General features: G+C 51.0%; 1 protein-coding gene across 1 annotated transcript; it reads right to left on the bottom strand.

Annotated features, from left to right (window-relative positions):
- Positions 1-19,443: 19,443 nt before the first annotated feature.
- LOC131214976 (protein amalgam-like) lies at positions 19,444-66,720 on the bottom strand. The gene is made up of 9 exons (XM_058209331.1): positions 66,642-66,720; positions 31,724-31,879; positions 26,425-26,747; positions 26,192-26,339; positions 24,996-25,093; positions 22,448-22,569; positions 22,081-22,261; positions 21,165-21,335; positions 19,444-19,684 (listed from the first exon to the last, which is right to left on the bottom strand). Exons 1-9 carry the CDS (start codon positions 66,703-66,705, stop codon positions 19,463-19,465), a joined length of 1,485 nt encoding a protein of 494 aa, XP_058065314.1. The 5' UTR covers positions 66,706-66,720; the 3' UTR covers positions 19,444-19,462.
- Positions 66,721-108,054: the final 41,334 nt, after the last annotated feature.

Genomic DNA, 108,054 nt, shown 5'->3' with positions numbered 1-108,054 from the left:
GCGGGGCGTGCGAAGAAGTTTCAGCTACTCATTGATACCGCTTATGCTCGTTATGATGATGAATGAATCCGGCGCAAAAGAGGTCTCCCGGCGGCCACAGGTACGCTGCCGGGATCGAACGGAACGGGTGTGCACCGATCGGTACGGGGAGATCACATAATAAGATGCCGGAGTTCGGAGAAGCGTCGAAGCCAGAGTCGAACAGTTGGCCGATTGCAATTGGCACCGGAAGCGCGCGCGTTGGGGATTTGCTACGACCGACATCGATTTACTCCGGGACCTTGGTGACGGGAAGAAAGCAAAGTCGGCAGAGCTGGTAGTCTAGTCGATGTAACGGAGAAAACCCCGATTGGTCCCTATAATTAAACGAGCTCTAATTAACGCCGTAGCAACACTACATCCATTGGTGCATCGCCAGGGCCCATCCTGTGCATTGTGGGCCCTTGTACGCAAATTAAAACCAGCCCAACCAGTCCATCCAGGCCGTCCCGGTTGGATGGAGAAAGTTTCCATTCAACATCAAATGTCCGGTGGCCGCGGGCAGCTCAAACAGCAGCCGTCTTAATTTGAGCAATTTCGTCGAAAAGCAATATCTTGCAGGTACACTACCCGGAACCGGAGGGCCATAACGGAGAGCTGGGCGGGGGACATTCCGCTCCGATCCTGGCCTGCTCCGGGACGCCGAAGTTTTGTTCGCAAAGCGCTTGCAGCCAAACGAGGACGATGGTGCAAACTTTGCTCATCATTCTAATCGAAAGTTGGTCCTCTGGCCGACCGGCCGTCCTGTCGGGTGGCCACGAGCACCGGATCACCCCGGAAGGGTGGCGGCACCTTCGCCCCTTTTTTTGCTGGCCGTTGTTTGCGAAACCGGAAATTATGGCCAACGATTCGTTCCCAGCGATGCAACACGTTCCCTAATCCGCCGGGTCCGATCCGAACAGGGCACGGCCGAATGTGATGACAGTTTTTCACCCGGTTAAAGGTGAGGAGTCCCAACGGAAAAGATCCTTTCCGAGAGAGCGAGAGAGAGAGAGAGCACGGTAAATAATCGTGGAAACCGGTCCCACCGGACAAGGCGTGCGAGTGTATTCTAAATCTTAACGCACCGACGGGGCTCGGGTCGTGTAAAGAAAAATTAATAGTGGGGCCGAAAAAAGGATGAGGCTTATTTACATCTCGGCCCAGCTGCTAATGGAGTTCCCGGAGACCATCGCGGGCGTGTCGCGGGCTGGCTACTGGGCCCCCCCTCCTGGGGGTATCACATCAATCATCTGCCCCGAAACTGCCGGATCCGGAGCGGATTTGCGAAACTCCGGTCTCGGCCTCCGGACGGAAGCGGCGCTCCCGTGCTGGTTCCGGCCAGCGGCCAGTGGGTAAAAACGTCCTCACTGCCACTCGGGGGAATCGTTATCCTGTCCGTTTGACCGGTGAGTCCTGGCCGCGTCCAGAGCGCGTCCCGTGCGCTCGTTACATCTCGGCACAAATCGGCATTGGAATTGCAAATGGTTGTGCTACACCATTTTTTTTTCAGTGCTTCTGTGTCTGCTGGTGTTCCCCATCCGTTTGTGACCGGGTCGTCGTCGTCGTCAGAGTTGGCAACATTTATTTACCGCGGGGAGATTCGAGGAGTTGAAAATGCGCATTTTTTATGACCCCCGCCCGGTGCACTGTGGTGCATCGGGCGGGGTCCAGTGGCCGCCCACCGCCGGAAGCACGACTCCACGTCCCGCGTCGACGGTCACTTCCGGTGCGGATGGTGGTGGGCGGAATTTATTACCCGACGCGGCGACGCCCGCGCTGCTGTCCCCGGTGGCCATTCTAACCCGGGCCCGGCGCTCGGAGATGGTTGCAGCATAAATCTTGCAGTAACTGAAATCGACGGTCAATGCTGCCCGGGTGGCACCGGCGGCCACTACTTGTGCAAGTGATCCGATCCGATAGCGATCGTAAACCTGGCCATTCGGAAGTGCATTCGGCTGTAGTGGCAGTTTTCGCGCCCCTCGGTTCTCGGCTCAGTGCTTCTTATCCTTGGTCGATAAGATACGGGTGCGATAGCGACCGATGGGTCTTGGGCGCTTCTTTATTGATTTTATTAAAGAGCGTGAAATGGGAAGCGTTTCGTTGAACTCTTGCGGCAGGCGAGGTTCCGATTCCGTTAATCCGCAATACATACGATCTGCAACTTACGGAAAGACCCCACAGTACTTTTTATTCCCTTTGGCATGTCTGTAGATTTTTTCTGTTGGAAAATGTATTCGGGTTTTTCCTTTAAAGGATCAAGAAATGCCACGATAATCTGCAACAATTGGGATGTGAGCTATCGTTCACTGATAATAAAACCATAAAAGTTGGTGGTAACGTGTTATAAGAAATGGCCAAAAACTCTGCCTTCCAAAAGGTTTTTACAATTGTTTATAAGCCAAGAGTTTGTGTAAAAAGCAGTAACTGCTGCGCCGTATCCCGTTAACGACTTGGCTAATAAAGGCCCACAGCGCCATTATCGCATCCCTTTGATTTATGACGAGCCAATACCAAGAAAAACACGACTATATTATAAGGCTCATAAGAAAGCTGAACCATATTCTTGCCCGACCCGAAAGCATCGTACGTGGAATTTCTTAATCTCCCACGAAACAATCGGCATCCATCACCCGGAGCATCAATCAAGCATCAATCACAGGCGACGACGGCGCCGGAAGCACTCCCATCAGTCATCGGAGGTCATCGCGCGTGCGTCAACCTGTTGTTGAAATTTTCAATTTGAAGAAAAACCATTGTTTCAACTGCGCCAGAGCCGACTGACAGATTGTAAAATGGAACCGCCGCAAAGGAACACCATAAAAGCCCCAGCCCATCGCATATGCTGCGGTTGGACGGATGCTACGGAGGGCGTATATTTTATTTCACTTTCCGCGGTACGCCCGTTCAAGACGGCACAATGGCCAGAGCCCAACACAACAAGAGCCCTTAAGTCACCCGATCGACCGGCCTGGAGTTGGCCCGGACGCGATCGAACCTCGGAAGCGCAACGGACAATTGCGCGATGCAACATAGCGAGTTTATGTGCCGTACGTGATCGAAATAAATTTATCCATGTCCAGGCAGCGGCACCGGTGGTGGCGGTAGCATCGGCAGCATAATGTGGCCGTTACCCGGTACGGGGTTTTTAAAATATTTCCACTTTTATGCATTCAGCCACACAACAGACCAAAAAACCACGCGCACACGGGAGAGCGGGATTTGCGGGGCGCAGCATCACCACCAGCACTACCGAAATGCAAATGATATGCCGCGAAGAATGTGCATGTGGGGCCCGGGGGGGTGGTTGGTGAAAAAACCCGGCTAGTACCTCGTAAACCGGGAACCCCCCCCCGCAAAGGGGTGGCTCAATTCGCGAGGAACGCGTTCGCCCCCGGGCAGGTCACGGAAACGATTTTCACCATTTCTTGTTGCCGTCTCCGTGACCCCTTTGGTTTTTTTCCCGGGCCGAACGATGGAGATCGGTGGCAAATAAAATTTCAAACGAAACCACCCCAAACTCATCTCCGAGCGGGAGATAAATCCGGAAAATGGAAAACTCATTTCGTGGTTGCGTGGAAACAAAGCGCCAAGGTATTTACGCACATTGTTGGTGCGTGTCTTTGTGACGGCAGAAGACGCCGGCTGAAGACCACGGACACTTCTCATCAATAATTGATCCTCTTGTCGGCCTGTCTTCGGTGCCGGTCCACGATGTGCGAAATTATCTAGCAACGCATAAAAATTACGAGAAAGCGATAAAAGTTTACCTTTCACGTGCCGTGCCGTCCGAAGGACGCATGCGAATGGAGGGGGAAAGCGGGTCATAAAGCCGGGACCTAAGCGGGGGGTCCTTTGGCTTTGGCTTCGGATGCACCCGCGTGGTTCCGCGCAGAATACAAGAAAGGACCCGCGCCAGTAACGAGAGTCGTTTTTATAGAGGATGATAAATTTTATTGACAAACTCGACCGCATCCGACCACGAGCGACACGATGAAAGATGTGTGTTTGGGGCCACGGAAAAGGGTCCTTCTTTGCGTGGACCACTTTCACCTTCACTTCTTTCTTATGCGGATAACGAAGGCAGGCATCGCTTACTTGACCGCAGAACCGCTTCCAGTGGCACGCGTTTCGAGATAGCGGACCTCGTTCCGAGTCACCCACAGTCTGATCCATAAGATCAGGCTATTTCCGTCGGATCTACCGGGATACGATTCAATTTCTTACCCAGCCCAGCTCAGCGACCTTATGCAGCACCCGGCGAGGAGCCTTTGTTCGTCCGACAGAATCGCCGTATCTGAGTTCTTCATAAGTGCCACTGCGCACAACTATAGGAGCACAGCACTATTCCATTCTATTCTGTTTTTGTCTAAATGACACAGAAGTGCCCCCGTCTGCTATTCTTTGTTCTAAATCATTTTCTTTGAGCGGTGCCGAAGAACAATCGAAGCACGCGTTGAAGGGCGGGCTTCGTGAAAGATTTCACCGTAGCCCAGGATGTGCCGGTTTTTTGACGGCTTTTCCCCCCAAGTAGCCCAGTGTGCTTCTCCGTGCTGGTGCGCCGGTGGTCACGCTATTTACACGATAGTACAGACCGTTCCGAATGTAGTGCCATCATTATTTTTGTGTTCACTGTTTGCTTACAATCCCACCAACAAGACATCGCCGGCAAGAGGAGTCGTCGTCGTGCGGAATAGACAACGGAATCCTTTAAGACACTGCAGAATCTCGTTCTAAAACCCCGAAGAATATCGGCATGTCTCTTAATCCGTCCTCGCCCGCACCAAGTCGGGGACACCGTCCGTCCTCTATCCGGGCATCTCGAGGACCGGTTCTTGCGATCTGAAGATATTTACATGTGCACTTTGTCTTTGTCGGACGTGAAGCAGTATTTTGCAGGCCACCGGCGTTCGCTCGCTCTCGGGCTGCACCCGAAAAACCTGGCCATCCTCGGGGACTCCTCGGGGTGGGTGCAGCATAAACCCGAAACTTACTGGCAACAAATGACCACCGGCTGGTCCCGGTCCCCGGGAGCGACAAGGACAATGCGGCGGGCAGTGCTTTTTCAGTTCCATATCGAATCCATTTATTATGTTAGTGAGCAGGGTCCCGGAACAGAGAGAGAATGGCCGGGCCTTGGCGTTGATGTTTTGTTGTACCTTTTCACCATCCGGCCCGGCGCTACTTGCCGAAGGCGCTTGCCTTCCGGCGGAGCATATTACACCACAACCGATATCGGTGTGGCAGTACGATATGCAAATTGATTGTTTTTATTTTATTGCGCACCCACCACACCTTATCTGCTTTCGATTTTCCGGGTTCCAGCTCGGCTTCGCTGTGGCTTCCGGGTGCCAAATCCAGTGGCAAGCGCACCGGAAAAATGGCGCGTTTCACCCTTTTTACCGCGCCGAAGATTGATTTCCATAAAGTCGGTTGCATATGTTGGTCGTCGTTGCCGGGTTTTCCACGAATCCCTCCCCGCGGTGGTGCTGGGGTGTGAAAGAACATTTACATAACACTGTCAGCAAAAACGCCAGAAAGATTGATGCTCATAGTAATACGAAGGCCACAGGTATACCCATTGCTAGCGAAGCTGCAGGGAAGTTGAGGTTTTTTTTCAGCCCGAGGTAATCTTAATTATGGGAGCTGTAATCTTCATGTTAATCTGTATTGCCCATTTAAATTCAATTCACAATTTAAACTGCTGTGATGAGGTTAGGACCAGCATGTGGATCTCCATTTCAATGACCCGGTTTGAATTGGTAGCGTTGTTTTTTGGCCAAATGTTGCCATGACGACACGTTGCAGGGACACAGAGAAGAACGATTCACTACTTCAACTGTTATTAGTTTTTAATTGAAATACTGCAGTACATTAGTTTACGATGAACTATTCCTTTAAACAATTCTGGCGTTTATTTACTATCAAAATAAACCGTTGGAAACCACTTCAACAGCAAATCAGGAAACTCCCCGACAAAATGTTTAATTTCTCTGCGATCGCAGTTCACTTGAATTTACGTTCGTATCTTCGTCTAGTTGGCATGGAAAAAGATTTACAATACGCTCTAGCTGGCAGTTCGGGATTTTTTACTTGTCAAGTTTAACTGAGTGTTGTGCTTTCAGCGTTGAATTTCCATCAAAGAAAGGCTCACGTTCTGTGGAATAAGCTCGGGTTGTGAAAGGTTCACCGCGCAGTAACTAACAAAAGCGCCCGTCTGAAATGGCGCCGCGTTTTACGTTGTCGAAGGTCATAAAAATACCTTGCCCGTGGTTCCCGAAAAGAGTGTTGTAAAACGAGCTTCCCCGGTGACTGCCGACCTTGCTCGTGGTGGTGATAGTGGCAAAGGTGATAGTGGTGCACCGGAAGTGTGTCTCATTCGCAGTGCGCGCAGCGAGCCACAATCGTCGTCGTCCTGCAGGACCCGTACTGTCCGGTGTAGCAGCAGTACCAGATAGGGACGAGCATAATAAAAACAAACACCATCGAAGAAGGTCATAGCGACACCGGTGCCGGCGGTGAGTGAGATTGATTCTGAATTTTGACACAGTTTATGATTCGTGTGCACTTTCCTCCATTTTACAGCGACGAACGGTGTTCCTGAGCTGGTTGGTCCCGGACAGGGGCAACACATAAAGCGCCGGGGAACAGGTGCCGACCCGGGAGTGAGGGTAGTGAAGAAGTTGGAAAGAATAGTAAATGTGCATCATTCCTTTGCATACTTTCAGGCGCAGCCGGAACCGGAGCAGTAAATCTTACTATTGACACTGGCGGAATGTATAGTACTCCGGGCGAGCAGCAGCTGGGTCAGGAGGTAGGTAGGAAGACCGCAACGGGCCACGTCGCCATTCCCGGGGGCGACAGGTTGCCGCGGGGCTTCCTTTTCGAAGCCCTACGGCTGCTTCCCAGCAAAAAACGTGGGGAACGCGCAACCTTTTGGAGCCAGCGCGATAAGAGTGGGAAATTTGTTAAGTTTATGAGTGTCACTCCCGTCCACCCGGCCAACGCCGCCGTCAACATGGCGGCTTTGTCGCCCGCGCTTCAGCGTTTTTAATGCTCTCAATTTACTGCGCACCCGCACCCGTTTTACGGCGTTTTTCCTGGATTTTTCATTCATGGCCACCCGCCGTTCGGCCACACATTTTCCGTTGCTCTCCTCCGATGGCCAACGTTATGAGGTTAGTGTTTGCCTTTTTTTACCTCCCTCGGACTCTCGCTCTTCGGTGCTGCCGGAGACAGTGCCAATGAAACATCCATCTTTAATACCGAGCGGCGGTTTTTTGCCACTCGCGTGCGTTACTCTGTCAACTAGCGGTCCACGGGAATCGTTACGCTCGTTGCGGCGTCGATTCACCGGGCAACCGGACCGGGTTTTTGTGCTCTCCTCCCAGCGTAGAGCATAATATGATTATTACCACCCTGCCGCCACCCCGTATGCAAAAAAGGTTGCCAATTCAGCACAAACCGAGAGAGAGATAGAGAGAGAAGGAGAGAGAGAGAGAGAGAGAGAGAGGGCGCCGAAAAAAACTCGAAAACGTTGTGGAAAGTTGCGGAAAAAGCCCGTGTGCCTCGCCAACTGCAGACCCAGCGAGCAGTCAGTGGCAAATAATGATTCGGTTGCCTCGGTTGTCTGTTGCGCTGTAAATAAAAGCAATAAACGTTCATAATTTCGCAGGCACTTCTAGTTGAAAGGGGACCGTCGGGTCCGACGGACACCAACCCGGCCGGGAGTTATTAGTCCGGGCGACGTCCTTTTGGTACTTTTTTGCTGTCACAACGCGGGAGCTGCCAAATTTTCGGTGAACGCGACTCTCGGGGCCTGCCCCGGAGTGGGTTGCTGGGACCACAAGGACACACGCGACTTTGCATATGGCATATGGTTCCATTCTCATTGTGGAAAGCTCCCGGCAGCTCCCGGGAAACGTGCCGTCGGGGGCGTCCCGTAATCCTGACCGCTAGCTGCTGTGGGAACCTGTCTGTTGGTCGTGTATTGTAAATGCTTCTAAATTTTCGATCAAACGGCTGGTTTACTGAGCTTGTAACGGTGCGCGTAAATGGGCAATAAATTATGTATCGTTTCAAACACTAGCCCCTGCGGCCGGGTCGGTTGACGACTCGTGTAGAGAATGATTTTGTTGATTTTCCTAGAACAGAGCCGCACCACGTTAGGCTTTCCGAGAAAGGGGTTTACGGAGGTTCTCTAATAACGTGTAGGGAAACAATGAGCTAACTATTCGATAATTTGGGAGCGTGATTAGTTTCGTACACTTCACAGGCCAACAAGGACATAATTGAGTATTTTAGTACAAGTGAATTAATCAATAAGTTGAACAGCAATTAATGTGAAATTCAAAGCTATAGCCAAACAGGTTCAACGAAACAACTCTCCCCGTGGAGGTGTCAGTAATTTATTATCCGGAAAATGTCCGGTCGACACTCAGTAAGTACTAAATCATCAGGATCATGGTCGAACGAACTGACCGGCTGAACGCACCAAGTGGACCCTATCGTTATCGTCGTGTAACGCCCGGAGGCTGTAGCTTAAAAACTTTGACATGTGGTACCTTGTTTTAATGAAGGTTATTGACTAGCTCCGGGGAATGGAATGTCGGGATCGGGAAAACTTTATCGTTTCCCAATAGGCCGGGGCCGGGCCTCACTTTGATGTGCGCACTGCGAAAAGAGTCACTAATTGTGTCCTGTCACAGTTATTCATTGGGCCACAGGAGAGAGAGAAGGGGTGGAGTCTGGCGTAGCGCTGGCGTTATAAAACTTAGCGCCCCGTTAAGTTGTGCTGGCCACAAGTCGGCTGGAACACAAGCGTTCGTTAGCCGGCAGTTCCGCCGATGGAAACAAAAACTTTTCCCAGGTTCCCGGCCACGACGCCTGGAGTAGTAGGATAAAGCACTCAACGGAGAGACAGAGAGAGCAAGAGTTGGCAGAAAAAAAGAAAGTTTGTCTTGCGAGGACCAACGCATCGTTGTTCACACTCATCCTGCCACACGGGGCCTATTCGAAGGCCAAAGTTTTGGCTTTGAGTCGGGCAACACAGCAATGGCAACTTGCATGAAGTCGAGTGAGTCGTTTAGACACTATCGTGAGCTAGTTGAGTGTGGCAGAAATGAACTCCCCCGGTTCTCCAATTCGCAGGTTGATGGTTTCCGGGAGCAGACACATTGTCCCGCAGTGGAGCCCGGGTAATGTTGGGTTCACTTACGAGTAGGGACCAACCAGTGAGAACTATTGCCATCTGATTGTGGAGATCATTTTCGGGCTCGTCATCCGCCGTCTACGGCTCAAAGCACAACCGGAAGTCGACTGTTGATGATGTCTGCTGGCGTGAAACAGGAAGTGAACGTGGGTGCGAACCGCTCGGTGTCCGATTTCTTTAAAGACCGAGATGGGTATGCCTCGTAGCCGGGCAGACCTACTACTCCACATTCCTAGGCTCAATTCGGTTTGGTTAAGGGCTCTCGGGTCGGGTCGCGTGTGTCGTGAAAAACCTCGACACAAAATGCAAATAGCCACCCTTCGATGTAAACACAACAACCGAACCGGCCGGTATCGTCGGGGAAAGGGTTACCGGTCGGCAAACATCGGTCGAGAAACTCACCCACTTCACCCGAGCGAGGCTCCTCCGAGGATTGCGGGTTCGGTTGATGGTATGGTTGATTTTCCGATCCATTGGATTCAATTCGTTTTCGTCGGCTTACGTCGGCCGGCAGCAGCAGCTACGGCAAGCGACAGTTTACATTTTGTTCGGGTAGGTCACTCTCGAAGCAGGTCGAGAGCGAAAATAGGGTCTCCGACCGTACTCGGGACCCTTTCTGCCGGAAGTGTACTCCATGCCAATAGGAGGAGCCGGACAAAAAACGGGGAAAACAAACTCCGGACCGGGCGTGGGAAAGATTCTTCGGTCAAGTGTCCACACAAGCACACAAACTCGCACACGGCACGTCCTTTGGCAAATATTTGACATTCACACAGCCACACACCGGGAAGAATGCGCTCGAGGGAAATTCTTTCTCGGTCCTTTCGGACCACCGGAGCCGGAGGACCACCGGCGACAGTGAGGACACGGTAAATGTAGCGCGCCGGGAAACTGTACGGCAGAGTGAGCGTAATTAGCGCAAGTTTGCTTTCTATTTAACATATTTGAATACCACACCAGAAAGATTGCCCGGTACATTCCCCGTGGTGAGTAGTCTGGCACGAGAGAGACGGCACGGAACATTCCCCATGAGCGTTTTTTTTTTTCGAGCGGATAATTAGTTACGAATTGGACGTATCTTCTGGCAGCGGTTGCAATTCGGATACGGTACCTTATCGTAAGGCCATTAACTCGTTTCAATTAGTGACAGTTTGGTTCGTCAAATATCCGGGGAAAGAAACCACAAGCTGGCGGCACGGACAGGGTTGAACTACACCGATCAATAAGTCCTCAACTGGCGGTTCGATTCCTTTCGGCAGCTAACATTTGATTGAGACAGTAGAAGGTTTGCTGCTGAGTTTGTCGAGGTGCTGTGTCGTGAAAAGCGATTTGTCATCAAACCAAAGCCATGGCCACGGCCATGTTTCGGGTGTTTCGCTTCACCTCCTGTAATGTGGCGGGGCACGCTTGAAACACGAAACGATCGAGTCGCCTGCTATCTGGTCGTGTTTCGATAGCCGTCAGCGACCGAAGTCCCAAATTAAGCGACTGACAGGCGAGCTTCATCAAAAGTGTCAAAATTAATTGGTACCGTTTGGCGACTACTACTTTCGCCTTTGCGCCGAGGACGGAGCGCAGGAGTTCGCTGTCCACACCCCGATGGCCACCTCCGCTGACATCCGCCCGGTTGTTTTTAAAATTGAAAATCAATTCAGTTGAGCGGAAATGACTGTTTCAAGCCGGCTGCTGCAGGACACCGGCTTGACGTGTTAATTCTCCGATTTGGGCGAACGAGTTTTTATTTGACTTCCGTTCGGGACCGTGGGATGTGGGAGGGCCGTGCAAATTCATTGCATCGACCCATTGCGACCACGTTATCTGGCCGTGCCTCGATGGCGGCCCCGACGTCAGCGCTGCGAATGCGGATTTGATAATTAAATGAGCACGCACAAAGAACGCAAGGGTGAAAATGGGTACGAGAGACTCGGAACGTTAAGCCCACCAGGGGGGAGGGGTGATGGCCAATGTTGTGGGTGTGTGTTTGGGGTGGACGCGAAGGAGGCGGATTCGTTACAGCAGATGAAAAAGAAAATTGCGTCTCATTATCTAAAGTAATCAATCTCTGCTTTCATTCAATTTATGCTCGGATTTCGCTCGAGGCCACGCCGGGCCGTGCTGGGCTGGCAACATTATGCGCCGATATCGTACGGGGTGTAAGCCACTCGCTCGCTGTCCCCTCGCGTATTTTTATTTATATTATTTTCCTTCCAACCCCAAGGATGTGGCCCCTTTTCGGGTGCATTCGCCACGCGCTGGGCTCCGATCGGAGTGCCGGAGATGCGACCCGAAAATTGGCCAACCTTGCCGGCTGTCTGTGGATGGCTTGGGCCGCGGGTTGAATAAATAACAGCCGACACATTCCGACGTGTGGCGATTTGCCCGTTGCCATATTTTTGCAATTTCCAAATGATAACGCAAGACTTTCCGTCCGTAACTTTTTTTTCTTTCGCTTTGAACGTACGTTTTGAAGGGAAAATTATCGTCCTTTCCGCGGTGGGGGAAGTTTTCTTTTGATTTTCTGCCCACGGGTGCTCCTGTAATTTTGGTTTCGGCGCGTAGTGCACGGCAGCACGTAGCACGCGTCGGGCAATAAACTAGCGCAGAGTTTGAGGCACATGTGCGAATTGTGTTTCGGGTAATCGGTCTCGTTACACGCGTTTTTTTTGCGATGGAACATTTTCTTATCAAACGTTTCATGCAACTCGAAGCTCGAATGTGTATCTCATAAATTGTGCAACATTTATTTTCTTACTTTACATTTTTCTGGCTTCAACTTGTTACTGTTTTTGGCACAATTCATGTATTGCTATTCAGCTTCGCTGTAAACCTGTGAAGGACCCTTTGGTGCTACACTTATCTCACTTCAAACACCGTTCGAGTGTCGGAACCGCACACGGCAGACAATATTTTGATATTGGAAAGTAATACAAAACACAAAAAGGGAACTCAAGCGGCCACTGGGGTTGGCACGAGAGAGAACTCGAGCAAAACACTCGAGCGATACCGGAGAATGGTGGAGAAATTAAAAATTTATCACAACCAACCTTCGACCGAAGTGCCAAAGACCGGGCGGCTGCGAGGTGAATGGTGAAGTCAATTTGAAGCACGAGATGCTAGGAACCGGACCGGAGGCAGCACATAAAAAGGATGTGACACGTGCCAGGTGCCAGCGCACCCGCCGGTCGGTCGAGTTTTTGTTTTTATGCTCTCTCTCTCTCGGCATCTTTTTTTTTCACCGCCGTGCCCGGAAGGATGTAATAAAAAACCACGCCCGTCGATTGAACGTACATGTGTAATTTCCCCCGTTTGGCCGGTGGCCGGTGGTCCATTACCAACGGGTACTTTAGTGTCGGGCCCCGCGCGTCCCGCAATTACTTTGCCGGTTTGCCAATTGATGCCGGCGTTCGACGGTCAGCATAGAAATGCGACATAGTGTTGCTTGTTTTGCTGCTGGACGCGTCACCGGGCGCGAGTTGCAACGAATTGATGTGCGATCGACGGGTGGTCCGGGGCGCAAAAAAAGGAAAAACTGGAAAGAAAAGCGACGCGCCTTGCTACAAAGAGCAATTAAGGGTTAATTGAATAATTTGCATCTCCTGCGCACCATCGGAATAGTGCACCGAGTGCAGGGCCCGGCCGTTGGGCAAGCGTTAAAAGGGTCCATTTCCGTTCTCGGTGTGCTTTTGACCGAGTTCACCCTTTCCTTCCGGAAGAGGGTGGGGACCGGTGGTCGGTCGGCCACACGGTCGCCCCTAACGAACGGGTTGCAGAATGTGTTTGCTATTACTAGAATTTAAAAGTACCAATTAATTGTAATTGTTTCAGCTCTCGGTGCCGAGTTCTGCTGCTGATGGATGAAAGTTTTGCAAAGTTTCACCCACCGCAACCAACTCTACTGGGCAGCTAGCAATGTGTGTGTGTACTTGGGGGGATCCTTGCTCTGGGGGTCAGAACCGACCGAGCGATGGTGAAAATTGGCACTTTAGCAATGGAAAACATGGGAAAAAGACAGATTTCGTAAGTACACCACCGACCGACCGACCGACCGAAGCCCGGGAAGAAGCCAACCGGCGGCTGCGTGGGGCAAATGGGTTTCCCATTTTGTCTCCCGACCACAGACCCGCAGACGGCTGAAGTGGGTGAAAATTATCTACCATTTTCACGCCCTTTCTTTTGATTGTGTTGGCCATCATTACGAAAGTCTTTATACAGTCTTCTACTTTTGGCGCTGTTTGTGGTTGTCTAAGTTCAACCATAACACGATCGTAATCGGGCGAAGCTTGGTGAAAATGCCCCCACAACAGGTTGATTGGTTACCCATCAGACCTAATTGGAGCGCTAGGTGCATCTTGACGATATGACGAATGGGACTTTTGGAATGTTGTTGAGAAGAAGCAGAGGTTTCAGAATATTCTCCTCCGAATGCCGAGCTCAAAACGAATCCAACATCACGCCACAAGACGTCATTGTGCCTTTTCGGCTCCTTTGGAACCTCTACTAGATCCCCAAACATGAATAATGCCGGGCCGGGCTGGGGCCGACATTTTGTCATCGCACTTTTACTGCATTTCAGATTTCGGGCCGGGCTCACTGCACTTGTCATCGATCAACTCGAATCGGAAGGGGGTCCCGAAAATGTCGCGCTGTCGCTGTTTGACGGTGGCACCATAAAAAAAAACGGCCACGTCTTCTCGTTGTGGTCTGGAAATGGAAAACTCAGCGTTTCCCCCTAGGGGCCTGGAACGGAAAACCGGCGCTTCCGAATGCGCCCGGCGATGAGTGATGTTGTTACACGTAAGTCAATCTACTGACAACCGAGCCCGATCGGATCGCCGGCTGCTTCCCAGGCCCCGGGGGGAGGTATGCGTATCCTTACATTTTCACATCCTCAAGCCGCCTGGGCCGGCGGACTTTTCCCGCTCCGCTTTCTTTTCGTATTTTTATTTCTCCATATCGATAAACTCGTCGGAATCCTTTCACGATGCCGACGTCGTTTGCCCGGTCTTGGCGGTTGTCGTTGGTGGTTTACCATTTTTTTTATGCCCCGCTCGGAGGAAGGTGCCCCTGCCAGTGGCTTACATCGTCGTTCGGTGTAAAGTCGGCACAATAATGTAAAAAAAACGAAAGAGTGAAGAAGGAAAATGTCGCCCCGAAACCGATAGACGTACGCAAATATCGGCAAATGTCATTTTCCAACGTCACCGAGCGGATGATTGGGTTGTTTGCGTATTCCCCCGCTCGACCCCTTCCGGGACCCTCTTCCGGGGGGTGGGCGGAGGGCGCTGGGAGTTTATTGTGCGCGCCTCGTGCAAACATAATCTATTGGCGTGTATTTCCTTCCAGATGACTCCGACCGTCGACAGATGACAGGTTTGCAGCAGCAGCAGCAGCAGTGGGGAAAATATTGTGCTAAATGTTTATCGATCGACGTCCGCCGTAAACCCGTGCACGTGGACTGGCTCCCGGGGGGGGGGGCCACGGCCCCCGAGATGCACGGGCACGTCGGAACGTCTCATGCGCTTGGGGCCCTGTCATGAATATACTCTCGACGAAATGTCGCCCCGAAAGTGTCGTTATTAATGATGGTGCGAAGGGTGCTCGGTGCGAAAGCTTGCCGGGGCTTTCGGTCGTCCACGGAGCCCACGGAGCCCCACGGAGCCTTCTTAGAAACCGGAGGGATTACTTCGTCAACGGCGAAAAACGGGCTTCGCTCGGTTTGACGTTTTGTAGCAGGCACGCAACATTTAAATGACGCGCCCGGCCCGGGCCTCGGTGAACGAAGAGAGCCTTCGTGGAGCCCTCCAGAGGTTGGTCGGATCAATGGGCCAACGGCCTAGGTGCGCTTTTTGATGGGTTTTTGAGGGGTTAAAGTGAGCAGGCCCAACCGCAGGTCGCGCCACTGATCTGCAATTGCTGGAACGCATTAAACAGAGATTCATCAATCAAGAGCCGGCGTAACGGAAGCCGCTGACTTTTTGAATCTGGTTGCGGTTTTGGCGATTTATTCGATTCGGAAAGTGGTACGACTTAGTCGGCCACGGCCGGCTCGGTTGATGATGGGTAGCACCATACGAAACGTTTCTCAGCAGGAGTCATTTAAAACAGAGTGATTTCAGTTCATTTTAGTGCATGATAACAGAACCAAAGCGGTGTTTGTAGTTAATCGAACCACACTCGAACCGATTACATCGCTTGTCGACGATAAACTCCTGCCTATCCCAAATGAATCTATTGCACGAGGTTTATTGTAGGTTGTTGTAGAAATCTACAAAACGAGTTTAATTTAAATAACTCAAACCACAGTATAATAATAGTAATCAACCAATTAAAAAGCGCACCTAGGCCGCTCCAATAATAGTAAATAGATGACATCAGCATCAACCATTCGGAATGAAATGGCTGCCTTTGCAATGGCGCCGCGCAGTTCTTGACGGAAATGGCGTTTTATTGTCACTTAATTCAAACGGAACGTCTTGTTGTTCTAGGCAGACTGCCGAATGTCGAGATAAAGAGACCTTTACAGTTCGACCTGATTGATTTGATCAAAACACATAAAACCAATCCAGTTGTAGTATTACATATCTGATCTTTCAAGGAATGGGGATTGATCCCCGTTTTGAGATGCACTTGAGTAAATAACCCAATTCTTAGTTTTATTGGGATGCATATTTGGAGGACCGTTTTTCCTATCATGTGATTTCCTCCATGTGATACTTTGGACCCGATGTTTCAGTACGGACAGTGAGTGAGATGCCCTGTCCAACAGAAAATGATACATTTTTGGACCGTATGGAACCATAAATTGTTCCAACACCTGCCTAAAAGCCCGGGCCACCAAAGCAATGCAGTGACGACTATTTATATTCCGTCGTCCAAGACAGTATTTGCGGCACCTTCCGGCTCAACAGCCCAGTTAACGTATTTTAAAATGGGTTTGTGAATTCATCATTGCAGGCTTACATTAAATTGAAGTCTGAGCATAAATTATCCGTCGTGAAGGTGAGTCCGATCGGTTGAATGAATTGCGCTCAATAGATTGCCTTTTTTCCGGACAAACAGGCATAACAGCACACAATTGTGTTTATTAACTCCTTTTCAACATTTTGATAATATTTGCAGTGCCTGGGAAATTTGGTTAAAATTCTACGAACCACGGAATCGGCCACGGCCGGCCCGCACCAGAAATGTGAAGGAGCCTCACATCACCGGCGACGCATTTGATGCCGGCCGGCGAACAATACCAATGTTAGCGGCAAACATTAATATAAAATGCAACCATTTCCGCTGTCGCAATGGCAAGCAGAAAGCCCCGGAACCTCAGTAGGCACGGCAAACGGCACGTTTCACCTGCAAGCCTAGTACGGATTCGGATTCGCGAAGACGTGCAGCCCGGCGGTTGTTTTGCGCCGAAATTATGCATGACCGTGATCAAATTTGTATAAAGCGTCCCGCAGTGGCACCGTCGAAACATTAGACGAAACTCGATTCCGAGTGCCTTCCGGCCACCCAGTGTTCGTTCCCTGGAAAATGAATCATAAGAAAAATAATTATTAAACCCTGGCCCGGCCCCGCGGGCATTCATGTGTAAATTGTGAGCTTTTTCGGGGCACAAAATCACGCCGGTCGCCGCGCGGCTGCCCGTGACACCGAGTGACGGGTTTTGTGACCGTATGTGTGGGTGCATTTCCGCATTTCGTTCGGGGCGGGCGCTTTGCTGCAGCAGGACCTGGTGGTGCAGGTGAGCTGCCACTGGCAGCCGGTCCAGCCATTGACGTTTAATTTAAAATCCGCACGTTCTTCGCGTTCGACAGCGCGCGTTGCGCGAAGAAACGCGCCTTTGTGCGGCCACAGGACGAACAGAGAGAGAGTGAGTGAGAGAGAGAGAGAGAGAGTCGTGCGAAAGCGTTGCAATTCATTTGTAGTTCCTGGCCACGGCGCGCTTTCCCTGCTGCTGCTGGTGGTAATTTTTCTTCGACCTGTTCCCGGTCGCACATTTTTTGCACAACTCGCCCCAACTTTTGCCAACCCGGGGCACTTGTGTAGCAAAATGTGTATGTTTTGGTCCCCTCTCGCACCCCGCTGGTGGCCCACGGGAACCGTGGCCCCAGAGTGACATGGGGAAAATTGGGTTCCCACACAGCGTCAGGGAAAGGAACGAAAAAAAAAACCGGGAAAACTCACCGAACCGGAACAACACCGGTGGCGGACGTATCGGGGCGGGCCGATACGAAACACATGGCGAATGGCTAAATTTCATTTCGGTGCTCCATTTTTACTTAACTCATTTTGCACCGCCACCTCCACCGCCGCCGCCGCCACCGACGTTGGGCAAACGGGGGAAAAAACCCATCCATTAGGAGTTCGGCAACGCGTTGAGCGAGCGTTCTTACTCTATTTTCCCGTGCCAGCCCGGGATCTTGGTGCGGGGAGCTTTTTCCGGTTCCGGAAACAAACACACGGGCGGGCACGGGTGGGGGAGGGAAAGTGAAGTGGAAAAGTTGAGTTCAGTGGGAAAAAGCTACACCGTCACCGTGGGTGAGTGACGATCGGCGTTTCGGGCGGTTCTTTTTTTCCCCCGCATGGCCGTTGTTGCGTTTTTGTCCCTTTTTTTGTAAACACTCCTATTTGTTGCCCGGCCATTACTTGGGGCCGCTGCGTGTATGTCAATTTAAACGATTTTGCGCCGGCCGGCCGGGACGCGACACGGCACGGCACCGATAAGTGATGCTTTGAAATTTCATTTCGCCATTTTTCGCAACCGCGCGGACAAATGGGCAATATATTCGGGGATTCGGGCGCCTGTAGCCTTTATTTGGCCACCGTTCGGTGGCCACTTTTGCAATTACCTGGCGCGCTTTGGTGAAGCTTGGCGTTTGTTTTAATCCACAGCGGACACAGCATTTATTTTTATGCTGGCCTTTCCCTGGTGGGGTCAATCAATGCATCGAAATGTAATGGGGATGCATTCTGGTTCACGAGAATTCCAATTATTATACTTTTCCGCACCGTCCTTGTTTTCCAGCCTCACCTACCTTATTGACGGTAGCTTTTCATGCTATCCTTTCCAAACATTAAAACCAATTCCAGTCGACGTTCCGTTGTGTTTGATCAGCGAGATTTATTGGTTTTAAAAAAAGGTGGCCGCCAAACATTAGAACATTCCAATCTCGTCGCATTCCGAAGGGTTCCCTGTGTCTATGTGTATGTGTTCTGTGCGCTCTGTGTGGTGTGGTTGGGTTCGAATAATGAGAAAAAAAGGGCATCCTTTCCGTTTCACTAATATACGATTTTTGTTACCACTTTGAACTCGAAACAAACTGTTCCGCCCGTTCCGTTCGGACACGTACATTACACGTTGCACTAAGGACGAACTCCAAAATGAAACGGAACGGGGAATTCTATCGTGTTAAGCCTTACAAAGTAACACCAATATACCGGCGCTTCCTGGTTTATTACACACTTCTCAACGGTTGCGTTGCGCGTTTGAAGGCGCCCCATTGGGTTGGCTGCTTCCATTGTTGCTGCGAGTGGGAGTAAATAATGTCTTATCTGAGTAGTTCGTTTGCAACTTCTTTGGCGTCAACTATGGTATCTTTTCCCATGCTCTCTCGCTCTCTCTCTCTCTCTGACTCTGTGTCTCTCGCACCTGTTTCCGTTTGTTGTGTTTTATTCTTATGTTTGTTTTACTTGTTACCCTTAGCTTACTTACACTCGTACGTACTAAGCTTACTCGCCTATGCTTCTACTACACGCGGATCTGTGGTGATGGTTTTTGCTACAAAAAAATCATTCCTCATCCACCTATATCTCATTCCGGGTCCGGGGTCCGGGAGAGAATTACTGTTTCACTGCGGCTGCGGCGCTGCTCCCTTTCTCCATTCTTCTTTTCCGCACTGCAAAATGGTAGTTAGTTATTTCAACTGGTTCAGTTTTACATTTAAGTTCGTTCGGGTGGTGATGCATAGCGGCTGCTGCGTTCCCAGCTCCTGGTTCCTGGTGGCAGGTATTGTGTGTCTGTGTATGTTGGATGGTTCATAAAACGTTCATTTTCCCTCTCTCTCTCTCTCTCTCTCTCTCGCACACGTGCATACTCTTCCCAGTGGGTTTCCGTGTTTTTTAATCTGTCTCCTAACAATACTTGGTGGTTTTATCTGGTAATAATGGGTCAAATGAAAGCACGAACCGAGTGGATGAAGTTACCGCTAGCAAAACCTACGCTCCGCAGGAGGGCAGTTACATCGCCAGCGGCGGCGCCAGTTGCCGCAAGGATCCCGCCACTAAGCACAGTAGTAGGGTCAGCGCTGGCAGGACGAAGGCCAGCGTGCGGTCGCCGGTGGGCGCCGCGGCACTGAGCGCCCGGAAGTTGTTCCCGTAGGCGGTCGATCCGAGCGTCTGCTCCACGTCCTCGTTCGGCATGTCCGTGCTGAGGGTGTAGAACTGAAAAATATCGCTAACCTGCGGAAGGGAAGAGAAATGGTATGAGAGAACTCACTTCAGCTGCCTAGCTGCCCTAAAGGACCCCCTTCAGAGGATAAGGACTTAACGGGAATGCCCAGAGCATAACTTGAGGCTTGTCAACAACGGAAACATAACGAAGGAGATCATCGTGATAGGGAGTTCGCTTACGGTACTCAAATCAAAACGAATCGATGCATTTGGGAGACTTTGAAAGATGGCAAACATCGGTCCAACAGTCATCAAGGGATTGAGTTAGAGGATTGCCATTCTTGTTAAGCAGTAACGGACCGTTTTTCCTAAACTTAAACCCAAAAAAAAGGCTGCGCTGAAAGATGTTTTCGTACATTATTTTTCCGTACCGAAACCCAACCCCTCGGCGTGGGTAATGAAATTTAATGCCACACCCCTGGCCCAATTAAACTGGCCCCAAAACGGGCGCGTTGGGGCGCACTTTTTGCTGTCCCGCTCCCGATAAGCGAGTTCGATAATGGGCAACTCTTGCGAACGGTGGAAATTCGTTTTCTGACCGAGTTTCGCCCGAGAGCCCGGACCGTGCGTTCTACTATTTTTCCTTAATTATGTTTTTAAAATTTATCTGCTTTTGCCCCATCGTTGCCTGCGTTGTTGTTGTCGCTGCACCCGCATTGTTTCACTGTGCATACGTGTCCCGCAGCAACACAGAACCTCGTTAGTCCCGGACCGGACTCGAGTGCAATCAATTTTAATCAGCCTATCAGTTGGAAATTGTTGCAAAATCGAGCGAAACTGTCACCGGCACAGCGGGAACTGGATCGGAAAACTGGCCGGCGTTCCGCGTTTTTGCGGAGCACATTGAATCGCTAGGCCAACCAGTAGGAGGATGGGCCAGGGTTGGATTGTGTCGATAATTTACATTTTCGCTGAATGAGGTAATTAAAAAAGTTGTGTAAATTATTTCGAACCCACTTACAGTGGCCGCGGTGCGCGTGCGCCTGCGAGTGGTGCACGTGTTGCAACTGACGGCCCCGATGCCGTGTGGTTGGCATAATGTGCATTGCGATGCATTGCCAAAGTGATCTTCATTAACCGGGGGCTTCGCAGCATATTTTTCCCCCTGTCTGTTTGCTCTCTATTGCTTTCCGTGCCGCAAATAATGCAACACAAATGGGACGTTCTAAACAGAGGCGCGCTCGCAAAACATAATGAATCGCTTTTCGCGCGCGGCATATTTGCGATGTAATTAACTGATAGTTCCGGCACGGGGGCCGGCGTGTAAGCGCTTGTTCTAAATTAAGTGCTCTTCAGTGTGTCCTGTCCGGACCAGCGCGGGATTCAAAATCGGTTTGATGCCAAGCGCTGGAGCCGCCCGAGCGTAATAAGTCAATTTAGCGGATGCCCGAGCCCGCGCGATATTTTTCTGTGCCCAGCCTCACAGTGAAAATATTTACAATGCTTTCCAGCCCAGGCCGAAGGTCAACATTTGCGTGATGTAACGTACCTCGTTCCAGCCGTAGCGGTTCTTCGCCTGCACGATCGTCTCGTAGACCGAGTTCGGGTCCAGCCCCTTGATGGTGTACGTCATGATGTGCCGATAGGACTCCGATCGCGTCGACGGTGGGTTCAGGATGATGTCGTGCCATCTGCCCGGATGCTGATAAGACTCGTTCATCTGCGCATCAATCACGGTGCGGTGCGCATTCGCCGGTTCCGGCGGATGAAACGGAAAACACACAAAAAGAGCCAGTCAGTCAGTCGGCCGGAAGTCGGAACTCGGAGCGTCGGTGATTTGCATTCGGGAAGAGGGACGTAATCCGCGTCTGAGACGTGCCCCTATTGTGTCCTAAGTCGACTATTGTCCAAATTGGATTCGCCTGCTCGGCTGTGCTAAAAAGGACATTTTAATTATTTAAGCCCAACCCGGCGGTGGCAGCGATGGCGGCGGAAGTATAAATTTCAGCCAAAGCCCGTGCTTGGTGTGCGGGCAAAATATTACTTGTCAAATTGAATGCCGCGATGTTTATTCCAGCCCACGCCACTAGTTCTTCCTGCGGCACCGACGCGGCAAAGGCGGCGTAGCGAAAGTATCAATTATTACTCGAGCATAAACAACATCCTCCGTCGGGCTGCCCGGGTGGCAGCGTAAAATCTGCGCCGTTCGCGAGTAATAAATTTCTTTTGCACCACGCAAAGGGGCCCCGAGGTGGGCCCCATAAAAGTGCACCAGCCGCCATTGTGGGCGTGTAACGAGGATACTCGCGGCGGCGGTAGCGTATAAATTTGTAACAGAAGATAAGTTTTTGCGGCCACCGAGCGAGCGCGTTGAAGGTGAAGCTGAAGAAGCTCCGAGTCTCCGAGGCAGAGCTCCGGAAAGGGGAGCCACAAGACGCCGTGTCTTGCGCGTCTCGCTGACTTACCATTAGTTTTCTGTAGAGTAATCTTATTTCCTCTATCAGCGGGAATGATTCAATGCTCCACGTGAGGTTGTACATCTCCCGGTAGCGGCTGTACATCGGCGAGTGGAACTGGGCTGGCCCGGGGCGACCCGAGACCTCGATGTACTTCTTCGCACGTCCCAGCGAGTTCTCCGCCACGCAGCTGCCCGGAGAGATAGAGAGAGAGAGAGAGAGAGAAGAAATCATAAGAAGACGAACGGGAGAGTGTCATCGAGTCCCGCTGGCCCGCCAAACTCGGCATCAATCATGCTCGCCGCCATGCTGGACCTATGCTGGGCCCTTCCCACCCCATTATTACTCCGCAGTGACGTGCTGTGGGGCGCATTACCTGTAATTGCCGAAATCGGACGATCGAACGTTGCGGATCGAGAGGTAGTGCTTCTCGCCACGCGTGTCCATCGTCCGCCGATCGTTCGGGTGCAGCAGAAACGAGTCCTGGTACCACATCACCTGGAAAGACGAGAGGGTTCAAGTTGGTCAGTCAAGTTTCCGGGTGAACAGTGTGCGAGTGTGTGTGTGTGGCTCGAATTCGTTTAATTTCGAAATGGACCGAGCCGTGGAGCCAAGGAGCGAGGCGATGCTGTTCGCTTCTTTATTGCGGAGCGAGCGCGCGCCTTGATTGCGAAACTACCGGTTCCGGTGGCCGGTGTTCTGATAAACGTTTGACATCGTTGAATAAACCGTCGCCCCAGCCCCCGAAAAAAGAAGCGGAAAATGGAATGGAACCGATGGGCTAAAGAATGGATTCGTACTCGGATTGATTGCTTGGACGGCCGGATTTCGAGCCCCGGCATCCTGATAATCGAATTCGACGATAAACATTGCGCAGTTTGACTCTTGGTGGCGTATCGGTATCGGTAGGGCTTACTGGAGACCCCGGGAATAGCGGCGTAAAGTGCATGAGTAATGCAAGCTTTCAATGAACCATGATGGTGGCCACCGGGGGTTGAACAAATGAAACGGGCCGAAACGGGGCGTAGTCTCGCACCGGAATGTAACCCCGATGAGAAGAAAACTCCTGCCTCCCGGGCGGCCATCTTTTATTTGGTCGAGGTCGTACCAGGAGCAGGGAGAACTTTCGGTACGTTTAATCAACTGTGAAAACAAGTTGAAAGGCGGCCGATTTGGCGAGTATATTTTTATTTGCATTTGTGCGACAATAAGCGTCCGGGTAAGCGTGATGTAAAATGCCATCGTAAAAACACTTTACAAGGGGACAGTTCTTATGAATAATAGTTTGTCGAATGGCGCTTTGGGGGGCATGTCGATTGCGCCCCAAGAAGTGACCTTTTTTGGAGTCACCTGTTGGAGCGTTACTCAACTTCTTAAGGAGTTTTATTTATGTCAATTCCGATCTTTTTGGGGTCTTAGAAGCAGTCTTTAGCTACCATTGCTATGTAATAATTTTAATTTTAATAATCTGGGGAACTCGGGGTGGTAGTACGTCTTCCCCTTTATATTTTTCATTTGAATGGGGGCTTCGATGATGTTGTTAATTTTATGGTAAGCCGAGTACCATTACCAAGTTTTGGTGGATTAATAATTCTGATAACAATAGCCATCGCTCCAAATTTCAACTTGAAAACATGTGTAGGCAGTCCTGGTAAATCATGCGAGTGAAGAAATTTTGTTGAATAATTGAATGCTTCATGCTGATTTACAACAGTATCGATTGACATGAAAGTCATGCCCTCTGCGGATAATCCTTTTAGAATTCTGCAGTTGATAGCATTTCTCTCATTATTTTTTGCTGCTAATGTAGCGTCACTGACGATGATTCAATTCGCTTCCATTATATAGTTATTTAATACAACTTGATCATAACGTGCATGTTGATATTAACATATTTATACAAAAAATACTTATGGTAAACTAATGTTATTACTCTGCATATGATTACTTGTTACCGCATCTTTTACTGCTCCGGAAAATCACTGGCCCTGGCTAAGTTTAAATCAGATCTGTGCAACGCAAAGCTGTGCTCCGACAAAATGGGGCGTGTTAATAAATTTATGGACATCCCTCATTGACACACTCCGACTTTGAAAGAAAACGCTCTACGCCATTTCTCCCGACGAAGCAAGTTTCTGCATTTCGCACGATTTACTTAGCATTCCACCATTCGCAGTCTCCGTCGATATTCATCGAAGCACTACTACCGATTCCGTCGTTGCTCCACGGCTCCATCCTTCCCGAAAAGGTCGACCGTTTTCTCGCGGCACTTTGCCATCATCATCATCATTATGCAGCTTTCGCTGGCTGGCAAGGGATTGATTTATTGGTTGCATTTTTCAGCGAGTGCATAATGCAGTGCGCTGCTAAGTTTTCCGTGCTTTCCTGCTGCTGGGCGAGATTTCCTTTGCGCAAGGATGTTTTCCTTATTCTTTGCTGTGTTCTTCCTGCTCTCAGGAGTTTTCCGACTTTTCGTTCGCACTTTCCCTTGCTTCTCACGCAATGTGATTTGCACGAACTGAAAACCTGATAGTCGGGCTAATAAAGTGTGCCGCTGCCTGGCCTGGGCGCGTGACTATCAAGTGGAGCTCGTTCATTAAGCTGTAATGCACAACACGAGTCTAGTAAATATGTAAATAATGCCATTGCTTATGCGAAAGCTCCACGGCGCTGCCGAGTCCTTCAAGACCCGACAGCATAAAAACCCAATTTGTCTCCGGGGCCCGGAGCACAGTTCAAGGTCGAACATTTATTAAAAAGCACTCCCAAGCGAGAGCGAAAGAGAGAGAGAGAGAGAGATAGCAAAACCCTTCACATTTGCCGGAAGGTGTATCGTTTACCATCCGATCCGGACCGGGCGTGGGCCCCTTTGGCCCTGCGGCCTACGGGTGTTTGTGAGAGTTCCGGTGTTGCATTGGGCTTACCTCTGGATTAGCGTCGCCGTGCACGGTGCAGACGAGCTGGGCCTCGTATCCTTCGCCGGCGTGGACCCACGATTTTTCCACTGTGATTTCCGGCGGGGCTGTCGGTCGGAGAAGAAGAAACGAAACGAAACCAAATTTATCAAACGAGAGCAGTTTAATCCATCAAAATCAGCCCCCGCGCCAGGGCCGGGCCCGGGTCTGGCAGCTGGTTCCGGGAAGTACCGGAACACCAGCTGGCAGCGGCCTACGGTGCATTGTGTTCGTTGGTCGATTATTTTCGAAACGCCCCGCTGGATGGGCGGTCTCTAGAAAGGACTTCATTGCGACCCTTGTTGATACGATTAGCACGAGTGAGGCCATGATACGATTATTATGATCATTTCGAGTTCGCTCGAAGCAATCGCCCGGCAACGCATCGGGCACCCGCCGGGCGCTTCGGGGAACACGCCGGCCCGAGCCGTAAGCTGCCGGAGATTGTTTGCATAAAACAGCCTGCTTCTTGGTGCTTTTTCTTATTGCGTCGGTGGAAAACGGAGCCCGAATTTTCTTTGACCCGAAACCACCATCATCGCCGGGAAAGTGTCTTATGAAGCATCCCAAACCGACCAAAAAAAAGGGAGGCTTCAAATCCCCGGCGAGCGGTCCGTGGATTGTGGATATGAATTCGGAGTTTTTTGGTCGCTGCAGGGCCTTTTTATGTGGGATCGTTTGATGAAGAAATCGGGCGGCCGCTGGGAAAGGATGTAAGGATCGTTTGACGATGGCAACAACATAATTGATCCTTTTGGTGGCTGAAGGGCCCTGAATTTGAATGCTCGTCAGCGCGACTAATTAAAGGACATCGAAAGGGAATCGAAGGACGGGGCACTCATTCTTCATCATCATTAAAAAGGCCAACATTGTTACACGGACCGGAGCGTGGGACAAAAAGCGCGCGAATCGGAATCCATGCCACGGACGGACACGGAGTCGATTTGAAAGCCGTTTTTCGGACCGAGAGGATGGTCGAGAAATCTATTTTTAATCGAATTCCGTCCACTTCCGGCGGTCCGGTTGGTGTGCCCCATTCGTGCCCCATCGTTCAAGACCTCCGGCCGGGGCCGGGGCCGGGACCGGGACGTTCGGCGTGTGTTTTGTCGAATCATTTCACAATTAGTGACTGATTGCTTCCGGTCGCTGGTGAATCAATTACTCACAGAGCACAATCAGCTGCAGGTCGACGAAGACCGGCTCCCGGATGCCGTTGTCGGCGTAGCATCGGTACGTGCCACTGTCCTGCCGGTTGACGTTCTCGAGCGTGAGGGTGGGCCCCTCGGAGAGGTGTGGCGATCCGTGTATCGAGTCCTGCAGAGAGAGCGAGAAAAAAGAGAGAGAAAAATGACAAATCGATCAATTTTCCGTGGCGCTGGGATCGAGGCGGGAGCCTTACCTTGCGCGTCCAGCTGATGCTCGGGACGGGGTTGCCCGAAGCCTTACACTCGAGCGTGGCGGTGCCACCCTTCCGCACCGTCACGTGGCCAGTTTCGGGGTTCGAGCGGACGGACGGTGGCACCAGGATCTCGACCGTGTGCACCAGGTCCCGGTTGTCGTGGTCACCGATCTGGCAATTGTAATCCCCGGCGTCCTGCGGGCGCACGTTTTTAATCTGCAGACTGTAGCCCTCGAGCAGCTTGAAGCGGGTGTCGCGGGTGATGATCAGATTGGCGGCCGTCACGACGGCGCTCCCTCGGCGCCACAGCAGGATATTCCGGCCTTTTTTTTGGGGACGGGGAGAGAAACAAGTGAATGAGAAACGTCCGGGCACACGCTCACTAAATTGCAAGGACCTATGCAAGGAAGGGGAAGTGCATCGCTCGAGAGAGAGAAAAAAAAGAACCGGAAGCTCTCCGGACAGGACAATGGCCGGTGTGCGATGGGAAAGTTTTTCAAAGACTCCGGCGATCGGGTTTCGGGAAGTTTCCATCACACCGGAAGCGCTGCCAAAGTCCTGCGGCGGTGCACAGGAAACTTCTCGAAAAAGCCAATTTGGATACGGCCAAAAGTTCACGGAACACACGACTTTCACAGTGTCCGCTCCAACCCCCAAGGCGATGCCGCGCGACAGGGATGTTCGATCGCAGTTAAGTTGGAGTTCGGAAACTTTGGTCACGGGGATTTCGATTGTTTTGAGTGACGCTGAGACTGGGATTTAGCTCCGAATGCATCCACGACGCCGACGTGTGGGCAAACTGCTTGCGAAACGGTTTCATGCCATTTGCCGCAGCTGCGGTGGCTCACAGCCGGGGTCCTTTTCTGGTCCTAAATCTTGTGCTGCTCATTTAACTACTCGCGTCACTTTCTTCGATAATTCTCGCGACTCCACGAACACCCATTAGCGGCTTAATGCCCCGCCGAACAGCTGGCGTGTCTCGCCCGGGACATCAACGCCCGGGAAGACGTCGAAGACGACGGCTAACTTAATACACACTTTCGCAAATTTGATTCAACTTTCCCCATTAGCATACATCATCGTTTCAGATGTATAATTGAATAGTTTAATGTTAATGAGCAAATTAAAATGCACTTCGGGCTCGGCTTTGTCGCTCCGTTCGTGCCGTGCCGTGCCGGTGTAAGCCATCTGCTCATTAGACGAAGCCGTAGCAGCAGCAGCAGCAGCAGCCACTATGTGCCCAATAAACTTGCCATCCCGCCGACCGACGAGTTCTTCAAGAGCGGATGGCGAAAAAAGACGAAACCCAGGATATTATCCTCGGGAAAGTTCTCGCGAGCACTTGTTCTCGGCGGCGCACGGCGCACGGTGGAATAGAAAACAAACTCTGCTGGAGCCGAATTAAAAAAAAAAGAAAAATGGAAATGAAAAGCGAGAAGAAAATGGCAATCTTCGGTTCCGTCGGCTCGCCGGTGGCCGGTGAAGAATCATTTTGCCGTTTGGCAAATGAATTTAAAATTTAATTTAAAATCATCTCTTTCATGTTCTCGCACTGCAGCTACAGGCCGTGTGCGCCGGAAAGGAACAACCGACGAAAAACCGACGACGACGATGGCCACCACAAAACACCCCATTTCCACCGACGGGACGGTGTCTCCGACGGTCCTGGTCGGGCCGGTCGCCGCCACAAAAACAGCCCCGGGGATGAATGTGGGATTGCTAATTTCACGAAAATTGCCCGTGGCCACCCACAGGGTTTGGGGGGGTGCAAAATAAACGAAAAGTAATGATAGAGAACCCGGGAACTCCGGGGGGCTCTGGGCGACGACGACGAACATTGTTTGGTGCATCGCATCGGGTGGCATAATTCGCAATCGGAATGCTCCTCGGAGGACCACCGGTGGATGAGGTTGGTTTCTTTTCTTCCGTTCGCTTCGCTTTCTCAATGCCGCCAGCTGTTGGTTCGGCGTCCGGTTTGTGTAACTAAACGACGAGAAGGTGGGGAGCTTTAAAATGAAAAATTAATATCTTCTAGGGGACATTTTTCTTGCTAAACGGCCAAAAATACAGTACGCAACATGGCAAAATGGTACCGTTTGTAGTCAATGTCTTACTGTCACATTATCTCCGAAGGTTTTTAAGGTGGATTTCGGGATATTTACCGCTCAAAGCCACTACGTTATTACCGCTTTAGGCAACTGCTTAGTTTAATGTTCTGGTCAACCATAAGATGACGGAGCATTTTACGAACATTAGTCATCATTAATCAATCGTTTTATAGATTATTGTTCTTATTTGTTTTTAATGTGTTCGCTTTCATGCCTTCATAGTCACTGTTGCGATCGCTTATCAGTCCTTACACCGGTTACCTGGCTTTGGTTTCGTCCAGCCAAGTTTACTTCTACTTCTATATATTGTTTTTCTGGCAGAAGATAACACAGTCTATACCTTCAATAATGATTGTTTGTGTAATGTTAATTTTTTGAAATATAAAAGTATATTTTTACGTTCGAGTAGTTGAACTGACGAACGAATGCAAATCATAAAATGGATAGGAAACATATTTTTCTAAATTCAATTCAAATGGAACAGTTTTCTAGAGCAGTATGCATCAAACGCTGCCAGTAAACTTATAAAATATCCCAAAACCAGCTCCAATCGCCGATTAGCGAGTGGCTTTCGAATAAGCATCCGATGGGGAATCCGGAATCTAGATCGGGTGGTTGTAATTAATGCACTTCCTTGACAAGCACCACATGACGGCAACACAGGCTCTAAGCCACGCCGCGGCACAGATTCTTCATTTCCGCCACGCCACGCAATAATCATCGGGGAACCCGCCGGGGGATGATCAACAAAACCCCGGGGCCGTTGATTGTTGTCTAAATTAATTTCACCCACCGTTCCGTGTAAATGGGCCACACTCGAAACAATAGTCCGAAATCAAAGTGCAAGCAGATGGAACAGAACAAAAAAAAACCCGGTGCCCCGCTGAAGCGAATAAAATTATTTGGACTGTAATTATCATGACGCGCGCCCACACGCCGAACCGGCACCGGAAGTTGGTTGGGCGTACGAAATGGTCCCGTCGGTGGGGGTAGGGGGAAGCGTAATCACCGGAGCGGATGGTCCATCCCGGGCTCCCACGCTGGGTGGTGGAAGTTCAAACAAAATCCGCTTTTTTGACCCAGCCCTGGCAGCGGGCCCGGGTATTTGTTCCCACAGCCCAGCCCCGGCAATCGGCCCGGGGTATGCAAATGCGCCCCGGCTGGCAGGATGAGCACGCGTGTGCGCCCGGAATATGTGCTCATTTGCAAAACAGGCCCAGCCATAAGCTGTTCAAACAGAACCCCGGATTCCGTTCCCGAAGAGCGGGATCCCAACGCAACACAAGGCTGGGTTGGGTCAGAGTGAGGATTAAATTTCGAACAGCGGGCCCTCCGAATTGCAGGATGCGGAACTGCAGAAGACTGCCCGCCAAGCTGGCCAAGGCCTTTGTGGGCAAGACACTTTCCGATCGTACCTCACTCGCTCCTTGAGCCCTCCCGGGTTCCACGGGAGGTTCATTTATTTGCAGTTCGATTGCACCATTAGCAGTCCGGGGCCGGGGAGCTAAGCCGGGGCCTCGCTGAAGGCCAACTGGGACGGGTGGGCGAAGGGACCTCTATGGGCCCTATGGCAGCCCTCGTGTTGCCGATCGAAATAATTTATACACGCGCACACAGACACGCAGGGAGCGCGAAAGTGTAGCGTGTTATGTTGGCCAGGCATAGAATGGCGAGTGATTTTCCGTACAATCCTGACCTGCGTTCGCTGCTACACTGGGTGTGCCACGGGACGTCACGAGCCCTTGCCGAGGTGTCGCGCCCCGGCAGCGCGGTGGGCGAAATGGGATATGAAAAATTAATTATCATCCTATTTGATTTAGTAAATGCATGTATATTTTTACGCATCGCTTCCCGACATGGAACACCCGGCCCGGCGGCGGCGGTGGCGGTGGCCATTTGAGCGCAAATGAACTGCGTCCGGCAGCATGATTCAATTAAAATAACAGCTTAAATGCACATTTCAATTCCACACCGGTCCGGCCGGGTCCGACCCAAAGAGAGAGAGAGGGGGCGCGAAAGAGGTATGGAAAGAGAGTATATTTAAATTAGTTAAAGTTCCGTGTGGTCCATGTTTTACGCCGTTTTCGCTCCTGCATGGCCATGACATGGTAGCCATCTTTTTTTTCGTTCGTTCGCTCACCCGATTGTGGGAAAAAGCATTAATTTGGTTTTCCTCGAAATGGCAGGTCCACTGAATTCACTCGCTCACCGAAAAAGTGGGTTCATTACGAATTCCAAATTACATTACAATCTTTTGCCCTTTTTTACCGTACAATTCACCACACGATGGAACTAAATATGCAACTGCTCTGATTGCTGCTTCTTGTCAGCGTGTGCTGCGATCGCTTCGCACGCGACACCTGTCAACTCGTTAAAAATAACGAGTGGCGCCCTCTGGTGGTGAAACAGGATCACTCGACGAGCCGACGGCTCATACGACACGCACGGCGCACGTGAAGCCGGATTTAATTTTCTAAATAACCTGCCAACGATCCTGAGCTGAGGCTGAGTGTATAGCTGCCTTGTAATCGCCTTCCCAGGCGTGTAATGCTTCAATCCGTCGGCCGCTGCACCAGCACAATCGTGCAGATTGATGGCATCTTCTGTAATCTGGCAGATTAGGCGACATGCTCCACTGACACTCTCTCTCTCTCTCTCTCTCACTGTCTTGGGGGCCTATGATATCGCAGCCCTCGGTATCACTTTGCCGCCATTTTTTATGGCCCGCCCCAGAGCCACGGAAACACGTCGCCACATTCCGAAGCGAACATTTTTGCATAATCCCTACGCCCCAGAATCGTCGTGTCAGGATCCCCGTACTGCGGGCCTCCTCCTTCTTCTGGCCAGTTTCTTTTGGTCTCCGATAAAAAATCCCCGGCCCCCGGATGAAAACGCGGCACGGATCCCGAAACGAGACGAAAACGAGGTAACCGAATTCAGCATGATATCCGGTGTCATTCTCCGATGGGGGTTTCCGAGGCACGCGGGTCCCCTGGGCCACATTTCACTCCACCCCTCCCCCCCCGCTGGCAGTGTTTCTCGATTTCTTTCGCGACGCAACACCGATGCCGTGCCGTCGTCCTTGCGGCCGACAAAAGAGCCCGACGAATGACTTGAGGTTCTTCTTTGTGTCCCTGGAGTGGCAGCTAGTGCGCCTTGTCCCCGGTGCGGGACGAGCTAGTCACACTTACCTAGGTTCTCTACCTCGCAGGGCAGCGTGATGGTGTCGCCGATCACGGCCCGTATCGATTGCGAGCGGGACGTGAACTTGGGCTGCACCATCGGCGGGCTGTCGATGAAGTCCGGATCGAGCATCGGGTCCGAGAGGCTGTTGCCGAAGGAGGTACCTGCAACGAGAGGGGGAGGGAAAGCGATGAGAAGCAAAACGAGGCTCGTTAGTCAGGTAGGGTTCGTAGGGTTCGACCGGCAACCGTGCGTATGATCGATCACCTGGCAGCCAGACGTGGCCGAGTGATGTTCTAATTAAAATTGAATGTGTCACGTTCAGCGTGCGGCACGATTTCGGGGCCGAACGGCGATAACGAGCATCGAGAACGGTGTGCGATAAGTCAACCGCTGGGACCACTTTAAGGACGTTTTTCTGTCGTTTCTTGGAGGGCGAAAAGCTCAGTTTCTCAATCCAATCGGAAGGCTCTGGGGGAGAGCTCAACCACCGGAAGTACCGAGGACACGCGTCGAGCGCTTAAGGAGTTAATTTAAATACTGGACTTACTATCAATACTTTGTAGCCGACTGTCACGGACGACCCGCGAACGGGTACTTTGCTACAATTTGAAACATTTCATCGCCCAAACGTTACTTCGGCAGCGGGACTAATCAACCATTGGAACACAATCGAAATGCAAATTTGACGATCGCCCATCCTGAGGGATGTGGGGATCCCGAGCACCCCATTCCGTGCACTTCATTGGGACGCGCGAGCCAATCGATTTTCGGGGCCACGGGCAAATTGGAAACACTCGGGAGCTCGTTAAAATTCGCCGACCATAGAGGGCCGACGGGGAGAACTTCGCCCACCTGAACCGTGCGGGGCCAAAGTCACGATGAAAACCACGCACGGGAGTAAGTTAATTGGCACCGGGGTTCTCGGTTTGGTTCCGCAAATAGGAGTGCCGAAGTTGCGTTTGCTGACCAGCAGTCCCGGCCCGGACCGGAGGCCAGGACACTAGGCCTCGGCACCGGACCCAGTGCCACACCGGTGAGTTTGTCAATATTTGAACGTTGATGATGTTTAACTTAGTTTCCGTTCGATGGCCGCTCGCGTGGACGTGCCAAACGGAAAATAGTTCGAATTTTTCGGCCCCCCCCGCGGTTTTTGGTCCCGTCCTGAGCTTCTGATTTCCCCGTAGAAGGACCCGCCGTACAAAAGGGTGGTCAACGGGCCGCTCCGGTTTGTTTTGTTTGCTGTAATACACGTTGGCTCGAAACTCGAAAGAGAGCCGGCGATCCACTTCCGCCGACTGGCTGTGAGTGGTCCCCGGGAAGGACGTCACTTTTGACAGGCTCCGTCGAACCCGTCCGTCATTAATTCGTCGCCGAGCCCGGAGACCTCGCTCCGTGTGTGTCGGGGGTCCAAATTTTTCAATCAAATAATTCACGAGAAGTGCCTTCGTCGTCGACCCGACGAGACCTTCGCACCATTTCCCTCCACTTCAGGGCTTTTCCCGCGCGTGTTGGGAAAGGAACGGCACGCAAAAAGAGGGGGATAAATAAAAAGTAAAACGCCGCCGACGACGTCGATGGCAGTGTGCAACTATTTGAAATAAAATTCAATTTTCTACTTCACTGGCCGCCACCGCCGCCATTTGGCTCACCAAACACCGGCCGGCCGTTTGCGTGTTTGGCGAAAAGTGGCGTTGGCTTCTCAATGGCAGCTGCATTATTGTCGGCGGGCGGGCGGCCGTCCGGTCCCTTGCCCACCTTGCCCTTCTTGCGCAGGGTTTGCGCGTTTTAAAATGTTTCACTTTGCCGTGCACTTTGGACAATCGACAGCGCCCCGACACTCGTGTATTTCCGGTTCCCCGCCCCGGTTTCGTGGCCGCGGCTTTTATCGGACGTTGATACAGCGGCAGCAGCAGAGGAGCAGCAGAGGAGCCGCGCCGGAAAATGTCAGAAATTTGATTCAATTTCGTATCGGAAAATGCTCGACCGTCGGGGGGGTCCGGGACCGCGGTCGTAATGCTATTAGCGAAGTCTCGATGTTCGCATTCGCGCCGAATTGCCAAAAGATGCGCATTTCTGAGATGGTCGAAGTCGGTGGTGGCCATTGTAATTAGGCACTGGCGTTTGCAGTGACCGCGTTCGGTGCTTGAAATGGATACCGAAGTAGAAGAAACAAGTCAAAGGTTCGTGCTAGGTGATTCTGAAATAGTTTCCCGGTTTTCTGTTTACAGTTCGAGGCTTAACAATAACGTGTGCCATTACGTGTCGTTGTTCTATGAAATATTATGCAATCTTTGGTTACTGTGAAGAGGCCCAACTTGGGGACTCTATTTACCAATTGAAAAAATAAAACACGTTGACACGCCTTAAACTTGTTAACTCTACTCCGTGTCATCGGTTTTATTGCGCGCCAATACTCGAAGATTCGACTTCGATAATTTGCTGTCACCAGTCAGAAATGGCTTTGACTGTGTCACCAAACTCAACCGAGTGTTTAAAATCCCGCCTTGAGCTGATGTCGCTCCAGGCGGACTGCGGATCCTCCAACTAAACGGTCTTAATACTTCGGCGTTCGTTTCCACAATGATCCTCGAATCAACTTCGGACCTCCTGCTACCTCGCTCTTTATTTCTCCTTTCTTATTTATAGTCCGATGCCGATTGCGCGGCTCTCGCATTCGGATTGCAACCTGCTGCATCAAATTGAGTGCGTTGCATTTTATCGCCTGTACCCTTTGGCTCTATGCGCGCTGAGGTAAACTCGCTAGCTGATAACAAGTTCCGAGAGCAAGACGTTCTTATGGCCGGATGTTATGTAATTCTTGCGTTCTTCTGGGGCGTTGGGCGATTTTTAAGCACTTCATTATCATCTTAGCCGATATTTCATGCTAACCATAAGGTTTTCAATGTAACCCGATGTGTTGGTTAATTATAAGGTTTCGAATCTGGTTAGGGTCGCATGGTGATAGGTAGCTGGTTGGTAGGGTTGCATTGCTGGATAAAATTCATGGCTTGCGCTGGCCTTGGTCTCTTCAACTGAATGAGCGAGCCGAATGATCAGCTTCGTTTCCAATCTCCATTGGCAGAGATGTTTCAACTCTTCAAGAATGTTCTGGATTGATGTTTGATGTTTGGGCGCTGTCAGTTAATCAGGGTTTGTTAATTCCTTATTATTCCTGATTTTATTAAGGGTCTCTTGGTTATAGAAACAAGGTAAAAACGACTCCGAATCGATGTGTACCAGTGAGTCAAGCATTTTAATCCCTGGTTCGGATACAACCGATAACCTTCGAAAAATGGGGACATAACAGCCGCCGGCCGATCCAAATATCATTTTTAATCTCCACCCGGTATCGCGGAGTGTTGTTGGATCATATCGCGACCGTGTCCGATAGCCGGGAGATTTGTAGAGTAATCCCACCGGTTGGCCACTCTCCGTTAATCAACCTACCAGCTTTAGTCCAATCAATAGCCCCCAAAAACCAGGTCAGCACAGATAACGAGAAGCCGTGGGGCGACGCGGAACGAAAAGTGCAACCGCTGGCAATGCACTGCACAACTGCAACGGGCAAAAACGGCGGACAGAACGCAGAACCCACTCCGACGCCATAATCGGAACAAAGGAGCTATTCTGTTTGGAGTTTGAACAGCGGGCCCCGGCAGCGGACGAGAGTGAGAGAGAGAGGGCATGCTGGCATGCCGGCATGGGAAAATAAATAAAAAATCAACACGATCCACAAACAAGCGAACTTTTGCGAACCGGATATTTGTTCCCGGGGTGGCGCCCCGCGCTGAAGACGAGCAATGCTTGCCGAGGTCCGAAAACGCCTGAAGTTAGGCAAAGTGATATTTGCCCGCTGCTTCGGGTGGCTTCCGGTGCGATTTCGTGCGGGCCGAACCCTCTCGAAATTTCGCAGCTCACTGGTTCCGGAGGTTCCGCCCGTTGGTTGCCAGGTGGACGCGCCGCTGCTTCTTCAACGCGGCGGCACCGGGACGCCACAAACAACACGGAAGCGTGCGGCGGGGGCGCTTCGATGGAGGCGCCCCGTCGCTGGTGTGAAATAAATTGAAAAACCTTTCCGCATGCATTAAGCGTGGTGCTATCAATTTGAACAACATAATATTTTACTCGCCGTCGGTGTCGGAGCCAAAGTGACTGCTTCGGTCGAGGCAAACCGACGAGGGCGAGGTGCTATAAATATTCCCATTATCACACCCGACCCCACTACACCACGGCTCCGGTTGGTGCACTCCACACATCACGGTTGGTCCACTATGGGCAGGACCCCGACAGAGCGCAGATCGTGGTGCGACCTTTACGACCATCAATCGAAGACGAACAAATTGTAACACGATGTTGTAACGCTTCCGTCGTATCTTTGTGAGCCCCTAGCAATTAAAAGTAAGGGTCCAAATAATAGATTATGCGCTAGGTACGGTTACATTAATACATTGCAAAGCCTTCAACGCTCGAACGAGGATCAGTTTTGTCCAGCCCGTTCCACGAACGCGGCCCACTGTCACACTCTCTGTTTTCTTTCTGCCCGGAGGACACCCCCGATTGGACCTCGGCTTTCTTTCGAATCCGTGAGCCAAAGCCGAGCCGAGCGCTCGGGGTTGCCGATATTGCCGATTCGCGTCGTGTCGATCAAACACACGAAGCATGATGCAACCGGCCCTGTTGTTGTTGCTGCTACCGGTCTGCCCTTTTATGCTGTTTAAATTATTTAAATGTTAATTTGAATGGTTATAACTTTTCGCTTTCGCAGTACCCGCCGCCGCCGCCGGAGGAGCACTCCGGTTCGCAATCAACCGAGGACGCCTTCCGTCCGGAAGAACTCGACTGAGTGTGAGTGAGGCACACACGGCAATCCGGCGGCCTGTTTTATTTTTCGCATTTGGAGCTAACCAACCAAGTACGCTTGCCGTTTTGATTGTTGTGTGTTGGCGATTTTTGGGAACCGCTATTTGTGGGTCCCCGGGAGTGTATGTGTATTTTAATACCCTCTCGTGCAGCCAGCGTGACAACTGCCGTGCCGTGCGGCCTTCTGCGGCGCGCCCGGCCGTGCGTGAGATGTGGGTTAATTAAATATTGAAATTAATATTTATATTCAATAATGAATAAATCTTTATTACGCGGCGTGGCCCGTTGGCGGGCGATTGGGTCGCTCGTAATTGGCCGAGCAGTTGTGCGTCCATTGCGCGGGTGCCGGTTTTTCCCCCCCTTCCTCCTATTTGAAATTTATTGTCCCGTCCCGTGGGAAAACGGGGTCACAAAACATATTCTCCCCAACACCGTAGTCCGGAGGTGGAGCCCATTACCACCGGATGTGAAGGCGCAACGCGCACAGTTTACATTCGTGTGGGTGTCGATGTGGAACGTGAAAAATGGTAAAAACATCGGTGGAAAATGGTGGAAAATAGATGGTGTGGGCGTTGCGCGATTCGGGCACGAGATTTAACGTGTTACTGTCCCGGCACGGGCTCGGGGATAATGAGATTTATTTGCCGTATAATGGCGTTTCGATTAACCGGCATGATTTTGCAGCGGGCCGATAAGATGCTGGATGGCAGCGGCGAAGCTCCTGTCACAAATGCCAGGTGCGGTGGGCATTAAGGTATAAACACACAATGTAGCACGTGGGTCAATCAGTGCGCAGGATGTCACAGTGCCATCAGTGTTTTTGCGAAACGAAATATGATTTTTTACAGGGTGCTCTACGAAAGATTTTTTTCCCCCACTTGCTTATAAAATAAAAATTATTTTTCGATGCTTTAATATTTATTTGAAAGCTTGATTCTTCAATTTTACAAAAAACAAATTTGAACATTTTGTTATAATTAAACGTATCTCGGCAATGGCAATTTTAATTTTTTACTTGAGGTCGTAAATAGTTGCTGGTTTGTTCGCACAATATTTAAGTTTCACTGCAGTAAAAAAGTAATAGTCCAATGGTCTTAAATCCGCACCAAACAGTCACTCGTTGTGGGTGCGTTGGCTTCACTTGCACGATATGTGGGTTTTCCGAATCACAATACTGCTGGTGGAAATGAACTTCAATCAAATAGCCTTTCCAAATACCGTTTCGTTTAAGTTGACCACCATCTTAGAAATAAATTTTTCATATTTCTCAATTTTTTGCAACCAAAACTGTATTTTACACAAAATGTCAATGAACCTTTCAAATAAAAGTTCAAGCATCGAAAAATATTAAGCCACTTTTTAAATAATCAAATGGATAAAAAAATGCTAGATGGCGCACCCTGTGTTATTTTATATCGCCATTTAAGTTTTTAAATTAACATTATCATTTGGGAAGCCTATGAAGAACTTATAACGATCAACGGAAGTTGGATTGCCAACTACTTTTGAGAGTCTAGAAGATGCCAAAAAAAGACGTCTGCACGGTGGAGAGGGCTTTGTTGGGCTTAGTACCTGCCCGGGTTATTGGCCTTTGTGTCCAACGCTCTCCGGGAATCGATATGAAACATTTCAATATTATACGAACCGATGGTCGCTAACTGCCGTCATTTTGTCGCAAGGATGGATTCGACCGGTTTTCGACCCCTTGTGTTTGTCGTTTACCGCTTAAAAGTAAATCAAAACCAAATGTAAAAACCAGCCCAACTAACTATTCTGTGGACCGGTGGCCCAAAACCCAACCTGTTTGCTGCCACCCGAAACGATCGCGATTCGCTAATGAAGGTGTATTAACAGCGTTACCATTAGAATAATTGGCCTCCAGTGGCTGTGTTCCGGTGTGTGCCTCCTTAATTAAAGCAAGCCCGGGCGCCCTTGAAAATGCTGCCGGAGGACTTTGTATGCCCCCAACGGTGCTTCCTTCGCTCTCGAAGAACCCGACTCCGTCCTACGGCAGCAGCAGCCAGTGTCTAGTGGCTCGCAGTGCATTGGGAAGGATTCGAAGTTCTCATACACTCACCCTGATTTTCTTGGGCTTCCGGGAGCCGGTAACAGTCGGAGGGAGCGAGAGGATGTTCATAATCGACAATGTTGGCGGCACCCGCGAAAACTTTGCGTGTAGCTGGCGCTGGCGGGGCGATAACGATTGGAGCCGCGGGTTGCGAATTTTCCCACACACTGGAGGGCTTCCCGGGCGGGCAGGCTTCAATCAGCGAGTGTTTCAGCTTTTTCCCTCGGTCTGCGGACTGCGAGACCATGATTGAATTCGCCACCAGACCGCGAACGGCCTCCCGACCGACGCAACCTTCCCGGATGGCGGATCCTGCAGTGGGGGCCACTACGATGATGCTGCTGCTGGTGCCGCAGTAAAGTTTGCACCCAGCGCCCGGTCGAATTCCGTGGCGCTGTTGCCATGGTACGGCCGAAGGGGAAGTGTGTCTTAAGTAATTCGATGTTCGCGCTGTGCGCGTATTTGTTACGACTTCCGGCCTCCGAACTGCGGAATGGACCCCCGGACTGGAGGGCGAAACATGAACCCCCGAAACGGTTGTGGGAAAGGTTTCACTGAAGCCCAGCCCGGTGACTGCTGCGGACTCGTCGGGAATCGCCGGGGCCCACTGCAGCAGTAGCAGCCGGGGCCGGGCGCCCTGAAATGTAATCCTTTTATTTTGTAAATATTTGCCCAACACGTGATTCTCATTTCTTGCGTCGAAATTCTTCAAATTTGCCCAGAAGCTTCACCGTGCGTCGGAAGATTGAGGTTATGCGCTACCTTTGCCGCTCGGAAGGAATGAAGTATTATTACACCGGCCGCTTCTGTTTTTTTCTGCGCTTGTTAGTTTTGTTGTAAGGCACATCACAGGATCCGGAGATTACGTAACACGTGGGCTCAAGTGTGCCCGGGTTTTGTATGTAATTTTTCTGGGCCATGTTTTGTTTTGCGTAAGAACCGCCGTGGCCATGTAAGCCGGGAGGCCGGAACATACTGCGACACGGGCCACCGAACCCAGGGCGGCCAAGGATTGTAGACCAACGTAGTCGTAGGCATCCTTTTATTGGCAATATTCACGTGGATGACAGCCCTGTGAGCCCGTAGCGCAACGTAACACCAGCTGGGTCGGTGGTTTCCGTCGTGAGCCCACGGAGATTAGCCATAAAAAGTGTGGTACCTCCACGTACAAACACATGACCCTGCTCATTCCGGTGCCGGGGGCCCCCGGATACAAAGTGGATCCGGCTTGGGTGAGATTTTTCACCCTCGCCAGGGCCTCAAGATGGCGCGCGCTCTGATTGAAAGCCCCCTTTTTATAGGACCGAATTCGTTGTAAATAGCTTGGGCGTTGGGCAAACATTTATCTTCAATTAAAACAACCCTCCCAGGGAGGGCACACCACCCATCGATCACCGAGCGCCCTTAACAAAACGAGGCAAATACTAGGCTGTTCAGTAAGTTCGTAGCTTCGATAAAAGGGAGCGCTGCTACGAGCCCGATTTTTCTTTTGTTACATTGGTACACTCTTCAAATGAACGTATGTGAAGTTTCATTTCAATCGGTCACTTATTTCTTTATTACAAGCCATTTAGTATCGGCATGACACAGTATTTTCTTACAATGAAAAACATCAAGTATCGTGCAGTGAATTCAGTTTTATTTATGAATGGTTTAAAAGCAAAGGAAAATTATGGACGAATGTTGAAAGTGTATAAGGACTTTCTACCTTCAATTTACGGGTAAAAAGGGGATTTCTGAGATTAAATGTTGTCATAGTGGCCTTCAACACGATCCACGTTAAAAACGCGAAAAAAAGACACAGCACCGGAAATCGTAGAAAAAATACAGGATATCGTATTGGAAAATCGTCGAATCAGTAAGATCACAAAGAGATTTAGACACATGTTTTGACTGAAGTATTGGATTCCTGAAAGCTGTTTGCAAAATGTTTGCCACATTCGCAGGTCACAATGCATCAGGTCACAAGAGCATTTTGAAAATGGCAAAACTCCATAAATTAAAGTTCAAATTGTTAGAGTATCCACCGTACTCATCAGATTTGGCCCCTGACGACTGCTGTCTGTTTTCAGACTAAAACAAAAACTCAGGGAAGGAATGTATAAATTGGAGTCTCCTTGAAACAAGTGTATTGATGTTCAGGGAGACCATACTGAATAATAAAGTGTATTTCAAACCATAAAAATGTGTTTTTCTTATCGAGGCAAAGAACTTATTGAACAGCCTAGTACAGAGAAAGAGAGAGAGAGTGATGGTCACAAAGACGGCCCAATCGTAAAGCAGGGTCCGGGCTCGGCCCCGGTGGGTTTTTGTTGTTGTGGTCGGTCTCAGTCTCTCCCGGAAGCCCAGGCATGGGATCAAAATTGACAGGTCTGATGGTTTCGGTGCACGCGAGCTTTCAATTAGAGCGGAGAACGTTTCCGAAGGGGTTGTGAGTCCTGCGCGCCCCTGTAGATCCCAGCTGGCTGTGGACGATCGGTGGCTAGCAATCGGAAGATGTGGTTACCGAAACACTTGGGGCCGCCATAACCTCACTTTCGACAGCTCGTAAACCTAACGCTCTTAGTAGGCTGCTCTAAAGTCGAAATCATTTTACAAAATCATTTTCACTTAGAGGCCCTGCACGCGATTGGGCCAATTACTGAGCTGCGATAAAAGCCCGGCGGATCCTGTGGGACCATCGTAACGGGACCTTTGATAATTGACAACAATTAAGGCGCTCAAATCAGTGCGCCGTCCGGGAAGAAACAGAAGACGGAGCGAGTCCAGCAATCCGCAGCATGTCGGCCGTGAATAGCGATGCCGTGCCGAAGACGATCGATGGGGTTTATTAAGGATTCTCTGTCTTACACCGTTCGACACACCACCAGGACAGGGCAGCAGCCGCCGCCGCCAGGTGACGTTAATGATGTCGAAAGCCTCGAGGGCCCACGGCACCGAAGACGCCGAGTGGCACGCGCGCGCCGTATGCTTTATGACACGAGTGAAATTAATGGCCTGAAGAGGGTTGTCGTGGCCCGACCGGCTGTGGAATCCGATACGAGTCGGCAGTGTTTCGCCTTTTTGCCGGGTCCAACACAGTGGTTGTTGTTATTTGGTCGTTTTGCCAATTTGCTGAGGAATGCCCGTGACCAATCCGGGAGGGGGCGACGTTGTTAGCCGCCAAGCATAATGAATTATTTTTCGTAAAATTCGTAAACATTTTCGCCTTCGCCCTTTCGTTGGCCGGAACTGTCGTGCATTAGTTGATTGGCCTATTTGTTGCCGACCGTCGGTCATAATTAGAAATCCATTCAAAGTGCGTGGTAACCAATTGAATGGGAAAGAAAATATAAAATGAAAGGAGCAAAAGGAACCGAGGACACAGTGTGCCAATAAGAAGAATCAATTGAAAGATGAACCGACCAAGAACAGGAACACAAAATAACAAATTAGTTAATCAAAGTTGCAATTGAAAGTTACACAAAGATTAACATTCTCGTGGAGACATTAGCGAGACAAACGAAGGCAGCCCTGGCCCATAGTCCCTCCAGGACGTTCCGATGATGAGCGCAAAGTTGAGGCGTTTCTCGAATTCGCGTTACGTTCCATGAACGGTGCGCGGCGCAAGTCGGCGTACTGAAGACGCTCTGAAGGCTGCAAAGAAAACTCGTCGACGTTCCGACGACGTTCACGGGCCCGAGCAGGGCCACGAAAATAGCAGGCAAATAATGATAGATTGTTTTGGCTTCCGTCTTGAGGGATGTTCTCTTCGGTGGCCCTCAGCCTTCGTCCGCCTTCGTCCGGGTGGGCTCATCAAGTGCACGCGCTCCCACCGAGGCCTCCGGACGGCCGGGAGGCCATTATCATGATTTAACCGGCGCTGATTCATCGAAGCTGCGCGTCGAGCCGGCCGAGCCGGGGGCCATTATAATGGCCCTGCGTACCTTTTCATAAATCATGTTCGAAATAAATGAGATGCCGGGATGTACGAGGCCGACGACAGTGCGACAATTCCCGCAGGAACCCGTCACCAAGCAGGACGACGTTTCAGGATTCTGGTTGGGCCGTTCCATGTCCGTGGCGTTTTTTGTGTCGCGTTCATCTTCGTCTGTCGCGTAGACGCTTTGTTCTGTGGGGGGAAGCCGGTTCCTTGGCTGGACCGACTCGCTGGGCCGTTGAAGTTGTCCTTTCAACGTGTCGGCCTCCGATCGTGGCGACCACTTTGAAGTGTGCGTCCCACCCCATCAGGACATCTTCCGGCCGAGGACACTTCCGAGTCCGGGCGAGGATTGATGGTGTTTGATTTGTTTGCCCGTTGGCGCGAGTGAGCGCTCCTCGCGCCGGAGATGTTTGTCTGGCGGGTGACTTTGGACAAACAGCATTAACTGTCTGAGGACGACCCTCGCGACGGAGTCAGAGCGCACCGAACGCGGCAAGCAATTATTGGTATCACTGGGAACTTCCTGCGAGCGCGCGGGTCTCTTTCGGGGCCACGTGCCCGACACCTTCCGCCGGGGTTTTCCGTCAATATTGGCCTACCCGGTGGGAAGTTAAACAGTGGGGAAAAAGCACCGGGCCACACTGTCGAGCGAGCGAGAATTAGATTTCTTTGCCGTGTTGTTGGAGGGGCAACGCTTTTAAATGATGTTTAAAAGATGAAAACAAAACAATCAGGCCACGGGCGCGCGCGCGCCCCGTCAGGATGATTGATTTCTTATGGAAAATTGTTGGCAAACATCGTACGCATCGGGCTTAGCCGAAAAGAAGAAGACGCTTGGCGTCGTCCTGGAAAACCCTTATTTGTTGAAATCCTGTTTGATCACACCGAAAAAGGGAAACAGAGTTTTTACTGCAGGGAAAATCCTTTAACCGAAGATAAGGGAAATAAAAATAAATATTTTTTTCGGGAAAAAATACACGCCCCACATCAAACACGGCCTAAAACGGGACGGAAAAACAAGAGCTTCCACACATTATGCTGCCCGAATTTGGTTGTTCCTGTGTGCCGCTGTTAAAAAAATCCATCAGATCAGCAGAAAAAAAAACGCGATCATAACGCGTTATGGAGTTACATTAAATATATGAGAAATATATATGCTGATGCCGATGGCGGTGATGATGTCGAGGATGATGATGATGATATTTTTCTCAACATTAACGACATTGCTTGTCAAAATGGCCTCTGCTTCGGCTCTCGGTGCAGGTGAACGGCTACGGAGCGTTGCGACACGGGCGAAAAAATGAGTCCTTCTTTGTTACGCCACCGGCATGCCATCCATTTTCGGCTTATCACAAACGCGTACGTTGGCAAAGTTAATAAATTTATTTACTCACTTCCGTGTCATTAATTCCGGCGGGCAATGGCAACTGGTTTGGCCGCGACGCGGGAAAACAGAGCCTAATACGCGGCGCGTACTCTGGCGACTTCCTGCGGTGATGCCGGTAGGTGGAAGCCAACAACATCCAGCCGGCAGCCGGTCCGTGACACGGCACCGGGCGGGTGGATTAAAAATTTACAACCCAACCAACCAGCCCACCCCAGACCAGGCGACGTTGGGATGTGGTTCTGTGTATCAAATGGTTTTGCAAAATGTCTCTGTTTGCCAGGTGAAATGAGAAATGGCCCCGAATGGCCTGCGGGGGGATGATGACGAGCACCGCGCACCGGGCGCTGGTCCCCGGGAAACTTTCCGCAACAACTTTTCCGTTTGCCGCGTATTCCGCTGCCAAAGTGGCCTGCGGCGTCGAACGGATCCGACGGGAAATCCGGGCTGGAGTTGTGGGAAAAGTTCTCGATCCGTCACGGGTTCCCAGGGTAGAACTTGATCTTCGGAAGCGTTGCCCAGATCCACAGTGTACCATCCGAAAGTGATTATGATGTCGACTGGATGCACTGCCGGGCATCGGGCGCCAGGATAACAACAATGGACACCTGGCGACACCCGTGCGGCATGCGGGCAGAGATTGGAATCCTTGGAACGACCAACTCCACAGCATGCCAAATACACCCAATAGGATGTAGGGGCATCCGGGGCCAGGCTCCCCGGTACGATTCCTGTAATCCCTAATCCCCGAAGGCCGAAGTTCAAATGGCCGGCGGCAAAATTGGAAATCCTGCGTGGGTTGCTCACTTTTTTATGCGGAATTATCGCCCGACCCCGGGGGCTCTCGAAAGTGGGCACAGGGAATCCGGTGGCGGGTCGGCGTAAATGTGAAACAGCGGCATTTGGCAGATAATCGATCAACGTTCGGTCTGGGCTCTGCCCTCTGCATTGTTGCCGAAACGGTGCCCATGGCCGAACGTTTGTATGCAACGAGTCGGGGGCACGGATCGGCAGACACGAAGGATGTTGTTCCCACATTCAGTACTTCGATTCGCCGCTGGGTGGCGCTGCCCGGCGGAACGGATTGGGAACGTTGGGTGGGTTAATTAATTTAGCTCCAGATACCGGAATCCGTACGTCGGGGATCGGGCGGGTCGGGCTTATCCGGCAGCGTAGCAATGCGACATGACGGCTTGGTCGGCCGGCTTCGTCGGTGGCCGTTGGTCTCCGGCATACTCCCGGGTTCCGGGATTTCTGCCGCCGCTAGCTCTCTAATCGAAGATGTAAAGACCGGCTGTTCCGTCTCGTTTTTTGGTCGGCGGTTGGCTTTGGCACCGGAACTGGCAGGAACGGGCACAGTAAGGCCACCACCACCGCTGGTATTGATTGATTAATGAGGCGCACGGTGAGGCTAGTTGACTAACGGAGAGGAAAAATGAACCTCGGGACCTCGTTATCGGAGCCTCGTTTTGGACCGAGGCCGAGACGGGCGAGCGAGGCACACTGAAGACGCCTCCAGGTCCACGGTGGCACGATAGCCAAATGGGATCCGGAATCCGGGCAGGAAACGTTGGTTAGGCGTCTCAAGCTGCGTGTCGCAATGGATTCAATTATCAAATGAATTTCGGATTAACTCGGCGGAATATTGAACCACGGCTGCCACTGTGTTGAGTTTTGTTAGATCAAAGCTTAAAGCTGTGTCAGATAATCATGATGAAAGCCTTCAACAGTAAACCAATAGTAGTAAATTAAAGATTGTCTCCAACGGATTGACGAGCTTCGATCGAAACATTTTTTTTCATAGAAGAACGGACCGGGCCGTATTTATATTCGTAACATTGTTGATGGAACTGTTATTTACAAGAAGTACTAGTGTTAAGAATTGAACTATGGAGAGTAGATAGGCAGGCGTCGGCTAAGTAGAACTAAGAATGTATTGGTAAGGGATTACGGGGAACGGGAGTCAGTCGCAAATATATCAAGAAGGAGGTAACAGCTACATCTCGAGACGACCAACGTTTTCTTCGCTACAACTAGATTTTTCAATAAGTTCGTATGGTCGATAACAAAAACACATTTCAATGGTTTGAAAAACACTTTATTGGCCTTCCTGCATTCAGCATGGCCTTTCTGAACATCAATACACTTGTTCCAACGAGACTCCAATTTATAAATTCCATCCCTTCCTGTAAAAGTGAGAAGTGCTCTAAAAAACGCTTCCGCAGCCGTTATGACGTCGTCATTTGATGAAAAACGCTTTCCAAGCATTATTTTTTTGGGTCTGTGAACAGATGGAAGTCGCTAGGGGCGAAATCTGGTGAACACAGTGGATACTGCAACAATTTGAACTTTAATTTATATATTTTTGAAATTCGTTGCATTGGGTGCATTGTTCCATTTTTAGCAAAAGCGGCATCCATTTTGTAAACAGTTTTCTGGAACCTAAAACTTCAGTTAAAATATTAGTTATACTGCTCAATGAGATGACTAGGCCTTGTACTAAATCTCTTTCAGTGATTCGACGACTTTTCAATACTGATTGTTATTCTGATCCTGATATCCTGATTTGTTTTACGGTTTCTGTTGTTGTGTCTGTTTTTTTTACGTTTTTGACATGGATCGTGTTAAAGGATCTATGACAACATTTAAACTCAAAAATCCCCTTTTTAGCTCCCTAATTAATGAGTCCTTATACACTTTCAACATTCGTTCATAATTTTTCTTTGCTTTTAGCCCTCTAGGATACTTAATTTTTTCCATTGTAAAAATACTGTTCCATTGTACAAATACATGTCGATACTAAATGGCTTATAAAAAATAAATTAAAAGACCGATTGAAATGAAACTTCACAAACGTTCGTATGAAGAGTGTACCAATATAACACAAAAAAATCAGGCTCGTAGCAGCCTCCTTTGTTACCGACCATACGAACTTATTGAATGCACTAGTAGATATGGGAACAACTGGTAAGAAACTAATAAAAACATGGATAAGAACACTCATCTTCTTACACATTTTTAGGTTAAACGTCAAAACAAAACACGAATAATGTTTTGCTTCGGTAAGTCTTAATGTTTGTTATAACGTAGGATGAACACAAAGGGGCTTGTCCTTCAAGTTGTAACTGGAAACTTTCCCTCCAAACGCACACCGAACGATACCGAGTCTCTCATTGTGAATTAACATTCCCCCGGTGCTGGGGATGGCCCGCCTCTTACAGCGTATTGTTTCGCGCCACGGACGTGCGCCTAATTGGGAGCGATTTACTTTATTACTTTTCTGCATGTTGCTAGGCCGCTGCCAGCCAGAACTCGCCCATTGTTTTTGCTCGTCGCCGCACCAAAACAGTCACTACCGGAGTTACCGAGCTTCCTTGGCGTGCGTCTTTTCCTTGCTCGGCCGCGGTTTGTTGCGTGGCAATCGTCCTGGCAATTCATTTCGGAAGTGGCACACTCGGCACACCGACCGGAAGGAGCTACAGCTACTAATGCGCCACGTTTGTTCATTTGTTGCACGGCTCCCGGAGCGTCCCCGGCAGCCATCCAGATGCATCCAGACAATGTGGCATCACCGGGGCTCGCGCTCTCGGTCTCTCGGAAAACTGTCAACACAGTACACAGGGAACATGTTGAGGCAACAAAATCTCGCCCCACCCAACGGGCGGTTGTGGTGTTGTCTACGTCTCTATCCGATTCCGAACCACGGACCGTGTGGCTGGGTGTCTTTTCCAGTTCACAACGCATCACGTTGGGCTCCTGTTTCGCGGAATCGATAGCGAAGAAGTTGATAAAGGGTTTAAATTTTAGTTTGCCATAAATTCGAAGCACAGTTTTCGAAGTGGACCAAACGGGTTTCTTTCTCCCCTGAACCTAGGGGTCCCAGGTCTTAGGTACCTCTGCAGTGTGTACTCCACTTTTCATGCTGCTACCAATTTCAATAAAACGAAATTACGGCGGTTTTAATGGAGAAAAGGGTACTGCAGACCCGGCACGGCAACGCGATCGCATATTTTCGCGCTGCCAGTTTTTATGCTAATACTCACCTCCTTAGCGGGGCCGGCTGGCTGGCTGCACTTTGCATTCTTTCACAGTGCGCAGTTCCCGGAGTCCCGAGGACCTCGGAGCACCCCAGGAGGGTTCGTAGAAGTAGAATCTACTGGCTCCTGGTTGGCAGAGTAGCCGAGCCGCCTGCCCGGGTAGCGTCTTTATCGCCCGCCAGTGTGCGCCCGATGGCAAGTGTTTTATCCATTATGCTGCACACTGCACACGCTATCAGTGCACGTGTAGGTGTGTGGCTAAGAATTATGTTGCGATGAAGGGAAAAGGAAGAACATTCTTTCGCCATCCCAGGCCTTTTTTGTCCTTCCTGCGCTTCGCTCGCTATCAGTGTGGCGTGCGCCTTATCACGCCGGTAGCATCTTCCGGTCTCTCGCTCACGGCACTGCACTCGGCGAGGATTCTTCTTAAATGTTTTCGCCTCCCCCTCCCTGGCCGGCTGCTGCCGTTTATGTCATTCAACTTTTGCAGCTACTTTCGACTCTTCGAGGAAGCACTCTTCCCTCGACGGCCATCACAATGGCGATGGTGGCGGAGCCTGGCGAGCCTGGCGAGCAGGAAGTTATTATCGGAATGGATTGCACTTACCACGCGCGCCGAAGGCGGGCAGTGGTGGTATGCGCCCCGGTTGGCCTCCCTAACGATGTGATGTTTGCCAGGAGGCGAGGCAAGGTTCGTCGGGATGGTGCATCATCAGCAACAGCTCGAACACGACCAAAGACCAAACGAATGAGAGAGAGAGAGAGAGTCCGAACCGGAAGTCACCGAGGACACCTTCTCCTTCGGTCGACACTGCGTCGACACATTCAATAATTGTGATACGAAAATCAATATCGCGTAAAATGCAACGCTCTTCGGGGCGCAGTGTGTGACATCCGGCGGCGGCGGCGCGGAGCCATATAGATATAAAAGTGAACAACTTTTATCGGTCGCCTTGCCGATGGCCGCCGATTTTCAAATGCGACCGGCGGGAACGATCGGCCATTACGGTCCGGTGTGACCGATTCCTGAGATTCGATTCCTTCAACCCATTCGGGGCGCGCGGGGGGTCGTTCCAGCACCAGCGGGGTGAGTTTATGGTGTAATTCACGGTCGGCGCCCGGGTGAATGGTTCCGCCGGGTTTTCCGACCGGGACGATCCCCGGTCCGGCCATAAATCGTCGATTGGCAGCTCCTTTTGCCCCACGAAACCCGTCGTCGGCTGGATCCATCAAATGCGGTCCAATCGATGCGGGCGGGCTTCCGGACGGCAAGCGAGAGAGAGATGGCGAGGACGAAATAAAATTCGAGCAGACCGCCATTTGCGCGCCTCGGTTCCACAGTTGATCATGGCGTGGTGGGGTGTATGTGTGCCGGATCGTCTTTTATTTAAATTAGATTTTATTCATCGTTGATTCGATCGTTATCCTTCGGCGGCCATTTTCAAGTGGCTTCGTGACACAGCGGGAAGCGTCCCGCCTGGGGACATGGGAAGCATAAAAAATCGAATTATTGTCCACTCCGGCCCTTTGGTCCGGATGGACCACGCAGCCCCGCTGTGCTGAAAATGATAGCTCCAGTGAGCCCCGCAACGGATCGTAAATTCATTTACCGTAATTTTTGCTCGATTTTTGACCACTCGTTGGGCATATTTTTTTTTTTTACGGCACGCAAGTCATGTCCTTCTCGTTACAATGGTGCGCGGAGATGATGATGATGATGGGTTTCGGTTCGGACCAAGTGCCACTTTCGAAAGCTGCGTCGGTTAAAAGTGTAATTATTGTCGTTTATTGCACGCAGCATAAACTGGCGGAGGGCAGGTCCTGGCACTCGCAAATCCATCAAAAGTTATTCGGATCGTGCAGAGCTCTCCAGGCAAGCCATTCACCGAATACCGTGCGGCGCTGGGGTCGTTCGATTCAAAATTCGAAGCGACCACAGCGGCAAGGGCGAATCGAATTCCCAGATTCGATTGCAAATAAATATTTTCGAAACGAAATTTTATTGTCCTTCGCCCGATCGGCATTCGGTAATGTGTGACATTCGGTACGGAAAATCCGGAAAATCCCGTTTTCAGAATCCTTTCGGTGTGATAAGAGAGCCGGCACGGCAAGAGCGGATCAGCCGGTTCGAGATCCGAGGACGAGAATATGTTGAAAATAATGAATAGTATTTTAATGACAATCAGGTAATGGGTGGCCCTCTGGATCAAGAGGCTCGGGTGGCCGGCAGGGCACGGAATGATTCGATTATTTTCCGCTTTCAAATGGCGATTCCATCCATCGAAGCAAATCTCTCTCAGATCCGGACAGGGTGGAGAGCTCTCCCTCTCTCCTCTCCCCTCTAGGGGCAGGAAGATCCATCATCATCACCCAGACGGTGTGGTGTGGTGTCATTGGCGACCATATCAGCAGCATCGTTGGACATCGTTATCGTCACTGTCAGTGCCAGAGGCCGGTCGGTAAAATATGGTCCCTGACTGGTGCTGCTACAGTTGCCGCAACAGATGCCACGGCGGGACCAACGGAAGAGAGAAGCGAGCGTGGCTGGGGTCCAAAAACAAAAACCTGTCCCAGTTCTGTCGACTCCCGGGGTGTTCCACGGCACGGAGTTCCGGACTCTCTATTACACATACTAGCACATGGCATGGCACGGCACGGCACGGGACGATGATGGCCATTTGTTGACCGTATCGCGTTAAGTACAAACACCTACCCGATCCACATTCATCTTGTCCGAGGACGATGGCAATGGCGAGCAGCCCAATCTGCTGGCCGGCTGGCCAGTGCTGGTTTTTGCTGGTTGACACATTGTCCGTTTGGCAAAACAAGCTGGCGAAACGAATGTTTGGATGTTGTTCCCGCTCCATGCGCGCGTTGTCCTTGTGTGTCCTGGTGTGTCGGGGGGGCCCACTCTCTCTCTGACAAGTGCCGTGTTCGGCCGAGCTCGGACTCCGGAATGTGACAGCGGGAGACATGCTTTTCTTTATTTCGCACACATCCACACACCGGCAGGCTCTGACACTCCGTGACAGCCCGCCAGGCTCGAAGGCCAACGCGATGATCCTTTCCCCCTCCCGCAAGGGTTGACGCGGGACGAGTTGTGCTGTGCACAATGAACTGCTAAATAATGTACCAGAAGCTGTCATGCCGAGCGCCGGAATCTCGGTCTATGAAGCTCATCAAAGTGGCCGACGGTGAAATGAGTTCATGGTTGGCGAGCGCCACGCGCGCCCCAGCCAGCCAGTCAGGTGTGGATCGTTTCAGGACCGTTTCGTTTTCGGTGGCGGTGTCTTCTTGAAAGGGGGTCCTGGGACCGACCCGGTGCTCCACTTTACGCACACAATCACACTGGTACGTGGAGCCTTCGGGTCACCTTCGAGCGCTATCTAAATGTGGCATCCGGGTCGCGAGAAGGTGTCCGAGACCAAGAATTTAATGGAATTTTTTGACGACCTGACCGAGCGGGGGGCTTTAGCTCCACTTCTTTTTCATGCCCCAGGACTTGCGCCGGAGGGACATGTTTTGAATTGGGTATTCATGGAACACGGGCACGCTCGGGCCCCCGGTCCTCTCGGGCGGATGCATTATGATTGGAAGTCAGCCCATTCTAGGGTGCGTATGGGAGGGAGCTCACCCCGTTTATGGGGTGCCGTCACGAGATGCCCGTGCCCCCTGTTTGGGGTTCATGATTGACCCTCGTTAAAGAGTTCGCCGCTCGCCTAAATATTGGTTTAATTTAGATAAAATATTACGCCGAACGTGGCCAGCGCTCGGGGAAGGATCGGTCAGCCCGTGGGATTCGGACCTGGGGCGGGCCACCTAAAACCAAAAAAAAAAACGGAGCGATTTATTTGCCCTCCGACGGGAATCGCGGCCACAAACGAGGTGCCACCGTCGATAACCATCTGTGGCGTCGTCCGACCGACGGATGGACGGAAACGCAATTTTCCATCCATAATGGGGCCGAAAATGGGGCCGACGCTACGCTCCGATGATAATCGCCACATTGTGTTTTGCGTTGTTTTCGGCCACCGATTGCGCGACACACTGTCCAGTCCAGTCCGCTTCTTGGCAGGTTGGTAAGTTTGCTGTTTTATTTCAATTAGCGCTTAGCGGGACGACGATCCGACGAGACTCGAAGAGTTTCCTTTCGGGCGCTTTTTATTACTTCACATCGGCCCGACAGGAGGACAGGAGCCCAGCAAAGGACAGGTCCCCGTAGACTCTGTCGGAAGCCGCGAACAAAGAAGCGAACGCGAAACATACTGCAGTTCCGGTGGACGCGACGCGGGAAACCGGAACTGAGGCACCCGTCCGGAAATAGAACCGGACTGGAAAGGGGGTCCACGGTGGGTGAGGGATGTGAGGTCATTTAACACATCGTTTGATTTTCGGGGCTGACTGACTATTTTTTTTTGGTTTTGTCCGGGGGTCGTCCGCCAACTTGGTCCTGCTGCTGGTCCTGTTAGCACACCATTTATCTCCCCATCCTGTCGGCGGCCGGTTGGTCCCTTTTTGTGTCTGCGTGTTGTGGGGGGGCGGTTTGCAAATGGCAGAAACATATAGTTCCGATGGCGTGGGGCACCGTTCCGTTGTACGCTGGGGTTGGTTTTTGTTTTGCGACTGTCATTTAATGATGAGAAGCGAGGACCGGATAAGTCACAAAGGTCCAACGGCCAAAAAAAAAAAAAGAACGGAACACAGTTTGTCACATAAAAAAGGATGGATACCGGGAATGAGGGGGGGGTCGTTCCCGGGGTAGGATTACACTGCAGAGACACAATGGGTCAGGACGCCTGTCACAGGACGAAAGTTTGCATCGAACATACTTTTTATCCCACACGTGGTACTAATAACACGGCCCAGACACCGTAGTCCCTTCGGTGGTCAGCGTTTTGGACACCGGAACCATGTCACGCCACGGACAGGTGGTAATTAAAAGTGGATATTAATACAAAGTGGCTGTCGTCTGCGAGTTTAGATTATAGCGTTCAACAGGCTTGACGATCGTGACGTCGAACGGGGCCTAAGGGCCAACTGATACCGTTCCCGTCGGCTGTGGTACTCGGCACCGGTAGCCGGGAAATTTTACGGCCCGCCGTGTCGGTCTGCCGATCGAACTTGAAGCATCCGCCTTGAACCGACCGAATCTGGCTCCGGTACGGTTCCGACACGGCTTTACTGTAGCCTGATCCCGGGAAATCGATACCCCGAAGCCGACGAACCGGAAGAAGTTGCGGATTTTGAAACTTCAGTGAACGGAACAGACCGAACGGCTAGGCTTCGATACGATGGGCTAGGATTCATTCCGGGCCCATCATCTTCCCAACCGGGCACCCCGAGGCTCGAGGAGGTGATATATCAAGATTTACGGTAATCCATATCCATTCGGCAAGATAATTGAATCGGAAGGTCGTTCGCACGAGCCGCACAAGGAGCCGGATCTACGGGAGAGATTATCGGCCGGGGGACGGGACGTGTAATAAAGTATCGATCCTCGAGCCCTCGAGCTTTGTCTCTTCAATTAAGCCCTTTTCGGGAATGGCTGCGGCACGGTGGTGAGTAAATAAAAAGATTTTATGGAACTGACGCTGACTTCCCGATGGGCCGGGGCTTCCGGCTGTCAGGACTCTCGGGCCTCTCGGGCACAGATTTGCAACAAATTGGACCGGCGATGTACCGGCGTGTTACAACGTGTTCACCGTCGTTCTAGTTTTAGAGTGAGGCTTCTCGGAACACACCACTGCCGGGGTTCGTTTTCGGGTTTGTTTAACGTAAATTGTAAACCTAATAATTAATAGTTTATTTCGTGATGGGTGGCTCCGTAGCCGGCAGCCACCGAAGCCGGCTTCCTGAGCTACAAAGTTGGGCTCCACGATTTATTGTTGCCGAAAACTCCTCGTGGGGACTTCTTCTCGGTTGGGCCCGTAGAATCCACTGGATCGCTGCACAATTAATTATTCATTATCAAACACGTGTCTATGTGTGTGCCGAGCGAGACGTCGTCGTGAGTCGTCGTCATATCGGGGTCCATTCCGTCCGTCCGCCGCCAATCGCCAAAGTAGAGGATAAGTCCTCCAAGTTGGGATAAAGTTTTGCGGGATTCCCTGCGGGTATTGGGCTCGTCCGCCCGCCACAGAGCGATACGCAGGCAGCGGAACGGAAGCGGACGGCTGCGTGGTGGAGCACCGCCGTGAGGAACAATTCCGCTGAAATGAGCTTTTTATTGTCGGAGAAAATTGGAACATTATTGTGGAGCAACCAGGGGAGCTCCCGGGGTCCGCCCGTAACCCCGCGGACCAGGTTCCACCATCTCTCCCAGGGAACATTCTCGATAACGACCGGATGAACTGTCGAACGGAGCCCATTTCGGACGATAGTCGGGGCGCGGCGGTGGCAGCGTTTCCCAAAAGTGTTTAGTGTCGGTCTGGGCGGCGGACGACTCGGGGAGGGCTCCCAACTCGAAAGATAAACCGCTTCCCACCGGAGCGCGACTGATATTTGCAAAAGGTTAACCGGTAAAGTTGTGTCTCCTTCGCTCGCGCAGTGACGCAGTTTAGCGTAAATGTCATGTCAAATATTAATGCAGTATTAAATTTATTTCTCCAATCCAAAATGGCCGATGCGAGACGAATGGCGGCGCACCGTGGCAGAGATACGGATACTCCATCGTGCGGTTGCGGACAGTGATGGCCCGCAAGGAACATGTTTACGGATCGAACCATAAAGGTGTAATCCCCTCACTCAGTCCGTCCGTCTCGTGGGGGTTCTGGATGTCTGGAGTGCCAGCGGTGTGACGATGTTTGATATGCTAACATAATTTCCGTCCTTTCTTCGGCAAGGTATTCAAGGGCTAATAGGGAGCATGTCTGCCGGTGCAAGATGTGCAGATAAAATCTCCAATTGAAGCGACTTATGGTATTACGTTCGTTCACGTTCGCAGATACTCATCAGCTAAAAGGATAAAAGGAGTCGCTCCTCAATAGCCCAGTCCTGCGTAGTGTCAGCTCTGCCGAGCCTACCGAAGGTGGTGGGGTTTTTTTCGTTCCTTTTTTTGCCATCTTCATTTTTATCGTCTCTCGCCTTTGACGGGCCACCCTAGAGCGTGGTCGTAGTCCTTGCTTTTGACAAGGTGCCGTGCTGCACCAGCAGCCCGGTGGCCCGGACGTAGTAATATAAATTAATGATCAAAACCATACATAAATTAGGTGCCATGTCCTTGCTCGCCGATGGGTCCTTGTCAACGTTCCGTGCCGCCGGAGAGCTTTGTTTATGCCCCGGCCAGCCATCAGTTAGCCAACCGAGCGCTGCAATGTCTTCATTTTTCTTGGCCAGACCCATCCCGGTGGGTGGGAACGGTGTGTTAAGGTGAGTTAATTTTTTATCATCCTTGTTAACAATCTGCCCGTGGTGGGGGGGTCGTGGAAAGCGACCGGTTCGACAGTGATGTTGTGCTGTGGTGGGAGCTTATGAATATTAATTGCCGGACGCGGCGCGGCTCGAGAGGGCGCCCGTTGTGAAACAGCCTCCTACAGCCGCAAAGCAAATCAGCCGAGCGATAAGCGTAATCGAAAGATAACACCGGTGTTAAATGAATGGACGCTTTGGGTGACGCTTCCGGTGACGCTGATGGGAAGAAATTGGAGATCCCAATCAGCTGACACTTGCCTGGCCAGGGTCAAGCCGGCCAACGGAAGCCGAATAAATTAATAGAAAGCTTCGGCGAAAGATCCGGGGGTCCTGTAAATATTGGATTGCCTTCCAGCCGATCGATCCGACTGGCAATTAACCAGGAACGATTTTTTCCAGTAAGTAAAGTTTGCAGCGCACGGTCGTCACTGGCAAAACAATGGCGATTGGAAAACGGGGTAATGACTTTGTGGAAAGTCCGGTTGTTGACAGCCGTTGGAAAGTTTCGCAGTTTCGCGTGGCATCGACAGGGTTTTTATTTTTACATCGCACTCCACCAATGGGAGTGGCCGCTACCCGGGCCCTATTACTTGGGGTTCGGTGCTGAAAACAGAGGAATTTATTTTTAATCGCTTGCCCACGTGGCGTTGTTTTCGTCCGTCCGAGCCCGAGAGAAGGGCTTCCACTTCCACTTTTGGCACGCGAAACGCACTCCAGTGAAGTGGAACCCAGTGACAGTTTCATTAATTTTAATAGCATAAATAATGAATCAATTTATATGTATGAGTGATATGATGGATTAATGATTCATTAGTTTGAACTTGTTATTCCGAGTGGCCCCATTGTTTATTGACCATCCCGGCATAATCGACCTCCACGACCTCGAAGGCAGCCGTCCCCCCGGGGGACCGGGTGGCCTTGGATTTCCACGCAATTTTTACCACGCAATGCGCGGCGCATAAAGGGACCCCCGGCGACTGGGCCGCGATGGGTGTTGATGGGTTTTGACTCCAGGCTGCCAGGCCGCAAAAGACACCGGATGGCGTGGATGGCTTTTTTGTGTTCGTTTCGTTTCGCGCCCGCCCGTTTCTAATGTTTCGCGTCGTCGATCGAACGCAAGTGTCCCGGGGTGATGATTTCATTTCTTATTTATCATTCGATTTCAAAGCTTGACCCGCGCCTCTTGCGCGGGCCCAAGAAATCTGGGTGCTCATATTTCATGTAGCTGATCCAACGTGTGACGCATGTGCTCCATCGAGGGCTCGTTATGGGGCGTCCCACAATGAGCCTCAACACCAATGGCAGGCTGTACTTAATTTGACTGCCGTGGCTGATACGGTTGCTGTTGCTGCGGTTGGCGCTATTTAGCATAAAGGCGTCGCGTGGCGTGACTAAGCGCCAAAGAGATCCTCCCCGAAAGCGGGCATTACGGCGGTACATCAATCATAACCGTTGTGACGTACGAAAAAATTGGCCAAAACAATAAATCAACCCGGTGTCGACGGTGTGGGTGCCGCCAACCAAATCAGGCAGCTGTCTTTCGGGGGGGAATTGAGCCGTGAACGGTGTGACGATTGTGAAGCAAACAATTTACGCTTGAAATGAACACGATTTCGTTTTATAACTTCAACATTTCAAAATAATATAAAGTGACAATCTGTCCCAAAAGAAGATATGTGGAAGAAACGGATCAATAAGAAAGTTAAAAAACAAATCAATAAAGAGGAAAGAAGGAAATAATTAAATTGAAAAAGAGTATAATAGATGAGCAGCAAAACCTAGTCAACAAAACGACAGGCAATGGTAGATGACGTGCAAAAGTTTACTAATGAACCCCCGGCCCAAGGAATTACTGTATAACTAACCGAAAATTGAAAATAAATCACGAAAGACCACCACCGCCGAATGAACGCATTCCGGTCTAGTCTGTATGTCGCGCTCGGGACGGACCAACCGGAAGCCGATTCGCAGTTAATTGTAATAATCCTGTTAAAAATCAATCATCCTTCCATAATGTGGGCCTGGGCCTGGACCCGCCGACTGCCTATTGCTGCGTGCGTGCGAAGGGTCCGCAAGCCGTCGCCGAACCGGCCACGGCGCACGGTGACGACGACGACAATGAATCTGTCTTCGGATCCGACTCCCCGACTCGGACTGGCGAAGGAAGGCCCCCGGGTAATTGAGTTCTATTAATTTTCCGTTGCAAACTAAACGTTGTAATAATCGCATGGAACTACCCCATAAAATGCGCTCCCTTTTCGGTATCGGGGTGTGCGCGCGCGTGCGTTCGCTATCCCTCACGTCGGCCCGGCCGGCATCGTCGGGACACGTTTGTGGTGACGGTCCTGGGCAGGCCGGCTCACGGTGGCCGGGTTGAAGGATGGGCTCAAGTGTGTTGCGAGCAGCCGGCTCAGTCCTCGTGGAAGGACCTCGAGGAGGAAGTGTAAAAGTCAAGAAGGGGAGAATAATTGAGTGCAGTTAAGAAGGCTTTCCACCGCGCCGTGGTGAGTGGAAAGCGCGTCATGAAAAGGGGGGGGAAACTGTGCGGCCGAAGGATAATGTTGGTGAAATGTTGCGGGGTCCCGGTGACGATCCCTTGCACCAATCGTTCCGGCAGGCGTTGGACGGTGGACGATGGTTTTCGCTTGCGCCATCAAATAAAATGCTGTTTATGTGCCCGACCCCTCTTGGGACCGGAGCGCGGACTGGTGCGGTTTTTCACGTAAAACTGAACGTTTAGGGCAGTGCAATTAAATTAGAGAAAGGTGTCCTGTTGGGGCGTTGGACTTTTATCGGTTTTTTAATTTATAAATTTTCGTTGTTAACAAGTCCACATGGAACAAAATAGAGAACAACGCCCAAAATAAGGAAACAACCGATTTGGCCAGTTTCGAGGACACTAATTTATATAAAACTCTACCGAATGCTGCCTTGAGGTCAGTGTAAAATATATCGACCGGCAGTTCTCTGTCGCGATTAGAGTGGCAACCGTTCAAGAAATTGAGAAGGATTATCGATAAACATTTGATCGTGACGAAGCGATGCTGCTGGTTGAGGATGAAGGATTCAGAGCAAGACCTACGATGTCTGATATCGATTGATTCGAATAGCTTGGCTACAGGCACAACAGATGCAAATGCCGCGGCAGTTTTCCACACAACCTTTGTTGCATTTTCTGGGGACTGGCAGTATCCCACATTCCTTCCAGAACGATGCGAATGTTTCAAAGGCGATAAGGACGAGAACAAATTCACAAAATATCACTCATAATTTAATGATCTAATTGCCTAATTAATTGATGAACTCCGCTTATGTATCGTTGCGTTCTCTAATGATCAAACATAAAGCTACTGAGCCGCATCAAAAGGCCAGTGCCAGAACAGGTGCAACAAACAATGGCGTAAAACAACCCCCGGGGTCGGGTTTGTCCGTCGGACGGTCGGATTGAACCGTTTTCGGCGAAAAGCGCAATGGCCGGTTCGTATTCGCGGTCGAAGCTTGGTCGGCGAAATGTCATCCATTCGGGCCTCGGAAAAAGTATTATTTTCCCAATGCTCCCTCGGCCAAGCCGAGCAGAGCTCGCACAGAGTGCCTTCCGAGAACCGGCGCCGCCGCCGCCGGTGTACCGGAATCGAAGGATGCTCGAAGGAATCGCGTTTTTCGGCTGTGTCTGGTTTGGCCGCCTTTTTTCCGACCGAGAACGCGCGGCTCTCTGTTCTGGCCGCGATGGCCGTTCAGTGGGTTTCCTTTGATGTTGACACTCTTCACGCGACGGCGAAACCGCCGAACGTTTTATGGCGGTTTCTGATTACGATGCCCATTCCTCCGGTGCTTAAAATGCAGATCCGGCGGACCTGATCCGGGTCCGGGTTGCGAAGGTGCGAATTGTTTCAATTCGCAACTTTTAATCATCCCCACTTGCCGGCGGCCAAAAAGTTTCGCAAAGCTCCGGCGAGCCGCCGGACAGCTGCGGCCAGCGGACCGGCTTGCGGGTTTGTCTTTAATTTAAAAGTTAGCTGTCCCTGTCCGTCCGGCGTGACCATCATTATCCTAAAAGTGATCCCTTTTTCGGGGCCACAGACGGTCCGCCGAGCCCTCGTGTTGGCCGGAAATCTCGATGGATCATGGCGCAACGGGGATTTTTCAGGGTTACCAACCGGAAAGATAGCATCTCCCGTCGCCGGGTTTGGCGTCGATCGGGCCTTACACGGTGCTCCAACCGTCGGACAGATGTTCAAGTAATCATCTAAAAATAAACCCGAACAATCGATTTTCAACCGGAACACACAGCACACACCACGCGCTCGAGCGTACCGGCAGGATAATGGGAAAAGGACCCGCAGTGCCAGAGCCAGAGGGGCCCCGAGCGTGCGTGCGTGCGTCTGCGTGTGTGTGCGTTGGGACCGTTTTGCGGTACGCTAAAGCGACAATCTTCACCTCACCGTTCGAAGGACTGCAACCGCAACGAAAATTCAATAAAAAAGGGATCTGGTCTCTCTGGGCCCCCGGCCGGAAATCGACGCGCAAAAACGGATAATAACCTGAAAGCAGATGGTACGGTAGGGCATGGAAGTGCTGCCCGGCTGCCTGACTGCCTGCCTGCGGGCCTGTCTGTTCAATTTTGGCTCGGATTTTGACAAAACCGCTTCAAGAGGCGATAGTTGCCGTTGCTGATGCTGCTGGCGGTGCTGCTGTTGTCGACGATGACGACGACGAAGAAAGGTGAGCGTTTCGTGTGCGGAAGGGAAAGAATAGCGCAATGGGCGAATGGGCGATGGCAGCAAGGGCACGGGAAAAAGGTTGTTAACAAAATTGAAACATTTTTACGCTCCCTTGACTGCAGATTGCGGTATGATTAGATTTACTCGATTTTCGGCCAACCCCTCGGCCGGCCGTTTAATGTTTGTCACGTCGATTACCGCGCGCGGTTCGGGTGTTGTGTAGTGACAGACACGGGGCGGCCAGTCGGTTGCGGTACTGAAGCTATTTACTAAATTAAAAATAAATTAACTCAAAATTTTGATTTTGTTGTTTAATGATTCTTCTATTGGTCAATATGATCAATGAAATTGAATAAAGAAATGTTAATAAAATGATCTTCTTCTAGTCTCGAACCACTAAACAATATTTTCAGAGCATTTAATCAAGCCTTGTCAGTTCTGAACATCAACATATTCATTAGTCAGTGCAAAAATTCTACTTATTTATTGTCCCTTTAAACTATTATCCCATCCTACTCCTGTCCGTTCATTCTAGGTTCTGCTGCCTGTTTATTCACTTTTCTTGCTTCTACTTTTCACATTTTCTTCTGTTTAATAAGTGTCAATTAGGCCTCACGGTCCGCTGATTTAACGTGAATAAATAAATAATGACCGTTTGATGCTCAGCTCATACAAAAAATATCATCCCGCATTACCTCGATAAACCCTTAGTGTCGAGATTTATTTGCCGCACTGTGCGAGCCGTGTTTGTTTTGAGGTAGAAAACATAAACGCGGCCGCGAAAGGGAACTCAATAAACTGGATGGGCCCTCGGCACAGCGGCCCGATTTACGCCGCTTCAAAGTCAAACAATAGACCCGTTAAGGATATTGTTGGAAAAGAAAAACGTTGTAATTGGATTAAGGGGACCACTGGCTGATAGGGTGCTGTTCTAGGAGTTTCAGTAGCAATTTGAGCATGATACCCACTTACCACACGAGCTCCTTATTTTGGCACAAAATGCTGCACGACCATACGGGACGCTAGTCTTCCGTTAGTTTTCCATTTTTAATTAAATTCAACAAAACGTCGAACCAACGACGTTCTGCTGTCCTGGCGGTGATCGATATCGCCGACGCAAAACGAAACGACATAAGTTTGGGCTACACGCAGCCCGCTCGATAGCATCTCGTCCGCGATTAATGGCGCCCCGGTCCTGGCATTCGCATCCGCAGAGCACACATCAGGAGCGCGGGCCGACAAATTGCGGACAGCCGGTCGATGTAAATATATAATAGCAATGTTTCCGCGCACGAACGGCCGTAAGTGCGGTCAATCTGTGTGACCCCGCCGCCATCAATCCCTCGCCCAGCCCGGTCCGATCCGACCCGATTTTCGGTCCGGGCGCGGTTTCGCCGGCATTTTGCGGTCCATCGGGATAGTTAATCAAACGCAAAATTGGATCTCCCCCGAGAGCGAGAACCGGCGCGGCTTATCGAGGGACGCCGATCTCCTGGATTCGATTCGACCGCGGCGCGGTTAAAAATGGCCCGGAGAGTCTGGAGGGTCCGGTCCTTCGTTGTTAACATCAAAGTTCGCCGGGGTTGGGCGAGAAGATTTACGAAGGGCCGGCGGACCGCCACAATCTCGATGATGTAACTTTCATCGAGTCCGTCGGGCCTAAACGGCCCTGTGAATTACGCAATGACGTTTCACGATGCATCGATCGCTATCATCGTTGTCGAGGCATTGTCGAGGTCGAGTGGGACCGTAATCGGCACAAAACCCGGGAACCGATGGTAGGGTGTCCCGAGTCTTCTAACTTCAACCTAAAACCGGAAGCCAATAAATTTATTAGATTGCAGATAGTGCGGCCGGCTAGCTGCTTAATTCCGTTCTCCCCTAACGCACCCAGTCAGACGTAAATCAAATAGAGCGAACTAACTGTCGCCGGAGTTAGTTGGAACCGAATTTTCAATTGTTTGCCCGGGACAGAAACCTCACCCGAGGGGGGCTTCCGGTCGACTGCGGCCGGTAACTTACCCACGTTTTGCTGGACGGGATGCGCATCAAATCGTGTCGAAAGATCGGCCATTCGTGTCTCATTATGCTCCGACCAACCGACCGACCGCTCGGTAGTGGTTTTGGAAAAGAAGGGAAAACCAAATTATGCGCCGCGCGCTTGAAAGCGGAAGCAACAAGGCCTTCAAGGTCCTGGCTCACGGTCCCTGTTTTTATACGCAAAGTTTTCCCTCTCGGCACGGTGAACTGGAAGCGCGGAAACTTCACCGAAAACTTGGGTATGAATATTTATCAGCCATTCCGGTTTTTGCGGAACGGACGATGAAATGGACGTAAAAGTTTCGCAACAAATCGATGACTCCTGGCCGGCCGGCTCTCGTTCCTTTAGGGTGTTCCGGGCGTAAACTATTCGCTTTTCGGCCGATCGTAACTCATAAGTTCCCGATTTGACGACGGACGGGGAAGTCAGAAAGAAAGTTGTCAGGCGACCAGCCGCGATCGTTTTGGTGTCCTTCGGTAGTTCTTGACCGAAAAAAATGCAGAACTGACAAAAAACCGGTAGTTTCTTGCTGCCACCGACGTTTAATATTAATCAAACGTATTCCGGACCATACCCGGAACCGCACCATTAATGGGTGAGCTATTAACCCACTCAAGATAGGGCAAATTTGTGGTCGCATTTCCCAAAATAGTTTCATCAATCGGATTTTTCCAATCATAAAATCGCTTAAATCGTCGTCGTTGAGTCGAAAAATATCATTCTAACCAGCAAACCACATATCCCCACCCGACTCTGGTGGCATGTTTATGAATCTGTAGCTCCCAATCTGTAGCCCGCCATCAACGGATCGGTCCGTGTTTTTCCCGATCGCTCCGACAACAGACATGGATACACTCCCTTTAACGATCTTAATATTTCATTATCCGACATCAGACCGGCGGTAGTGTGTTTTGTAAATGTTTTGATTTATCGGCACTGCCAGTCGGCGCCTTTTTATTGCAGTTCGACGCGCGGCCATCGTCGTCCGGGGCGGGCATAATATGTTGGCGCAATGGATGGAATCGGCTGAGGTCATGAATTTTTGCCCCGGCGCTGGCGCCAGACGGACACACGGATACGGATGGACAGGCAGGCTGGCAGCCGGATACGTGATGCGATCTGTGGTGCCCGCCCGTCTCCGGTAATCGTAATCGGAAGATTTATCGACGTTTGATTCGTGTAGCGCTCGGGAGTCATGCATGAGTCACAACAACAAGAAGCTTTAGGCGAGCACAGCATTTTAATGGTGCTGCTCTGATGACCGGGCGACGGAAACCGGGCCAAGCTAGGGCACGCGGAGCAGTGGAAGCGTTCCCCGCACAAGGAACTTTAATTAGAGTTGCGTTCGACGTGCATCGCAAAAAGGGACAAAAATTGAACCTCATTCTTGGGCGCCAGTTTGCGATGGAAAGTTTGTACGCCACGAGCGGAACTCGAACACCAGCCGGAACCAGGGCGGAAACCAGCACCGGGAATGTCGACGTGCCTTGCGATTCCGGCTGCAAACGTTGGAAATCTGAAAAGATAATTATCACGTCCTTCGGTGGCAAATCCTCCGGTGTACGTGGTACATTAGCTGCACCAAACACACACACTCGCGCGCGGCCATGGGAAAGGATTCCGGTTGTCTGTTTGTGTTGGCCCTGTTGCTTTATGCGATCTGACAGCACGCCGGGACCCCCGCTTCGGTGTGGCTAGTGTGTTGTGTCGTTGCCAATTTTCGAACCAACCATAAGTGTTTGGTGTTTTTCTTGCGAAAGCTCCTTCGGAAGTTTGGCGGCAAAAGTTGATCCGAGCCGGGAGAAAGCGTAAATATGTGCCAAAGGATTGGGACTGGAATTTTAATGCATGTCCTTAAGGGGCAAGGGCCCCGTAAGCCTACCACACGGCTGTCGAGGGATTTAAGCTGTTGTGCTCCACGTTGGTCATCACGTTTCAGTGATCCGATGGTTCGTGATAATAAACTACATCGCTGGCGATCCGCTTTATGGTGAGTTTAATTTATGCTCAAGCGCTTCTACTCCATTTTAATTTGAAGCTTATCATTTTCACAATTGACTATTAATTGGCAACAATTAAGAAACGTTTTAGGTTTCGGGCTGTGGGTCGTTTCGGTCCACTCTGAGCCACAATTGAAATTCGTTTCCCGCTTGGTCTTGTTTATGTTTATCGTTTCTTTTTTTTTGCTGGACTTGGATGTTACTCCGAAAGGGGTGAAGTACGCAAACATGATTCATGTTTGGACAGGGAGAGAGAGAAAGAGCGTTAGAAAGGGAGAAAAAAAGGAACTGATGTTTACTTTCGGTCCAACGGTGCGCACCGCCAGAAGACGACAGGTATCAGTAATTTGCATTAGCCATCGTTCAATGGCATTTTATGGGATCAGGAGGAGCGCTCTAGGCTCTAGGAGTCTTAACTGCTGCCACTCGCACACACCCTCCCACACACGCGTTGGAAGCCAGCTAATTTGAAATGCAAATATTTCAACATCTCGTGCCCGTGGCAGAAGGAAGTCTGACTGTGGCCCGCTTGGCGCTTCGGAAAACATCTGCACCCAAGCACCTAACGCCGGGGAGTTGGACTTTTCCCATGTTTGATGATGCAAATGCACCCCTTTTCCGGCCCCGCCCCACATTCCGGGCGTACCGACGACGACTCCGACAACCGACCTTTGCTCGGGGAATGTTACCATGGCTCGCCACGGCCTCGGCCTCTTGACTTGGTCCGCCCTGATCCTGATGGGTCGAAACGGGGCTGTCGCTGAGCGCCGAACGATTACGGAAGGGCTCTGACGATCAAACGGCCGAGGGCCACGGGGCCATCACGGGGTACTCTTTCATTTCAATTAAATGTCACCGAAAATTGGTTCGTAATAGTCTTTAATTTCACTTTCCGGTCCCGCTTACACACATCGGAAAGCCATCGGAAGCCAGAGATCGATACGTGTCGTGTCGAATTTGCATTCGGCATCGGCTTCGACCGACCGAACCGGAAGTCTTTGCGGTGCGGAATCACGTTTAAAGTTGAAGGCGACCGTGGTGTGTGGTCCGGATCCGGCCATGCTGGGAATGTATCATTCCTGACGCCATGACGTGACAGCACGGAACGGGAATCGGGTGTTGCCAAACAGAAGCCAGCAAGGACACGGTGGCCGCAGAAGCAAAGACAATGTTATCGTTTCGAGACTGGAGTGTCTCGAGCAACTTCGAAGACGGTACATCGATTACGAAGACGCGCTCGGGGAGAAGTGCTCGGTCGGGCCGAAAGTTGATTAGGAGTCATGACAAGACCTACGAGGAGCTACGATCAACGTTGGCTAACCACCCCCGGGGCCACCCCCGTGCTTCTTATCCTTGTGTGTTCCGTCCGGTGTGCGCTCCGGGAAGCCGCACGGACACGGAGCTTGTTGATGGAGCTGAGCCGAACAAACCGATGCCCTGGGAGTCGTACGGAGTCTGTTCACTTTTGATTAGGTTATTGGAATCACTATTCTTAGCCTTCGGGGAAAGGAGGGGTCATGAGTGGAACCTGCTGCCCCACCGGGGGGCGCCAGCGACAAATTGTTATCGATCTCGCCCCACTCGGTTCAAGTCGACTCCTGGCGGCTAGCGGAATGTGATAACATGTTGTCGTCAATTACGAATCGGTTGACAGATCTTTCGTCCTCGATACAACACATGTGTGGATCGTACCGTCCCCACCGGGACTGATTATTATGTAGAGAGCAGACCCACAAATCGGTTGCCAAGGGGGTTTTGATCGACCGTTACCACTGCTAGCGAGTGTAGAATTTTAATTGACCGAATTCGTTCGCCTGGAAGTCACAGAGTCACCGCGCTGCCAGGATGTGATTCGTTCCAACAAAATAATTCTAATACTGGGAGGCATTTAAAGAGTCTCCCGCTTAATGGAACTCACGAAGCAACGCGCTCCTTTTGACTTATAATTTCTCCAGAGAAATCGCAAAGTTATGGCATTTCGAACCGAGTACGACTAACGAGAGGCAATTCCGTACCATTCCCACGGGGGCCCATAAACAACCGCGAAACGGAGGAAAGTAATTTCGACTGAAGCTAGCTCGCTAGCCTCTTGGGTGGACCCGGGGCTATACCTCAAGAAATTGCGGGAGCTCGCTGAGCCACTGGGACCGAGCCACTCCGGAAACGGTAGCTTTTCGTCAAACCTGTCAATAATTCACTGTGTCGCATCGGCCCCCACAGCTTGTGGTCAGTCTCCCGTCTCAGCCCTCGAAAAGGGGAAAAAGGATTCCAAGGCCAAGTCAGCAGCTCTGGCCATCAATCAAACGTACTCCACAGGCATCAATCGTTTCGACTTGAACTAGCAGGGTAATCTATGCTACCGAACCTACCGCCACGAGGCGGTCCAGATTGTTTGGTGCTTCGGTGGATGGCCAAGGGTCCACAGCTATAAATAATGGAATGACCAAAGGTAAGGTTATGTGCTCTTTTCTGCCACTTACCGTAAGCCGTTTCCTGGGCGGTGAAGAGGAAAAACAACAAAATGTGGTACGCAAAGTTGGCCATGCTGCCTTGAAGATCTGTCACTTCTTCCGCCGCGTCGTCAGAGTTGAACTGCACGCCCTGTTGCTTCGACGGCTCTTAGTCGCGGCTCCCGCAAACCTCCGGCTACGGCACTTCGAACTGTCGTCCTCGAGCGAACCACCTTTAAAGGACGCACGGGCGCATTAAAGACCCGGGAGTTGTAAAGTGTTTTCGATTCGTTTTCCCGTTTGTGTGTTTTTAATTCTCGCACTCTCGCGGTCACAGCGCTCCAATTATCTCACCACCACCACCCCCCGGGGGCGCACTGGGGGATTTAATTCCCCGGTACCGGAACCGAAGGAAGCGGACGGACGGACGGAGCAGCTTGGGTAAGTGAGCGAACTTGATGAAAGCACAGCAACTTTACGGGCGAGCGGCACACTACGGAGCAACCGTCATAGCAACGCACTCACACGCGGTTACATACACAGAGTAACAAACCACAGGCTCCTTGGCACCTTTTGTTTTATTCGTTCGCTCGCAAAGCACAGCACACTGCGCCTTTGGAAAAGTAAAGCAAGAAAAATAACACACAAGAAAAATGGGAATGGAAATCACTTGCTGGCCGGCCGGTCGGCCGGAGCACGGCCGCATAAGGACGCAGGACGCGGGGCTCACAGGACACTCCAGGGCAGACGGCAAACAGTGACACACGCCGCCGCCTAATGGGGGACCGGATGATCTTCGGCGTTTGTTGTCTTTGAGACCTTTATTTTCGCTCCACTTGCTCCCTATTTACCTTTTGTTTATTCGTTTGCCGTTGTGTCTGTGTTTGTGTGCCATTTCCCCTTGTTTTTCACCTCCTTTTCTGCCGTGTGGCAGCCCCCTTTTGCCATCGTCGCCCCATTTGGTGCCTCATTTCCTGGTTGGTATTGTTTTGTTACTATTTTTTATCGTTCTGTCGTCGTCGTCCTTTCGAGCCGCTTAATCGCCACCGGGAGGTGGCTAATTCACCACGTTGTCCACGTTGGCAGTTTTCGGTGGCACACAGAGTCTCTCGGGAGGTCGTCAAGCGAGCGAGCGACCGACAGAGAGAGAGAGAGAGCGAGTGCTTAAGACGAGCATTAACGGGCAAGATGGTGTGAAAATTTATGATGATGTAGTTGCAACACAGTTTCGGTCGTGTGCACTTGATTGTTTCCGTTTTCCCATTCATTCACCCGTCGCGAGGGGGGCCAATTTATTTTTGTGCATTTTATGTAAACTTTTCTGTGTGCGCGTACCAACATCCTTTGCTCTGGCACGTCGCTGGCCCGGGCTGCTACGAAAGCTAAGCCGATTTTAAGGACTTCAAACTTTTTTCGTCAAGCAATAAATTATGTCAAGTACCCCTTCCGAGTGTAAGTGTTGGCCGGGCTTTGGACCGTTAAAAAGCGACTGCCGTTTGTAGTCGCTCGCAGTCGCTTTTGATTTTGATCATAAAGTCAAAAGATTGTTTCTACTTGGGCGAAAGTTCGACAATTCGACTGATCCCCCCCCCGGATTACGGGTCGCTTCAACGCAACGAAGTTTCACTGCGTCGGGGTTCGGAAGTCGTGATGATCGTCGATCGTTTCGCTGTGGGAATTGTGGGGCCGCGCACATTAAAGAGTGGAAAATATTGGGCCACCGGATGTGGACCGGACCAATTTGCCGGCACGGGTTGCCGTTATCGGCAGCAGTTTAAATGCATTAACCTAGAAAGCACAGGCAGCCGCTTTAAGCAGCCGCGTGTCTGCAGCGGATGTTACGCTGGCGCGATCGGACGTGCATGGGAGACGTGGCCTAGCGGCGAGCACCAGGCGCGAGCGGACATTAATGCGGAAGAATTATGATATCTGGCAGTCACATCGCCCTCACGAAACGTGGGCACCGGGTGATGCCGGTCTGACCTGCCAGGCGCGGCCAGGCGCGGCCAGGCGCGGGGCAAGATTTAAGGTTCCTAATTTTCATGCCTCGACAACCCTCGGGGCCAGGACGGGCTCCACATTTTATGGGCATCTGTCGTTAAAAACTGGTACCACGCCGGGTGCCTTGTGGCTGGCCGACGATTTCAAAGCGAACTTTGTGCCAGGTCCTCAGCCACAACAACAAAGTTGAAGCCGAAGAAAAGGGGTACCACACGGCTTCACCGAACGTGGCATAAAATTTGCAACAAAAATGGGACACCGGAAAAGCGAAAGGGCAAAACTAGTGATGTAATGGGGCAAGGTGAAACCGAAAAAGCTCGGCACGCAACCCTCTCACGCATTGGTTGCCGGTGGACCCCTGGTAAAGGCTGGCCATCCACTTACGTGCTTTTAGTTGGAACCGTTTGCGTAAATGCCACCGAGTCGAGAGCTTCAATGGTTTTTTAATTTGTTTTCCTTCCGTACCGAGCATTCGGCTCGGCCAGCAGTGGGCAATTAAAAAAGTTTATTGCCAAAAAACCGTCAAAACCGCGGGGCAGACCGGTCCATTAATCTCTACGGCGGGCTCCCCGCACATCCGGCGCTAGGGAATTGCGTTGCGCCGAAAAATGCACCGGAATTTGCGATTGTTTTTATCCGGCCGGTATTTTGGCGGGCGGGAAAATCGCTAAGAATTTAATAAGCAACAAATTCGCCGCACGAGATGCCGATAATGCCCGGCACGTGCACTGGGCTGTGCGTGCGGCCCGAGATGCGTAGGCTAAAGGTCATCAGGACGAAGCGAAGGGACCGCGGGCGCACAAACGCATTCCCGAGTACGAGGACGTGTCCGGCTTGGGGTTTTCTTCGAAGCGATCGGGCGAATAGAAACGCACTGAAAGTTTGATTTAAATTCTCCACCAACAATGCGACGAATCGTCTTGTGTTTTATAGTCCAGCCCCGCGAGGTCCTTCGTCAGAATAATGGAGGAATCGAACCGGGTGGATTGTAACACCATGTTCCGGGAATCCTTAATCAACACCTTGTTAATGTTTCCGGCGAAGTGAAATTAATTATCTTAAGTCCTACCGCCAACGGGACTTTAATTAGTGGCGATTTGTGATAAAGGATTCCTAGGATACGTGATAAATGGCGGCAAAAATTGTTCCACTTCCAACAATACATTATGGACGAGGCCCCGGGCCCGGACTGTTGCACTACAACAAAGTGTCCCTTCCACGTATTCCCGGGCTCAAAACTAGGCTTTTCCGTTCCTTTCGGAATCTTCCTTCCGGCTACATGCATTCTCCATTGTGTCCTGGTCGTGTTGGGGCGGAAGCCCAGCAACCTCGGGGGCATAATCAACGCGCCACGAGGACACCGAGGAATGAAAGTCAATGAATTTCCGCAATTCCGTCCATTCGAATCCATTTCCTGCCATCGGGTCGAGGTTAGGAGTAGGTGCTTCGTTTGGATTAAAATTGCACACCCAACGGAGGGCGTCGCTCGACGACGTAAGAATCAATCGCTCGGCTACTGCATCGGCAGGTCGGCGGAAGTAGCTCGGCTGAAGTGCCGAGAGGACAGTTGCCTCTTGCCACGACACTTAAACCCTCCCCAGTGCGGAGGACGAGCGAAGGTAGCGAAGAGGAAAAAGAAAACAAAAACGGGGAAGAAAATAGAATCCTCCCGGTCCCGGGGAAAATGGTCCAGCGTCCTTCGTCGTCGCCGCTCCAGGAAGCAATTTGCTAACGGTTGAGTAATTCGCAAAACCCACCCGGTCGGCAGGATAAACGTGATGGGCACGTGCCACGCGGCGCGCCGCTCTAAACGGTGGGGTCCATCCATTTGAAGAGGTTTTATCGGCGCGGATTAAAGTGACTCTCGGTTCGGCGTGTGGCCGAAGGCAACGAATTGTGTGGCAACGTATTTACCCAACAGCGGCGCCACCGGTGTGTAAATTCATTATTTTCCACACTAACAAGCCGACCGACAATGGCCGTGCGTGCGAATTCTGTCACGGCATTTTGCAAATTTGCAGAAACGCAACGGCCGTAGGGGAACGACCGGCTGTCTCCGGCTCCTTGTAGAGTCTCGGAAGAATGGCTCTGAACCGGTCCGACTCGGGCGAACCCGGGGGATGGCTAGCTTCTTACGGTTGCATCCGTTACGGCCGTTTGTTGAGATGTGGGGAAAATAATGATGCAATTTGCTTCTGCTGTTTCCACCCTAAGGGTGGGCACAAAGCTTGGCCTTTTGTTGTGTATTTTTTTGGATTGCAATATTGTCACCCCATTGCTGCATATGAAGATGAGCCACATTGGCAGGGAACACAGGATGCTGGCCGGAAGGCAGTAACTCTTTGGGAGGTTTACTTTGTGGAATGGAAATAACTTAAGCGTTACGCTTGAAATGGAAACCATTTTGTTTCTATCATTTGCTGATTGGGTTGCTCAATTTGCAGAATTTTGGGGGATTGCATCGATCACATTGACTTCTAATCAATCGGCTATCTTTTCGTTCTAGGCCCGACGTAACGTAAAAGATTCCTTAGCAATACATCTCACCTCCAGAGTAAGAAATTACTTTGAACAATGAACCAACAAGACAATCCATGCGGAATCGCAACAAATAACCAGTACGCTGCCCAAATGAGATCTACTCCGCTGAGCCATAACCTTAATTCGAACATCTTAGAATGAACAGAAGATTACTCTCCCGATTACGCATCAGTCACTCTAAAACTCATCAACGCCTAATGTAAAGCATTTGATCCAATAACAGATAATATCAACATTATAATACAAAAATGAATTAGAGAAGCTCCATGCTCAAAATTTCTCAAATGATAACGACAAGAATAAAGCATAAGGCGTGAGTGTCAATTCATAGGCACAGCAAAGTATCTCCCTAAACAACTATTCTCGACTCTGCAGTCAATAAATCCAAGCAAGCACCCAAACGCCGCTGGGTGTAACAGGAACGTTGCCTAAGAAGCGTATCAAATGTTTAAAGTGTGTAAACACACTTGAGAACGCTCGAAGGCGAAAAAGTTTAAATCGATCAAATCCCATGCCATCGAAAATCCCATCCCGGTTTAGCAGCATGAGAGAGTGAAAAGATGATTTGCAAAATGGATACGCCTCGTCGAGCGCACTAGGGCTAAGCCTACTCGGATTCCTATTTCATCCATCGCATCCAAAAGAAAACGAATAAAAAACAAAAACCCCCATGAAACAGGATGAAGTAAGCATCTTTTGCCGGGCGGCCCCGGACGAAAAGATATGATGGATTTAAAATCATTAAAAGAGGAGTCGCCCCACCGGGCATAGGTTGCGATTACGGGGAAAATATGTTTACCGTGTGTTGGGTCAAATCCCGCCCCGTGAGCTGGCTCTTTGGCCGGCGGTGCTGGAGGGCTTTATCGATTATGTTCTGTATCGATTTTTGCTTCCTGAGAAGGAAGTACGGACTCGGTTCAAAAATTTTTTACGTTTTTCGCAAGTCGGTGTAGGTTTCTTTCCGACTACATTCCACTTCAAACGTATCACCACACCAAATTATTGTTCTTAATTAAGATAGAAGCGGCGCTTGAAGGATCAAGATCAAACATTACCATTCTGATCTGAAAAATTAAAGTCAAGAAACGTAAAACTTGAACCATAAGACCCAAGCGGCACGGAACCGTGCCCTTGTAAGGTCGGCAAAAAAAATCACAAAGTTTACTTTCTCGTCCTTGTGGACTTACTTCAGTGCCGGGGCGCAGTCGAGTCTGTCGTCCCTTCCCGTCCCCGGGTTCCACCGGCGAGGCGGATAATTTTGAAATTGCAATTCGGTTCCGCGAGCGAACCGAAGCGAATGCCAATAAGGAACAACTTTTAATGGAAGACTTGGATCGGGTTTGGAGCCTGGCCAGTGGCACCCAGTGTCCAGTGGGGACAGCGTACTTGTTGGCCGTTGCTGCGGGCCGATGGTCGAACCTGTCGAAAGAAAACTTTCATTAAATGATAAGAGTGCAACGTCGGCCGCCCGGACATGGGAACGTGTAATGAGGTATTCTTCTTCTTGAGGTCGGCGGCCCGGTCCGAAGGATGCTTAAAGTGGCACCGGGGCAACGTGAAGACAACATCCCGTGACGGTAATGAAGCCGCTTTCATGAGACGGCCTTCCGTTCCGTGCCGAAACCGGCTCCTACCGACCTATCGCTGATTTCCATTTACGGGGCACACGGAGGGCCAAGTGAAATCATTACCGTAATGATGGCTGGGACCGCTTGTTGTTGGTATGGCTCTGCTGGTTGCAGAGCTTTCGGTGCCACTCAGCGATCCGTTATGTCGGTGGAAATTATGCTACAAAAGACACGACACATTAGTGAAAGGACCACATCGGGACACATCAACCCCGATCCGATCTGAGCACCCGTTATCTTGAAGCGTTTTCCGATAACGACACGGCACTTGGGTGAACAAATATGTTTCTAATGGTGCACTTTCACGGGACTCGCTCCAAGAAGACGTCCTTATCGTTCGCTGCGATAAGGAATTAAATAAATTATCTTCACCATTGACCGTAAACCGAAACCCCAACCATTCGGAAAGTGTCTTTGCCAATTTCCCAAACAGAAAACGATTGCTTCCCGTCGGATGGGGCAAATCGAATTCTAACGCGCCAAGAAGATTAGTGTACTCGGTCGTCAAAAATCTAATTTTTCCACCCGCTTTTCCCAGTTGCCGTTGATCAGATTTTGCATCAAACAGACTGCTGCTGCTGCCGACGATCGCGTGGCTCTCGGGCCCGGTGACTGTGGCACGAAATCCCCAACATAAGCTCACACCGTGAGCGTGAGTCCCAGAAAGGGGCCCCAAACATACACGCCCAAGCCCGGGACCGGGAAAATGGAATTGGAATCGGAGGTGTTCCGTTGGTGGAGGTGGTGTTTTACTTTTTTATGCTGCCTCCCAATTTTCGGCAACATAATCAAACGTAATTGAATTTTTACACTCCGAGTGCTTCGTGTGCAATGAAAGTCGTCGACGTCACGGCCCCACCGGCGTTCATTCTTTCGGCCTTGGCAAACCCGGTCCGCCACAAGGATTACACTCGGAAAGTTCGGAAGAAAACCGAGCGAGATCAAACCGACCGGTGGGCTTGGCGCTTCGGTGGATCGAACCTTCGTCGGCAATCCTTCCGGCCGACTGACAGGACATCACGCCAAGGCTTGACGGTTTCAGAAAAAAAATCGGCCCAGCACTCCGTCAAAAGTCAGCGACACGCCAACACTTTTTCGTGAGGGGAGACCCCTAAAACCCTGGTGCCGGTGGTGGCTCTCACGCGAACCATCGGTTCTTTTTCCAGGTGGCGTGAAAAGGAACCAGCTACCGTGCTCCTTGCCGTTTGTAGGGAAAATCATCAACCAGCAAAAAGCGCCCCGTAGCTGGGGTGGCCACACCGCACCGCTCCGTCTTGGGCAGAAGTGGAATTGATTAAACAAATATTTTGCTTATGAATTATGTCAACGTTTCTCTCGCCATTTCCGGCGTTGGCACCGCGACGTCGGCGAGGTTCGTGAGACGCCGAGCCCGGCGAAACATTACCGAAGTAAGCCGACAAGGATTGCCGGGCGACGTTTCCGGTGAATGAAAATTCACGGCAACGGGCGGAGTGGCGAAAATTGGCGCCGATTTTGGGCGGCAGATTGGCTCTCGGGGGGGCTCTCAAGTTAATTTGCGGCAGAGCAGATCTAATTACCTGCACACTAATATTTGCCTCCGCCACCGATTTAACGGTGAACCGTTTTTGGCATAATCTTACCATCGCTGCGGGATGGCAACAATCCCAAGCTCCGTCCGAGGTCCCGATTTCACACTCGATAAGCTTCGTGAAAAGTATGTTCCGGGCAGGTAGCTCGTTTGAAACAATAAAACTCAAATAAAAAGCCGACCATTGATAGACCATCGGTAACTACTGGCGCTCGTTCTCCGACCATAAGAAGCACAAGAATTGACAACAAACAATAGGGGAAAGGAACGGAGAAAAAACATGCTGCTCACAGAGATGCTGGAAAAGTTTTGAGAACAAAAAAGCCGGGAAAAAGGAGCAAACCCATCACCGGCAGCTTGACAGGCCTTCAGGGGGCGGGGAGCGAAGGAAACCGGGGTGCGGCCACGCACATTGAAAAATGAACACCGATAAATTCAACAACTCTCGCGCGCGCCCGGCCAGATGGAGTGTTCGATATTGTTGTTATGATCGTTACGGAACGCTGAACGGCGCACCATTATTCATCTTTTGATCTCCGACCGATCGAACCGCCGGTTGTGACGTATTGGGACGTAAAAGTTTTCCCTTCCAGCCCCCGTGTTTCACGGGGAGGAGTTTTCCAAGTTTTTCACCGAGCTCCTACCAACCCAGTTGGAAGTTTCGCTTTCCCTCCTGGGAACGCCCGCTGTTCGCTTCGATGGACAGACTTTGTCCGTAAAACGCAGCGCGCGCCTAATGGTGAATACTATCCTTAATTTATCTCCATCTTCGGTTGAGGTAGTCGATTGTTGTTGTTGTTGTTGTTGTGTGCCTTGGCTGGTGGTAAATGGAGCAGCTTAGTGTAATGAGGCTTATTGTGTAAGTGCCGTGTGCCGTGTTCCTCCTGGGAGGTGTTGAAAAATTTAGCTAATTTGTTAACACGGTTCATCAAATTTAGGTTGCGGCAAACACCCTGATGGTACCTTCGGAAGTTATCGTCAGTTTCTTAATCATTTTCCTAGGTTGATTTATTTCTCAGTATTTTTAGGAGCTACTGGTTGTTGCCAACATTGTTTGATTGTTTTGTTAAAAACTTCTATGTTTCACTAAGTTTCGGTTTGTTTCAACTTAATTTTGCTGCTTTTCTAATCGAACGTTTAGTTTCGTTAACGCTTATCCTTTTGTTTCCTTTGTAGTTTTGCTTACGATGATGATGTGGACCAAACAATTAGTGGCCCCGACGCCGAAGCTTTCAAAGCGCCATTCTATTTCGACAACATTGATTGATTATCACGTCACGCGAGTGACTCAATGACGCGCCCTTTCGGACCAACCGACGGTTGCAGCGGTCCCGTTTCGAAACCTATCCCCTTCCCTGTTGGGTGCCCTTTCTTTCTGTTTTGTTTTGGAACTATATTTTTAACAAACGATGTCGCAGTTTACCCGAACAATGGCCACACGCGACGGACGGTGGACGTTCCTCGATTGCACCCATTTGTGGCGTATTCACCGAATGGAAACAGTGTGCCGGGAAAACCGGTGACAAATTTCCATCCCTCCCATTTCCATCTCTCTCTCTCTCTGTGTCTCTGTGTCTCTGCGGGGTGTGCATTAGGGAATCGGAAGCATCCGTCAATGGCATCACGGACTGGCATCCACGGAGAGAGAGAGAGAGAGAGAGAGAGCCACCCAGGGGCCATCGGGGATGCACCAGGGATGCATCCTGGACCGACCGTCCGTTGCAAAGTAAAACAAAGCACGAGAAAAATCAACATCAACAGAGCCGGTGGGGGCCGCGATTGCAGGACGAATCGCATCGGCGCACCGCGGGGAATCCGGGCCGTAAAATGAATGGCTGCTGGGTCTCTGCATTTCGCCCCCTCCCCCCGGTGGGACCTGGGCCGGGAGACATGCAGCGGCTAAAACGAGGACGGTTTTGTTCGCGCAGCTCGTGGTCGTTTTATTTTTGCATACTTTTATTCCGCGACACTGAACGGGGCAAGCCACGGCAAGCCACGGTTCACATGGCAATTGTCAATCATTGTGCCCTCCGGAAAATTTCAGCGAACGGAGGGGGGCGGGGATGGGTCCCGCAGGAGTCCCGGCTTCTCACACTTCCTTTGTATTGCCGGCTACCACCCGGCCCCGGGACTGCTGGGGTATACATTTCGTGTCTTGATTTGGGGCTTTCATGAATATTGATGGAACGCGCCGGGGTGTCTTCTTCATTCCGAGGGCCGGGTTTTTTGCTCCCTCCTCTCCGTGTGTCCTTTTCCCTGTGGCACTCTCCTGTCTGGGGCCCACGGGCCCCCGTGGGCTGCGGACGGTTGCATAAATGTGGCGATGAAAAAAAGATGATTTGTCGAGTGTCGAGTGTCGTTCGATAATTTACACTCGTCCCAACGGTCCCCTGCCATCCCATGGCACACACACAGAGGCACCTTTGTGTGCCTGTGTGCTGTTTGGTCATTGTTCGCTTTAGTTTTACGGCGCATTAGGATTTTATCGCCATCAATCAAACACCCACTGCGGCTGCGAAGTCAGCTTTTGTGGCCGTCGATCGATTCTTGAGCGATTCTTCCATTTGCCCCAACCAAGAAGCTGACTTCTGGCGTCATCGGGGACATCCCCGGTCGATGGTCGATATGATGGATTTCACTCGGGCCTCCTCCGGACAGTCCGGATCTCGAGTGGCGGAGAAGCTTTCAGCGATGCACCACAGCGAGGCTGCATTGGTTGGCACTTGAGTGATTTGGAGATTAGCATCCCGAACAGGGAATTCGATGTGATAGCAATCCAGGGGGACGGGGTACGGCTCAGTTACACCGTGTTTCGTCGCGTCGGAACACCAGAATTGCAGTGCCAGCCAATTTTTTTGGGGGATTGCAAATTACGATATCAATCCCAATAATACACAGCGCACCGCCATTTTGTAACATTTACCCGACCTATCGGCGGCGGTGTGATTGACGAGCACAGAAAGGGGGTCAAATCAAACATTCTCACCCACAAATATGCTCGCCCCCGCCCCGGGTCAAGTACAATGTGTATAATGCGGGTTGCCGACAGCACCGGGAATGCAATGTAAATGCCCGCCGCGAGCGATTCAAATGGGTCCATCAGTGTGCCCCCCTCGATATAATATCCTTTTCAGTGCACATCGCCAATCGTAAAACGAAACGAAAGACCAACTGAAGCACCACCGTTAATGTTCCTTTTTTCAAATTTTTAAGTTTACTTTTTTGTTTCCAAACACCCATCACCGGGTGGCCCGGTTTTGCTACATATATTTTAACAATTTCCGGCGCATTCGTTAGGGTTTGTAATTATTTTGCATCATGCATCGTCGCCGTGCTGTATCCGGCTTTTGTGCTACGGTCCTCGAAACTGTGCTTCCATTTGTGCTCAACTCGAATATCAGATGTTATTTTTGCTGGCGCTCGTTTTTTCCTTGCGTTTCGCGTTGTTTGCGTTCGCACTGCATTGTGCACGTTCCCACGTGTGCCACGTAAATTTTCCATTTTACTGTTCTCACTCAAACACCACCACCACCGAGACACCGTGCACCGTGATGGCGCGTGCACTCGAATTTCACGCAACCGCGGATCCGCGTGAATCCTTAATCCTTTTTCAATTTGGGTACCACTCCGTGGCGGCCCCGGATCGATCGTTACTCCAATTACCGGGGATCCGCACGGCTGGTCGTTGTCACCCACTGACTTTGTATTCGGAGCGCATCCTTGTTATGCGTTGCCACTACACGCCACTACAATCCGAGTGGCCGAAAAGTGCACTCCGAAAAACGTGATTCGTCGGAACCACGATCGTTTCATCCTTCAAAGGGATCCTGCATGGCTGAGCTTCATCCAAGCAACTCACTGATCAAAGCTGGCGGCGCACCACTTTTCTCGTAGCACGTTCTCGTAGCAACGGATCGCACTTGCACACACGCGCGTACAAAACGCACGCCAACCAAACCGACCGAGCACGGAAAGGAGCGGGAAACACTTCCAAGCACGGCCACACACCAAACGCAACTAAACGGTGGCGAGCGACCGAAAATGCCGCCAACGTAAAAACCCCGGGTACGGAGCGCGAAAAATCGGACTGATCGGAGGGAAAAATCGGCCAGCAGCCGCCTCTGGCATCCGGCGGCGCCGAACGGCACTCACTGCGCTGGGTGGCCCCTGCGTGCTTTCTTTCGTCCTTTTTACGGACGTGCGCGCGAAGTGAACTCCGGTGAGGATGAACGCGCGAACCCGAGCACGTGTTCACCCGAGCCGCCACGTGGCCAGCCGGCCGGCCGGCCGGCGTTCGGGTTTTCCGACCGCTTTCCCGTAGGTTTTCCGGCTTCGCAAGGCGCTCTCAGGCTTCGCTGACTCATTTGAATAACAAGCAACAGGACACAGCGGCAGAGAGAGAGCGAGAGAGAGAGAGAGGGAAAAAAATTCGGCAAAACAGAGGGATCGGAGAGGACGGTGAGCAAAAATTGCTGCACGTTTGACATTTATTTCGGGGTTTTGTGATGATATCTCGCCCCTGCCTCGGTCCGTTTGTTTGACCACCACACGAGTGGGTCCTGGTCCGGGTTCGGGTGGAGCAGGAATGCTGCCCGGGAGCGCAGCACAATAGAATAAGCAACGAAAAAGGCACGCGAATGGGAAAGCGATTTTGTGCGGTGTTGCGCCATAAAATAAACTGTTGGCCGCGCGCTGTCCGAAAGGTCCAGGTTGGTGGTTGATTGGAAAATTCTTGCCGCCTGGAGAGAGAGAGAGAGAGAAGGAGATTTGGCAGAGAATTACAAACGCAGTCCGCTTTTTTGGAATTGAAATCGCATTGGGTGCGCTGATGTTGACAATTGACAGCGCGCGATGGGTGGATTATGTTTTGCACAGTGTTCCGGTTCGGTTGGCCAACGTTTGCTTTCGGTGCTGTGATTTCTTATTAATTAGCGATCCTCGGGGGCAATATGTCGAACTGTCAATTGATGACCTTCTTTTAAAAGAATTTTCTTTGGAGAAGTTTTTGTTGTAAGCAATCCCTTTTAAGGATGTATAAAATTGTAAGTGTTGTGTAAAATAAAAATTATAAGAACTTAGTTCTTAGGCGCGTTTTATGGAAAAATGTCTAGAGCACAACCCATGGGTCTCATAAAGCTTCTCAAATTCTATGCCAAATGAGTTATTGGACTTCATTTTTGGATCCTAAAGATGTCTTAAAAAGTGATTAATGTAAGCGTCCGAAAAGGGGGCTAACGCTGGATTAAAAACGTCATTATTGCGGTGCTTAAAGATGAACCTTAAGCACCCGACCCATTGGCCCTCGAAGGATCGTCGATGCACTTGGCGATTAAAGCTGCACCGGCTGTCCGTGCCAAGTGCCCGGTGCATACCCACCGGATGGCCGCGGATCAAGGATGAGGAATCGTGCTGCGGGCGTGTATAGTTCTAATTTCCGCACATCAATCTAAATTAATTACGCCCAGGGTCCTGGCGAGGGCAACATGCACAATTTCTCATTAGTTCACACGCAACACCGCCAAGAATCCACACGAAGACTTGCTGCTTTTCACAGATCATTTAAAGTCGTCGTCCCCCTTGGAGGGGCCGTACTCCGGCTATCGTGTTCATAATTTTGCACCCACAGGAGGTCCTCACACGCAACCGACCGAGGTCCGGGAAGTGAGGATAATTCGCCGCCGCTTCGAAAGGACCTGGTGTGACGATTTACACTTACGACCAGCCAGCTTCCGGTCCGGTCGGGCGCTCCGGTCAGCCGGAAGTTCCGGGCCGGGCCATAAACGGGACACCCGGTCCGGCTCCGGTTGAGACGGTGACTAATTAATATGATTTACATCGGCCCGATAATTGCACGTTTACCCGGGCCGTTTGGCCGGAAGTTTTTCCCAACACCTCGTCCTCACATCCACCACACGGTTGGCATATGTTCCGAGCCCCCCCTCCCGGCAAGGCAGAAGTTTTGCAATCAATTATTCAAATCACTATCGATTCAGTTGACGGAATGGACCGCTTCACGCCCCGTCGAGGTGCCATTGCGTGACACGACGACGACGACGGGAGCTTTAAACGACCCCGGACCACGATTGGGTGAGAGCTGGACGAAAATCGGTGGGAGCCCGAAAAAGCTTTATTATTTTTTTCGCTTAACCAACTTTCGTCATCCTCTTAGCGGCACTTAGCGGCCAACGGTTCGAATTGGCCGAAAGCACCGATTTATTGAAAATGGGGTCCCAATGCCCAATGATTGGTGAAACCACACGTGGCCCATTTAAGCGGATTACACCACACACAGGAGGGCCGGTTCATCCTCATGAATATTTCCTAATCCTATTTGGATGTTTTCGCACTCACAACAGCCGTCCCGAGCTCTATAGGGACGCGTGCCGCAAAATGAACGCCACGGCACGGTGCTGCTGCTGCTGCCGGAAAATGTCTTGAGTACCGCTTTTCCGTTTAGCGTACCGGAGGCTAAGACGGTTGCGATTATCTCACGCCTGTCTCGACGTGAGGTGTCCCCATTTTGTGACACGCGTTACGCGCGGCACTGTCAGGACGGCGCGAGGAAAACATAAACTCGTCGTCGTGGCGTGCGAGCGAAGAAGAATTTATGATTTTACTGCAAGCCACGGCAGAGAGAACCACCATCTACTGGAACGGGGAACGTCTTGGTGAAACAACGAAATAAGCGCTGCCATGCACCGAGGGACAAATGCACCGAGGAACGTCCCCGGCTAGCCAGGGAAATGCAGCAAGAATCTCGGGCTCGGGCTAGACGGGCGTAGACTGATGAATTTTTCATTGCGAAGCTTCACCGGGTGGTTAGCGGGTCGCACTGATTGTGTGGACCGACGTTGGACACCGAGGCAGTGTCAGTGTCTGGGGCGTAGTGTTATGCTTTCACAAGCGACACCATTATTATCCTAATGAAGCTTCCGCAAGCGTTTACAATTGACACTCTACGCGTAGTAAAATATTTATTTCGACTCTTGCAAGGTGTTTGCGTAAAAGGTTCCTTGGGAAAATTGACTCGACACGGCTCCATACCATGGAAGGACTCAGGCCTTGTATTAAAGGTTACCGCCGTGAGAGAAACTTTAAGAGATGCTTCCACATCAAATAAGCCGTGTTCAAGATGGAAGTGGGCCGCCTTTGAACTGCAGACACCGCAGAAAGACGGGACCGCCAAAGAGATGGTCAAATAAATGCTGTGCACCGAGGCGACCGAGTGCTTAGGAGCTTTTACTTAGATTTTGCAACGACCGGTTTCTGTGCCATTTGCTGTGACAATTAGAGGCCAACCAAGGGGCCGAAAAGAAGCTTTCGAGTCCCACGACGCATTAAGCGCCCGGGAGCAATAGACAACACGCAACCGGTGCTGTGCGGCACCAGGACTCGGGACTCATTATTTGAATAATCTGCTCACACGCGTGGACTCTCTCTCTCGCTCGCTCTTTAAGGTGACAGCTCGCACCTTAATCATTTATGAAAGCTTATGAGTGCCCCCAAACCCGGGTGGAGCCCCCGGAAAATGGCGCAGCCTATGCTACGCTTTCGAGCAAGACGCGAGTCAGATTTGGCCCAGCGCAGCCAAAGTGTGTTCGTGTTTGCGTGTGTACGAGGAAAGGGCGAGGAGAAAAAGTGTCCCCTTGGGACCACGTCCGGTCCTCGTGTTTCTTCGTGACAGGCAGGAAAAAAAAACCGGCAGGATTATTCACGTCCACGCTCCGTCGTCTCCGTTTTATCGGCGCGAGGGCTTTGTTCGCACCCCTCCTCGAGGGCTTCCAAGGCCATTCCCTTTCGCCGGGACACGGACACCGCCAGGAACGAGTGCAACGAGAGGACGACAAAAAACAAAGGCACCCTGTCAAAGTGGCTGGCACGCACGAAGGGCCTGCGGGTGCGCCACGCAACAACTGCCACCGCGTGCGGCACTTGTTCCGTCAGGATGTCTGATGCCTCTGCATGTCACTGGCGCCGGCAACACATGCGCCAGCGGGAGGGATACACGCCCGAAAATCGGTGTTCAATAAAATCGGTCGAAAACATGTGGCCGTGGACCGATCGGATTGGCTGAATCAAGGATATTCGCCGCGGGCGCGCGGTGTGGCACGTAACCGACCTGCGGGCATAAGCATCCTGCGAAATTGGAGGTCTCATTGACAGATGCACGTGCCCGCGACCTCAGAGAGTAGCGGGTTTTTTCCCCCGTATTTGCCCCCCCGGCTTCTTCGTGCACTTCGTGACCTCGATTGCAAGCGGTGCACCGGAACGCGCTGATCTTGCCAAGATCTTCCCGGACCCGGAAGTTGCTCGCTTCTTCGCGCCTATCCTTGCGCGCTCGAAGGGAAGGAAGTTTGTGGAATTCTGTTTAAAAAAAGAAACTGAACACATAGACACATAATGCGCGCATGAAGCATAACCGCACGGGTTGGCCGCCTGAATGGGTTGCACGTGGACGTCCCCGTCTCGAAGGAAGGAAGTTCGCAAAGCACCGGAAGCGAAACGTGACTGGCGAGTCAAGCGGGCTGCTCTGCGTATGTGTGCTTCCGGTGCGATGTTTGGCGCGAAGGTTTCTTCGCGATGACGCCAACCGCGTCTGAAGCGTCCTGAAGCGTCAGTTCCTCGGAAGTTCCTTACCGGAGGCCCGAGTTTTGGTGAGCATGTTATTTTTGCTCCATACTCGAAGGTTGCCCTCCGCGCGATGTGCCGAGGACCTTCGTGTGGCCCCAGAGCGCGCGTGTGTCTGTGTCGACATTGTTGAAGTTTTAATCGACGTAATAGCAACGCTTCGTACGATGGGAGACCCCGAGACACGCGAAAGCCAAGCCTTTCCGGGGCATGCATGCGTCGGGAGCTTTGATCTCTCCGATGGCTCTCCGTTCTCCGGTTGGTATGCTAATGTATTGCTCGCCAGCCGCCATGTGGCCAGCCTCGCACATAGCTGAAAACATATTTTGCATTGTTGAATAGCGGGCGGCGAGGGTGCCCCGAAATAACAATGTCTCGATAAGGCTGTGTGAAAATATACTCCGAGAATGGAGATGGCTCTCGAGTGTGTTCCAGGAGCAACTGTGAATTTCCCTCGCAGACCACAACAGTAGTAAGTTTGCCGATGAAGAAGTATTTGAGTGACGACCACCAAAGTGGTCGGACTTGATCTACAAATAGACGGACTTAGCCCACAAAATAGTGTCCATATTTGTCTAAATCCCTATAAAAGTAGCCACAGGTGTGCTCGTAGCACTCCAAAGAACTCGTTCCGTCGACGAAACCCCCCAGGGACCGACTTGGGGTTCCGACCGTTCGCCTCGTATCACTCTCGACCAATTATCCTGCCAAGTGCATTATATCCTTTTACCGCACCGAAATGCTTCCCAATTCCCACCGGGAAACGGGATGACAACCGACAGGGGACACCAAACACCCATTAAACTGCACCGTCCAGGGTGCGCCGTCCCTGTGGTAAATTAATATTTCTTCTTCGTGACCGTCGTGTCCGTTCGGTGGAAAAATCCGCTTCTCCAAAAGTCTCAGGCCCGGGCAATCCCAGGAGGAGGAACCACGTTCATCTGCACCGGATAGCCCATCATTTGTCAACAGATAATATACACTAGCGTCGTCGCTGCATATCGTTGCATTGGGAGGGGGTCTGAGCAGGACGATGAGCAAATGAAGCAGCAGCAGGGACAAACGATTTCGGTCCAGATCCGGACGGGATACTGTGTGTGTATGTGTGGAAAATGGCCATTCCTGGACTCCGGATCCGGAGCTTCCGAGGCTCTTTTTTCCCGGTTTCTGAGCCCGCTCGAGAACCGCAAGGCGAGAGATGCTCTTTGGGACTTCTGGCAGCCTTCGGGGACGTGAGCGGCGAGGGACGAAACAGCCCTACTAAATGGCGACATATTTGCCCAATAAATCAGTGAGAATTTAAATTCACCGGGCACCGGGTTGTTTGTTTGCGACCAGTTGGTACGCGATTCTTGGTCCGGCGGGCCATTTTCTGGAAGATTTAGACTTTATTTATTCTTCGCTCCCTCGCCGGTGCTCCTGAAGGCTTCCCGTGCAGTCAATTCAAATAATGGCAAGCGGGGGGGTTCCGGAGTGTGGACCCGAGAGAGACAGAGAGAGAGAGAGAGAGAGAGAAACCAATCAACGCTGCCGAGTGCTGGCGTTGCGGTTCCGAAGATTTATGCAACCCTGATCCCTGTAATTCTATCGGTGTCCCTGGCTTTTCCCGGTGGACTCTCACCCTCTCGGCAATCTGCCCGTCAACCCTCAATTCGGAAAGGGTTTCCGTTAGGGGTCCTGCGAAATTGGATCGTGGCACTGAGGTTTGAGGTCCGGAAATACACGCCGAAAAAAAGCGCTGAACGGCCACGCTCCGAACCACAGGACAGATAACGATGTCCTCATTTGGCTATCAAAATTCTCATCAGCCACAAAACTTTCTCCAGAGACCACCGACTGTCGGACATATGTCCGGCACTTGCGGGCCGTTCCGAGATGGGATGGGTTTATTAATTATCGGAGGACGCAGGCAGCACCGACCGATAATGGCCGTCCGGGCTCGGGCCGCCGCGGCCCACAAAATGGCGGCAATAAAAACGATACTTTCGACGAAAGTTTGGCCGCACTCCGGGTCAAACGACTCCCCCGTGGGCGTGGAGTACGTTGATCCGAGTTCACGCCGGGGTTACGTGGCTTTTTTGTCACCAACGTGTCCTGGTTTTGTGGCCACGTTCACTAGACGGTCCGACGGTAGTTGGCGGATAGTTTAAATTGAGTCGCGTCCCCGGCGTTGTTTGATGAATCTGTTTACCCAACTTGCGCGGGACCGATTAGAGCGCGCAAATACGATGTTTATATAGAAAGTCCTTTATAGACCTCGGCTTTTGGACGTGGGTCCTCGACACACGAGGCTGGCAATAAAATGAAATGACCCCGTTTTTCCGATTCTCTTCACGACCAAATTGCTGACTCGACCCGGGGGCTGACTCATAGATTTCGCCCCGTCCGTAATTGTGGCCCTCCATTGGATCATCCATCATAAATCGTGCCATTTTCGTGTGACTTGGCACCATTTCCCGGGGCCACCACCCCCTTGTGGCTCACCGTGAGGCCGTGATTTGTAATGACTTTGGGCAAATGGATGTTTATCTGGCATCTTCATGAGGCGTGAAAAATCAATTTCGTTTGTAATTTCTCCGAAACAACCGGGACAGGACGGGCGCGACCCGACACGATTTGTCACCGGAAAACACTACCCCGGAGGCCCGGGCCGGCGACAATTCGGTCGCCGGCTGGCATTTACATAAAAATCGAATAACCACCAAATGTGACGTCCGAGGGTGTTGTCGGCCGAACTTCTTGGCCGCGTAAAGAAACTATGTACAAGACTATCAACCTGACCGTGCCCGAGAATTATGTGCGTGTGGTTGTGTACACTTTCACCCCGAACTTTAATCCGCCCTCCGGGAGAGAGGACGCCGGGGCTAAACGTAGAGCATAAACATCGTGTTCAACAAGCTACTTGAAAATTGAATAATCGAAAAATAATACCATTCACCGAGGGTGCACCGTGGGACGTCCCCTTGGATCGACGTCCTTCCAGCGAACTGGGCGGACCCGAGCCAAACGAAACGGCAAGGAAGGACTGCGGGCCCCGGGACAGCAGTCCCAGGGGGAAGCTCGATAGGGAAATCGAAAATAAATATTCCCTCTCGGAGTCCCGGGCCGGGCCGAGTTGGTGATTTGTTGCAATTGAGTCCCCGGCGCCCGGGCAGATGGGGGAACGAACTCCTCCTCGGAGTCGTTCCGGAGGTCGTCGTCACACGTGTCTATGTGTGTGCTGATGGATCAGGAGCGCCCGGGAGCGCCTAACGAGACTCGCGACTTCGATGATAAATTGTTTACCTTGTTCCGTTAAGCGTTTATGTGACTACAATTATCGAGCAAATCATGATAGATTAGGCCGGTAACGGCAAACGGAAGGTGAATGGCACACCGATCCCTACCTAGGGACCGGTTTCGAGACGGTCTGCTTCCAATCCCGTGGGGAGGCCGGCCCGTTATGATTGCGGAATGTTGTAGTGGCCAAGGAAAATTGATATTTTTTTTTGGCGCAGATCAAAGAAATGGAAGAAAGCGGCGAACCCGGAGAGGTTTGTTTTTCATTTCTCCACATTCATCACGCAACGGGCGGATTAATAATGGATCGGTGAGGAGATTATGTTTGTTTAAAAGGCTCGCTGGAACTGCAGGCCGTACTCGCCTGTAACATGATTAAAGTGGCGTTTTTAATATTTCATAATTTAAAGAGAAAAAACCTTTCACAATCAATCAAACTTTTGGGTGGAACCATATTAAAGTGTCCATTACCATTCGCTTGGTTCCGCTTGCCCACGCAGACAATTAGGAAAAAAAGGACAACGGCAAACTTCGGAAGGGACCTTGGGGCGTGAAAGCGACACTTCCGACTCCGATCCGGACGATGACTCAACGAGCGGGGCGTGATGCGTCAAAATGCGTCTAATCCTCGGGTCCCGAAGATAGACACCGAAGCGGGAGCGTCGAGGGAGCGCGACAAAAAGGATAAGCCTTCAAGAAAATAAAGGAATTTTCTTTAACGTTCCGGACGGCCAAATACCAAAACACCAGGCCAGTGCCAGTGAAGAGGAAATATTAAAAAATTAATGAATCAAAGAAAAGGGCCCCGGAACATTCGGGCCCGAAAAGGCGAAGAAAAGCTACATTGCGAAAACGGGGGAACTGACGCACTCCGGCCACGAACCGAGGGTTGTTCCGGGGTCGGCGCGTGAGGTGGTGAGGTGGCGCCTGGTTTGACAACGATGCACAAAATCAGAAATGTCAGCTACCCGAGCGTTTCCCCCTGTTTTCCTTCCACCGCTTTTTTTTTCTCCGGCCCGATTCGCACAGCAGAGAGCCGGAGTGCCTGGGTCAGGTCGTGTGCTCTCCCCCCCGCCGAACATCAGGGATGATTTGTTTTGACGTGAGGGATAATTCGAAGCCGTGCGGGCGAAACGGGGAACGGCGAATAGTTTTCCAGCTGATACGGAGCGTAACCGGAGCGGAGCGCCATGAATTGCTCCGTTTTTGGAATTGAAATTTATGATCGAATGTGTGACAGGTTTATGCGTTCTTTGACGGAAATGTACCGGAAAGATTGGTTGAGAAATTGTTCGATTGGGGCCGGGCCCGGGCGATCGGGTTGCGATGGACCGGACCGGATACGATGCGGTAATTGATTGCGCTTGTACACATGGTTTGTAAAATTGTAATGAACTGGCACTCCGTGGTTCCGTGTTGAGGAGTTACTGAAATTAGAGTGACTGATGGTGGCCGGTGCTTTGTATGCAAAAAGGATACGGTCCACTTATGAGTTTATGACTCGATTTCATCCCCGGCCGCCATGGCCATGGAGTTTCGGCTGCAAGCGGACAAGAAGATTCGAGTTTCATCCTTCATTTGCATACAGGACGGGACCGCCCCACCGAAGGGGGCCGATAAGTTTCGCATCACTTCCTACGGCACTTTAGTTCCATTAAGAGTTTGATGTGACAATAGCGGGCTCCACCCTGTACTGGGTTGATTTTCTGACTGGCTTCCGTATTTGCTATCCACATGCTGACCATAAATATGATGAGTTTCCTAAAACCATCATTTTGGTTCCATTTTTTCCATTGCTTTTCATTCGAAAACGATTCGTTTTCGTTAGGAATCGCGATTTCGTCGAGAAATCGCTGAAAAAATCAAATTTAGCCGAGACACAGTACCCGAGCGGGTGGCGCCCTCTGTTGGCACACGAGACCAAACACGCAGCAGCCATCGACGCATGCGCGAAATTATGAGGGGAAATCGATCTTGCACGCGGTTTGAACATTTAAAACGCCACCGGAAGTCGATGATTAACGACCGAAAAGTGCAGTGTGAATAAATTAGGGTAAAGTGCACGATATTTGTACGAAAATATACATTTACATTTAGTTTGCAGTGAAAATTGGCAATAATTGTAAAAGAAATTGCTTATGATTCCATTACAAAAAAGAATGTTCGGAATGTTTAAGGGTCGGAATCCGCCGCTCGACTGGTTCGACTTGTTGTACATTATGTCGTGACGTAGAAACACCCGACATCGTTCGCCCGCAGGGCGATACTGTAACAGCCACCATTAGGGTTGCTCATTAAACAATATCATGATGTAGTACCGCTCGTGATGCTGCTAGCCCCCCATCTCTTTATTACCTTTCTGGTGGCCACCAATTTGCCACCAGCGCCACCAGGGAAGCTCACTGCAGCGTTTGCAACAAGATGGCCACCCGTTGGGCGGCGGCAAAAAGAAGCCTGGGCGGGCGCAAATTATCGCAGAAACAAGTGCCGTGCCGTGCGGTGCGCCCGGAACAACAACATTATGGAAAAATAGTATGTTGCCACGGCTGCCGAACACGGGGTGCACAAATGAGCGGCGCGCGTTGCTGGCCCGGGAATTCGATAAAACTGTAAACAACCAGCCCGGCCCGGCCAACGATTAATCATTTTCGTTACCATTTGTTATAAGCACCTGGTGTCACTGTTTCGGGCCCAGCCAGCCAGCCAGCGGAGTCCCGGCGACTAACCCTGCAGGACCAATGGTGGTGTGGCAAAAAATGGCTCCACCTTTCACCGGTACGATTAATTGAACCGTTTCCGGTACAACTAAGTCCGGTGGCGTCGACACGGCACAACGCAGGTGCTAACGCAACCCAAACACCCTGGAGTGGCCATGGACTCAGCGAAACAAACACTCCGCACGGCTCGACTCCGAATCCATTCGGGGTCACAGTGAAGATCCTTTTGCCGAGTCCGACTTTTATGCGATGCACCAAAGGACCGCTGTGCGGATGGATGCGTCGTAACGTCCCCGGATGTCTCTTCCGGATCGATCTGCAAATCCAAGAAAGGACCCTCCACCGGTCTGGTCTGTGTGTAATGGGCAAATATTTGGCGAACGTTACTACCCAGCGCGTTCCCATGCCGTTTGCCGTGCTGCTGCTGCTGCTGCTGCGGGGAAGTGCGGCCCATATTTGTGCAATGTGGCCATCGGTTTGGGTGTTTGTCTGTTTGCATGCTTATTTGATCACTTTTACGTGTGCGCCCAGTGCGCTTTTGATTGGGACACAGCTGCCGGTCTCCGGCCGGCCCGAGCTGGGGGCTCAAATCCTGAGCCGGCTCCGGATCCGTCGGAGCGTTGATTGAATCGGGCGGGCGCGCTGAAACATTTTTGGTGCCTTTGAAATGCTGCCAAGCGGGCAAATTTGTCACCGAAGCGCGCTCCGGCCCAGGAATGGCGCACATCTTTCCATCCAGAATCCATCCTGGGCGACACCTCTCTCGGGTGCCCAGCCAAGGAGAAAACCCTCCTCACGGACGGACTCGCCCCTTTTATGCCGTCGGGCCCCCCGGTGCGAAGTGCATTTAGTAGTGCACTTCCGGCGGCACAGAATATTACACAAGGCCGCAGCTGGGACGTTTGGGTTTTCCGGGGGCCGGGGCCCTTGGTTTGACAAGTGAACTCTGGCGCCCACCGGTACCACATTTTATTGCCAAGAACTTTCCCCGGCCGTCCCCGGGAAAAAAGGGGTGGAAAATCAAATTTTTCACAAAACCACTCATCCGGACCGAGAGCGCGCATTTTTTCAGGACCGACCAAGGACCGGCGGGCGTGCGAAGTTTTGTCTTGATGACATTTCATTTTCGTCCCCCGGCCCGGCCCGTCATTTCCTATCGCACGGCTCTGATCTTTCGACGATCTTTCGCCCGGAAGAAAAGAGTAGAGTTTTCCGGGCGCTTTTCTTGTGGAAATTTTCGCCACCGCCGCCGCCGCAGGCGAACTCAGTTGGGTGGAAGATTTTATTTTAAAATGTCCGTGAGATGCGGAGCGAGGCCAAGTTTTGCCGCCGGTTTTTGTACGAAGGATAACACACCTCCTCGGGGGGCTCCGTGGCGGGAGGGCTTGGACTTCTAGAACCGGCGGGAAAACTGAACCTTGATTAATCGGAGCGCGCACAGAAAACCAAAGGTCCTTCCCGGTGGTAGGCCACCCCGGCACGCGATGAACTTAATTAGTCCGGTCTCTAGGCGTGTATGTGCTTGTGTTTGCATTAAAGCATAATTGTATTCTTCGGTCGTGTTGGGCGAGGCCAAACCACCACAGGGAACTCGGCACGGCACCCGGCCCCCCGGCGGAGCGAAACCGAAAGAAAACAAATCATAAAGAGTGCACCATCTGCCGCCGCCCGGGAACATCCTTCTCGGTAGGTCCAGATCTAAAAACTAGTGTAATATTCCCATTCAAATGTAGACGATATTTCATCCGGGGGACTCGGGGCCGCTGCGCTGTGGTTGCGCCCGGAGTGCACCTCGAGTGAGTTAAAGCGAGCAAAAGGAAACCGTAAACCCAACCGACCGACCGCTTTTGAAGCGAAAGAAAACGGTCCACCAGCGGTCCCTTTTTCAACGGTCCCGGGGCCAAGGAGGGGAAGCGAAAAAAAACGGTGTCTTTTGAGATATCTCGGCCACAGGCTCCCAACGGCACGTCACACAGGGTGTTTTTGGGGCCGAGCCGAGATATGCCGCGCGCAGCACTCTTGGGCTAACGGGTCAAGGATTAGACAAGTTTTGTAATAAATTGCACACGCAAAACACGGGACGCTGCGGCGTTTGTGAGGGGTTATGTGGGGTGGCGTAGCGTTGTAATGGGGCGCGAAATGGGGGTCCCGTTCCGTAAAGGAGTGTCTCCTGCATTTGCCTTTAATTGGATTTGTGTGGACAGAAGTGGCACCGCGATGAATGCTAAGGAAACGTGTAATTAGAGCACTGTCCTCTTGCTGGGGCGGTGGAAATTGTTTCTTGCTCGCTATTTTTTCTTAAGAACTTAAGGGACATGTTAACAGCAACGGCACTTTCGTCAGCATTTTAACTCGTTTAATGCGACCTGGAGTGACAACATCCTTCACGGTAGATACTTGTACAGTGGTGTTGGTGGTAGGGTGGTCATTAAAGCGTGCACTTTTCCGTTTGGTTATAAAACACAAACGGCTTAATATTTTTCGATGCTTGAACTTTTATTTCAAAGGGAAATTCATCACATTTTTTATGGAAAATAAATTTGGTCAAATGTCCACCCCGATTGGCTTTGGCAGTAGCTCATTCGGTCGACCTATTTTTGAGTGAATTTTCGATTGTATCTGGTTCTATCTCGTCAATAGCCACTTTAATTTGGGCTTTGAAGTTTTCAATAATTGCTGGTTTGTTCGCATAACATAAATATCGAATGTGGCTGTCGCTGTGTGGCACGTAGCGCCGTTCTGTTCAAAGCAAACGCCGTCCAGGTTCTCAGCTTCAATTTCACCGAAGAACCAATCAGCCAAAATCCAAACCAAACAGTCACTCATTTTCGGTGCATTGGCTTCCCTTGCACGATGTGTGGGTTTTCCAAATCACAATATTGCTGTTTAACATGGCCATCGAGGTGGAAATGAGGTTCAAATCAATCGAATGAAGTTTTCGAATAACGTTTTATTTACGTTGACGACCTACTACTTAAGAAATACATTTTCATATTTCTCAAATTTCTGCAACCAAAATTGTACAAAAGTGTCATGAATGAACCTTTCAAATAAAACTTCAAGCATCGAAAAATATTAAGTCGTTTTTCTTATAACCAAATAAAAATGTGCAAGCTTTTTCGACCGGCCTCTAGCTTGTAGGATGCTTGTTATACAGGGTGAGCCATTGGAAGCATCGGGTTACCCTTTGTTTTGGACATTAGCTGTCAGATCGACTTATGTCACAAAGCGTTGGAAACGTCATTTCAGTGCAATTTTTTTTAAATGCTTAAATTGTTCCGATCTACCCTTAAAATGTCTTCCCAATCGTTATCATGTCTGACGAGGGAAACGGATCAAGATATAGGACAGGAGATAACATAGATAGGGCCCTCTCTGTGGTGTGGAGCTAATAACAGAGACCGACACTTCTGGTGCATCTCTCAATCAAAAGTAATAAATCAAATTTAAATCATTCCTTTCAAGGAAATGCAGTCCCCGACAGGAAAGTTCACGATGAAGACTTCACAACGAAAAAACCTTCTTCCCCGTGACTTCGCAGCCACTGAATGAAGGGAACCAGGGAAGCAGTAATCACACTAATGAGCTGATAAGTTGATGGCTTTTAAATAGAAAAAGAAGGCAGCCCGGTTGCAAATGAAAGACGCCACCACAAAGACGTGGTTGCGCAATCCTTCCGACATCGATTGCCGACACTAGCGCCACCGGAAGAGAAGCGCCGTTGTTATGATTTATTCGCATTCGCCATTACGCGAAATGTGGCGCGGAAAAGTGCAGAGAGCAGTGGCAGTGGCGCACTGGCCGACAACTAGTTTCTCCGTGCATACAAAGAAAGAAAAAAAACGCAAAAAGAAACGTCAATATTTCACGCCACGATAAGAATAATGTCTTAAGCGCGCGCGTCCTGGAACGCATTTAATCATTCGCGGGCGGGCCAGGGCTCGGGAACCAAGGGCCTGGACCGGTTATCAGCGATTTACCCGCCCTTATTTCAAGTCGGTCCTCCAGTCGGTACCGTGTCGCGGAATCATCTCGCGCGATAAATTAATTTTCTTTCGAACCGCTCCCGCCGAAGGCTTTATGTCAAACCGTCGGGTCCGTCCGAAGAAGCGCACTTCTTTTCACGATAACTTTCCATTTCCGGGGGCTCGACGTTTTTGCTTCATCTCAAGATTCCTGTCTGCTCTCGGGACGAAGGCACACAGCGGGCATTTGAGCCATCCTTTTCTCCCAGTTGGTCGAGTCGCCTTCATAGTCTTCGAGTAATTTCTCGCCGGTGACGTAATTTATGGTTCGCATAACTTACATTTCCGGCCGACACACGCGGGGGCGCTTGTCACGGTAAGCGAAAAAGAAAGGGAAGTTTGTCTTCGGGAACTGATTTCGGGTTCCACCTGGGTTCCATCAATTAAAAATTGAACAAAGCATCCAAACCAAGGCGGGCGCGGGGATGCGGCCCGGCAACGGGGATGACACACGGTTCCGGCCGACCCGGAGGGGGCAGGCCGGAAACCGGAAGCGAAAACTTCAATATTGTGAAAGCGATCAGCGACGCGCACCGCGCACCGATCCGGCGTGGCTTTGGTGCGTTGGTTTAGAAGTTTTCCCCCCCCGTGTGCGCCACGATCCCCCTCCGGCTTTCATGGCCTTTTTCTTTTCCAGCATTTTTTCTTCACTCCCGGGCCACCCATTCAATTTTCCATCCTCGGGTTTTTTTTCCGCGATCGGCGTGGCGTTTGTTGGAGCGCTGGCAATGGAAAAGTTTTATTCTCCAGGCCGTGTCCATGTGTGTGTGTGTGGGTCCGTAAACGAATCCTTTTTTCTGCTCCCGGGTCCGAGGGTCCCACAAAGGTTTGCTTTACGCGCGCGAGTGTATTTGGGGCTAGAAAGTTAGGCGACCATCTTTTCCTTTCCTGGGCGGTGCACATTCGGAACCGGAAAACTGCATCCATGTAGCGGTGCCGAGTATTCCCCGCGCTCGCTACGGAACCGGAAACTGGGACACATACACACGCGCCTGACGCGAAGCAGTCTGCGTGACGGAGTTCTGCAGGACTTTTGGGCTGCACAAAAGAAGGCTGCACACGGCGTAAGCGAAACTCCGCCAGCAAGAGGACTCCGTCCGCCGGTGGAAAGGAGCGGTTCGGGTTGTGGACGGAACAGACGACGAAACCCGACTCCGACCGGCGCTTTTCATTGACCATCGCGCGTAAGCGAGAACGCGCGGAACTTCATAACTTGCTGGCGAAATCCGAAGCCGCCCGGCCCCGGGAAAGAGTTCGACGAAACGAAGTGGCAGGCCACCGGAGGAGCAAAAGGAACTCCGAAGGACTTCCAAAGAAAAACATCGGCCCCATCGCACGGCCCGCGTCCTGCGTTTGGCACCGGCCGTTACGGACAGCCCCACCGTTTTGGCGGGGGCCACGGCGCGTGAAAACAAGCCACAGTCCGGGTGAGAAAAAGTTTTTCAAATAAATTTGAAGAAAATTGTTTTTGGCATAAACCTTCAACGGCCGGCACGGATCGGAGCCGGGAGAAACTTTTGGGCCACCAAACACAGTGAGGGGACAGTGTGTAAAAGGGATTAACCTCACACAGAGCCCGGAAAATTTCGAATGCAAAAAAAGAAGAAGAGAATCGAAGAACAAAAAAAAGGAAGGGACCAGACGCAGAAACAAGCGATGATCGATGAAGAAAGTAAGGATTCGAAACCAAACACGCGGCCCATTGAAATCAACAAACCGACACGAGCCACGAGCAACCCGGCCAGAAAAGTCGGTGGAAAAGTCGCATGGCGGAAACCATGCACACAGAGCACAAAAGGAAAATGATGAGGAAAATTGTGCGCTGGATGGACAGCGAAACTTTTGGAACTTCGGTTCGGACGGCGGCGGCGACGGCCACTGCTGCTGGTGTCCCGTGCAGTAATTATTTTAAATATCATCTCGCCGATGCGACGCGGCGACTAATCGCGACGAGAGATAATTAAAAATTAATTTTGGCCCGAGACTTTTCGGGGGATTCGAGAGTTAATGCCATCTTTTCGGAATTGTTTTGCGATTGTTGAGTGGTGGTGAATGAGGGGGGGGAAAAAAAATAACGACTGGACGACTCATCTGCGGATGTAAAGACGTAGATGTCCTTCGTTTGTTCGAGAAGTTTATACGAAATATCGCGCTGTACAAAGCTTTCGACAGCGCTCGTTTTTTTCACACAAAATCGGGCATTAAAACTCACAAAACTTCAAGCCCTTAACCGGTCGCTGATGGCACATTGGAATTGTAGAAAAAAAAACCTGGATGGAATTGTTTTCGAACTCGTGGCTTTTGTAAGATTATTCACCGCAAGGAGGAGGTTCAGCCCGCAGGAGTGAAGAAAGCATTGTTCTGCATGGCGCACAGCTCTCAAGACAGCTTAGTCAATAAGGATATCGCCATCGAATGTCTCAAAATTTCTTTGTATTGCCCCATGTTTTGTTCGTTATATTTTGTGTTTATTAAACCTTTGCTGAAAACCAAAAACCGGAAAAGGAGCATAAAATGTCAGAGTCGAAATGTGGACGGGTCTAGGAAAAGTAAAGGGAACCTACACTCGCGCATTGCGTCTCTCAAACTTACCTGAAACGTTCCTGGCAAGAACTGCATTAGCTGCATCTGATAACAGGAATCCTTTCCAATGCCTGCAAACTCAAGAATCGACTTTAAATAAGAAACGGAATCCACCTGGAACGTTGTGTAGAATAAGGTGACAGTACAATACCATACGGCGCCACTGAACAGTTAAATTAATCCAGAGCCCAACAATGCTCACTGTTTGATTCTATCGTCACTGAGAGTCCTGCGGTAAACTTGACGAATGGCCATTTCATCGAAAGCAAACCACCGTAGCGTTAAGCAGTTCTGAAGCTGTTTCTAATAAAGATGTTTAACCTAATGATCTCCATAAGGAAAGAAAAACGGGAAACATCCTCCATGTTGCCTTTAAAATCCCATTTCCATCATTCGCCGTAATGGCCACCGGTGAGGTGACTTACTGAGCGACGGAACGACAGCAAGAAGTTCCCGTTCATCTGGGAAACCGAACGGAACCGAATCCATCGATCAAAGCCGCAACCCATCGGTGGCGCAATTTTTCATACACCAAACTGCGCGGCGCGGCAACATACCGAGGGGCCACCTTTTTTCCCCCCTACTCAAAACATGAGGATTCCGGCGTCACCGGAGGTTAACCGAAAGCGTCGGGCACTTCGGTAAGAAAAGCCGGCCCCGACTCACTCCGGCCCGCGGCCGGCATTAATGAAAATAGCGAAAGCGTTAACAATTTGTCGTAAATTTTCCACCAAACTTACGAGCGGAGCGGTCCGGAGCTAACACGGTGTAACACGCGCGGCTGACTGTCGCCATTTCCATTTCACCGCCTCTCTCTCTGGGCGGGTGGGGGCGGGCGTCCTGCCAAGCACACATACACGCGGACAGCACAGAATTTGTCACCGTTAAGAAATAAATCAAAATTCTACAACGCCCCGAGTTTTGGGGGGCATCGCTTTCGTCGCTAACGGGAGCTCCCGGGTCGGGAAAGGGGGGTCAGGCACAGGCCACTCTCCGTGTTCCCGCCCCGGGGTTTGAACCTGAACACAGTCCCGGTCCGGGCCGGAACCCGAGACGGACTGACAGAGAGAATAATGAATGAACAAACCCCGACCCCGATCTCTCTCTCTCTCTCTAGATGCTGGAGCCCTCTCTCTCTCTAGGATCACCGACTAGGATCGTCAGGACTCGGCAGTGGAATAAAGTGCCACATGCTAACACGAGCGCATGAAAATACATTTTGTGATTAATAATCGTCGACATTTTTCTTCATCTACCCGAAGCGCCCGGTTCCATCCTTTTTTCGGGGAGCTTTTTTCGGGGAGTTTGCATTTGGAGTTTCTTGGTCACCCGGGGCGGGGACACCAGGGGCGTGTGTATGCGTCTGTGGCCTTTGAGGAAGACGCTTTTGTTGTTTATTGTGTGCCATCTGTTAAACCATTAAGGTGCCCGGTGGGTGGTCAGGGCCGGGCTCGAAAATCTGGCTTATCTCGGTCCGCCGGACTCAATTGATTCGTTGTGTGTGGTATTCGGGAGTCCTTGTGGATGTTATTGAAGGAGTGTATTGAAAGAAAGTGGCACACTTAATCTTGAATTACTACTGTTTGACCCATACCGGCTTTGCCGGAGTATGTCGAGATTTATTTTAAAGTCCACAGTTTTTCATACTGCTCTGCAATAGACTTCTCCAACAACAATACAGAATTGGATACCAACTTTCGGACCTTTCGAATCGAACAAGTTGAAAGAAATAGAAGCTGCCGGGAAATTCATCATTTCCTAGCCCACTCGCAATCCGGCAATCCACCGTTTCTTCAAATTCTTCCGCCACAAGGATCCCATTTTTCTTCGGCCTCCGGCATTAACCGGCCGGTTTGCCGGTCCGGGAAAGTTTCGCCATTTCCCCCCCACAAAAAAAAAACATTAATTTTGTATTCACCCATCGCGGGCGGCCCACTCTGTGGGGGCTGTGGGATTTTAAAAACACCGACCCAGGCAGAAAAACAGATCAACGGAGCAACAAATGAGCCAAGGGGAGCCGGGCCCGTTGGGAGAGTGCCGATCCTTACAGGGCCCAATATATATTGTTTCTGTTAAATAGAAGCTCGCTGTGGATGTGCATGTGAGCGTTGTTTTCGCTGTGTCGTTTCGCTGGCTGGCAACATTAATAAATCTTTGCCAAAAAGCTAATATATCTTGGGCGTGAGAACACATGTGCCAGGGTCGGTGGTGTGATGGACCCACCTATATCAGCCCGTGGGCGGCTTAAGACGTTTAGCGAGCGGAAGGCTCGCTCCCATCATCATCCTGGCCATCCGGTTGCAGCTGCAACTCCGACGCCAAACTATTGACACTCGGAGTGGAGCCCGGCGAGGCTCGAGATGAGATTATTAGTTTGCACCGTACATCCAATTGCACAGGACCGGCTTGATTTCCGGTGTTCCGACCACGCGGAGAGAGCGAGAGAGAGAGAGAGTTGTTGGTGCAAGTTTCGCAATAAACTCCATCATATCCGGTCGAAGCGATCGTAAATTAATTCCCCAAAAAGCCAGAGTTTTGGGCCCTCCTCGGTTGCTGCCGAGTGAGCGAGACGGGCGCGTGTGTAAAAGTTTCGCAATCGAGAGGATAAACTCCCAAGAATATTCCCAGTTCATAAGCTCTTCCGCACTCGGAGGTGTGCTTCCGCCGTCCCGCTTTTTAGACTTCGAGAGACCTCGAGACACTTACCCCGGGGTTGCCGGATGCGCCGTACATATGCTTGTGCCGACACGTTCGAGTTCGCAATTTTCGGCATCAGCTCCGGCAACCTGATAAACACCGTTAACATCCGTCTTCATTGTCCGTCGCCCGATCTGAGGTTGGACCCGACCAACCGACCGACCGACCGACCGAAGACGACTTGGAAATTTCTTCGCCAATAGCACCTTCCGGCGCGCCGAACTGCTGGCCCCCTGGGCGCATGGACGACGATGGCGATAGTTTTTGGGGCACAGACAACGAGAGAGAGACAGAGAAAGCGAGAGCACGGGAAGGCTCCCCCAGGTGGCCGGCCGGTGGAGGCGAAAATTTATTCGTTGATGTTTTATAGTTTCGAAAATTGTTTTAATGCTGCCGTATAATTAAGTTTAATTATTATCCATAATTTATGCACGACGGAAACGGCAAACGGAGCACCGCGCGCCTGACTGTCCTGTGGCCTGGCTTGGCACCGTGCTGGTGATGTTGATGACGGTGTTGCCGAAAACCAGGTTACAGCACCGCCGCCGCCGCCGCCACCGCCGCCGCTATTCAGCGATCAAGGAATTTTCGGGTGTAGTATTAAGAGATTTGCTTTGGGCTTCCCATCCCGCCCGGTGGGGATTAGAGGGCACCCCCGTCCCCGGGGCCCGCCGAGATGGATGGCCGGGCCGGGCCGAAAGATAGAGGTTTATAAACACATTTCCGGTGCGGGCTGCCATTCATCCTTCCTTTCCGCCAGCGCTAGGCGGTGGACGTTTTGGGCCGATTGTGGGCCGATGGGTTTGTGGCTGTGTTTCCGCACTATTGTCACCTTGACGCCTTTCGTCCCGGTGCCATCGAACGTCGGGTCGAACCAGCAATCAGTGCTTCATCACAAGCCCACCCCCTGGGGCCGTAAACATTGGGCGTGAAGATGCTTGCCAAGACTGTGCCGGGCGACCTTGCAAGCCGGATGGGCGGTTGGCCGGCGTGCTGAAAGCTTAATCGTTCTTGTTTCTTGGTTTGATGAAAACACACCATCTGGGCGCGCCATGATGGATGCCCTTTTTAAACACTCAAAACCGAGATGAACTTGATTCTGATAAAGCTGATTAGGGTTCGGCGCGGTCGGCTCCTCGGGTCGATGATTAGCTCCGCGCAGATCAAAATTATGAGTAACTAAGGGGGGCGATTAGCATTATTGTTTGGGTGAGGCAACGAAAAATGTGGAAATCGGAGCTTTTCTGCAGAATTTACTAAGCTAAGAACACAATCTGAGTTCGATAAAAAAAATCAATTCGATAAATGCTTTCAAACATTTGTTAAAAATAAAAAGAGAACATAATATTGATTACCAAAACAGGCAGCCAGCACTTGTCGAATAGTATCGACACCTGAACATAGAGGTCGTTGCTTAATTTCAAATTACAAGCAGAGCTTTCCCAATGAAATCTTTCACAAATGGAAAGTTTCAACGGAGCTGTCAAGTGTATTTGAAAAGCATGAGCAGGTCGTAGTTCGTTCAGTAAATCATGAAAGTCAAATCCCTTACCGTCTGCTAAGTAACGGAGTGAAAGTAATCTGCCCACTTTTCCTATCAGTGCGTGATAATGTTTATGCTTCGCGAAGCGTTGCTAATCTGCCAGAGCCAGAGCGCCGGACGGATGGTTAGTCAATTGACTTATTAGACTGTGCACGTAACAAGTCGATCATCATCTGGAACCCTCCAAAAGCCCACTTTAATACCTCCAGATCTAGCTCCACAATCCACTGGCAGCAACAAGCAGAATGTTAATTTTTGACTTTACCCTTCAAGCCTTTGCCGTAACATCTCTGAGCAGGAAAGGGGAAAAAACACCGAACCCTGCAGAACTTGGACCGGGCGGCCCAAGTTCCCACCCTGAAAAGGGGACGTCATAATTCATGTGTTGCCCGTTATCAAAGAAACCTTCCCCCGCCGAACCGATGGCCGTAGGCTCGGTCCTCTAGAGAGAGAGAAAGAGAGAGAGCGAGAGCGTTAGAGAGATTATCATGGCCCAGCTAAGAGACCGGCCCGGGCCGGGTCGGAATCAATTCCCTCGGGCCCAACTATCTCCGTTTAGGTAATCGTGTATACAACTTCGTTTTGTAACCGACGCACACACCATCACCACCGGCACCACGGCCGCATTCGAGACCCGTCAAAGTCCGCAGACCCCACACCACCCCCACCGGCCAGGACAGGCGTGACGGGCCGACCGGGTGGGCCGAGACCGGATTGCCGAGCAGCTTGTTTAACGTCCTGCCAAAGTGTCACTCGAAACTGCAGCTCTAGTTTATTGTGTTTGAAAAGGCGAAAAGGCTCCCGGCTCCCGGCAGAGTCCGATGTCTGCTGCCGTTGCCAAACCCGGTCCGCCTGGCCCCGATCACCCGCTTCCCGCGTATTGATGCTGCTGTCTCGCTCTGCCGCACGGGAGAATAAATATCACTCCCAGCATAATGCTACACTCATTATTTATGATTATGTCAGGCATGTTTATAACTTTTGCTGTGTGTTCCGTCATGTGTTTGGGACGCATTGTTTTTCGGGATGGCAGAGCGCCGAGACCGAGATCGACCGTTCGGCGGCAACCCGTGGGCATGCCGTCCTGGTTTCCCTGCATCCACGATGGCGACTGGCACACGCTGCCATGGACGCCGGTGACGAAGGATGTTTGTTTAAATTTAAGACCATTTTAAAGTCACATATAGTGGGTTGATCGGAGCATCCTCTGTGGCGCTCCGGAGACCGGCATCGCAACAAGCAACGAGGAAGCAAAAAACGATGCCTCGCTTGACCAACTCGCGCGAGGCATCTCTCCTTTTGGATGAGCGATTATGATTGTGTTTGGTGCCCCGTTCCCGTTCTCTCTCTCTCTCTCTCAGTCTCTGTCTCTTGGTCACCTCGGTGGTGCTGTAATTTCGATTCAGTTTGCGCCTCAGACGCCCCGAGGGACCATCGACAACCATCGGGGCTTGTTACACGCCGAGCGAACAGGGTGTAGTTGGTCGAAAGAGAGCCAGTAAAAAAATCAGGATGCTCCAGTTCGCTGACGAGCTCGGTTCCGGTTCCGGATTTCGCTTAGGGATTATTCACCGTGCTTCTTTCGGAGGCTCCCGCTTTCCGGTCCAGTACGGCCGGAGTAGCTTATCTGCCATGTTGCCAGGAGGACCGTCATCCGCCTGGCCACCGTGCAATCATCGTGCTGATGATTTGAGTTGCAACCATCAGTCCCCACCGGCACTGAAGTCATTTGCATTTTTGATTTATGTCACAATGCACCGGCTGGTGGCTGGGGTGCATAATGCACTCGGCACTAAAACAACCCAAACCTCTGCCGCTCCCTGACCGCATCATGGTACGGCGCCTTAAAGTGCTGCCTGCTCGGTTCGCTTTGAAGATGTTGGAACTCCCCCCCCCCCACCACTGGTGTGTGGTTTTTGCGGTCCAAGGAAGTTACGAGGCCGGAGTGGATTAAGCGCCCAAAAAGCGTCCAGTCCGGAGCTACGGATTACGCCTCCGATCGGGAATCAGCACAGCACCGGTTGATTTGTTCCGGTTCCGTTTGTTGGTGGAGGGTTGACAGGCGCGCAGCGAATTAACATGACCACTGGCCCCGCTGTGACTGCCCTTTTTTCGGGGGCCAACTGTGATTTATGTTTCCGCCTGGCAGTTGTGGTTTCGTTCGCCAACCTGTTCTTTTGTTTAGTGAGCCAAAACAATCAAACAAAACACAGCGGTGGGGAACATATTGCCGGATTGCCGGATTGCATACCTGTAGGCGCTTTTTGTAACTTCCAATTCGAGTCCAATTCGGTTCCTGCTGCCTTCCGAGAAACGGCGCACAGAAAGAACGCCATTCGCCCATTGCTATTTTGAGTTTCGTTCGAAACGTTCCAAGAACGCAATGCAATTTACGTTTTGAAAACAATTGACCAGCATGTTGACCAGCTGACTCGTGAAGGGCTTTTCGCTGACAACTTGATGTCTTCCTAGAACGTAGCCTACTTCGTTAGTTCAACAAACCGAGTGGTTTCTCTTTTATAAATAGAGGCCGCTTTCGGGGTCCGTTTCGGGTGCCAACGAATTCAAGGCACTGCATTTCCGCTAATCCTCTTACGCGCTCGCTCTCCAATGTAAACGCCTCGGCCTACTTGCCTACTTTCAGGCGCCAAATCGACCAAATCTTGACGTCGCTTTTCGTGTCACGCGGCGCTGGTGTTTAATGCTTGATTTCTTCCCCAAAGAAGCTTACAATAAAGCTGACGTCGTTGTCCCGCGCGGTGATGGTTTTCATATTTCCCGGGCAAGTAATCGAAACACCGAGTAGCAGCGGGACCTTCTTGGACTCTAATGGACTCCCGTTCACTGGGGGTGCCTCGGCAGACGGTGCTCACCTTTTGCCGGGCAACCGAGCGTGTAAAGTGTTGCTCCTTTTTTGCGACCGACTGCGAGCGACGCTGTCGTCTTAAAACTCTGTTCAAACATTTATGAACCAACCGCGTGCCAGCCCGAACCTGCCGGGAGGCCGGCCGGCTTGCTGCTGCAGCCATTTTGTCTCGTCGTAAAATACAATCGCAACAACACAATCGAATCCGTAACGCACCGTGACAGATGGTGGCTGATAAATTATTAATCGCCGTCTTATTAAACCTCGTCGGCTTGTTTGCTGCGTGTGTGCGTTTCTCGCCTTCCTTGGCAGGCGCACTCGGCGCAGTAAAACCGGTCGAACCCCCCGGGCCATAAGTGACTTCTTGGTATGGCGCCTTTCTACCGACAAAACCGACATCCGATGTCCCACGTCCACGAGACGTGGCGTGTAATTTTTGGCGAGTTATTTAGTACCTCCGGTTTGCTTTTTCCTTTTTCGTGCCCACGGAGACGACAGCATGCCGATGATGGTTTCGGTCACATTAAAAAGATTTTATATCCTTCCTACTTCACATCCCGAGACGCACGTTCCGCTTGCGCGACGCGAGTGAGTACTCGGATTCCGTTGTTCGGGGTCCGGAAAATGGTGGATGAAGTTTTTATTCGCTCCTCAACCCGAACTCGAGAGTTGCGTTTTATGTCGTAACAATTCGTTACGAGATCCATCCTGGAGGCCGCCCGGAAACCGGAGGGTTCCACAGACCGCGCGCGGGGTTTATGGACGGGGCGCCGGAGCGTGTCGTTGATCTGGTGAGTTTGTAAATTATCATAAAACAGGCAGAACCATATCGACGGGTGCCGGATCCTAAGGCCGCGGGTGCGGCAGGCCCTGAGCTGTTCCCTGGGCCCTTAATTGGAGCCCGGACCCTTTCGGAAGTCCGAATGAAGCAATGATGGGGCGACCCCATCATAGGCGCATAACGATTTCATTTTATTTTTACCGCTCTTGTTAGAGCCATTTCGTTCCGTTTGGCGCATATCCGAATGCGCCATCGGTGGAGGGCGCTCTCCTAGAACGACTAGAGCTGACCACCGGAAAGCCGTTCGACGGACTGTTGTCAAGATCGTCAAACCTAGAGCCTGTTTGGTGGGTGCTCTTAGAGGACGCAGCTCGTCTCAGGACCCATCCATTTCGTGGATGGCCTAATGTTTATACATGTTTATCTAATATTGATGGCTCGGGCCAGTCCCTAGAACCGGACTGTCATCTGTCGGTTTAGATCGCAGCATTTTCGCGTGGGACCAACTGCTAGTCGGATCCGTCTGTGCTGCATCTTGGTTAAGGTTATTTTTAATATTAATACATAAGCTAAACAAACTGCATTAAATTACAATAATACTTTATGAGTAACGATTAGTAACCAAGTAAATTTTTCCCAACCAACGGGGACGCCATGCCGATATCGGTCGTTCTTAACTGCAATCCATCGATTATTCCAAACTGTGGAAGAATTATAATAAAAAAAACTCTCGGGGGCCTGGCGCTTGCAACCAGCCAACCAGCTGGCCAGGACGCTTGATTATTATTGTTCCCTTCCGGCAAGGTGCCGGAAATGGAACCTGCCTGGCATGGAAATTATCCACTTTAATCTTTGCGAAGCCGCTCGCTGGCCACCGAGAGTCGTGTTAACTGGGACGAGATCGCCACAGGTAGGCCACCGGAGGAACCTCTCAATTTGCGTTTTACAGCGAATCACGTACTACGGGTGACTCCGGTTAAGCGATCTGCGGTTGCCGAGGGCCGCGCACCAAGACGCTCGACCACGTACCGGTACCCGGTAATCGGTGCGAGCTACGGAACGCAGCAAATCCGCAGACGTCCGACGCAGGATGCGGATGCGTGCGTCGTCGTCCTTCCTGTTCCGGGCGGGATCCCGCACATCGGGACGAAGGTGAGCAATGGCGAGACCTCATAAAAATGAATAATGGCGTCATATATCAGAAAACGATTTTATTTGCCATCGTGTGGTGGTTCGCCTCTCGGTCTCTCTGTCTCTGTTGGCAACAGCAGCAGCAGCCATAATCGTCGGTTCCTTCCGGTTGGCGACGACGACGGCGGAAGGGTTGGCTGCGGTGCGTTTAAGGTGCTTTCACGTTTACGGTGACTTCCGCTGCCATATACTGCCGTCTCTATTTGCAGTGACATTTATTGCTCGCTTCCTGATCGGGAACGTGATCGGAACGAGGGCCCGAGGTGCCCGAACGGAGTATGACGATGCCCGTCGCAAGACGCAGGAAATGGAATTTCAGCAAATCGATTCCGAATTGTCTACCATCTTGCGGCTGGCCGTGTCGAACCCGACTGTGGTGCGATGGTTACGTGGGTCAAAACGGAACGCTGGTTGGTTGGTGGGAATTGCATGTGAAAATTAGATTAAATGCATTCAGGGAGACATGAGTTGAAATCGTTCATTTGACAGCTCGGTGAAAGATTTCGGAAAGAGGTGCGGTGAGCCGTCCAGAAATGTTTCAAAGAAATGTTTCGATCAAAGTCTCGTTGATTGATTAGACCCGGTGTGCCATTGACCAAACTCGTAATCCACTCAACGTAACCCCCGGCGCATTCCCTTATTGAGTAATGTTTGGCTGAAAACAAACATTTCGCCTCCGTCAAAAAGTTGTTTACGTCGGATTCGCGGGCAAAAGAAAGGCTTTCGGCGCAAAATTGATTGTGCACACTTCATCATTAAGTTCGACGCCGACGTTCGGATTAAGCACCGGGCACCGGGGGGGTTCCGAAGAAACAAACAAAAATCAATCAAACAAACATTTGCGACGGTGGGGATTATGTGGGTCGCCGAAAGAATCCGGAGCCCATCGTGAGGAGAGTGTAATCATTCTAAACACTTCACATCCACCCCCCGGTGAAAGCGGAAGCCGGATTTTTGTCCCCTTTTCTGACACCGCACACCGTAGCCGTAGCTTATAAGCGGGCTTATAAAGTAATGGCATTCCGAAGGGCCGCTCCCGCTCGGGGATTTACCTTTCGCGAAAGGTACACGTTTGCCCGATAAACACAAAACGTTGCCCATAAATTATTTGTCGCCCGAACATTCCGAAGCACTTACGTGCACTCGGTTGCCGAGCGGAAAACCGGAAACCGGAAGCTAGTAGTTGGCATATGATTGAACATGAATATTTGATCGCACAACACGACGGCACACGGATGAATAATGTACGAGGGCGTGCGCCGAGCGAAATAAAAAGCCTCACATCACCAACCGGCGGACCAACCGAAATCGGCAACGGGGCCGGCCGTGCCGTGTGTTCCGCTTAATTCCCGGCGCTCCGTAGTAAAATCCGGTGCCCCGTGATCGGGCTGGGGATTTTTCGCCGCCCCGGTACCGGTGATAAATTAATCAACGTGATTTTGAGCACCGTCGCGCCGGGCGTACTAGTGAAAGCTTAGATTTTTTGTATTAATTTAGTGTCTCGCAGCGCTGACGGAGCAGCAGCTTCGGCTGAGCGGCTCATTGCTTTCCAGTGTTGTCGTTCGAAATAAAATATTTTAAATGAATTTAATTTCGGAAAAATAACTAGTATCCCCTCAAAGCTACAGCCCTGGCTGAACGATCGCATTCTGGCTCGCAGATGAAAGATCGCTGATCACGGAGGATAGAGCGAGATGAGCAGAGTCCGGCGATCACGCACGCCTCTCTCAACGGCAACGGCTTAATCGGCCCGATCCATTCTGCTACCTCTTGTCGGGCATCCGTTCCTGTTACAATCGTTGGCGCACAAACTCCACATTACGGCTAATTGCACCGAAAATGGCCGCACTCAGACCGAACCGATCGAACCGAAAGGAACGAAATGATTAATTAATTAATTTTTCGCAAATATTTACAACCCTCATTACCCTTACGAGCTACAACCCTGCCACATCTGGATCGAGTGAGCGAGATGGATGGTGCCCGCTGATAACGCTCTAACTCTTCCCTCTCATCGGCCCCGATCTGCGTCCTACGGTGCGATATGGATCCGGTGGAACAAGCGAGACGAACGGTGTTTGGCGATCGCTCTAATCAGACCGATCGGCTACCTCTGCTCGGGTCTTAGCTCCTGTTACAAAATCGTTGGCGCAGAATCGGGGCAATTTTCGTGTCTCGCCCCAAAAATAATCGAACCGCGTTCGGATTAAAATAATTGAAAACAAATTCATTTGAAGGTTAAACGATACTTTGCATGTTTTATTAACTGAACATCACACATCTTTGGGAGGGTTTCGTTTTCTTTATCAATAAATAAAAAGGTCGGTGTTCTTGGGGCGCATTACCTCGCTTTATTGCGTATAATTTACCCGATACCTGTCGATCACACCCTGACTTTGAGGCTCTCCGGTTGGTCGTTTATTGCCCGAACTCTGTACTTTTAGTCCCCTCATTTTGATAGCATTTCGGACTCGGAACCCTATTCCTTCCAACAAACAACCCACCTTCGCTGCTCCCCAGGGAGAAAGCTTCCGGCCACGGGACACTATTAAAAAACCCTAAACCCCAGCAAAACCACTGTCTATCATAACTACGCACAAAAGCGCATAAAAATTGGCCCCAAAATTTCCCTACTCGGCCCCATAAAATCCATACGACTGCTGGCCGCCGCCGCTATAGGGGGCCGTACTAAAATCCTGGCCGGCCGCCGGGCCTCACCTACCCTACCTTCGGCGAAGACGATGACGATGAAGATAAAGGTGCTTCGACTTTCTCAACTTTCTGTCTCCGGGCGCGTACGACTTCATATACGCATGCTGCCGTGGCCGTGGCCCCGGCCGATGATTTATGAGCCTAGCGAGCGGCCAATTTCGGGACGACAACAGTGGCCGGCCCCACATCAACCCTTTGCACTTTAAGACGCGGGCCGGAAAAATGGCTCATCGTTTAGCTGACGAAGACAACGGCGACCAGGGTGGCATCGGAGGGAAAGTGATCGTTGGGCCAGTGCCGTGCCGCGGTGGCCGTGTTTGCGATAAGAGCCATCGAAAACAGACTCTGCTGCTGCCGGTGCCCCGGTGCCGGTGGGTGATGTGTTTCTTTTCCGCCCTTTTATGTTGTGTCGGTTTTTCTTTTCCTTTTCGCCGTGTTGCTGCTGCCGCTGACTTGCCACGAGTGCCGCAACCAGGACCGGGGCGAGCCCAGGGCTTGTTGTTTTACGGTCGCCGGGGTCCCGATGAGGTTGTTGGATGTTGTTCCGCTCGTGGGGGTAGGAAAAATTGAGTTTCCACTGGAGCGTGTGAAAAAACAGTCGACGTCGAGGCGACAGGACCCGTCGCCCGGTCGGTGGTCGGGTTGGGCCGTCGTTGACTTCCACCGAGGGCGCGCGGGCGG

Source organism: Anopheles bellator, chromosome 1, assembly GCF_943735745.2.
Source record: "Anopheles bellator chromosome 1, idAnoBellAS_SP24_06.2, whole genome shotgun sequence".
NCBI classification, from domain to species: domain Eukaryota; kingdom Metazoa; phylum Arthropoda; class Insecta; order Diptera; family Culicidae; genus Anopheles; species Anopheles bellator.
Note: the sequence above shows the minus strand (reverse complement) of the source record. Positions and strands in the feature narration are given on the sequence as shown.

What these genes read in the sequence shown, in the direction of transcription:
- LOC131214976 (XM_058209331.1), bottom strand. Translation starts at nt 66,705, where the DNA reads ATGGCCAACTTTGCGTACCACATTTTGTTGTTTTTCCTCTTCACCGCC. An exon ending in CTGCGAGGTAGAGAACCTAG is followed by an intron (nt 26,748 to 31,723) that starts GTAAGTGTGACT and finishes CCCAAAAAAAAG; the next exon opens with GCCGGAATATCCTGCTGTGG. An exon ending in ACGGCGACGCTAATCCAGAG is followed by an intron (nt 22,570 to 24,995) that starts GTAAGCCCAATG and finishes TCGTCTTTCCAG; the next exon opens with GTGATGTGGTACCAGGACTC.